General features: G+C 33.8%; 10 protein-coding genes, 2 non-coding genes and 1 pseudogene across 15 annotated transcripts; 3 read left to right on the top strand and 10 right to left on the bottom strand.

Moving 5' to 3' along the window:
- Positions 1-1,103: 1,103 nt before the first annotated feature.
- Positions 1,104-32,411, bottom strand: LOC144850543 (NFX1-type zinc finger-containing protein 1-like). Of its 2 annotated transcripts, XM_078707830.1 has the most exons (3): positions 27,561-32,411; positions 13,848-14,834; positions 1,104-1,352 (listed from the first exon to the last, which is right to left on the bottom strand). In XM_078707830.1, the coding sequence occupies exons 1-3, from the start codon at positions 32,400-32,402 to the stop codon at positions 1,245-1,247; spliced, it is 5,937 nt and encodes a 1,978-aa protein (XP_078563956.1). In that variant the 5' UTR covers positions 32,403-32,411; the 3' UTR covers positions 1,104-1,244. The 2 variants fall into 2 exon arrangements, with proteins under 2 accessions (XP_078563956.1, XP_078563955.1); XM_078707829.1 differs by lacking the exon at positions 1,104-1,352 and having other exon boundaries at positions 13,451-14,834.
- On the bottom strand, positions 2,317-8,881 carry LOC144850441 (NFX1-type zinc finger-containing protein 1-like). The gene is made up of 5 exons (XM_078707722.1): positions 8,058-8,881; positions 6,997-7,064; positions 4,884-6,677; positions 2,725-4,797; positions 2,317-2,507 (listed from the first exon to the last, which is right to left on the bottom strand). The coding sequence occupies exons 1-5, from the start codon at positions 8,879-8,881 to the stop codon at positions 2,317-2,319; spliced, it is 4,950 nt and encodes a 1,649-aa protein (XP_078563848.1).
- On the bottom strand, positions 14,896-27,551 carry LOC144850440 (NFX1-type zinc finger-containing protein 1-like). Its single transcript, XM_078707721.1, has 4 exons — positions 26,294-27,551; positions 16,587-20,062; positions 15,151-16,430; positions 14,896-14,899 (listed from the first exon to the last, which is right to left on the bottom strand). Exons 1-4 carry the CDS (start codon positions 27,549-27,551, stop codon positions 14,896-14,898), a joined length of 6,018 nt encoding a protein of 2,005 aa, XP_078563847.1.
- Positions 32,412-32,611: 200 nt separating the features above from the next.
- LOC144851025 (uncharacterized) lies at positions 32,612-36,006 on the bottom strand. Its single transcript, XM_078708548.1, has 5 exons — positions 35,919-36,006; positions 33,525-33,866; positions 33,196-33,254; positions 32,739-32,878; positions 32,612-32,629 (listed from the first exon to the last, which is right to left on the bottom strand). Exons 2-5 carry the CDS (start codon positions 33,854-33,856, stop codon positions 32,612-32,614), a joined length of 549 nt encoding a protein of 182 aa, XP_078564674.1. The 5' UTR covers positions 33,857-33,866; positions 35,919-36,006.
- A 1,275-nt stretch (positions 36,007-37,281) lies between these two features.
- LOC144850544 (NFX1-type zinc finger-containing protein 1-like) lies at positions 37,282-56,967 on the bottom strand. The gene is made up of 4 exons (XM_078707831.1): positions 56,878-56,967; positions 45,331-45,463; positions 43,657-43,722; positions 37,282-43,176 (listed from the first exon to the last, which is right to left on the bottom strand). Exons 2-4 carry the CDS (start codon positions 45,443-45,445, stop codon positions 37,991-37,993), a joined length of 5,367 nt encoding a protein of 1,788 aa, XP_078563957.1. The 5' UTR covers positions 45,446-45,463; positions 56,878-56,967; the 3' UTR covers positions 37,282-37,990.
- LOC144851024 (NFX1-type zinc finger-containing protein 1 pseudogene) lies at positions 48,047-56,155 on the bottom strand (annotated as a pseudogene). Its single transcript, XR_013614141.1, has 3 exons — positions 56,028-56,155; positions 55,376-55,587; positions 48,047-54,434 (listed from the first exon to the last, which is right to left on the bottom strand). The product of XR_013614141.1 is annotated as an NFX1-type zinc finger-containing protein 1 pseudogene (transcript).
- Positions 56,968-64,020: 7,053 nt separating the features above from the next.
- Trnac-gca (transfer RNA cysteine (anticodon GCA)) lies at positions 64,021-64,092 on the bottom strand. The gene has a single exon. It is a non-coding gene; the product is annotated as a tRNA-Cys (tRNA).
- A 1,331-nt stretch (positions 64,093-65,423) lies between these two features.
- Positions 65,424-65,496, bottom strand: Trnac-gca (transfer RNA cysteine (anticodon GCA)). Its single transcript has one exon. It is a non-coding gene; the product is annotated as a tRNA-Cys (tRNA).
- Positions 65,497-66,927: 1,431 nt separating this feature from the next.
- LOC144849994 (radial spoke head 1 homolog) lies at positions 66,928-72,401 on the top strand. Of its 2 annotated transcripts, XM_078707142.1 has the most exons (8): positions 66,928-67,067; positions 67,548-67,661; positions 67,886-67,991; positions 68,340-68,566; positions 68,683-68,754; positions 69,207-69,369; positions 69,875-69,952; positions 72,096-72,401. In XM_078707142.1, the coding sequence occupies exons 1-8, from the start codon at positions 67,014-67,016 to the stop codon at positions 72,218-72,220; spliced, it is 939 nt and encodes a 312-aa protein (XP_078563268.1). In that variant the 5' UTR covers positions 66,928-67,013; the 3' UTR covers positions 72,221-72,401. The 2 variants fall into 2 exon arrangements, with proteins under 2 accessions (XP_078563268.1, XP_078563269.1); XM_078707143.1 differs by lacking the exon at positions 69,875-69,952.
- Positions 72,402-77,968: 5,567 nt separating this feature from the next.
- On the top strand, positions 77,969-95,939 carry LOC144850247 (gamma-aminobutyric acid type B receptor subunit 2-like). The gene is made up of 17 exons (XM_078707486.1): positions 77,969-78,106; positions 79,752-79,889; positions 83,486-83,656; positions 84,331-84,438; positions 84,934-84,999; positions 85,491-85,682; positions 86,010-86,255; positions 86,979-87,042; positions 87,377-87,457; positions 87,737-87,884; positions 88,205-88,337; positions 89,111-89,218; positions 90,144-90,266; positions 91,595-91,731; positions 92,463-92,655; positions 92,995-93,153; positions 94,639-95,939. Exons 1-17 carry the CDS (start codon positions 78,029-78,031, stop codon positions 94,750-94,752), a joined length of 2,259 nt encoding a protein of 752 aa, XP_078563612.1. The 5' UTR covers positions 77,969-78,028; the 3' UTR covers positions 94,753-95,939.
- Positions 95,940-95,964: 25 nt separating this feature from the next.
- Positions 95,965-97,843, bottom strand: LOC144850246 (transmembrane protein 218-like). The gene is made up of 4 exons (XM_078707485.1): positions 97,758-97,843; positions 97,023-97,195; positions 96,637-96,736; positions 95,965-96,402 (listed from the first exon to the last, which is right to left on the bottom strand). Exons 2-4 carry the CDS (start codon positions 97,121-97,123, stop codon positions 96,262-96,264), a joined length of 342 nt encoding a protein of 113 aa, XP_078563611.1. The 5' UTR covers positions 97,124-97,195; positions 97,758-97,843; the 3' UTR covers positions 95,965-96,261.
- Positions 97,844-98,925: 1,082 nt separating this feature from the next.
- On the top strand, positions 98,926-116,530 carry LOC144849616 (homeobox protein PKNOX2-like). Its single transcript, XM_078706583.1, has 9 exons — positions 98,926-99,051; positions 106,895-107,088; positions 110,100-110,271; positions 111,010-111,219; positions 111,503-111,649; positions 112,067-112,459; positions 113,017-113,093; positions 113,309-113,493; positions 113,728-116,530. The coding sequence occupies exons 2-9, from the start codon at positions 106,895-106,897 to the stop codon at positions 113,919-113,921; spliced, it is 1,572 nt and encodes a 523-aa protein (XP_078562709.1). The 5' UTR covers positions 98,926-99,051; the 3' UTR covers positions 113,922-116,530.
- Positions 116,531-117,826: 1,296 nt separating this feature from the next.
- On the bottom strand, positions 117,827-128,810 carry LOC144850173 (nicastrin-like). The gene is made up of 14 exons (XM_078707400.1): positions 128,721-128,810; positions 127,941-128,033; positions 127,433-127,556; positions 126,905-127,038; positions 125,638-125,753; positions 124,563-124,979; positions 123,794-124,000; positions 123,196-123,362; positions 122,530-122,617; positions 121,856-121,960; positions 121,277-121,364; positions 120,396-120,550; positions 119,796-120,005; positions 117,827-119,295 (listed from the first exon to the last, which is right to left on the bottom strand). The coding sequence occupies exons 1-14, from the start codon at positions 128,782-128,784 to the stop codon at positions 119,197-119,199; spliced, it is 2,067 nt and encodes a 688-aa protein (XP_078563526.1). The 5' UTR covers positions 128,785-128,810; the 3' UTR covers positions 117,827-119,196.
- Between the last annotated feature and the right edge of the window lie 667 nt (positions 128,811-129,477).

The raw sequence follows: 129,477 nt of genomic DNA, 5'->3' as shown, positions 1-129,477 counted from the left end.
AAGAAGATTTTGCGGCTGACTTTTCACAAAAAGGTAAAGCCCTAATGGAATGTTTGTAGTCAAATATGTTTTATAATGCGTGGGAGGATGAACACTGTAACATCTGATATTTATACGCAACTACATTATCTTCTTTATATCAATAAGTTTTTGAAATTATTCGGTTTTTATTCTGCATTTTGTAGTTGAAACATTTATGGAAAAAAATATATAATTAATTATTCTGAAAATGAATCTTCAATAATAATAATAATAATAATAGCAAAATCTAAAATCTGTGAAAAATTTACCTCTTTGCAAACTTATATCATGCTTGCAATCCTCTATATTTAAATCATCGTCATAAACATAATAACAAATGTTTCTGGTAAATTATTATTAACTACAACAAGTTGATTTTGATAAACTTCCATCAAATCTAATGAGTTTTAATTGAATGAATTTAATTAAACATCACAGATTGTGAAGTATACAAAACCACACATTATAATCTTCTAAAGCTTTGCCTACACTATCCTAGTTTGATAAACGAAATTGTGATATGCCCAAATTACGCTAGTAATATGATAGATTTGATAGACAGAGCTTATAACGCAACGCCTTATTTTGCAATGTGATTCTGCTATGTTTTACATTAATTTTTAACATTCTAATACAAACGCACGTTTAAACTTTACAGTATAGAGACAAACTACAAGTAGCTAGTCGTAAATCCAATCATTAAAGACATACTATAGTAACGTATAAATAATAATAATAATAATTCACTATTGTTTTTGTATAAGTTTAAATTCATCCCTAAATAGTCAATTAGGCTAAATTTATATTACATATTATTTGAAACCAACAATTTAATTTGCTGAGTAGGTTACTATAATCTAAAGCTCTGTCTACACTATCAAACTTTATGTGACAAACAAAGTGATGTGCCCAAATATGGTAGTGGTGACGTCATCATGGCCATACAGTATATGGGCACATCACATTTTCTATAGCTCACTATGCTCCTCTTCCTCCTCCACCTCCACCTCCTGCTCCTCCTTCCCTTGCTCCGCCTCCTCTACGTCTCGTGCTACGCCTTCTGTTACGCTGATTTGTTTTTCAACTGGTTGCATAGGATTACGTTTCATACCTTTTCCAACAGAGTTGGCATCATCGTGAATGACGGGGTTATTTTTCTCGTCTTTTTTATTGACGATTCTTGGGTCAGCTGGGCGTGACGTAGCATTATTTTCTTTAACATTCTACTGTTTCATTTGATAACTACCTTTTTTGTTAGACGTAGACCTACCGACATCCTTGATTTGAACATGGACAGGAGAGTTCGTCGACGTTGAACTGCTCTTTACTTTCTCTATTTTTTTAAATTCCCGTATGTTCGTTACTACCGCTTTTTCCAGGTTGTTTTATTGTCAGCTTTTCATTCTTATTTGAAAGTACGTTCTAATTTTCTACTTGTACAACTTTCATGTCCGAAGCCGAGCATTTGTAACATTTCTCAGCATCATCGGCATTGTTACCATTGAACAGGTGACCGAAAGAGCATGTTGACCAGCTTTCTTGACAGAAACTTAAGCATCGTGAAACAGTTTCTTTATCAAGTACTACTACTTCAGGTAATTGGTCGTCCTTTCCAAGTATATCCAATGCTTCTTGCATAATGTCGGACGTCACGCGTGATTTGCTGTGAAGAAGTACCGATAATAAAGATTCAGTCTTGTTTAAGTCTGAAACTGTTTTACATCGAAACTTCATTAATCGAACACACGTGTTTATCTGTTGAATTTCTGAAGACACGTGAAATACAAATTGTTCAGACGCAATATTTTCTGAATTCCAAATGCGTTGCTGAATGGTTTCTAGTTGTTGAAAGATGTCCGTTATGTAACTCGTATCGCTCTGTTGGTTTAAATCATCACGAATCGTGATTACTTGTTTTAGCAGTGTGATCATGAAATAAAATAGGAGAAGTCTTTCATACAGAGAGTTCATTTTTTGCCAATTTGGTTAAAATATGGTAAACGAGAGTTTATCTTCCGTCTTATATTTTGTATTCGATCTTCCACACATTTCTTAACGCAGATTTGTCCACATGATAATTGTCTTGAACATGGCTTTATACAATTTAAAGACAAACCATGTTTGTAACAAAGTTGTGTATTTTCATGTCCACAAGTCAATGTGACTGTTAAAAATAGATATACTGCTTCGCCGCTAGTTGCAATCTCTGAAACATTTCTTCTTCTTCATGTCCACACTTCAGTTTATTGTCTATTTTCTCTGTACAGTGGTCTATGCCAGGTTTACAACAGTTCCTTACGCTTTTGAACACTTTTTAGTGCAACCCTTGATTACTGAACAAATACGTTTAATTGTGTGTCCACATTCTAGTGTTTCAACTACATTTTCAAGATAGTCAGTGTGCTCGAGGTCTTTAGATTCGTAACATTGTACCGTTGTTTCATGTCCACATTTGCGAATTTCAGTAACTTCCACATTGCATACATCTTACAATGTTCATATAAGTAATATTTTGGTATAAGGTAGGTGTTTTTTCTATTGAATCCACATAACATGGTACCTTTTTCTCATGATTACATCCTAATATTATTTTAATTAGTTCAGTGCAATCATAAATGGAACAGGTCTCACGGCATTTTCGTCGACACTGATGCCCACATCTTAAAGTTTTTTGACATGGCATTTTACAACTAACGTGTTTACCGTCATCATGATGGTGGTTGAAGGTTTTACAATAGTATTCTTTGCATAAATCACCACAGATTCGTTGACATGAATGACCACACTCCTTTGTTCGTGAGCATGGTAATTTACAGGTTGATGTAAAACAAGGAACGCTAACAGTATGTCCACATTCAAATTCCTTAGTTATAACCTCAATACATTTGGTTGTGCATGCATCTCCACATTTCATCTTACACGCATGACCACACGCTAACGCCTTTTCACACGGTAGCTGACAGGATGTTATGTAGCATTGAACTTCACAACTGTGAGAACATAGAATAAATGACTTCGTGACAATTTCTAAACATTTTGATGTGCATCTTTCAAAACATAGTTTTTTGCATCTGTGTCCACACGTCAACGACTTTTCACATGGATTAGTGCATTTTGCAGGCTTTTCAAATCGACCACACTGTATCATCACTTCATGTAGACATTTTAAGGCTTTACTAATCATGACATTACATGGCACACATTTTTCAAAACACTTCCGATAACAGGAACGATGACCTCGTCTGCATAATCTAACACAGTTCTCTTCGCATTGATATAATATATCCCGATGATCTCGAGGATGGCACAGCAAAGAGCACGCATGGCCACAGTCTAGCCGAGTCTCGCACTTCAGCTTACATCCTCCTTCTGGACATTGTTTAAATTCTTCAGCTGTAGATATTTTAACTTTCGTTGTCGGATGGTTTTGACAGTACAACTCAATGTATCTTCCTACGTAATTTGACGATTGCATGTCATTGACTATCTTCATCCAAAGGTCATTGTTTTCAGCTAAAAGTTTGAAGTTTCCAATACAGAACATACCCTTTTTGCCTCTTGATAATGCTACGCACATTCTGTTCGAAACTTTTAGAAACCCTATATTTCCAGCCTCGTTACTTCTTACTAAAGACAGCAAAATGATTTCATTCTCCTCACCTTGATAGTTATCTACGGCGCTTACATACACACCACGCAGGCAACCATACTCCTGGTTTTTAAGTAGTAGTTTTATATTAAGCACCTGACCAGTATATGTCGTCAAAATGGTAATACTAGAAGCATCGTATCCTTGTTGGTAAAGATACTTAGCAAATGCTAAACAATAATTAGCTTCGTGAGCATTCGACTTGCTTAATAGATCCTCAACGGATTCTTCTTGAATATCATGGTTAATAAAGAACAGGTTATGAGCTACACCTTTAACGTTATCAAACTCTTTTACTGACTCGTCGTCGAGGAGATGACTGTAAAAGTGTTTCCTCATGATTTGTGACATTTCTGGTCGCATTCGGTGTTGTGACGACAATTTCTGACAAGGAACACCATTGGTAATCATTCGTTCAAACAGGGATGTGTCAAGATTGAATTTGGTGGCAAGTTTGTATACTGTAGGATTTGGCTTTAATTGCTGATGGTCTCCAATTAGAATTAGATGTTCGCATTGTTTCGTTAGGCTTGTTACAATGTGTGCTTCCAATATTTCTGCTGCCTCTTCAACAACAACTATTCTTGGTCGTATTCCATTTAGTAACTCTTTATTCATAGCAGCACCAGTAGTTGTCATACCTATTACACTAGCTTCTCTTAGTACTTCACAATGAGCTTCATAATCTTTTTGTTTAATGCTATTCTTTACGACTTCATCATACGCTTTCTGCTGGTCAAACAATACTTGTCGTAACTGGCATTTGTATTTTGTTATCCAGTATCGGTACAAACGCCATTTATCTTTTGTTGATAACGTTCGAATGTTGACCCTGTCTGCTTCTTGTTCGGTCATTTCATCATCAATAACTGACAATTGTTTTAGAACTGCAGCCCGGTGCCCTTTCAATGGTGAATCTTTACATATCATTTTCGGATCGTAGGCGAGCTTAGAATAAAGTGCAGTAATTGTCATTTCTTTCTTTGATTCATAATCTTGTTTTGCTTTGACGTCATTACAGTCACGTTGATCTAAAATCATGTCAAGTTCAGTCTTAATAGTAGCATTATCTTCTTCCTCAGTGTCTTCTTCATTATTCATGACGTTGTTGACATCTTCATTTTCATCTGAAGTAGAAAGAAGACCTAGCCACGTTTTTCTTCTAATCCATATTCCTCTCTCGAGTCTCTCAGACATTTAAAATGATGAGCACTGATTATAGTTTCTAAAGCAAATTCATTGATAATGTACTTGTCGCAAAATTTAATCAATTCTTCAGCTTGTATCATCCGAGTGATTATAGAATCTGTAAGTTCTTTCATTCTGTACAATTGTTTTCTCTTCCCATTTTTTTTCTTTGCTAATTCTTTCAAATTGTATGATGCAAGTCTTTCGCTTTTCGACCTTCCGCCAATTCTGACCAAATTATGACAAAAGCTGAGTATTCCTTCAAGAAATTGGTCCAATGCATGATTTGTATAGCATATCACCATTACCATATTATTAGCAGTGTCTTTGTTAGCCTTTGTGGCCCAGCGAATTCTGTTAATCAGAAGAGTTTCAACGATTTTTAATCCGATGTAAGTTTTTCCAGTTCCCGGTGGCCCCTGAATGACTGCAAGTTCCTTGGTTAAGGCTGATTTTACAGCGGTAATCTGTGATTCATCAAGTGCTAATTTGTCTTTTTCTGGCCAGGCGTTTTCATCTAGAATGTCTATCTTGGGGCTACGAATAACATGCTTTATCTGAACTTTGAAAAGTGGGTGTATGTCGTACATCATTCTGTGTGTGTTACGAAGATACTTTGGTCTTTCTATGTAATGCGAGGCCCGAATAATATAATTATCCATAGGTAGGTTGTTTTCGTCATTAAACTGCTGAAGAACGTGCAAAACAGGCCTGTAACTCTCAAAAAATGCTGTGGACTCTACCATGGCATAGAGAGGTGCTATCTCCATATTATCAGTGTTGTGGAATTTAATGTCAACACGGCCTTGGCGTAATAACAATTCATCTCTATTGCTAACGGTACCAAACAGAAGAGTTTGAAAATTATCATGAGATAGGCAGACAAGGGACCCATAGATCAACCGTTTAGTGTTTTGCCACCGTACGTTGTTTAGATTGCAGAGACTAAAGTGTACGCGATGCAGAACCCCATCCTTTGTGTGGGAAAATACTGGATGTTCAATTTTCACATCGTAATACAAACGAACATCTGTATTTCTCTTTCTTTGATTTCGTGGATTTGCTAGATTATCGAGATGTGTTTGAATTCCCTCACGCAATGGACAAATAAAATCCTCACGTAGTAATCTGAATTGCACATCGAGGTAATGATATTGGCTTGCGTAGATTCCTTTGATTTTATTTGGACGAAGGAATGGTAGCTCCATGGAATGGAGATCTTCTGAGGTTGGTAATATTGGAATATCTCTATAGTCATCAGGTGGTGGTCCGTCAGATATTCCATCTCTTTTTGCAGATTCAAGTTGTCTCTTCTTCTTCTCTGCTGCTTCAAATTCTAGAATATATTTGTCTGTTTTCTTTTTAAAACGTGCTACATTTATAAGATCATCTTGTGACAACTTCCGTTTTCCAAATAATCCCTTACTTTTAACATCAAGCAAAGTCGTAATCAAGGCAACATCATTCACTTCTCTAATTTCAGAAACTAACCCATTCATAAACTTCCATACCAGATTTAGACGTGTTTCGTAATTTGTTTTTATCTCATTTTCATTATCATTACCATCTCCTAAATGAGTTACATATGGAATTAGAACTGTCTTTAAAAATTGACTTGATGTTATGATATCTACCAGTTTTTTTCTGCTGTTAGATAATTCACACTTAAATATTATTACGTACACTTGCATGATGACTTCGACATCATTATCACTCATTTTCTCTTTTTTTAGCAGTTCGTTGATGCTGTCGGCCCAACCAGATAAAGACTTCATCGGATCAGATTTGTGTAATATACTCTTTAGATCTCCAATATTAACTGCAAAAGCATATTTTTTAGTATGTTATTGAATGTAATTTAACCTTTAATAATACTGTAACTATTATTATCAATTTCCAACTCGCCTTTTATTATTGTACTATTCTATATTAGTTGACAACAATTATTACAGGGCCAAAATAATTTCTTTTTAATTCTCATATATTCTATCATAGGAGCCCAATACAAAATATCTGTCGTTATATAGTAACAATTGGTGGGATGAACGGCTTCTGAATTTTGTTTATACAATATCTCTCTTATTCGATATCTGGTATTTGTTTCAGATTCTGAAAAACAAAATAAAAAATGTACTTACATGCTATACCTTGACGTCTCTTGTTTACTGTGTAACTAGGAAGATGTGTAGAATGAAAGGTACCATTTCTAATTACAGGAGAGAAGTTAAGATAACTCTTTAGATTTCTACCAGACTATGTTAGTGTCATTTACCTCCGCCAAGGAGGTATATGTAATCGGTAGCGTGTGTTTGTTGGTTACTTGGCCAAATTGAAAATTGGCCAAATATGTTGATCTGTTTGGTTTGTGTGTGTGTTTGTTACTTGGCAAAATTGAAAATTGGCCAAGTATGTTGATCTGTTTGGTTTGTGTGTTTGTCATCACTCTAGCGCTCACAGTTTTGATTCGAATGACTACCATACATGTCACCTGGTGCAAGGACGACACTGCCCAATCTGGACCACGGTCCCAATTCTGGACCACTTTTAAAAATTATTTTCAGACTTGCTAGTGTTAAAAGATAGGACAGAATTATCAAAATCCGGTGAGCAGTCTTAAATTAACAAGTAAACTAAAATTGCATTTTCTCGAGAACTACTTGTCCAAAAAACTTCATTTTTGTACAAGAGGCAAGAGTTATAATTTGTGATTTGTAATTTTAAAACATAAGTTGATTTAATATACAGGTTTTTTGATGCGAGTAGTAAAACACCTATTTCTTTTTAAATTCACTCGTTTGATTTTCGCGTTGCTGTTCTATTGTTAGTCAACTGAAGCTATTGTTAATTGAAAGGCTTGTTACAAAACCATTACACCAAACTCGCATACACATGCTTGTAGTGAAATTAGCCTAAATCACAAACAGCATTAAGACACACACAAATATATATATATTTCTTTTTTACCGGAGAAATCTTATGTAGGAGAATTTTACAGTAGGCGGAGGTATGCACTCTCGGAGTGGCTTTCTAGTTTTACGTACTGTCTACATAACATTATGTTGTAATTAACAACATTAATAATAATAAAATTGGTGATGATGGTGATATAGTGGTGGTGATAAGGAGGGGAACAGAAGAAGAAATTGATGCTGGTACGGTTATACTCTTAAATTTGCTGTTATTTAGTACATATACCTACCCTTGTGTTTCCTTTTCACCCCCTCTGCCTCTGGAAGTTTTATTTTGTCTTCCATGAGTTGCAGAGGCTTTCCTGACGTTAACGTGCTCTGTTCGTCTTCCAACGGGATGTTGTAAAAGAGGCGGCTTGTACGTTTGTTGAGGGGTATTTCGTATTCTAATACGAGCATCTAAGCAACTATCATCGTCCGTTGTTTTATATCTTAAGTGGGGATATTGTTGAAGTGTAGGCCCATCTTTCAAATGTCGTGCTTGTCTTCCAACGGGATCTTGTAAAAGAGGCGGCTTGTATGTTTGTTGATGGGTATTTCCTATCTTACCACGAGGATCTAAGCAGCTATCATCGTCCGGTGTATTATATCTTAAGTGGGGATATTGGTGAAGTGTAGGCCTATCTATAAAGTCTCGTGCTTGTCTTCCAACGGGATCTTGTAAAAGAGGCGGCTTGTACGTTTGTTGATGGGTATTTCGTATCCTACCACGAGGATCTAAGCAGCTATCATCGTCCGGTGCATTATATCTTAAGTGGGGATATTGTTGAAGTGTAGGCCCATCTTTCAAATGTCGTGCTTGTCTTCCAACGGGATCTTGTAAAAGAGGCGGCTTGTATGTTTGTTGATGGGTATTTCCTATCTTACCACGAGGATCTAAGCAGCTATCATCGTCCGGTGTATTATATCTTAAGTGGGGATATTGGTGAAGTGTAGGCCCATCTTTAAAATGTCGTGCTTGTCTTGCAACGGGATCTTGTAAAAGAGGAGCCCTTCTTACAGGCAGCTGATGATGGTGATGTCGCCGGGGATCTTTAGGCCTGGCACCTCTCATTGCTAATTATCTATTTAGTAAAAAATTGTTTTTCTTTAAAATGCTTTAATTTGATTAAAATCTCCATAAGTTCGTGATTTTTTTTAGTCTACTATTAAAATAGATAATGGTATGAAAAAATAGTGACGTTGCATAATGTCGTAACATCACTGTCTGAAATTCTATTCTGCTGCAAAATTATGCGTAACCTACTTTCAATACTGCAACACAGAGCATAGAAAAAATGATTGTCTGAGTTACAAGATATTCTCCTACATGAGTATGTATATCAGTTTACACACCAATAGGCTGCGCGTACATACAATGAGATAATTAGGCTATACATAACAACTAACAGATTAATAGTTAGAGATACCATAATTTGTTTGATATGTATGATGTTCGTTTTCTGAAAAGAGTGACGTCGTTTACGGTGTGTGCTGAATTATAACAAGGGCGAGGCATAATGAAAATGTGTGTGAAGCATGATTTTACCATTCAAGGTACAGGGCATCACTTTATTATTTTTCAAATGTATGTAACTAGACGTTCCAAGCCTGCCTCGCTCTTTTCAACACTTTTTTCTTTTTATGTATAGTGGCTCTTTTTGGGGAAATTCCGTTATTTTTCACCCGGTAAAATGTACGCACCATATCCGTCCCATGTAACATATTTTACTGTTATTCAATAGGGTAAATGCATACGAATTCTATACTTATTTAAGCTGAACAACTTCTGCAGATAAAGGTATGTGATGCTGACCCAAGTTACAATAATTTCTGTTTACCTTTAAGTTTTAGAGAAAGTCCCCGGAACAAATGTGGCTCAAGGAAATAAGAGGACCGTTTGATGCCGATAATCTAATAATAACTTCCTGAATATGAAATGACATATGCAAAACATGATAGTTTAGTACAGCCTATCAATTACCGTTCGTTCAGAACAATGTTTACACTTACGTCCGACATGTCTAGAATAAGTCGTACCTCAAATACGTACACATATTATGTCTGCATTGTTTTTTAACTTTCATATTGACCTTTCATAGATACTTCCGTTTTTCGGTCTGTGCCTTTCTGTCAAATGTGCCTATACTTATTGGTCCTTGTGAATAGGCCTACAATAGACGCCAAGTTAATGAATAATATGAAATATCTGTAATATAAACTTCTGTATAATACTTACCATTTATATTATGTATATGCTATTTTGTTTGCTTGAATAGTACGAGGATACTGTATTAACTACACCTTTAATAACATAATCCCAGACACTATTAAGATAGTATCCTCGGGAAATTCCAACATACTGTACATGTACAATCATGTGATTTAGTGAGTCATATGCATTTTTTTCTTAGAGAATATTGATGAGTAACAAACTAAAAAAACTATAATAAATAGAATGATTTAAAACATAAATATTTCAAGACAGTTATTATTGATTATATTTGAAATAAAATCATTTTAATTATATTTTATATAATTATATTTAATTAGACTAGGCCTACGCAGAATTAGTATTTTTGTATACTCAGTCTTCTTAATTTAACTTAACTGTTTCAATTAGTTCATTTCGATGTGAAGCGTCGAGTGGTGTTTCTGACAAGTACGAAATAACAACAATCTAAATTCATTGTAGCTTTAATTAGCACCCATCTGGTTTGTTACCATAGCATAATGTATGCCGGTCTCCCGTACCCGCAACCGAGTACCTAATATGTTTCCATTATTAAAGATGTATTGTCCCTTTGACCAATTCCAAAAAAATAAAAAATAACAGATTTCGAAAAAAGGTGGGTCATTTAGAAGTATCATAATAGTTATTAACTATCGCCAAATCGTCAAAAAAACAATCATTTAACTGAAATACAGACGTTTTTTTGTTAAAAAAATAACTCTGACTTCCAGTCAAAGTTTTCGATCAAAACATACCCCATAATGAAACGCGCATGTTTGGCTACTCTGTATGCATAATCATAAAACTTCCTCACGATGTGTGTGAAAATACCTTCTCAACCGTGACGAGTTGTAAACAATCCTAATTAGCATATGCATAATGCGTACTCGTGGTTTGAAATCTTTGTTTACTTTCGCTCGCGACGATTTTCCAGACGAAATTTAATCAAACTAATTTATCTGTTAATTACGTAAACTTGTTGCTTTTAGCTCGAATTTTCGACTTAAAGTGAATAACTTTAATATTACTTTGATATGGCCAATTTCAATTTAGAATATTTTGACCTTCATTTTTTTGTGTTTCAAGGGACAATACATCTTTAACATTAACACTGCCATTTATATAGCGCTTTTACAATGATCAAAGCGCTTTACATTAACCAATCAAAAGGTGTTTTTTAAGCGCCATTTATACTAGATACGATAATGACACGATAAATCAAAGGTCAAAATAATAGCGCAAAAATCAAAACCACGTTTAACAAGGCCATATACATGGCTGCAGTCGCGTGCTCAAGTTAGTGTTTACCGACCAACAGTGAGTTGTAGAGTAAAAATGGTACGTAAATTTAGCTACAAATTGAATAGAATGCACAGTTTATTAACCATAATTGAACCAATATCTTACGTGCTATCATCTTATGAAATTAAGTCATAGGTCTAGATAGGCTATTTATTATAAAGGCCTAGCTAGGCTAGAAAGGAGTAAGCTATCCTAGCCTAGTATTAGTAATGCTTGTATGCATTCCATTGACTGACGGCGGATAGGGCTAGCAGCGACAGGCCTGTGATATGCTACATTTGGTAGTATGCCTAGGCTAGTAGAGTGTACACGTAGTGGTCGTTAACCACGACAATCGTTACCAAAATCGTTCAAATGTAAACGCGGACCTGATATTCGTGTCGTTATCGTCCCGGTTATCGTATCTAGTGTAAATGGCGCTTTAGTGACGTTTTTCCACATAGTCGGGCCACGCTTTGAAAACGAATGTTCACCAGGCGATCGGTGAACACGGGAACATTTTTATGCCGTTTAAGTGTAATTCTATTAACATTTATATATAGATGAATCATGAATAACGGAGTACAGTACAGTAGCGCTATCACATACCTATTTATATTTGTCACTACCATCAATATTGATATTAAATCAGTAATATCTGAAGTAATCTTAAAGTTAGATTGTTGAACATATTGTAGTGAATTTATAGTGTTGATTCCGAGCGTAATGCGTTCTCTGGCGTATTTAATCCACGCGACGTACACTGACTGCCAAATGATTCCACATACAAAAAGTATATTCAACTAAAACTTTTATTTCTTGTAACTCATTGTTAATACAATACAACTTTCTACCAGTCTAGACCTTTCTTGTCTATATTCTGTCTTTCTTATACTATCATATTATTAGTTTCTCTTCCGTTAATATCTATAACATTTACTACTTTTACTCAACATGCAAATTAGGGGCTTCAGAGGAGGATAAAATGTTCCCTCCAAAATTTTCCCTCCAAAAGTTTCCCACCAAAATTATACCATTATGATTGGCTTATAAATTTAGCAGCCCTAGTCTAAAACATCCTTTATCTAACCACAGCAAATCAGCAACATAATATTATGACATTTATTATAAACAACGTGAACAAAAGAAAATCTATCACCAAGAAAATAAGATCACCGTAGTGGTTCATTTTGTTGTTGTTTACTTGTTTTCTAAACACCACTAGATTTCTTAAAATGGCGCCTTTTTTTCAAATACATTATCAATTATATTAATATCCTGTTTAACCAATTACAATCATAATTCTCTTCATGGTAATATACATTATTTTTTATTATAATTATTTATTTTATTCATTTATTTATTTCAATAAACCTCCCAAGGAAGAGCCATAATGTCTAGTATATATTACAATTTTAACAAATTGTAGCCTTCCTACAATTTCTAATTCTACTACTGAAATAAAATTTAATTATATTAATATAAAGACGATGTATGTTGATTAATTTAAATACATTCGAAAATTCTTCATACAATTTTTTTGCAATGAATTAGGAAATATCAATTTTTTCTTTGTCAGTAAAAACACACTTAAATACAGAGTAATAATAGTATAAATTTACTTTCTTTGGTCTTTTTATATGCTATATTAGTTTCTAGACCGAAATTAGTAAAAAGATAAATATTTTGGTACATATGACGTTTCATAAGTATAATACATGAGCTCGTATTGTAATATTCAGACAAAAATCGAAACCCCGACTGGTGGACTAACATAAAAAAGACATGAACTACAGAGTTGGGGCAAGTCTAGCTTTATATATATTAAAAGTATTGTAAACAATACAATTATCTATTTTAAAATATGGTGACATCAAGTCAGTGTCTTTAAGGTGATCATACGTAGTAATTATGTTTTCCTTTAGCTCCTCTCCCTCTTCCTCCTCTTGCTCCTCCTCCTCTACCTCCTCCTCGTACTCCTCCACTTCCTCCTCCACTCGCTCCTCTTCCTCCACCACCTCCTCTTCCGCTCGCTCCTCCTCCACCACATCCACCTCCTACTTTTCTTGCTCAACCTCCTGCTCCTCATTCCCTTGCTCCACCTCCTCCTCTTCTATGTCTCGTTTCACGTCTTCTGTTACGCTGGTCCCGTTGTTTCTGTTGTTCATTACGTGTCATACCCTTTCCAGCAGAGCTGGAACCATCGTTTTGTGCTGCGTCTTCTGTTACGCTGCTGCGGCTGTTGTTTCTGTTCATTTTTACTAGTTGGTTTTTCAACTTGTTGTATAGGATTACGTTTCATACCTTTTCCAACAGAGTTGGCATCATCGTGAATGACTGGGTTATTTTTGTCGTCTTTTTTATTCACGATTAATGGGTCAGCTGGGCGTGACGTAGCATTATTTTCTTTAACATTCTGCTGTTTCACTTGATAACTACCTTTTTTGTCTTCAACAGACGTAGGCCTACCGAAATCGTTTCTTTGAACATTAACAGGAGAATTTATCGACGTTGTACTGCGTTTTACTTCTATTTCTGTTGATTTGGATTTCCTCTGCCTCTGTCTTTGATGTTTACTTCTTGTAGGTTCACTTTGCAGTTGGTGATCAGTTTGGTGTTTTTCTTCAAGTCCTGTATGTTCGTTACTCCCAATTTTTCCAGATTGTTTTATTTTCAGCTTTTCATTTTTATTTGAAAGTGCATTCTGATCTTCAGCTTGGACGAATTTCAATTCCAAAGTCGAGCATTCGTGACATTTCTCAACATCATCGGCATTGTTACCCTTGAGCACGTTACCGAAAGAGCATGTTGACCAGCTTTCTTTACAGAAACTTAAGCATCGGGAAACGGTTTCTTTGACAAGTACTACTACTTCAGGTAATTGGTCGTCGTTTTTAAGTATATCCAAAGCTTCTTCAATAATTTCAGACGTCACGTGTGATTTGTTTTGAAGAATTATCGATAATAAAGTGTCGGTCTTTTTGTCTGAAACTGTTTTACACTGAAACTTCGTTAATCGAACACACGTGTTTATTCGTTGAATATCTGAAGACACGTAAAACACAAATTGTTCAGAAACAATGTTTTCTGAATTCCAAATGCGTTGCTGAATCGTTTTTAGTTGTTTTAAGATGTTCGTTCTGTGAATGGTATCGCTCTGTTGGTTTAAATAATCACGAATCGTGATTATTCGTTTTAACATTGTAGTCATGATATCAAATAGAAGTAGTCGTTGATATTTGATTCCATAGCGGGAGTTCATTTCTTGTAAAAACCACTCCTGGTCAAATGTGCAAAGACATTGTAATTGGTAGTTAATCTTCTGTCTCATATCTTGTATTCGATCTATTGATCTTTCAATCCGCATCTTTCGCTTGATGTCAGCTATTCTCATGTTTATTGTTTTGAGAACATTTCCGTATCTTAGATTGAATCGTATGATTGTATGACACACTGGACATTGTTTCAATCTTATACCTTCATCCTTATCCATATATTCATCCATTGTAGAAACCTCAATTGCGTGAGAACAATCATACAGAAATACATATTTTTGTCTTGATTTACCTGCAGATTTATCTGGATGAAATAATTGTGGATTGCAAAAGAAGCATTTGTTTTGACAGGGCTCGCCACACAGACCAAAGCATTTATGTTCACATGTTAGTGTCTTCTGACACGGTTGATTGCACCTTTCACGATTACAGAAGTCATCACAATTTTTTGAACATATAAAATGAATGCATTTCCATTTACATCGGGCTCCACATGGTTCGCAAATATCGGAACAGGAACGTTGGCAGTGTTTATGCCAGCAACTTGACTCGCACCTTTTTTTACAAGGCTGGCAAGGAATAATTGAGCAGGGCTGTTGACAATTGTGACCACAGATAAGTTTCTTGTTACAACATTCAGTGCATGCTTTGTGTATCTTGTCATGCCAACAATCCTTACATTTTCCACGACATCGATGTCCACAAACTAAAGTGGTTTTGCATTGTTCCTGACAACTGTCAATGGAGCATTCTTCGGAACATTTCTTCGTGCAGGTATGGCCACAGGGTAATTCTTTTGTACATCCCTTTTTACAGCTAAAGGGTAGATCACGTTGGCAACAAAGTTGTGTTCTTTCATGTCCACACGGCAAGTTGACAGTCAGTTTAATTAGACATGCTGATTCGCCACTAGTTGCAATTTCTGACACATCAACAAAACACTGTACTTTTTTCATATGTCCACACTTAAGTTTACATTTGTGTCCACATGGTAGTAATCTTGAGCACTTATTGCTGCAAACTTTGATTTCTGAGCAAATATGTTTGATTGTGTGTCCACATTCTAGTGTTTCAACAACATTTTCAATACAGTCGGTGTACTCGAAGTCTTTAGATTCGTAACATTGCATAGTTGTTTCATGTCCACATTTGCGAATTTTAGTAACTTCCGCATTGCACCTTAGATCTAGGTCTTTGTACCTATTAACTGACCTATAGGAATGACGTGATATCGGCATAATTTGTGCTTTTTTAATAGGTTCTACATTACATGGTACCTCTTTCTCATGGTTACATACTAGTATTTTAGTTACAACTTCAGTACAATTATTAGTGGAGCACACTTCATAACATTGTCGTCGGCACTGATGTCCACATGTTAATGTTTTTTGACATGACATTTTACAATGAACGTGTATACCGTCATCATGATGGTGGTTGTAGCTTTTACATATATAGTATGCGTTACATAAATTACCGCAGGTGTTTGGACATGGATGGCCACATTCTGTTGGTCGTGAGCACGGTAGTGGGCAGGTTTGTGTAAAGCAAGGAACGCTAACGGTATGTCCACATTCGAATTCCTTCTCTATAATCTCAGTACATTTTGTTTCGCAAGCATCGCCACATTTCATCTTACACGCATGACCACACGCTAACGTCTTTTCACAAGGGAGCTGACAGGATGTTATGTAACACTGTACTTCAGTATTGTGACCACATGGAGAAAATAATTTCTTGACAGTTTGTAAACATTTTGACGTGCATGTTTCAAAGCATAATTCTTTACATTTGTGCTCACACTTCAGTAACTTTTCGCATGGTTTAGTGCATCGTACCGAATTTTCAAATTTATAACACTGCAACTTAACCTCATGTAGACATTCTAATGTTACACTAACCACGACTTTACAGGGTAAGCACGGTAGAAAACACATTAAATAACATGCATGATTGCGTCTACATAATCTAACACAGTTTTCTTTGCATTCGAATTTCTCATGATTTGGATCTCGAGGATGGCAAAGAAATGGACAGACATGTCCACAGTTTAGGCGAGTTTCACACAAGAGCCTACATCCTCCCATCGGGCATTGTATAAAATCATCAGCAGTAGATAGTTTGACTTTCGTCGCCGGGTGGTTTTGGCAGTACACTTCAATATAGCTTCCAAAACAATTTGACTTTTGCATGTCATTGACGATCTTCATCCAAAGGTCATTCTTTTCAGATAGAAGTTTAAAATTTCCAATACAGAACATTCCTTTTTTTGCTCTTGATAATGCTACACACATTCTGTTCGAAACTTTTAGAAATCCTATATTTCCAGCCTCGTTACTTCTTACTAAAGACAGCAATATTATTTCATTTTCTTCGCCTTGATAATTATCGACGGCGTTTACATACACATCACGTAAACAATCATACTCCTGGTCTTTAAGTAGTCGTTTCAAATTAAGTACTTGACCAGTATACGTCGTCAAAATCGTGATACTAGAGGCATCGTATCCCTGTTGGTACAGATACTTTGCAAATGCTACACAATACTCAGCTTCGTGTGCATTCGATTTGCTTAATATATCGTCTACAGACTCCTCTTGAATATCATGGTTGATAAAGAACAAATTATGAGCTACACCTTTAACGTTATCAAACTCTTTTACTGACTTGTCATCGAGGAGATGACTGTAAAAGTGTTTCCTCATGATTTGTGATATCTGTGGTCGCATTCGGTGTTGTGATGATAATTTCTGACAAGGAACATCATTTGTAAGCATTCTTTCAAATAGCGATGTGTCAAGGTTGAATTTGGTGGCAAGTTTGTATACTGTAGGATTTGGCTTCAATTGCTGGTGGTCTCCAATTAGAATTATCTGTTCGCATTGTTTCGTTAGGCTTGTTACAATATGTGCTTCCAATATTTCCGCAGCCTCTTCAACAACAACTATTCTTGGTCGTATTCTATTTAGTAACTCTTTATTCTTAGCAGCACCAGTTGTTGTCATGCCTATTACATCTATTCCCCTCAGTGCTTCACATTTATCTTTATTATCTTCTTCTTTAATACTATTGCCTACAACCTGGTCATATGCTTGCTGTTCTTCAAACAATATTTCTCGTAACTGGCCTTTGTATTTTGTTATCCAGAATCGGTACAGGCGCCATTTATTGTGTGTGGAAATCAGTCGGATATTCACTCTGTTTGCTTCGTGTTCTGTCATTTCGTCCCCTATAACAGATAATTGTCTTTCTACTGTGGCTTGGTGCTGTTTCAACGGTGCATCTTTACATTTCATTTCCGGATCGTATGCTAGTGCATTGATTGTCACATTCTTTTCGGATTCATAATCAAGTTTTGCACTGATATCATAATCCCGTTGATCTAACATCATGTCAAACTCAGTTGTAATATTAGCGTTACCGTTTGGTTCTGTTTCATTGTCTTTGTCGTATTCATTATCATCCTTGATTGCAATGTTCTCGGTACGTTGTTCATTATTCTCTGAATCAGAAAGGAGACCTAGCCATGTAGGTAATGCCGAACGTTTTTCGTCTACTCCGTATTCCTCTCGTGAGTCTCTGAGGCATTTTAAATGGTTTTCATTAATGACCTTTTCCAAAGTAAATTCACTGATAATGTACTTGTCACAAAGTTTAATCATTTCTTCAGCCTCTACCATCCGGTTGGTTATAGAACCTGCAAGTTCTTTTACACTACGAGACTCTCCTTTTTTCCTTCTTGTTTTCTTTACTAACTCTTTCAAATTGAATGGTTTAAGTGTTTCGCTTTTTGACCTCCCACCAATTCTTGCCAAATTATCACAAAATCTGAGTATACCTTCAAGAAATTGGTCCAGTGCATGGTTTGTGTAACATATTACCATGATAATATTAGCAGTGTCTTCGTCAGCCTGCTTGTCGGAACTTGTGGCCCAGCGATGTTTGTTAATGAGGAGAGTTTCAACGACCTTTAATCCAATGTAAGTTTTTCCAGTTCCTGGTGGCCCTTGAATGACTGCAATTTCCTTAGTTAGGGCTGATTTTACAGCGGTAATCTGTGATTGATCAAGTGCTAGGTTGTCAATTTTTAGCCAATCTTTTTCGTCGTCTAGAATATCTACCATGTGGTTACGTCGAACCATGCTGTGTAAATACGTACTTTTTACATCCTTTGCCTGAACTTTCAAAAGTGGTCGTATGTCGTACATCATTTTGGGTGTATTACGAAGGTATTTTGGTCTTTCTATATCATGCGATGCCCGTATAATATACTTGTCCATAGGTAGAATGTTGTCATCATCAAACTGTTGGAGAACTTGCAAAACAGGCCTGTAACTCTCAAAAAATGCTGTTGACTCTACCATGGTACAAGTATTTAGACGTGTAATCTCCATATTTACAGCGTTGTGGAATTTAATGTCAACACGGCCTTGTTGTAATAATGATTCGTCTCTATTGCAAACGGTACCAAACAGAAGAGTTTGAAAATTATCATGAGATAAGCAGACAAGTGAACCGAAAATCAAGCGTTTTGTATTCTTCCATCTTATGTTTTTCAGATTACAGAGACTAAACTGTACGCGATGGAGAATCCCATGCTCTGTCTGAGAAATCACTGGGTGTTCAATGTTTACATCGTAATACAAGCGGACGTCTGTATTCCTCTTTCTTTGATTTCGTTGAAATGCATTTGCAACATTATCGAGGTGTATTTGAATTCCTTCACGCAATGGACATATAAAGTCCTCGCGTAACAATCTGAATTGTACATCAAGGTAATGATATTGGCTTGCGTAGCTTCCTTTGATTTTATTTGGACGAAGGAATGGTAGCTCTTTGGAATGAAGATCTTCTGTGGTTGGCAATATTGGAATGTCCCGGTAGTCATCAGGTGGTGGTCCGTCAGATATTCCTTCTCTTTTTGCAGATTCAAGTTCTCTCTTCTTCTTCTCTGCTTCTTTAAATTCTAAAATCCATTTGTCTGTTTCCTTTTTAAAACGTGCTACATTTATAAGAGCATCTTGTGACAACTTTCGTTTTCCAAACAATTCCTTACTTTTAACATCAAGTAAATTTGTAATGAGGGCCACATCATTAACCTCTCTAATTTCAGAAGTTACCCCATTCAAAAACTTCCATACCAGATTTAGAAGTGTTGCAGTGTTTTTTTGTATTTCATTTTCATTTTTATTACCATCTATCTTAAACTTATCTCCTAAATGAGTTACATATGGAATTACGATTTTCTTTAAAAATGAACTTGACTTTAGAATATCTACAAGTTTATCCCGGCTTTCAGATATTTCGCACTTGAATATTCTTACGTATACTTGGAGAAGGACTTCAACGACATTATCACCCATTTTCTCATCTTTTAGCAGTTTGTTGAGGTGGTCAGTTCGATAATATAAACATTCCACTGGATCACAGTTCTTCTGTAATATACTATTCAGATCTGTAAAATTTACTGCAAAAAAGTATATTTATCATTTGAACGCTATATTGAAACAATATGGTTTAAGGTGGTTAGTTGACACATTATTGCTGGATCAGGATTTGTGTAGTAAAGTAGTGGGAGAGGGTATAGGATGTGATTGCTGATTGGATATCAATATTAAGAAATTAGTTAATTGTTATAATATTATTATTATCAACGTTATTCACAAATTTTGTTCTTCCAAAAATAATAGAAAAGGTACTTACATGCTACAACATGACGTGTCCTTTTTACTATTTCATTGGGAAGATATGCAGACGAAAAACCTTCATATCTAATAGAGTAATAATAGATAAGTACAATGTTTACCCAAACATTTAAAGATGTGTCGTAAATATTTCTTAACATTTTGTACACTTTGACAAAAATTTGGATCGGAAAAAAATTATTTATCTGAAAAAAATGTCATTTAAAGCAAAAAATAGTGTTTTTGGTTGAATTTAACCATTTATTTTGTCATCTAATAAGTGAAAACATTATTTTTGTTCCACCCGATTACCAGTGCTGTATCTCCACATACTATCTATTTCAGAAGTATCAAAGAAATATTTGGTAATACTGCATCTCATTTAAATCACATGTTGTGCCTGTATCATGTAAGGTTAGGTTACTACTAGATACATATCAAACACATGTGATGTTGTATTTCCAAATTGTCCTAGGATATTTCGGAAATAGATACAGTAACGAGAATCGGCTGCATTTTAAAAGTCAGATTTAATTAATGTTTATGTTTTTGGTGGATAATACATCTTTAAAGTATTTAAAAATGTGTAATCCGTTTTAACGAAATAATATAATATATAAGGTAAAACATTTAATGTCAATGTAAAAGTACAGCCCGGGATTTCCCCTTCAATACAATGTATAATGTAGTGTGTATTATTTTGCAAGTTAAGTTTTTTTAATAAAATCGCAACCGATCATAAACATACTAATCATGCAAAATTACACCCAGCATTTGTAAAACGGTTTGTAAAACTTGGCATTTTAGGTTGATGATAAGCTTTATTTGGCTATTGAACAATTTAAATTTAAATGACTCCAATTAAAAAAAGTGATTTTTGAGTGAAACCTGTAAATGCGTTTTATTACGGATAGGCTTACCTCTGTTTTAAATTTCCCCTGCCTCTTCCTCTATTTTGTAAGTGATCTTGTCTCCAGTTTGTAGTAGATGCTTCCCTGCTGTTAAAATCTGGTGGTTGTCCTCTAAAGTGATCTTGATTGTTTGTACGCCGCCGCCTAGCCCTATACATGATATCTTCCCAGGTGTCACTGTCTGGCGTGTCATGCCTTCTAAAATGATGATATTGGTGTGTAGGTCCATCTATTTGTTGGAATATAGCCCTTCTTTGATGCTGATGGTGTTGCCTGGGATCTTTAGGCCTAGCACCTTGCATTACTTATCTAATATTAGGTAAAATATACATTATGTCGACCTTTCTTTTCTACATATTTTCTGTTTTACTGTTTCTTCCTACATTAACATTTATTTTTTTATATAATTGGAATAGTAAATAGAGCAGAATTTATTCTGCTCAAAATTATGTGAAAGACTATAGTCAATACCGTAATGCAAACAATTATATCATATTTGGGCCCTTTTAGGCTTCAGGATTACTTATGTTATTGAATCCGATTCTAAAATATTTATATATATCTTTTTTAAAAATTGTATTAACAGAAAACATTTGAAGAAAAACAGCTTTAATTGCATCTGGCGTATTCCATCACAAGTTAACGATTAATACAGAATAAACGATTTTAGTGTGAACATGATATGACGTTCTTTATTTGTCGCTTTTTACGGTTGGGAAATCGAATTTCGTGTAAAATTGCGTTCAAAGCTAAACTGAGAGAACCTAAACTCACACTCAATATCTATCCAGTTACTTACATTGAGCAGCTGATTCACTTATTTTGCAGCTACATCATTGTAAAAGAAAGCAGAGTATTCATTTGATTGTATATGCATCTGGATTCAAATTAATTAATGTTATTAAAAAGCAACAATTTGCTAAATTTTTCTGTACACTTTACTGTACTAATGTTGCGGTATGAAATTGACAATGAAATATAAAGGCAACTGTTAACAGACACGTAAAGGTTAAAGTTTAAATTTGAGTCACTTCCTGAACAATACCAGGGGCGGCCGCAGGACTATTTTAATATTGTATTTAAATTGTATTATTTTGAATTAGGCCTAAATGCTAAATAAAGCCAAAATTAAACCACACTCCAAAATAAAACAAGGAAAATAATGATAGGACATTTGCAGAAAGAAGCAAATTTTGCTCTGCTACCGGTATAACACGGTTCAAATTTCGGAACTTCCATAAATTACTATACGGAAATTCGGCCTAATATTTACGGACGTACGGAAGTGAAGATAAATAGGGTACTACTGTCACGCATCGGAAATACAAAACTATACGCACAATTATGATTTGGCCTAAAAATTGGCCTTAGATTATGGAAAACCCCCGGCAAAACGCAATAATTATAAACAAATCGATTATTAGCCTTGGCAATATGCCAAATATTTAAAGAAAATTAATATAGGCTATATTTCGTCGATGAATTTTTTTTTTGACGCAAAGTTCATGTGTTAAAAATACACGAGCATGGTTCCCGAGAGTGAAAATTGGTTAAAACATAATATTGATCATACTTCTCTACTTCGATAAAAAGGGGTTATAACCAAATATTTTTTTTAGATTTGTTTATTATTTTCCTTTTAAGGATATAATCTATAACCTGAATTGACAAATTATCTCTCCTTATTTTATTGATACTGCGACCTTATCCAATCATGTCGAATTTGTAATAGTCTAATTGTATAATATTTTACTTACCATTAATGTACAGTAGATCTAAGCTAATTTACTTCCTTGTGTAACGAACAACACTGTATAGCTCATTATCTGAACACCCTTGGATAACTGATGTCTAATTAGCCTTGTATTATTTTATAATCAGTTTTTGGGAAATTCCAAAATTGCTTTGTCAATATCTCGATCCGGTACGTCATACATGATATTCACTTATCGGTAAACATGATAAGGCATAACAAACGGAAAGAAAGGTATAGGATAAGCTATGCGTGGGCTTTATTTTGGACAAAAATATGTTTACCACTCTTGCATAACGCCTTATTGAAATGTCGTGGCGGTCTATTCTAATTGTATGTGTAGGATATGAGAATGAAACTAAAATCTTTTAAGACACTACAAAACTGCATTGTCTTTTTTATAACATTGTGAATGTTATTTATTCATAACTTGAATCCAAGTTGCTTCTCCTTATGGTGGTGTTTTATAGAAAAAGAAAAGCAACTGCTGTCAAAGTACATACTTTCATACACATTGTTTATAATACAAATCAGCTTACAATATGCCTCATATTATATTAAACTATTCATTATTAACTATTTTAAATTAAAATGTATTCATGGGTAATTTAAAACCAACCAAATTGGTTCTCAACACATTTTCAAACCACAATAAGCCAAATCAAAACTATAATATTATTCGCAGAACTATCAAATCCTAAAATTTTTGCCAAGGAATAGGAATATTTGGTAATACAGCATCTTATTTGTATCACATGTGGTGCCTGTATCAGTAAAGGGTAAGGTTAAGGTTATAAGACATACATGTGGTGATGTATTACTAAATATTCCTATTGATACCAGGGAAATCTAGCAATGCTGAATACAGCCGTCGCCGTAAATTGATGTGAAGTCACACGTGCATTGCAAAATTAACGTCATGAGTTTTCAGGCAAAGTCTGGCAAATCGCGAATTTCTAGTAAACAAACTTTGTAAACAAATCTTAAAAAATATAAATGTTGATTTTTTTATTGTTTCTTTTGCTTATCTTGACTCATTAAGTAGATTTTGCGATGCACCTGTGACGTCACAGTAATTGACGGTGACGGCTGTACGGCGAGCGCTTTCGATTGTTCTGAAATCATATGTACATATCCCTAATACGTTGTAAAAATATGGTCCTCGGTCAAGTTGTCCTTTAAGTTCATATGATCATATGATTTAGCCGAGTCCATGCTAGGGCTGAGTTGTTATATGTTGTAAGTTACTATTGGACAGTTTAGACACCGTTTCGAATACAGTATTGTATCATCAATACATTTAACTCAAGGCTTAATTACCATTTAAAATGTCATTAATAAAAATAATAAACATAGGGCCAATCCCCGGGGATGCCTCTGTTTGGAGATAGTCATTCAGAAAAGCTGTCACCAATTTTAACACGGCATTAACCCAGCGGGTAAGGTGACTATCAACCCCCAGCGTAATGAGTTTGCTTATGAGAATGTTGTGATCAATCAGATCGTAGGCCTTTTTCTAAAAATACATTAATAGTATGTCGCATACAAATATGTTTTATAGACAATGGAAATATGAAACTGTAAACTAAGTCATATTGAGTCATCGTTAGGATATAGGCCTAATATCCGGATTTTTTTTTCAAAACAATAGATCCTCTTTTTGAAACAGGTAACAGTGGGAAATTCCAAAATAACCACGTAAATTGAGTAAAACATACACAATTGACGTGGCATATTGTAAATACATATTTAAAGTTATGTCCTTGAGTGATCAAGGGTTGTTATTATTGTGTAAAAGGTATATCAATGTTTTTCTTTGTTTTATAATAGTGAAAAGAACAATATGTACCAATGTACGTGTGTTTGTACATTAGCTGGAATGTGTTGAAGTTTAAATAGACCGCTAGCGTTTATTTTCCCGATTTGGGGGACGATCCCAGGAATTGAATTTGGTCATTGTTGATGAAAATAAATTAAAAAAAATATAAAGTAAACTACCAACCATTAGCAATATTCAGTATGTCGAATTTTTAATACATAAAAATATAATATAATTTGTTTACTTACCATGTATTTAAGTCTTCAGGTTTATTTATACTTTTTAGAAATAATACAAGAAAACACTGCATAGCCATCCTGGTGTTAGGTAGGCGGCATTTATCTTTAATATGTTTTTGGGAAATTCCAACTTACAAAATTAACGTGGCATATTGTATGTAAATATTGATATATGTTAGTATTTTAGTAACGACACTAAAACTAAAATGAGCATCTAACATCACACAAATGTTTAAAATTAAACCATATCGATCAGTTTATCCCCCATCTCAAACTGCCCCCACATCTGACTATAGATTTCTATTGCAGCTGCAGTAGTATATTGTAAACAGAAAAATTCATTTTATTGTGCGTGTAAATATAGATTCAAATTAATTCAAGTCATTAAAAAGCAACATAGTTTTTTCACTCGACATGATTTAATAGCAATTTGTCAATCAATTATTGGCCACATTATAAGAAAAACACATTAAACATTTATTTTATGGGGATAAATTGACGGAAAGAGAACCAGAAGAAGAATCCAATGCAAATTATAACATACATAATGTACCATAACAGTGTATCTACTGAGTTTGACCTCAGAGATAGTCCCAACTAAAATGTCTTACAAATTCTTTACCTTTCTATTCATTGTTTTCCTATATATGTCTAGGGTCTCAATATATCTGGGTGTTTTTTTTAACAGTTATTGTGTTTTTAGAAAACACCACTAGATTTCTTAAAATTGAATATTAACATCCCGTTTAACCAATTAATTACTTCAAATATATATTTTTTGTTAAAATTATTTATTTTATTCATCTATTTATTTCAAGAAACCTCCCGAGAGAGAACCATAATGTACACAGTATATATTATAATGTTAACAACTTGTTTAACCATTGCATGATACCTACAATTCTAATTCTACTACTAAATAGCATTTAATATTATTAAATTAATACAGGTATAAAGACGATGTCTGTTGAATAATTTAAATACCATCTATAATATTCTTTATACCATTTTTTTGAATAAATTAGGAAATAATAATACATTCTTGTCTTGGTCTGTAAAAAATTAAATACAGGGTAATGATAGTATAAATTGACTTTCTTTGGTGTTCTTAGATGCTATATATATTAAAGGTATTGTAAACAAAACAATAATCTAATAACAATAACAATGGTGACGTCAGTCAGTGTCTATGAAGTGAGCATACGTATTCATTTATTTTCCTTTAGCTCCTCTTCCTCCTCCTCCTTTTCCTCCTCCTCCTCTTCTTCCTCTTCTTCCTCTTCCTTCTCCACTTCCTCCTCCACCTCCTCCTCCTCCTTCACCTCCTCCTCCTCTACTTCCTCCTCCTCCACTTCCTCCTCCACCTCCTCCACCCCCTCCTCGTCCTCCTCCTCGTCCTCCTTTTCCTCTTCCTCCTCCTCCTCTTCCTCCTCCACTTCCTCCTCCGCCTCTTCCTCCACGTTTCGTGCCACGTCTTCTGTTACACTGCTGCGGCTGTTGTTTCTGTTCATTTTTACTAGTAGGCTTTTCATCTGGTTGTATAGGATTACGTTTCATATCTTTTCCAGCAGAGTTGGCATCATCGTGAATGTCTGGATTATTTTTCTCGTCTTTTTTATTCACGATTCTTGGGTCAGCTGGGCATGACGTAGCGTTATTTTCTTTAACATTCTGCTGTTTCATTTGATAACTACCTTTTTTGTTAGACGTAGGCCTACCGACATCCTTGCTGTGAACTTTCTTATTTGAAAGTACGTTTAGATTTTCTGCTTGTACAGCTTTCATTTCCGAAGCCGAGCATTTTTCAGCATCATCGGCATTGGTTCCATTGAGCAGGTGACCGAAAGAGCATGTCGACCAGCTTTCTTGACAGAAACTTAAGCATCGTGAAACAGTTTCTTTGACAAGTACTACTACTTCAGGTAATTGGTCGTCCTTTCCAAGTATATCCAATGCTTCTTGCATAATTTCAGACGTCACCAGTGATTTGCTGTGAAGGAGTATCGATAATAAAGATGCAGTCTTTTTGTCTGAAACTGTTTTACATCGAAACTTCATTAATCGAACACATGTGTTTATCCGTTGAATTTCTGAAGACACGTGAAGCACAAATTCTTCAGAAGCAATGTTTTCTGAATTCCAAATACGTTGCTGAATGGTTTCTAGTTGTTGCAAGATGTCCGTTATGTAACTCGTATCGCTCTGTTGGTTTAAATCATCGCGAATCGTGATTACTTGTTTCAGCATCGTGGTCATGATGTCAAATAGAAGTAGTCTTTCATATTTAATTCCATACCGGGTGTTCATTTCTTTTAAAACATTGCCTTTTTCAATTTGGCTAAAATACGGTAAGCGAGAGTTTATCTTCCGTCTTATATTTTTTATTCGATCTTCCGTTCGTTCAATCGTTAACCTTTGCTTTATTTCAACTATTCTCTTGTTTATTGTTTTAAGGACATTTCCGTATCTCGGATTGAATTGTATAATCGTATGACACACTGGACATTGCTTCAATCTTATACCTTCATCCTTATCCATATATTCATCCATTGTAGAAACCTCAATTGCATGAGAACACTCATGCAAAAATACATATCTTGGTCTCTTCTCTTTACCTGGAAGATATTTTGATGGGTGAAAAGAAGCTGGATCACAGGTTAAGCATTTTTTTTGACAGGGCTCGCCACAAAGACCAAAGCATTTATGTTTGCATTTAAGGGTCTTTTGGCAGGGCTGGTTGCACCTTTCACGATTACAAATTTCATCACACAATTGTGTACACTTAAAATGAATGCATTCCCATTTACATCGTGCTCTACATGGTTCGCAAATATCAAAACAGGAACGTTGGCAGCGTTTGTGCCAGCAACCTGACGCGCACATTTTTTTACAAGGCTGACAAGGAATCATTGAGCAGGGCTGTAGACAAATATGACCACAGATAAGTTTCTTGTTACAACATTCCATGCATGCTTTGTGTATCTTGTCATGCACACAATCCTTACATTTTCCATGACATCGATGTCCACAAACTAAAGTGGTTTTACATTGTTGCTGACAACTGTCAATGGAACATTTTTCAGAACATTTCTTCGCGCAGGTATGGCCACATGGTAATTCTTTTGTACATCGTTTTTTACAACTAAAGGGTAGATCACGTTGGTAACAAAATTGTGTTTGTTCATGTCCACATGGCAATTTGACTGTCTGTTTAAATTGACATACTGCTTCACCTCTAGTTGCAATTTCTGACACATCAACAAAACACTGTACTTTCTTCATATGTCCACACTTAAGTTCCTTGTCTACCTTTTCTCTACACAGTTCCGTACATTTTTCGCAACAAAGTTCTTTACACTTGTGTCCACATGGTAGTAATCTTGAGCACTTATTACTGCAAACTTTGATTACTGAGCAAATACGTTTAATTGTGTGTCCACATTCTAGTGTTTCCACAACATTTTCAAGACATTTAGTGTTCTTGAGGTCTTTAGATTCGTAACATTGCATCGTTGTTTCATGTCCACATTTGCGAATTTTAGTAACTTCCACATTGCATCTTAGCACCTGATGTATGTCTTTGTACCTATAAACTGACCTATAAAAAAGACGTGATATAGGGTTTTTGTCAATAGGATCGACGTTACATGGTACCTCTTTCTCATGGTTACATACTAGTATTTTAGTTACAGGTTCAGTGCAATTAGTAGTGGAGCACATTTCATAACATTTTCGTCGACACTGGTGTCCACATGTTAATGTTTGTTGACATGACCTTTTACAACTAATATGTTTACCGTCATCATGATGGTGGTTGTAGCTTTTACATACTCTATAGAAAGTGACGTTACATAAATCACCGCAGGTGTTTGGACACGGATGACCGCATTCTGTTGGTCGTGAGCACGGTCGTGGACAGGTTTGTGTAAAGCAAGGAACGCTAACTGTATGTCCACATTCGAATTCCTTTTCTATAACCACAGTGCAATTTTTTATGCAAACATCTCCACATAACTTTGTACACGCATGGCCACACGCCAGCGTTTTTTCACACGGTAGCTGACATGATGTTATGTAGCATTTAACTTCAATATTGTGAGCACATGGAATAAAAGATTTCGTAACAATTATTAAACATCTTGATGTGCATCTTTCAAAGCATAAATTTTGGCATTCATGCCCACACGTCAACAACCTTTCACATGAGTTAGTACAATTTACGGGCTTTTCAAATTGACTACACTGTATCTTAACCTCATGTCGACATTCTAATGATTTAGTAACCATAACTTCACATGGCAAGCACGGTAGATAACACTTCCGCCGATAACACGTCCGATGACCCCGTGTGCATATTCTGACGCATATCTCATTGCATTGATATTTCTTATGATTTGGATCACGAGGATGACACAACATTGGACACACATGTCCACAGTCTAGGCGAGTTTCACATAAGAGCTTACATCCTCCCATCGGACATTGATTAAATTCTTCGGCCGTAGATACTTTGACTTTTGTTGTTGGATGGTTTTGGCAGTACAACTCAATGTGTCTTCCAAAACAATTTGATGATTGCATGTCATTGACTATTTTCATCCATAGATCATTCTTTTCAGCTAGAAGTTTGAAGTTTCCAATACAGAACATACCCTTTTTGGCTCGTGATAATGCTACACACATTCTGTTTGAAACTTTTAGAAATCCTATGTTTCCAGCCTCGTTACTTCGTACTAAAGACAGCAATATTATTTCATTCTCCTCACCTTGATAGTTATCTACGGCACTTACGTACACATCATGCACAGATTTATACTCCTTGTTTTTAAGCAGTCGTTTTAAATTAAGAACCTGACCAGTATACGTCGTCAAAATGGTGATACTAGAGGCATCATACCCCTGTTGGTAAAGATACTTAGCAAATGCTAAACAATACTCAGCTTCGTGAGCATTCGACTTACTTAAAATATCTTCCACAGTCTCCTCTTGAATATCGTGGTTAATAAAGAATAGATTACTAGATACACCTTTAACGTTATCGAACTCTTTTACTGATTCGTCATCAAGGAGATGACTGTAGAAGTGTTTTCTCATGATTTCTGATATCTGTGGTCGCATTCGGTGTTGTGATGACAACTTCTGACAAGGAACACCATTAGTAAGCATTCTTTCAAATAGAGATGTATCAAGGTTGAACTTGGTTGCAAGTTTGTATACTGTAGGATTAGGCTTCAATTGCTGGTGGTCTCCAATTAGAATTAAATGTTCGCATTGTTTCGTTAGGCTTGTTACAATGTGTGCTTCTAATATTTCCGCAGCCTCTTCAACAACAACTATTCTTGGTCTTATTCCATTTAGTAACTCTTTATTCATAGCAGCACCAGTAGTTGTCATGCCAACCACCGCTGTTCCTCTAAGTACTTTACATTTAGATTCATAATCATCTTGTTTAATCATATTTACAACTTGATCATATGCTTGTTGTTGATCAAACAACACTTGTCGTAACTTGTTTTTGTATTTTGTTATCCAGTATCGGTACAAGCGCCATTTATCTTGTGCGGATAACGTTCTAATGTTCACCCTGTTGGCTTCTTGTTCCGTCATTACATCGTCAGTAACAGATAATTGTTTTCGAATTGTCGCTTGGTGCCTTTTCAAAGGTGCATCTTTGCATGTTAATTGTGGGTCATATGCGAGCTTAGAAGAAAGTGCATTAATAATCGCTTTCTTTTTTGATTCGTAGTCTTTTCTTGATCTAACGTCATCATATTCCCGTTGATCTAAAATCATGTCAAATTCAGTTTTGATATTGGCATTACTGTCTTGTTCTACTTCGTCGTCTTCTGTATCATCCTCATCATCATGCTTGCTAACGACGTCCTTGACTCCTTCATCATTGTCGTAAACAGAAAGAAGACCTAGCCATGTAGGCAAAGCTGAACGTCTTCCATCTACTCCATATTCTGCTCTGGAGTCTCTCAAACATTTCTGATGGCGAGAATTGATGATATTTTCCAAAGAAAATTCACTGATAATGTATTTGTCGCAGAGTTGAATTAGTTCTTCAGCCTCTACCATCCGAGTTGTTATTGAATCTGCAAGTTTATTAATGCTGTGATCCTCTTTTTTCCTCGTTTTTTTTTCCTTCTTCGCTAACTTTTTCAAATTGAACGGTTCAAGTTTTTCGCTTTTTGACCTTCCGCCAATTCTAACCAAGTTATCACAAAAACTGAGTATGCCTTCCAGAAATTGGTCTAAGGCATGGTTTGTGTAACATATTACCATGATGATGTTATTAGCACTGTCTTCGTCAGCCTGCTCATGAACCTTTGTGGTCCAACGATCACTATTAATGAGGAGAGTTTCAACGACCTTTAATCCAATGTAAGTTTTTCCAGTTCCTGGTGGCCCCTGAATGACTGCAAGTTCCTTGGTTAAGGCTGATTTTACAGCGCTAACCTGTGATTCATCAAGAGCTAGATGGTCCATTTCTGGCCAAGCATTGTCATCAAGAATGTCTATCATGTAGCTAGGATGATTATTCTGGGAGTACTCAAGTAAATTACCTACAGACATGCGTATACATTTACCCTTTACCTTAATAGCTTTGAAAAGTGGCCCTATGTTGTACATCATTCTGGATGTATTACGAAGATATTTTGGTATTTTTATATCATGTGAAGCCTGTATAATATACTTTTCCATAGGTAGATTATTGTCGTCATTGAACTGCTGGAGAACTTGCAATACAGGCCTATAACTCTCAAAAAATGCTGTGGATTCTACCATGGTATAGAGACGTGAAATCTCCATATTTTCACTATTATGGAATTTAATGTCAACACGACCATGTCGCAATAACGACTCTTCTCTATCACTAATGGTGCCAAAGAGAAGAGTTTGAAAATTGTCATGAGATAAGCAGACAAGGGACCCATAGATCAACCGTTTCGTGTTTTGCCATCTTACGTTTTTTAGATTACAGAGACTGAAGTTTACGCGATAGAGAACTCCTTCCTTCTTCTGGGAAAACACTGGATGTTCAACTTTTACATCGTAATACAAGCGAACATCTGTATTCCTTTTTCTTTGATTTCGTGGATTTGCAACATTGTCCAAATGTGTTTGAATTCCTTCACGCAATGGACATATAAAGTCCTCACGTAACAATCTGAATTGTACATCAAGGTAATGATATTGGTTTGCGTAGCTTCCTTTGATTTTATTTGGACGAAGGAATGGTAGCTCTTTGGCATGAAGATCTTCAGGCGTTGGCAATATTGGAATATCCCGATAGTCATCAGGTGGTGGCCCATCAAAAATCCCTTCTCTTATTGCAGATTCGAGTTGTCTCTTCTTCTTCTCTGCTTCTTTAAATTGTGAGATGTATCTTTCCATTTCTTTTTTTAAACGTGCTGCATTGATTAGAGCATCTTGGGACATCTTCCGGTTTTCAAACAATTCTTTACTTTTGGCGTAAAGTAAGGTTGTAATCAGGACCAAATCATGTATTTCATTTAATTCAGGACCTAACCCTTGCAAAAAGGTCCATACGAGATTAAAATGCCTTTCGGTGTTGTTCTGTATATCCTTTTCTGTATTAGCATCTATCGTAAATCTATCTCCTAAATGAGTTACATATGGGATAAGGACTTTCTTTACAAATAGACTTGATTTTACCATATCTACGATTTGTTTACGACTGTCAGATAATTTACATTTGAATATTCTTACGTACACTTGGAGAAGGACTTCAACAACATTATCACTCATTTTCTCATTTTTCAGCAGTTCGTTGAGGTTGTCGGCCCAAGTAGATAAAGATTTAACTGGATCGGATTCCTGCAATATACTCTGTAGGTCTCTAACATTTACTGTAAAAAGTATATATTATTAATTTTACACAAGTGTACGGTAGCAAAATGCTATGTATATTTATAATGGAAATAATTTATTCATTATGGACATATCTAGAGCAACGAGGACGGGTAAATAATTGATTTGAAACAAATATACTTTTCAAGGAGCCAAATGAAAACTATACGTCTACTCTACAGCTCACTATGTCGGTCGGTTGGTCGGTAAACGCTAACTTGAGCACGCGACTGCATCCATGTATATGGCCTTGTTAAAGTTTTTGTTCCACCCTAAACTGAAATAATAAATACAATTGTAGGCCTACAGTACTTACATGGTCTCTTGTTCACTCTGTCAGTAGGAAGATATGTAGAATGAAATGCACCACCACTTCTAAATAAGAGAGAATATTACATTTCTAAAACATACTGTTGGCCTATAGAGTATGTTGTAATTATTTATCAGTAGTCAATTGCTTAGTCTCATAATAGCAATTCGTTGCAACACATTTGTCATTTGTAATTAATTCGAACAAATTGTTCGGAAAGTCGTAAGTTACCGTACTGTAAAATATAACTTTATTCAGGTACTGAACGACAGATTTAATCAAAGAAGGTACCGTTATACTACTCTGCGCAATTTTATCTTTCGGAACAGACCTACCTCTGTAGATTTCCCCTTCCTCTGCCTCTGCCTCTACCTCTTCCTCTATTCTGAGTTTGATATGGTCTTCCATGAGCTGTATGTGCTTCTCTTGTGTTAACGTTTCGTCCTTGTCTTCCAAAAGGATCTAGATGAAACGGAAGTCTGTACGTTTGCTGAGGAGCACGTCGTCTAACAAAATGAGAATCTGACCACCTATCAACATCTGCTGTCTCATCATATCTTTTGTAAAGTCGAGGTTCACTTGTTTCTTGGTATTCAACCCTTCTTACATGCTGATGATGGTGATGCCCAAGATGTCGCCAGGGATCTTTAGGCCTTGCACCTCTCATTACAATTTATCTAAATGAAATGAATGAAAACTACCACAGTAGTTGCATCTGTTTGGTTGTTTTTATTGACATTGGGGTCCTCACATAAATTATATAATTATAAAAAGTAAAATAATTCAAGTTATACAATTAATTTTCGGAGATTTGAGAAAAGTTATTGCCCTGAAAAAATCCTAATAATTTTACAATTTGAGTTACACACTACTACATATCAAATTGTAAATTATTGTGTAATAAATATTAAACTGATTAATCTTTAGACTAATATTTAAAATTCCAGAAAAATAATAATTTATTATACAGATGTTGCGTCATTAAAATCTTCTTTAGGCATTAATAATAATGAAAATAATGAATTAAAATAAACAATGATATAAATTGGTAGTGATGTTGCGTTATGAAGTAAAATCATGGTAAACACATTTTCTTAAAGTCTCGAAATTTTATTGCCTGGTGAAATTAATGGGTAATCAACTTTCAAATATTTCAACTGCAACACAAAGCAATCAAATGGTAGCATGAGGTCGTTCGAACTGCAAGTTATAGAATATTCATCTCCACTTATTTTGAGGTATGTACAACAGTTACACATCAATAGACATATACACTGCATTGACAATTGGTCTATACATTATGTAGTTAAAAAACCATAATAGGTTTGATATGCCTATGTTGGTTTTCTGAAAAGCTTGACGTCGTTTATATGTGCTAGGCACGTGAGGCGTGCAGGAAATGAAGACAATGTACAGGGATATTTTCGAAAAATGGGGCAGCGCGGCATGATTTTACAATTCAAAATGGAAAAAATCACTTGACTATTTCCCAAATGTACGGAAGCACGTCAAGAATATGTATTAAAATAAAAATAATGAAAATAAATGTAGAAAATAATATATTGTACGGTTTAGGCCAACCTAAATCAAATCAAACTGTGTGTTGATAGTCACCTACTTTTGTAGACATAGTACGTTTTTTTTTTAATGAGGCTTGTTTATTTCTTACCAATATAAGGTCGGGAAAGTATTGCATGTACCTAATCCAAACAAATAACAAGGCCATATACATGGCTGCAGTCGCGTGCTCAAGTTAGTGTTAACCGACCGACCAACCGACAGACATAGTGAGCTGTAGAATCACGTTGTATTATGTATTACGAAGTTGTAACTAGTCAAATCAATCAAGGCAATCAATTAACGCCACATTGATATTCACGCATTTTGATTATTTTGGTATAAATAATGTTTTCAAAATTCCATCTTATTAGGAATCATAATAATTTGTGTGACCTGATGTTATATCTGTTACTCTTATTTGCAGCTAACTGAAGATGACAAGCTTGTGCTTTTTACAATGTTGAATAGACTGAGTGAATTTGCTGCACTCGTGTAATTATTTTAAAAAGTTAATTAATTACTATACACACCCTTTTACACATTTCCATGCCCGACACAACTAAGCATTACCCGATTCTCCACAATATTTTCCGAGTATCATAGCAATATTACATCATTTTCATATATATTTCATTACATATCATAATACAGCGTCTCATGTGAATCATATGCGGTGCCTGTATCATGTAAGGTTATGTTTAGAGTTAAGTTATGGCATATGATACTAATGATACGTCATGTGAAACACATTTGATGTAATTCCAAATACTCTATAATAATGGAGAAATCTAAATACAGTGCCTACCGAGAATTCATCATTGGTGGACATTATCTGGGGAATTTCCGCGTTTAACCTGTAGAAAGCAAACGCACCACAGCAGTAATGCCGTGGAATTAGGTTAGGTTAGGTTGCACAACTTCAGATATGCTGTTTGTTTTGTCTTGGCTATGTTCTGTTTTAGAAACTCACCTCAAACAACTCACCTACTACACACGACATTTATGTCATAATAATATTTCATAGATATGTACTTCCTTGTTTCGGCCTTTCTGCTGAATATGTGTAACTATAGACCGTGTTTGGTTCATAATATTCATGTTTAGGTGGTCTATGTATATTATTGTAGGTCTATATACAGGCCATATTAATAAGCAATGAATATACTTACCATGTATGACGCTTCTAAAGCTCTTTTTGCGCTGTTTTGTGGTCTAATAGTAGAATAATATACTGTACTGGCACACCTTAAACGACAGCATCTGAGACACACGAAGATGGCATCGTCGGGAAATTCCAACATACAAAAATCATGTGACTTAGTACGTCATAATACGATTTTGCAAGACGATGCGTAACGACCAGGAACATAATATTTAAATGTACTGTATATATGAATGCCAACCGGCAGGCAAATCTCGACTGATCTCTTATAATATTCGCTATCCAGTAAAACTGTTCTATTTATAACCATTCGGACAGCTTGTTATCAACATATGATAATAATGATCTCCCTGTTATTATTGATTATATTTGATATAAAATCATTTAAAAGTAAAATTAGGCTACAATATGCGGAATAAGATTATTATTGAACAGTTGTTGAATTCTCAACTGTCATGGCGTTGATCAATCGAAAGTCATCATTTAACAATTATTGTTTATTTTACAACAACTGGTACGTAACCGTTACAATAGGCCTACGGTAACATAATCAATGATAATATTGCACACAGCATAAATGTTATCGTTGATGTCAGTACAAACATGTCGTCGAGTTTCTGCTGATCACTAATGTAATGCACACATGGATAGACCTTCACATCGTCAACTATTAACAGATTTAAAACAACTCAAAGATCACCTCTATTATATTCTTTAATATCTTCAAACATAATAAATCAACATACAGAGTAAAATCAGTAGACCTAATTTATATCCGTTGTAAACTACCATTAATTTTGTTATTTTAATTAGTATAATAATCTGAAGTAAAGTTAGATTGTTACAAATTATCAAATATAAAACGTGAAAAAACCCACCAAAAATCGTATCACAAAAAAGATAATGTATTAAATGATGCCTCAATCGAAATATTTCTGTTTTTCTTTTAACAGTTTTGTTTTTAATGTCTTTTAAACATTACAGAGTTTTAAAGTTGCGTCTTGTTATGTAACGCATTATGGTACTCCGTAAAATAAAATAATCAATTATTATTAACCCGTTTTACCAACATTTACACATGATATTTCTCTCCAGGTAATAATTACTATTTTCGATTATAATTATAGGCCTATTATAATTCTCGCCATTTTAAAACATTGCAGACTAGCTACATTTTATAATTCTACTACTAAATATCATTTTCTAGATTAGAATCATTCGGATGGTTTAACATAAAAACTGCGTTGAAAAGTTTTGTTTGAGATATTTGATATGATAGACTCAATACATCAGAAGTGTGGAATCTTAGTATCCTGGTAATCTTTAAGCTAGGTTAAAAGTGTTTTATTTTATCCATGACATTTGTATGATTTTCTTTTCATTTTCGTAAAATCAGGTTACTAAGAATTTATAGAATTTATTAGTAATAAAAGAAAAAAAAGGGTATAATAGAAAATACCCCTCCTCCAATGGACAAGCTATGATGGAAGATTTGATTTATACGGTTTATGTACAACTAACATCATGATTACTACCACTAAGCAAATAGAAGGGAAACAGGATTTAAATAATCGTAAAATACTATAGGATAACAATTGAAATACCCAACACAAAACGTAATTCTACAATTATTAAAACCATTACGCTCTTTACTCAATACTAACAAGAACACATTCATTATGCCAGAAATTAATATTATGTATGATTAATTTAAATATCACCATTTTTTTTTATTCCGAATCCGTTCTATACACTGCTAAAAACAACACATTCAGGATGACACTAATAATCCTTACAGAGAAGAATTAGTTTTTACTGAGGTCCTAAGGAACTGAATTATCATACATATTTTAGACTAATTATCGATTGAATTATTGTATAACATTGATATACTAACGTGCAGAAAACAATGTTCTTATTAATCATGACGTCGTTTGATTGGACTTGTGTATATTATTATTTCCATCGAAGTCAGTATAGATGGATCTCATAGTTTTAATATGAACACGTTTTTTTTCTGTAGTTATCGTCCATTATATAAACGGACCTTTAGTCATCTTAATCGTCTTCCATCAAGTATTAAAACATATTGTCAAATCTATAATTTTCTAAATTGGTTTGTTCTGACCAAGCAGCATAAGAAGCGCCATCCATTTCACGGGCTAGTGTGTTATCATCTCGAAGGCGATGTTGTGATCCTCCAATCTTGGATCCACATTCTGGACACTGGCTTTCCATCGTGGCACCACCGCAATCACCTATTGCATATATGTGTCCTTTTGGGCATTTAAACCAATGACCCTTTGATAGACCCATCGCCTTTACAATTTGTACCCGTTCGTCATCTGATATTCCAGGAATACTGCCGCATTTCTCTTGTATTTTCTTCAGGCAAAAATTTATGGTCTTTATATCATCTTCTTTTAGAGGCTTCACGCCAGCGACTTGTTTTTTAACCATAGATAAATAATCCAATAATCCATCTTTGCTAATTTTAGAAGTATGTAATATGCTTTTAAGCACATACAATTCCATAAAGTATTTGATACGTTGAAGCTCTAACGATATATCTTCCAGAAGTTGTTCACTAAACCGATTTCTTGGTTTAAGGATCCATTGTTTGCAGGTTTCAAGTTCTTTCTTTATCTTTGTCTCAATGTTTACATATCCTGAACAAATTTTGCCAAAACCTGCATTCTTAATCTTCTGCAACTCCAGAAGAAACTGCACTTTGTTCTTCATATCAGTAACCTGATCCGGTGTCTTCACTGTTTTGAGTTCAATATCAAGATGCCTATGTGATTCTGCATCAGATATTTTTGAAATTTCAATTGTCAGCCTTTGTTTATCCAAATATATAAGATGTTTATCTCCATTAATTTTTGCCTTTACACGTTCCACATCCATTTGTAATTGTTTAATGATATTGCCATACCGCAGATTCCTTCTAATTGGTGTTTTACACAATGGACAAAGTTTTGGCTGAACATCATTTTGTTGTTCGTCTTTATCATCCATCCATGTATCTAGTGCTTCGGATTCTATAACGTGACCACACGTTTCCAGCTCAATAAATCTTGCATCAGGATCATCCTCGTTACCAAACATTATAGTGGTTAACTCTTTTTTATTGCATATCCGACACTTCTTGGGACACGGCTCACCGCAAAGACCAACACATGCATGACCACATGTTGTAAGGAGCTTCTTACATGGTTTATTGCATCTATCGCGATTGCAGGGTTGCCCACATTGTCTGGTACAGGTTTGATGTTCACATTGCCATTCACACGGCATTGTACAAGGTGTACATTCATCTCCACATTTCCTGGGACATTTGCTATGAACACATCGGTTTTCACATGGTTTACTACACGGTGGACAATTGCGAGTACACGGTTCAAGACATCCGTGTCCACATACCAAAGTTCTGCCACATTTCGATCGACATTGTTGATGAAGACGACCATTTTTACAATCTCCACATTTTCCTTCACAAGTATGGTCACATTTCAAAGAGAATCCACATGGGTGAGAGCATTTTAACGGATCATCTACATAGCATTTGTATTCGCCATTATGCCCACAAGGCCATAGTTTACTGACAATCTGTTGACACCTACTTGTACATGGCTGGCTGCATCTTTCATTACAGGCATGTCCACACTCTAATGTCTTTGGACAAGCTGACAAACAAGCGACTGTAGACACATCTTTGAAGCAGGGTACCTTCTGATTGTGCCCACAAGGTAAACATTTTGTCACTGAAACTTTGCATTCCTTCTCACACTTCTGGAAACATTTAAGTCTACAAGGATGTCCCATAGGGCATGTGTCTCTGGCACAGGCCTCACGGCAAATAACTTCTTTGTGTTCGGGGTCATATGGGTGGCATGGCAGCTTACAGACGTGTCCGCATTTAAGTCTGCTAATACAAGGTACGTTGCAACCTCCTTCAGGGCATTTAGTAAAGTCACTTAGTTCACGTATTTCTACGCTTGTGTTTGTGTGGTTTTGACAACACAGTCGAATAGTTGGTCCAAGCAATTTTTGTCGTCGAAGTTCTTTGACAATCTTGTTCCATTTTTCGTCATGGGCAGCAAGAAGTTTCATATTTCCTATGCAAAACAATCCTTTCTTTGCTCTCGATAATGCCACACACATCCTAGTCTTTTCTTTAAGAAAGCCAATTTTACCTGCCGCATTGCTTCTGACAAGTGAAAGAAGAATGATCTCATTTTCTTCGCCTTGATAGTTATCAACGGCGCGGACGCAAACGCCTTTGAAAAACTGTGACTTCATTATTTTCTTGAACTGAAAGAGTTGACCCGTGTAGGTTGTAAGGATTGTAATCTCTGATGGTTTGTAGCCTTGTTGAATAAGGTACTTACAAAGATTTACCAAGAACTCAGCTTCAAAAATATTTGATTTACTAAGAGTATCGTTGACTGCAGTTTCAAACTGATTATGTTCAATAAAGAACATATTACTTGATACACCTTTAATATTACCATACTGAAGGACATTTGGGGCATCTAGAAGGCCAGTGTAAAAATAATTCTTCATAATTGATGATATTTCTGGTCTCATTCTATGTTGAATATTTAACCTCTGACAATCCATACCGTTCTTTACCATCCTTTCGAAAAGAGAGATCTCTAACTTGAACTCTTTGGCAAGATTATACACCGTTGGATTAGGTCTCAGTTGCTGGTGATCCCCAATCAATATAAGGTGTTCACAACCTTCAGTCAGACTTGACACTATATGAGCTTCTAGCACTTCTGCGGCCTCTTCTACAATGACGATCTTTGCCTGAATTCGTTGAAGCATATTTCTACATCGTGCCGCTCCAGTAGTGGTCATACCAATTACCTTAGCATCTCGCATCAAATGAAGATCCTCCTCTAAACTGATTTCTTGAAGTTCTTTTCCTAACGCATCATAATTGGCTTGATTTTGAAATAGGGTCTGACGTTCGTAGTTACAGTATTTCGATATCCAAAATCGGTATAGACGCCAACGATCATTCAGTTTGAGATTCCATATGTTACCAACTCTAGCAGCTTCAATCTCTCTCATTTTGTCAGAACTAAGCAGTTGTTTTTTTAGGTATCGTGATCTCCTCTTTTTATTTCCTGCTAATTGAAAGCCATCTTCATCTGCAACCTGTTTCAGTGGGTCGTACGCAAGTTGACGTCTAACAGCTTTCTTTATTCTATCGATTTCCTTCACATTTACTTTTTCACCTGTTATGTCATCGTCGATATCAACGAGTCTCTGTTCGGTTAACAAATCAGCCTCTTCCGCAATATCCATTTCTTCGTTTTCTTCTTCTGTGGGTTCTTCGTCCGGATCGTGTACAATGTTTTCAATGTCATCAACAACTATGTCGGAAGCTATATTATTCCCTGCCAATCCTAACCAAACCACCACTACATTGTCACTGTTTACTTCAAACTGCGTCAATGATTCGTAATGATCATCTGACATCCATGTTTCTAGGTAGATTTCACCGATAACACCAGTTGTTGTCACTTTTATTCTTTCCTCTGCTAGATTCATAACATCTCGTAATTCATACATTTCTCGAAGAATATCTTTTTTTCTATTGAGTATGGATATGGGTAATTCTTTTCGCTCTCTTGCTTTTTGTCGAAGCTGAGTTAGATTAAAGCTTTTTAAAGTTTCACTTTTACTTCTTCCACCAACGCGTACAATACCTGTTGGTTGAAATGAATGTATGCCTTCAAGAAATTGATCAAGTGCATGGTTTGTGAAGCAGACTACGAATATAGGGGTGTGTTTTACTCTAGCACGAGCAGCATCAATCGTCCAACATTCACTGTTATGAAGCAATGCATGTACAATCTTCAACCCTATGTAGGTTTTACCAGTTCCAGGTGGACCTTGGATGACTGCAAACTCTTTCGTCAACGCTGTCCTAACAGCTTCAAATTGCGAGTCATCGAGTTGAAGGGCCGTGGCTGTTGGCCAATAATTACCAGCTATTCTTACAAGAAGTTTTGTAGTACCATCAACCAACGGTGATAGGTCATATGTCATAGTCCTGTTGTGACGTAGATACGATGGGGCATCGACTTCGTGGCGGGCTTTAATTATGTAACTTCTCATCGGCATGCTTGTTTCTGTAATTTCCTGCAAACTGTGTAGTACGTGTCGGTAAGCTTCGAAGAAGGAAGATGTTTCAACCATGGTATAATGACGTTCGTTTAATCCAAAGTCAACGTCGTTTTCAAATTTGATATCTAAGAAACCATTTTCAAGATCCTTTGCTTCTCTGTTTGCCACAGTAGCGAAACAAACTGTCTGGAAATCGTCTGGAGACAGGCATACAAGTGACCCATAAATCAAGCGCTTTGTGGATTGCCAGCGAACTCCCTTTAAGCGTGACACATCAAAGTGCACTCGGTATAAAATACAGTTATGTGAACACACTGGATACTCGATAGTTACGTCATTATACACCCGTATGTCAGTTATTCTTCTATGTTTGTCGTCTTTGTGTTGTAGGTATTCTCTGATGCCTTCTCGAAGTGGTCTAACCAAGTCCTCTCGAAGTAAACGGAACTGGACATCTAGATAATGATCCACGTTTTCGTAACTACCGTCAAGTTTATTGCGTCGCAAATAAGGTCTGTGGTCTGCTGTTAGATCATTTAGTGTAGGAAATATTGATATTGCCCGGAAGTCGTCTGGTGGAGGGGTTTCTTCATCCATATTGATCTTTTTTCTGCGTACAATCCTTACATTTTCTCCTTGATTTTTTTCAACAGCCTGAAAAAAATCCTCCAACTCTTTGTAACGCTCTAAAAAACACTCACCGATTAATCCTTCTCCAACTAATTCATCAATAGTTATTTTTATCAGCATTAATGAAGCTTTAAGCTCATGTGTAGAGCTCGGAAGTTTTTCAACCAGTGTCCAAATTACAGTAATGATATCCTGTATTTCTACTTCATATTTCACCCTATAACTCCTTTCATCCTTTAGTGACATAATATGATGACTCATAACATATTTAATAAATGAAGATTTTTGAAGTTTACCTAAAAATGAATTCAACGAGGCTCTAGAAGTTGTACACTCGCACGCACTAACAATGGCGCGTAAAATTAAGGCGCACATATCTCTACGAATGTTATCCTCATTTAGAAGCTTCTGGAAGCCAAAACCGGTCGCTAGAACCTGCATAAGAATTTCTTCTTTATCTTTACTCAGCAGTTCTTCTAGTCGTCTATAACCTATAAAAAAAAATGTTCAAGCATACATTTAATAATAGAGTCTTTTGAATTAATGCTTCTGCATTGGAGACGAACAAAATTTGCCTTTTTTGTTGATTCAATAGATCGAAAGTACTAAAAATGGTACTTACAACGATCTATTGGATCAACAAAAAAGAAAAAAATCTCTTCTATAATATTAGGATCCAGATGAAATTATTTCAAGAACGAAACAAAGTTTATATGACGTAAGAAAAAGATATAAGGAGGTAATTTCAATCACGCTTCGATAAAACTATGCTTAACAGTAATCTGTATGTCCTGGATCGTGTTGTATAAAACATTATGGGCAATATAATCTATCATGTAAGATGTATACAGTTTCTACTACTTTCGTTTATTTACATTTCTTTTGAGATCACAATTTAGTAGTAGGCATATAGATAACTTTAAAAAAAATCCAAAATGAATGTACGGATATAATTAATAAAAACAAAATACCTGTTGGCCTTATTTCTCTCTTTGGTCGTGCGCCCCCTGGATTGCTACCACCACCGTAACTGTCATGTTGACTCTGTCTGCAATAATCAATACTTTTTTTTCAATTGAAGCAAAATCTATTTTACTCATTCATTCATTCTTGATTTCAGACAAATACTCATAGAGAGATTCTTGGTCGTGAATTATTTAACATTGGAAGGTTTGGAATTGTAGAATGGCTATACGGTAGTAAATTAAATTAAACTAGATTTTGATTAGGTTAGTAAGGTACTAAATAAATTTCTTCACAGTGTATTAATATAACTAAATGTATATCTTGTTCGGAAATGATGAGCTTTTTTTTAGTAGAATAGAATATTGTTGAAGTAACACATGGGTAAAGTGCAATCATGCAAATAATAGTGCTTGTATCAACATCATAACACACGCCAACGTAATGTTAATCTGGTTCTACCTCTACTTAAAGGAAATAAACAGTCTCATTCTACTTTCAAATCACATATTAAAAAACATTTTGAACGCAATATTTAATATTAATAATAATTATGATAACTATAATAGTCTTGACAACGTGCAATCTTACTCATTACTTTTTTGCTATCTCTTTATATTTTTAGTCGCGTGGACGCGACTCTATAGTTCACTATGTCGGTCGGTTGGTCGGTCTGTCTGTCTGTCTGTCGGTTTGTCTGTCGGTCCGGTATCACTATGCGTTTTATCGCTTTCTGACCTTATCTTGATATCAGTTTAATCTAGCTAAGTCAATTTTTTTACAGAATATTCCTTATGGCCAGGAATCGATGTGGTTATGTTTTCACGGTGCGCAATAAAAAATTACGCGGTCTACGCACGATTTAACGAAATCATGTTTGTAATCATATCTTCACAACCATGAATCACAATTAAATAAAATTTTGTACTCATAAATTTCAGGGCATAAATCATCATATGGCAATACAATTACGTGCGTAGCGCATGTAACGCATGCGTACGCGCGCTTAAAATTTTCAAAATTTATTTTCGATGAAATAAGAGTACGTTTCAGGCAATTTTAAGCGTTTACAAAATTGCCATGAGTGCGCATATTGTTGCGCGCGCACTGCGCGTTAAATGTTATTGCGCACTCTTTTTGCCCGATTTCTGTTTTCTTGACTTCCTTAACTCGAAATTACGTTATACGAGCACGTCAAAAGTGACAGGCTACGCACGTGTAAATTAAAAAAATATAAATGTTTTTAAACATTTCAACATTTTTAAACATGTTCAGTAATTTCGGTCAGTAGGCCTATAGTTCACTATGTCGGTCGGTCGGTCTGTCGGTCTGTCTGTCGGTCCGGTATCACTATGCATTGTAGCACGCGACTTAATGGCTGTTGGCCTTGTTCTGTTTTGCTGGACTTTATTTTTAATGTATATATATATATATATAATTTTCAAATTAATTAATTAAATTTCAGTTTAGAATTAATGTTCTTTGCCTGCTGTGTTTATATATATAATTTTATATGTATTTTTTTTATTGTTTATTATGTGCAATTTGGAACCCATTGGAAATGGGCTGGTTTTTTTCCGGCCTAATGGGTGTTCCTGTTGCTCGTTATTTTGTCTTTTGTCTGTATGTAATTATAATGTTGATCATCAAATAAATTTAATCAATCAATCAACTATCTTTAGAATTGTATAAGTACCTTTCTGTTGATCTATGGGACGCACTTCTACGTTCACCCCCTCGACCACCACCACGCTGACTTCGACCACGGTATCGATGTTGTCGGGACTGATCAGCCATTGTATGCCCATTTACGGACTACAAAATCAAAACATGTTTTTATATTTTATTTCAATTTAACTGAGCAGTGATATGGTACTACTATATGCGGAAAGTTATCCACTATGGTTCAATGGACTTTTATAATTTAAAGAGAATTAGGTAACACATTAATTCACAAAGCACCTATTATTATTCCAAAAACAAATTATATAAAGTATACTAAATTAATATGTGGGCATACATCCCTAGAAGAAGAAAAAACACTTTGAATTAGATAGTTAGATATAGAGTGGGAGAATGCAAGGTCGGCCTAGGACCTCCATTTGAAGTAGACAATATCCGATTTACAAATCTGAGATTTTTTACATTTTTTATCTTACTGATGACGTCATAAAGAAACACATTCATGTTAGTCACAATACTCCGATAGTTTTCGATATCATTTTTTGATGTAGTATACTGTAGGCTAGTATGTATAAGCCTTTGTATTAGGGCCTATGTCTAAATATGCCCGTCAGCCTATTTAGCTATCTAAGTAGGCTTACAAGACTCTCTCCAATCCAATTAAAGACAGCAGGTACCAACCACGGATAATATCCTATCTTTTACCATAAGGTGCTACCAATTAAGGACTCCCTCTAATTAGAGACCGACTAAAGATTTTGGTTCAACTAAACATTTTACTATAAATTTCCCGGAAAATTCAAGACTACTTTAATATACACTTTTGAAATTAATGTGTTTTTGGAGTAGAACAGCCATTGAAAATTTGAAGAAAATCAGACAAATGCTAGAGTTTTTATAGGACAAATAAACCCCGATTAGTATCAAATTACCCTCACCTTTAGGCCGCAGCGGAGCAAAATAACCATTCTGATACATTATAATTTCCCTCTAAAATTATAGTCTACACGTTCTGGCATTTACAGACATAGTAGCAGGCAACATTCAAAAAATGCAGGATGTTGATGGTGTATAATAAATGCTTTTATGAATCCAGGAGTTGGGTAGTCGAGTGGGTAGGAAACTTGACTGTCATAGTAAAATCAGCTCATTACCTTATGTTCAGAATTTAAAACAGGACCTTTATGTTATCCAGGCACGACGACACTCTAACTCATTCTAGATTGATAGGCCTAGTATACTAGTTGGCCTCTAGGCCTAAGCCCGTAAGCATGACATAATTTCGACCTTACCTTTCTTGTCGCCTTGCCTTTAGAATGCAGGAGAAAATTGAAATAACTGTTAAACTGTTAAATCAAGCTTACGAAATAAAATTATTTAGAAAATTCCAAAATGTACTGTAATGCCGGAAACTGGAATTTCCCATCTAACCACGCATGCGTAGTCGTTACGGTTCAGTGAATTTGAAAACAAATACAGTGCAACGGAGCAAGTATGTCCTAAAATTAAAATGCTGTCCTCTATAAATTGGGTAATGCTACAACCATGAAATAAGCCACACTCAGTACTGATAAAGTTAATATTTTACATTAAGTATGATTTTAATAACTGGCTCTCACGTAGGTTTAGTCTACCAAACAAAATTGATTGATACTAGGCCTATATTTGGCTTTCGTAGGCCTATAATAAAATTCGATAGATGAATAACTGATTGTCGCCTATATATTGACTGACCTTCACAGATATATGGGCGTACTGTGGATCGAGTGTTTATAGTAAAGTTAGATTGTTAAAATTATCAAATATCAAACGTGAAAAAACACCAAAAATCGTATCGCAAAAAAATTGAGTCTGAGAGAATGATGCCTCAATCTAAATATTTTTTCTTTTAACAGTTTTGTTTTTATTGTCTTTTAAACATTACAACGTTTTAAAGTGGCGTCTTGATATGGTACTACATAATGGTACTAGCTAAACGGTAATCAATTATTATAATTAACCTGTTTTACTAACATTTACACATGATATTTCTCTCCAGGTAATAATTACTATTTTCGATTATAATTTTAGGCCTATTATAATTCTAGCCATTTTAAACATTGCAAGCTAGCTACATTTTATAATCCTACTACTAAATATCATTTTCTAGATTAGAATCGTTCAGATGGTTTAACATAAAAATTGCGTTTAAAAGTCTAATAAATAATTCCGTTTGAGATATTTGATATGATGCACTCAAGTGTGGAATCTTAGTATCCTGGTAATCTTTAAGCTAGGTTAAAATTGTTTTATTTTATCCATGACATTTGTATGATTTTTTTTTAATTTTCGTAAAATCAAGTTACTAAGCATTTATAGAATTTAGTAGTAAAGAAAATAAAGAGTATAATAGAAAATACCCCTCCTCCAATGGACAAGCTATGACGGAAGATTTGATTTATACGGTTTATGTACAACTAACGTCGTCGTTTCTGCTGATCACTAATGTAATGCACACATGGATAGACCTACACACCGTCAACCAAACATTTGTGTTTACACCCACACAACTTGAAGCTTCATTAGTTAATTTGAATAGCAACCAACTAATATAAGTTAATAACTATTAACAGACTTAAAACAACTCAAAGATAACCTCTATTATATTCTTTAATATCTCCAAACATAATAAATCAACATACAGAGTAAAATCAGTAGACCTAATTTATATCCGTTGTCAACTACCATTAATTTTGCTATTTTAATCAGTAAAATAATCTGAAGTAAAGTTAGATTGTTAAAATTATCAAATATAAAACGTGAAAAAACCACAAAAAATCGTATCACAAAAAAGATAATGTATTAAATGATGCCTCAATCTAAATATTTCTTATTTTTTTCAACAGTTTTGTTTTATTGTCTTTTAAATATTACAGAGTTGTTTTAAAGTGGCGTCTTGTTATGTAACACATTATGGTACTCGGTAAAATAAAATAATCAATTATTATTAACCCTTTTTACCAACATTTACAAATGATATTTCTCTCCAGGTAATAATTACTATTTTCGATTATAATTATAGGCCTATTATAATTCTAGCGATTTTAAAACATTGCAGGCTAACTACATTTTTTATTCTACTACTAAATATCATTTCCTAGATTAGAATCATTCGGATGGTTTAACATAAAAACTGCGTTGAAAAGTTTTGTTTGAGATATATGATAGACTCAATACATCACAAGTGTGGAATCTTAGTATCCTGGTAATCTTTAAGCTAGGTTAAAAGTGTTTTATTTTATCCATGACATTTGTATGGGTTTTTTCATGATTACTACCACTAGGCAAATAGAAGAGAAACAAGAAATTATTATGTATGATTAATTTAAATATCACTATTTATTTATTTTATTCCGAATCTGTATATACACTGCAAAAAACAAAACATTCAGGATGACCCTAATAATCCTTACAGAGAAGAATTAGTTTTCACTGAGGTCCTAATGAACTGAATTATTATACATATTGTAGACTAATTATCGATTGAATTATTGTATAGCATTGATATACTAACGTGCAGAAAACAATGTTCTTATTGATCATGACGTCGTTTGATTGGACTTGGTATATTATTATTTCCATCGAAATCAGTATAGATGGATCTTACAGTTTTAGTATGAAAACTTCTTTTTCTATAGTTATCGTCCATAATATAAACGAACCTTTAGTCATCTTGATCGTCTTCCATCAGTTATTAAAACATATTGTCAAATCTATAATTTTCTAAATTGGTTTGTTCTGACCAAGCAGCATAAGGAGCGCCATCCATTTCACGGGCTAGTGTGTTAACATCTCGAAGGCGATGTTGTGATCCTCCAATCTTGGATCCACAAGTACAGTAATAGAACTAATTTAATATTCTTGGGTCAGTCTCAATTATTAAATATGTCGTTAAATCCATAATTTGCTAAATGTGTTTGTTCTGACCAAGCAGCGTAAGAAGCGCCATCTATTTCACGGGCTAGTATGTTGCCTTCTCGGAGTTGATAATTTGTTCCTCCAATATTCGATCAGCATTCTGGACACTTGCCTTCCGTCGTGGCACCGCCGCAGTCACCAATCGCATATACGTGTCCTTTTGGGCACTTAAACCAATTTGATAAACCCATAGCCTTTACAATTTGTACCCGTTCGTCATCTGATATTCCAGGAATACTGCCGCATTTCTCTCGTATTTTTTTCAAGCAAAAATTTATGGTCTTTATATCATCTTCTATTAGAGGCTTCACGCCAGCGACTCGTTTTTCAACCATTGATAAATAATCCAATAATCCATCTTTGCTAATTTTAGAAGTATGTAGTATGCTTTTAAGCACATATAATTCCATAAAGTATTTGATACGTTGAAGCTCTAACGATATATCTTCCAAAAGTTGTTCACTAAGCCGATTTCTTGGTTTAAGGATCCAGTGTTTGCAGGTTTCAAGTTCTTTCTTTATCTTTGTCTCAATGTTCACATATCCTGAATAAATTTTGCCATTACCTGCTTTTGTAATCTTTTCTAACTCCAAGAGAAACTGTACTTTGTTCTTCATATCAGTAACTTGATCCGGTGTCTTCAATGTTTTAAGTTCAATACTAAGATATCTACGCGACTCTGCATTAGATACTCTTGAAATTTTGATTTCCAGCATTTCTTTATCCAAATCTATTAGATGTTTATCTCCATTAATTTTTGCCTTTACACGTTCCACATCAATTTGTAATTGTTTTATAACATTGCCATACCGCAGATTCCTTCTAATTGGTGTTCTACACTTCAACACTGGACAAAGTTTTGGCTGAACATTATTTTGTTGTTCGTCTTTATCATCCATCCATGTATCTAGTGCTTCTGATTCTATAACGTGACCACAGTCTTCCAACTCAATAAATCTTGCATCAGGATCACCCTCGTTACCAAACATTATAGTGGTTAACTCTGTTCTATTGCATATCCGACACTTCTTGGGACACGGCTCACCGCAAAGACCAACACATGCATGACCACACTTTATAAGCTTCTTACATGGTTCATTGCATCTATCTCGATTGCAGAGTTGCCCACATTGTCTTTTACAAGTGTGATGGTCGCATTGCCATTTACACGGCATTGTACAAGGTGTACACTCTTCTCCACATTTCCTAGGACATTTGCTATGGACACATCGGTTTTCACATGGTTTACTACACGGTGGACAATTGCGGGTACACGGTTCAAGACAGTCGTGTCCACATACCAAAGTTCTGCCACATTTCGAACGACATTGTTGATGAAGACGACCATTTTTACAATCTCCACATTTCCCTTCACAAGTATGGCCACATTTCAAAGAGAATCCACATGGGTGAGAGCATTTTAACGGATCATCTACATAGCATTCGTATTCGCCATTATGCCCACAAGGCCATTGTTTACTGACAATCTGTTTACACCTACTTGTACATGGCTGGCTGCATCTTTCTTTACAGGCATGTCCACACTCTAATGTCTTTGGACAAGCTGACGAACAAGCGACTGTAGAAACATCCTTGAAGCAGGGTACCTTCTGATTGTGCCCACAAGGTAAACATTTTGTCACTGACACTTTGCATTCCTTCTCACACTTCTGGAAACATTTAAGTCTACAAGAATGTCCCATAGGGCATGTGACTCTGACACAGGCCTCACGGCAAATAACTTCTTTGTGTTCGGGGTCATATGGGTGACATGGCAGCTTACAGACGTGTCCGCATTTAAGTCTGCTAATACAAGGTACGTCGCAACCTCCTTCTGGGCATTTAGTGAAGTCACTTAGTTCACGTATTTCTACGCTTGTGTTTGTGTGGTTTTGACAACACAGTCGAATAGTTGGTCCAAGCATTTTTTTTTGTCGAAGTTCTTTGACAATCTTGTTCCAGTTTTCGTCTTGGGCAGCAAGAAGTTTCATATTTCCGATGCAAAACAATCCTTTCTTTGCTCTCGATAATGCTACACACATCCTAGTCTTTTCTTTAAGAAAGCCAATTTTACCTGCCGCATTGCTTCTTACAAGTGAAAGAAGAATGATCTCATTTTCTTCGCCTTGATAGTTATCAACGGCGCAGACGCGAACGCCTTTGAAAAACTTTGACTTCATTATTTTCTTGAACTGAAAGAGTTGACCCGTGTAGGTTGTAAGGATTGTAATCTCTGATGGTTCATAGCCTTGTTGAATAAGGTATTTACAAAAATTTACCAAGAACTCAGCTTCAAAAATATTTGATTTACTAAGAGTATCGTTGACTGCAGTTTCGAACTGATTATGTTCAATAAAGAACATATTACTTGACACGCCTTTAATATTGCCATACTGAAGGACATTTGGGGCATCTAGAAGGCCTTTGTAAAAGTAATTCTTCATAATTGATGATATTTCTGGTCTCATTCTATGTTGAATATCCAACCTCTGACAATCCATGCCGTTCTTTACCATCCTTTCGAAAAGAGAGATCTCTAAATTGAACTGTTTGGCAAGATTATACACCGCCGGATTAGGTCTCAGTTGCTGGTGATCTCCAATCAATATGAGGTGTTCACACCCTTCAGTAAGACTTGACACTATATGAGCTTCTAGCACTTCTGCGGCCTCTTCTACAATTACGATCTTTGCCTGAATTCGTTGAAGCATATTTCTACATCGTGCCGCTCCGGTAGTGGTCATACCAATTACCTTAGCATCTCGCATCAAACGAAGATCCTCCTCTAATCTGACTTCTTGAAGTTCTTTTCCTAACGCATCATAATTGGCTTGATTTTGAAATAGGGTCTGACGTTCGTAGTTACAGTATTTCGATATCCAAAATCGGTATAGACGCCAACGATCTTTCAGTTCCAGCTGCCATATGTTTCCAACTCTAGCAGCATCAATCTCTGTCATTTTGTCAGAACTATGCAGTTGTTTTTTGAGGTATCGTGATCTCGTCTTTTTATTTCCAGCTAATTGAAAACCATCTTCATCTGCAACCTGTTTCAGTGGGTCGTACGCAAGTTGACCTCTAACAGTATTCTTTATTCTATCAATTTCCTTCACATTTACTTTTTCACCTGTAACATCATCGATATCAACGAGTCTCTGTTCGGTTAGCAAATCAGCCTCTTCTGCAAAATCCATTTCTTCGTTTTCTTCTTCTGTGGGTTCTTCGTCCGGGTCGTGTACAATGTTTTGAATGTCATCAAAAACTATGTCGGAAGCTATATTATTCCCTGCCAATCCTAACCAAGCCACCACTGCATTGTCACTGTTTACTTCAAACTGCGTCAATAATTCGTAATGATCATCTGACATCCATGTTTCTAGGTAGATTTCACCGATAACACCAGTTGTTGTCACTTTTATTCTTTCCTCTGCTAGATTCATAACATCTCGTAATGCATGCATATCTCGAAGAATATCTCTTTTTCTATTAAGTATGGATATGGGTAATTCTTTTCGCTCTCTTGCTTTTTGTCGAAGCTGAGTTAGATTGAAGCTTTTCAATGTTTCACTATTACTTCTTCCACCAACCCGTACAATACCTTTTGGTTGAAAAGAGTGTATGCCTTCAAGAAATTGATCAAGTGCATGGTTTGTGAAGCAGACTACGAATATAGGGCTGTGTTTTACCCTGGCACGAGCAGCATCAATCGTCCAACATTCACTGTTATGAAGCAATGCATGTACAATCTTCAACCCTATGTAGGTTTTACCAGTTCCAGGTGGACCTTGGATGACTGCAAACTCTTTTGTCAACGCTGTCCTAACAGCGTCAAATTGCGATTCATCGAGTTGAAGAGCCGTGGCTGTTGGCCAAGAATTATCAGCTATTCTTACAAGAAGTTTTGTAGTAGGCCTACCGTCAACCAACGGTGATAGGTCATATGTCATATTCCTGTTGTGACGTAGATACGATGGGGCATCGACTTCGTGACGGGCTTCAATTATGTAGCTTCTCATCGGCATGCTTGTTTCTGTAATTTCCTGCAAACTGTGTAGTACGTGTCGGTAAGCTTCGAAGAAGGAAGATGTTTCAACCATGGTATAATGACGTTCGTTTAAGCCAAAATCAACGTCGTTTTCAAATTTGATTTCTAAGAAACCATTTTCAAGATCCTTTACTTCTCTATTTGCCACAGTAGCGAAACAAACTGTCTGGAAATCGTCTGGAGACAGGCATACAAGTGACCCATAAATCAAGCGCTTTGTGGATTGCCAGCGAACTCCCTTTAATCGTGACACATCAAAGCGTACTCGGTATAAAATACAGTCATGTGAACACACTGGATACTCGATAGTTACGTCATTATACACTCGTATGTCAGTTATTCTTCTATGTTTGTCGTCTTTGTGTTGTAGGTATTCTCTGATGCCTTCTCGAAGTGGTCTCACCAAGTCCTCTCGAAGTAATCGGAACTGGACATCTAGGTAATGATCCACGTCATCGTAACTACCGTCAAGTTTATTGCGTCGCAAATAAGGTCTGTGGTCTGCTGTAAGATCATTTAGGGTAGGAAATATTGATATTGCCCGGAAGTCGTCTGGTGGAGGGGTTTCTTCATCCACATTGACCTTTTTTCTGCGTACACTCTTGTCATTTTCTCCTTGAGTATTTTCAACAGCATGAAAATATTCATTCAATTCTTTGTAACGTTCTAAACAGCACTCACTAATTAATCCTTCTCCAACTAACTCATCAATGGTTGGCTGCAGCAACAGCAATGAAGCTTTAACCTCATGTGTAGAACTTGGCAGTTTTTCAACCAGTGTCCAAATTACGGTAATAATATCTTGTATTTCTACTTCATATTTTATCCTATGATTCCTTTCATTCTTTAGTGACATAACATGGTGCATCATAATATTTTTAATAAAAATAGATTTCTGAAGTTTACCTAGAAATTTATTCAACGAGGCTCTAGAATTTGTACACTCGCACGCACTAACAATGGCGCGTAAAATTAAGGCGCACATATTTCTATTAATGTTATCCTCATTTAGAAGCTCCTGGAAGCCAAAACCGGTCGCTAGAACCTGCATAAGAATTTCTTCTTTTTCTTTACTCAGCAGTTCTTCTAGTCGTTTATAACCTATTAAAAAAATGTTTTTCAATTATACATTTAATAATAGAGTCTTTTGAATTAATGCTTTTGCATTGGAGACGAACGAAACAAACACAAGAGAATGTGTCTTTTTTGTTCATCCAATAAATCGAAAGTAATAAAAACGGTACTTACAACGATCTATTGGATCAACAAAAAAGAAAAAAATCTCTTCTATAATATTAGAACGAAACAAAGTTTATATGACGTAAGAAAAAGATATAAGGAGGTAATTTCAATCACGCTTCGATAAAACTATGCTTAACAGTAATCTGTATGTCCTGGATCGTGTTGTATAAAACATTATGGGCAATATAATCTATCATGTAAGATGTATACAGTTTCTACTACTTTCGTTTATTTACATTTCTTTTGAGATTACAATTTAGTAGTAGGCATATAAACAACTTTAAAAAAAATCCAAATGAATGTAGTCTTCTAGTCGTCTATACCCTATTTTAAAAAGAATTGTTGTTCAAGTATATATTTAATAATATAAGTACACTCATTTGAATTTATGTTTCGGCATTGGACACGAACGAAACAAATAGAAGAGAAATCTGTCTTCTTTGTTGATCCAATAGATCGAAGTGCTATTGGATCAACAAAAAAAGAAAAATGTCTTTTCTATAATATTAGGATCCAGATGAAATTATTTCAAGAATTTTAATATAAATATGACGTAAGAAAAAGATGTAAGGAGGTAATTTCAATCACGCTTCGATAAAACTATGCTTAACAGTAATATGTATGTCCTGGATCGTGTTGTATAAAACATATGGGCAGTGTAATCTATCATGTAATGTATCCAGTTTCTATTTTCGTTTATTTACATTTCTTTTGAGATTACAATTTAGTAGTAGGCATATAGACAACTTTAAAAAAAAATCCAAAATGAATGTACGGATATAATTAATAGAAAAAAATACCTGTTGGCCTTTCTCTCTTAGGTCGTGCGCCTTGATAATTTTGATTTGGATCTTGACGATTTAGTGATCTATTTCGACTATGTGCACGCCCTCCAAAACTATCATGGCCTGGATTGTCACTATTTCTACGACCTATTTGTTCGCCAGTATGGTCGTCTACGTCTCTTCTATGACCACCACCACCACCGTAACTGTCATGTTGGCTTACAGGTCTGAAATAATCAAAACTTTTTTTTCAATTGAAGAAAATTCTATTTTATTCATTCATAATTCTTTATTTCAGATAAATATTCGTAGACATTTCCTGGTCGTGAATTATTTAACATTGGACGGTTTGGGATTGTAGAATATCTATACGGCAGTAAACTAAATTAAACTTGATTTTGATTCGTCACTTTGACGAATTAGAGGTTAGTACGGTACTAAATAAATTTCTTCCCAGTGTATTATTATTACTAAATTTATATCTTGTTGGGAAATGATGAGCTTTTTTTAGTGGTATTATGGTTTAATCAGTTGCAATTTGACAATGTAGCAACTGTAGTGTAACACGTAACACAAAACTTGTTGGGTAAAGTGCAATCATCATGCAAATAATAGTGCTTGTATCAACATCATAATCAGAGGATTATCTTTAGAATTGTATAAGTACCTTTCTGTCGACCTATACGCAGGGTTTCTATTGCCATGTGACGCACTTCTACGTTCACCTCCTCGACCACCACCACGCTGACGTCGACCACGGTATCGATGTTGTCGGGACTGATTGGTATCAGCCATTGTAGCCTATGCCCATTTACGAACTACAAATCAAAACCATGTTTTTAGTCGCGTGGACGCGACTCTATAGTTCACTATGTCGGTCGGTCTGTCTGTCTGTCGGTCTGTCTGTCTGTCGGTCCGGTATCACTATGCATTGTAGCACGCGACTTAATGGCTGTTGGCCTTGTTATATTTTATTTCAATTTACCTGAGAAGTTATCCACTATGGTTCAATTGACTTTTATAATTTAAAGCACAATTAGGTAACACATTAATTCACAAAACACCTAGACGATTACTATATTCCAATAACAAATGATATAAAGTATACTAAATTGATAATGTGTGGGCAAACATCCCAAGAAGACACTTTGAATTAGATAGTTAGATATAGAGTTGAAGTCTAGGACCTCTATTTGAAGTATATATCGGATTATTTACAAATCTGAGATTTTTTACGTTTTTCATCTTACTGATGACGTCATAAAGAAACACATTCATGTTAGTCACAATACTCCGATAGTTTTCGATATCAACATTTGATGTAGTATACTGTAGGCTAGTATGTATAAGCCTTTGTATTAGGGCCTATGTCTAAATATGCCCGTGTCAGCCTATGTAGCTATCTAAGTAGGCTTACTTTGCCTAGCTTAGTAAGACTCTCTCCAATCCAATTAAAGACAGCAGGTACCAGCCTCAGTAGGCCTAAGCCCATAAGCATGACATAATTTAGATCTTACCTTTCTTGTCGCCTTGCGTTTAAAATGCAGATAATTGAAATACCTGTTAAACTGTTAAATCAAGCTTACGAAATAAAATTATTTAGAAAATTCCAAATTTTACTGAAGTGCCGGAAACTGGAATTTCCCATCTAACCACGCATGTGTAGTCGTTATGGTTCAGTGAATTTGACAACTTATTAATAATGATAAGGTTAATATTTTACATTAAGTATGATTTTAATAACTGGCTCACGTAGGTTTAGGCTACAGATACAAATTGATACATACTAGGCCTATATTTGGCTTTTGCTTAATAACATTCGATAGATAAATACGCTGCATTAGAGCAACTGATTGTCGCTTTTACTGACCTTCCCAGACAAGACCATGATATAAACAAGATAGCATTATTCATTATGGTATCATAAATATCTCGTACTATGATATCATACCCATGATACAATTTATTTTATCAGTCTGGTATTAGAAACTTCTCATTTTATGATATCAATCGGATGATCTCACAACGATCTCAAATTTATGTCAGGTTCTGATTTCATATGACGTAGGCCTAGTAACAGCTGATATTTTTTTTAAATCAATGTTTGAATCTCTTTGTGCAATAAAAAAATGTATAGACCATTCCCCCACGCCCCCCACCCCTCCCAATACCTCCTGATACCCCCTGGGAGTGTTGCGTGTGTGCGGGGGTGGCATGTGCATTCACATGATTTGGGGAAATAGAACAATAAATATGTTGTGTGTTAACAACGTTTTTTTTTTCTATTACCAAAGATATTGTTGTTTGATGGCAATGACACCATGCCTTTTTCTCCCATCTCCTCACCTGTGGATTCCTTCCGAGCGGTATTACAAAATGCTAACTACAAGATTACTGGTCATGTGCCATGGAATTGATCGTAAATGTAGCCTCAATATTATGTCTACACGATGACTGGTCATGTGCAATGGATTATTATTATCATTATATAAGCTAACATTTTTTAGTTCATTTGGTTTTATTAAAAAGAAATTTCGAAATTCACCTAAACCTACTTCAAATAGATATATTGCATATTATACATAATTGCAAATCTACAATTCAACAACAGGCTTATAAGTGTAGCTTTTATGTTCGTCCAGTTGAGAGTGATTGCGTCATCAATTAGTATGAGGAATATCAAATGTTTAATTAATCAGCGGACCGTCGTATATCCGCCGAGGTAGTTTGATTACCGAACGGCATAAATTGTAACTAAATGATGTTCTTTGAAATGGCAGACTTGATTAAAAGAAAGGTTTACGAGTTGAAACGTGAAGGTGCTACACATATGTGAATGTCCTGTTGACGATAATGATGTTAATATTAATGGTGATATTGATGATATGATGATAATTATGATATGTATGGTGATTTTGATGATGATATTGATGATAAGATTAATGAGGATAATTATGTTTTAATGGTGATATTGATGACGATATTGAGGATGATATTGATGATAAATATTGATGATAATTATTAATGATGATATTGATGATAAGATTAATGAAGATAATTATATTTTGATGGTGATGATTGATGATAATAATGATGATATTGATTATAAGATCAGATTATAGTTATATTTCTAATGATGATATTGATGGTAATATTAATGATGATATTGATGATAAGATTGATTAATGATATAATTATATTTTGATGGTGATATTGATGATAATAATGATGATATTGGTGATAGGATTAGTGATGATAATTATGTTACGTTTTTGATGTTGATATTGATGATAAGAATATTTTATATATAGATTATATTTTGGGATGGTGATATTGATGATATTGATAGGATTAGTGATGATAATTATGTTTTTTATGGTGATATTGATGATAATGATGATGATGATATTGATGATAAGATTAATGAGGATAATTATGTTTTTGATGGTGTATTGATGATAATGATGATACTGATAGTGATATATAATCGGCAAAAAAAACCCCAATTGCTTGTAATCGCAATTAGTGGGGTTATTCTTAATTACAATCATCAGTCATGATATGTGAATATGACGATACTGATGATAATGTTGACGATGCTGATAATATCTCATGAAAAAAACATAAGAATTCATCTATAAAATTTCATTTGAACGATTGATATGGAGGCTCGTAGCGTCATGACTAGAATGAAATAAACAGCACTGTACTCTCCACTCAACCATTCATTCGGAATGTATTGATATTAATTAGTGGCCTATCAGAGAACAGTAAAACAACCACGGGAATAGAGCATCAATCGACCGGGTATTTACATTAAATTGACGTCGAACTCACTTTAATTTCCAAGTATACATTTCTAAATCATCTCAGCTGTAAATCAAGATGATACTTAATACTAGGATGCGTTTACTCCGTTTGTTGACATGCAAACTTTCAAATAAACTCATGAATATTATCTAAAAACAGAAATGAGAGCAACGCGGTTGAACGTGAGCAGCATAATTTAAGAGTTTTCTTCGGTTCCTGTTTCATTATTATTTATTATTCATTTTTATATCATACAAAGCATTAGACGGATACAAGAAACAGAGGATAGGGTAATAACGAGTAATTGAGTGAAGGCGGGAATCGTCATCATACTTCGTTACAACCAGCTATTCAAACGGTTGTTGTAAGCCACTGTTGTATCAGGGAAGAGTGTTCCCTATTTCATGGTTGTATCCAGAGGAGAAACGGAGACTTATGCTGTATACTGTTATCTTTTCTGTTATTTAAAGTTGTCAGTGTAGAACTATCGTAAGTGATTATATAAATATTCTTTTACGATGGACACATTTAGATAATTTTGATAATAACATTTTACTGTTGTCGAAATTGGTTTTCGCTGCAATGGCTCATACGGACAATTCCTGCATTGTTACTAATCTGTCTGGATTTCTTTTAGCAAAGGATTTAGAAGATTTTATTGATAACAACATGACTATTACCAGATTTAGTGACGTTTATATTTCGTACTTAAAGAACGTTTACATATTCTTGTTAGTATTCGGTTTACTTAACAATGCGGTATTTCTTTACGTAATGTTTCACGTACAACGTATGCACAGTGGCACAAACGCTCTTCTCAGCAGCTTGGCTATGTCAGATATGATATTTCTGTCGTTTGCAGTCGGCGAGAAAATAATTCATCAGGGCTGTTATTTTTACAATGTGTTTAATGTTGCTTTCTTTGTTGTAACACAAATTGTGATTGAGACAGCGTATCATTCGTCTTTGTTATCTATAACGCTTGTTGCTTATGTTCGCTATTACTCAATTTTCAAACACAAAATCGAGAGAAACCCATCATTTCTAAGACGGTGTCTGAAACGGTATCGAACGTTATCAATCTTAAACCTCGAAACGACAAAAAAGCAAATATTGTTCGTGTGGATTTTTGGATTTTTCTTTTCGTTGATATTACTACCGTTAAAACTTAATTTCAAAACTAACTGCATAATCTGGCCTGGTGATACATTGTACTCTGAGTGCCCGGGGGTACTCATTGAACGCCAAAACCCAGAGGGCGTTTGGCGGGCTTATGGGAGCATAATGGAAGGATTGCCGTTTGCCTTAGCATTTGCTTTTAGCTGTAACTGTTATTTTAAATTGATTCGATCCTATTCTGAACATATCAATAACTCGGGTATTGAGGGGAGACATAAGAAGCGCCGTCGTCGATTAACCACGATGCTTGCTTTTAACTCAGCTATTTATTTTACTTGTTTGGCACCATATTGCGTTCCATACCTCATTGGAGGTGTTGTATATATGTTTGATCAATCAATAGGAGAGTCAATTATTGAATATTTCAATTTTGGAGGATCGATTGGTGATTGGTTTTTCGGTGCTTTGTATTTGAACGCTGCCATCTCAGCATCTTTGTATACTACCATTAGCCCTAGTTACAGACGAGCATATCGCGAGGCACTGTGTAGGCCTAGTCATTGCCAACATTCATAAAAAAAATGGCATTGAAGCTCCAAACATATTGTATTGCATTTTCTAATTCTTGATTTGGACATTGCAAGGCATTGGGGCCTAACTGACCAAAGCTCTACAGCGATTGTTATTGGTTAAAAGTTTGTCATACATTATACTTGGGTTGAAATCACCAGTAACAGAAAGGAGTAACTAGAGACGTATGGGCCTAACGTATGCCCTGAAAAGAAAATACCGCACAAAAGCCAAATTTATCTGACTTTATAGGCCTACCTTAAATTAGTAATAAGTAGAAATATCTAATTTTTACATTATTTAATTATTACATTATTGCAAGTTATGTAAGTTTACGAAGATGTAAAGAACAGCGAGAGTGATAGACTGGATATATTTTCCATCACTCTACAAGTACAGCACTACCATAATGTTCCATATAATGATGCCTAATAATTATTCTATTTTGAATTTAACGCCTCATAACTGAATTATCTATTCGTAAAACGCTCGAGCTTGGAGATCTACTTTGTTTAGCCTCCGAATTTGAATTTTTCTTTGTAAGATTTTCCTGTGTTTATCTTTCATACTGTATTGTCATTGCGTGCATTGTATTAATATTTTATTACATTTGTGTTTCCTTCTACGTTGTTTGATGCTTTTTTTCAAATAAATTAAATCATTAATTATCGGCTCATCTGTTTATCTCATTGCATTTAATAATTTAGTGATATTAACGGACGAGTAACCTGCTGAAAATAATATAACTAATAACATCAAGCCTTGATAAAATTTCCTTCAACAATTATTTTTCCAATTTCCTTCTTGCTTTGCCTTATTTTATTTCTGATATCAACTGATATTATTATTTTATACTATACAGCCCAACTCACCCTAATTCAACATATTATTCGTTTTAGTGATTTTATTTTATAATGAACGTTATCTTAAAAATGTTTAACCCTTGCCCATAGTTCAAAATTGCATCGCACTTAATATTGGTAAAAAGATAAATACTTTGGCAAATATACGTTTCATACGTATAATGCTTGAGCTCGAAATACATATATACAATTAGAAACGTTGACTGGTGGACTAACATAAAAAAAGACAATAAAGACTAATCGGGGCAAGTCTAACAAGTCAGTCAGGTAACTAGTCTGCTACAAGTTTCAGTTATATTTTCTAGCTTTTTTATGCTTATTTTTTAAGGCTTTTCAATTGTTTTTGTTATTCATTAATTAATCTTGTTTGGTTTTTTTTTTCTTATAAATTGAGAGAATAAATGTTTAATTGAATTAGAATTTAGGCTAATATGCGTTGCTGACACGTACATTGAATTAATTAATTGAAACATTCACACAAAACAAGTTCAAATTCTATCCGATTTATGGTTGACCGATTTGTAAATTTTAAATATCAAGTAGGCCTATCGTGAACTTTTCCCTACTTTTTATGTTTACATGTATTCGTTCACGCCAGATAATTGTTCATATTGAAATCATAACTCAGAAAAATATTGTAAACAAAGAAATCCACGAACTTCAACTTTGCGTGTTGTGAGATAGTCGAGAGCACTAATTTGTATAACCATGTCCATAAAAAAAAACCATAATTACTCAACTCATTTTAGACTACTACAAAAAAAAAACGTCATACATATCGCGCGGAATAAAAATTATTAAAATGTTCAGTTCTTTTTGACACATGCACATTAATTCACTATAAAATTATTTAAGGAAAATGTTCAATACTGTATCCGCTTTTATTTCGTTAGTTTTTTTGTGTTTTATTGATTTCCACGTAGTAAAAGAAATTCAATGTCAATACGAGTTGTAATAATGATAAAAAGTACGAATATTATCAAACTAAAACGTGTACTTTACGCTGGTATTAAAAAAACGTCTGTCATTTAAAACTAAAGTGAAAGTACTAGTATTTCTTCAATGCCACTATTGTAAACTCACTATAGGCCTACTAATACAAAAAAACGTCATACATATCGGAATAAACTATTAAAATGTTCAGTTCTTTTTGACACGTGCAAATTAATTGATATAAAATTATTTAAGGAAAATAGTCAATATTGTATCCGCTTTTATTTCGTTAGTTTGTTTGTGTTTTATTGATTTCCACGTAGTAAAAGAAATTCAATGTCAATACGAGTTGTAATAATGATAAAAAGTACGAATATTATCGAACTAAAATGTGTACGTGACGCTGGTATTAAAAAAACGTCTGACATTTAAAACTACAATGAAAGTATTTCTTTAATGCCACTATAATTGCCACACACATATAATTAGCATTCTACAGGTGGTTATGTGCTGCTATTCGTAACGTTGAGTTACAGCGGTGGTATCGTTACGGTGGATATCAAACCAAAAATTGACAAATACAAAGAACATGGATAATTTGAAGAGAATACAGAGACAAGAAGGCGAAGAACCTGACCTGTACAGTATTATCAGGTCTTCGAAAATGTGCTACAACTCGTAAACAAATTCAGGTGTGCGTTAGGTGTGACGTGTATAGAAGATTACTAAATGTAAAATGTGCTGTAAATGGCATTGGAGTGTGCGAGGGTGAAACGCACTCTCACGCCTCAAAACAAGGCCTGAATCTTATGTGAAGAGATTACCAATCCGCCGACTGATTCTGCATGCAAATCGCCATAATATAAAAACTGTTAGTATTAACAAACATATAAATAAAGAAAAACCAATGTTCGTAACTGTTTTAGACTGATTCTTGATCTAAATCGTTCTTTGTCCCCAACAATACGAAAAATCGATATGAATAAAATCAAACTTTCAGTAAGATTCAAATCTTAATAACGTTAGTCCAGAAAAAAATTAATTAAAATAATATATAATAATTTCACAGACAAAATAAACTTGTAGGCCTAAATTGAAAAAAAAAAACTGTTGTCGATAGGCTTTGTTTTCATTTCTCCTCCCTTACCCCTTTCAATTATGGTTTTGGTAAGTGATTTTTTTCCGATGGAATTTTTGGTCAAAACTACATTGAAATGGCATGCCTATTCCACAAAACGTTTTTTATGAAAAATATTTTTTTTTCCATAATGTTTATATAAAATTAATTGCTAATGATATATTTATACAACAGAACTATATAACATTGCCTTAATTTAATATATCAAAAAGGTACAAAAAATAATGAGGGGACACCCGGATTTGAACCAGGGACCTCTCGATCTGCAGTCGAATGCTCTACCACTGAGCTATATCCCCTTCTTAATTTATTTAAGCAGATATGTCGTTACACTGCCACGTTTGCATGATTATCAATAATACAAGGTGCTTTACGGTATTATTGTTGTGGGTTTTAAAGTTCCGTATGGTTTCATTCACCATGATCACTGATGCGTGTCGAATATATAGTAAGTGTCAGTGAATGTTTCAAATTATATCAATGGCTTTTTGAATTGACTGTTTTTTAAATATATTTATAGACGTTTTTCTCTAAAAAAAACTAAATTAATTATATGTTGTTTTCTTGTCAATTAAATTTGGTGTATGACAATAACAAATTAGTAATCAAGAAATGACCTTACTCGTGTTCTGGATGAATTATATTAGACATTAACAACTTCTAGAAAATTATTTTGGTTAAATTAATAACTGGTTTAAATACGAATTTTCACATTGCAGACGTTGAGTAAAGCATAGAGATACTATCTATTATGAGTAAAGTAATATTCAAGCTGTTAGCCACATGTATAGGTCCGTTGGGTTCATGATACTCAAATTAATATAATTTTCAAATGAAATGAGCAGAAGCATTATGTGTATTTGTTTTAAAGATATGCAGGCATATACCTATTGAATTCTTTTATTTACCCGAATATTCAACTGTTATTGCCACCAACAATATATATATATATATTTTAAAAACAATTACAGCATGGCAATAAGAGGTTAAAAATAGATTTCTCTAATCTAGTTTAACCCCCTTTACAAATATAAACAAAAAATACAGATGGAATTGAACAAAAAAAGCAATAATAAAAACAACAAGTTCAGCCGATAAACATTTGAAAATGCATAATTATATAAACAAATAAATAAGGGCAACTTTTATAATATTAATAAACAATATAAAACTGTTTCCCCCTTCTAACTTTCTCTCAAATAAACACGTCATTACCCCATAATTGTTTCTTTTTCTTTTAGAAACACAACAATAATAGGCCTACCTTAATAATATTCTATCATTCATTTTTACAATTAAATGAGGTCAAAGTTTGATTCAATTAAATAACGAGTGAAGTTCTACTCTTCCATTGACTAAGTGTGGTGTTATTTTAATCAAAACTTCAAACGTATTTTCTGTCGATCCAAATTGGTGGGGAGACTAATCCAACCCGGTATTCGCCGTATCACAGTATGCCATTGATTTTATAATTACAAGCAAAATACATAAAATGGAGTAAATGCAATTATATTTCAAGATAAATCCATGATTTAAAAAAGTCATCGTCTATATAGGCCTACAAAATTGTTATTTAATCTAATATAGGGCTACGATTGAATTTCATTAGGAGTAAACTGTAAAAATAATGAAGGGATACCCGGATTCGAACCAGGGACCTCTCGATTTGCAATCGATTGCTCTCACCACTAAGCTATATCCCCTTCCATGAGTTTCTTTCTTTTTCCCTTATTTTAAATTAATCGTGCAACTTTCTGTCAAGTTGTGCAATACCATAATACTAAGCCTCCTAATCCTATGGCATATCATCACGAAGTGTAGGCCAATGCCCATGCTTTAAATAAATTGTAAAATAATGTCATTTTATATTTTTAATTTATCTAATGATTATTACTGTAGTTTTAATTTTGTATTTGAAATTAATTATATGTACAGATTTATGAAGTTATGAAGTTTGTATTTTAATGTTATTTTAATATTTTGTGTTTGCTGCCATCAACGGTATATTTCAGAGATCAGTGAAATTCAGACTCAGACCGTCGCACGTTGGCGATACTCATTTTAATAGTACTTCACTTCCAACTCTCTACCATAATTTATTTATTTCACCATAATTCACCCAGCCAGCATGAACTGATGTTATGGGGCCCACAGCAAGTCAATAAACAATAGGCCTAACGCAGAATTTAAAAATATAAAAAATATGGTCGTATTACAATTAAAACTAAGAAATCAATTAAGCAAAAAGGAAAAAAAGCAATGATTTAACTTAGATTAAAACGGCCTCAAAATTAGAAGTTTATTGGTTTCAAAATTCATACAAAATAGGCTACACATTAAGATGAGTAACATTACGGCAGCTGCTATCGATTGCTTTTTGTTGTTGCTTTTGTAGTAACCTGAAACGATTAATCCGTATAGAAAGTTCCGAAAAACAGTTATTTAAAATACGGATAGACTACGATAGAGAACGACACATTGCAATGATGACACTGGTGTCTCTAGAATGTAATTTGTAACAATACGATTTTTAATTTTTTAAGATTTTTAATGTTACGGTTTTATACTTTTACCACTTTTTATAATGTTTTAGTCCGTTTATGTATCTTTCAATCGGATTGCTGACAACCGACATTTCTTTGTTTTTACGAAGACAAAAACAGTTTCGTGTATCTTTGAATTTATTTTAAACAATTTACAAGTTTTTTTTTTCTAATCAACCAGTTTCGATTTTATATTTTTCTTGTATTTTAAAACTTATAGTTTACATTACATAACTTTAAGCCTAACAGTAATCTTTTAATTATATGGTAGTACTTTACCATTACACAGAGCACATTATTACATAATATTTACAAATAAGTACTGGATTGTACCATTGCTGTAAAAGCGGTGGCTATGTTGTGCATAAAGTAATTCGCATTTTTTGTAAAACGCGAGTGACATCCGATGTCTTATTCGAAATGACACAATTCAACATAACGGATGCTAATTCTCATATTTAATTCATAACACAATAAAATATTGATGCGTTTCGTACGTATTATTTTTAAATCAATGATTTACCCATTATGTTAATAGACAAGTCCACTACTTTGTTGCTATGGTGATGATTGTAAACCAGCAGCGCCACCGTGTGATGATAAACAACAACTTGATTTCGTTGAGAAGGATTTCTTTCCAATATTTTCTTAAGTATTAACACATTTTTATCCGCAAAATGTCAGACCTTGGATCAGATTTTGATGATGAAGATCAGGGGCCATATTTAGGGGTACGTGTTTTACATATTACTTACATAGTATAGGCCTTCTTCGAAGGTAGGCCTAGCTAGCATAGTAGCCAGGCCCAGCCTAGCTAGCTAGGCTCTAGGCCTAGCGATCGCGTGAATGACGTCGTCGCGGCATCGTGCATTTTAGATCGAGTGTGTAGTTTAGGCTAGTAGAATTGGTTCCTACCCTAGCTAGTAGCCCGAGCTAGCTAGGCCTTGTAGATTTGAGATATCTAATAGTAAACCTAGCTATGTGTAGCTAGCCTAACTAAAGAAGCTAGGCCTACTAGCTAGAGGCCTACTAGGGCCTAGGCCTAGGCCTACATATATTGTGATAATATGAAATTTAAGAATAGTGATTGTACTTTTTGTAGGCTTAACTAAACTACTGGCTAGTCTATAATAGCCTAGGATTCAAGCAATTTTATTTGTCCACTTAAAATGGAAATTAATTTCGAAATATGATTCTTTGTTTGTGTTTAGGAATATGAAGGTGAACGTAATGAAAAAGATGAACGACATGGCCACGGCAAAGCTACTCTCCCAAATGAAGATATATATGAAGGTCTTTATGAACATGGCAAACGACATGGTCAGGTAATTATTCTCACATTATAAACTTAACTGGTTGATTTAAATGCCACAAGTTTCACTGTATATTGTCTAACGGGTATGTGTCTTTATTATTTAATCTTTATCTGACACCCAATTACAGTACTTACTGTTGGACAGAGACGTTCCAACATTCAGGTCAAAGTTGAGGTTTAAAGTTAAGCATGTTAAATTCAGATAATTAAATACCGACTGAACACTTTTTTCAGGGTGTGTACAAATTCAAAAATGGAGCACGATATACCGGCGAATATAAACACAATAAGAAGCATGGGTCAGGCACGTTTATTTATCCAGATGGCTCAAGATATGAAGGTACAGTAACAATTCATTGTCATTACACCATAATAGTGGTGAAGCTGTAGCTTGGTGATTAACAGGCTTGCCTACCAATCCCAGGGTTCAATCCTGACCTAGTGCCAGGGTTGTAACTCACAACTCTTTCAACTCCACTCCGTAAGCCTCAAATTATAAAAATAGTTTATCCATCCTGTAATTGGCGAGTTACTCGCTGTTGGATGCGTATGAAATATAAAAAAAGCTATCTCATCTGAGCAGTAACATTACAATGTCAGTGCCTTACGACAAATCAAAAAGCAATGTAATGTTGATATAATGCATGATACCATTACATTATTTAAAATATATTTCTTTAAATTTTAGGAAATTGGGTTGATGACCAAAGACACGGCTACGGATTGTACACGTATCCCAACGGTGACATTTACGAAGGGGAATGGCAGAGCCATAAACGACATGGACAGGGGGAGTACACCTACAAAGAAACTGGTTCTAAATACGTAGGCACGTGGGTTGAAGGCAAGCGGGACGGAGCAGGAGAATTAAAACATAATAACCACAGATATCAAGGCCTTTGGGTGGATGATCAGGTAAGGTCTGCTGCACAATCTACTAATCTTCCACCCCTCCAATAATCTTTGGTCTATGGTACTTTATATGTCTTCTGAACCAACACTATATCATATACCCTTTTTTTTTGTTACAGACACAAGGCAAAGGTAAATATGTTTTTGACATTGGATGTGAACAACACGGGCAGTATGTACCCATTGAACAGGTGAGTGCCATCCCATTCTGGTATCATTTGTTTACTAGTGCCATCACGTCACATCATTTTTGTATTTGTGTATCAGACAATATGCTGAAATCAGTGTTTTCATATCTAGCGCCCTCATAAATTGTACCTTGGTTGAATTTTGCCTAGTCCATGATTTAAACATTTAAAACCAATGTGAATTACAGTTATCATGCAAAATGAAATTCTAATTCATGTGTTTTACCTTTGGGTTAGTTTAATTAGGTGACTAAATTGTTCGAGCTCTGCTATTTTTAGTCTTTTTTTCATCTTTTTTTTCACACATTGATTATCAGTGATATTAGTGCACATTTTTTCTGTGGAAAATGGATTTAGTAAAAAAAAGTGAAAAAACTATAAAAAGAGTCTCCCTATTCCTTTCATAAATATTCATTGTTTATTGTATAATAATATTAAACCAAAATTATAATTAGAATCAAGTTGGTGATAATGAAGAGGAGGATGCACAACCTGTGATGATACCGAAATGGAAGGCAGGTGAAATAACAGCAATAAGTCAACGTAACCCAGCTGCCGAACAGCTGGCAGAACAAAGAAAAGCCCAAGAAAAAGACGAAGATGAGAATGAAGATAATGGTAAGAGGCGTGGTAACAACATTTCCTAAAATTTAGAACTGGCACTATTATTATTAGACAGAAAGCTTTCTTTAGCATCATTATCATTGAAATCATTATCTTTTATTGTGTACACGAAAATCATCTGTTTCTTTCAATCCTAAACAAAGCTCATTTATTTCGACAAAATTTATAAGGGTGGTCCATCCAGCCAAAGATCATTAGAGACCATCACGAAAATACAATTTAACATTAACATACAACAAATAAAAATTTTAATAAATTGATTACCGAATCGTGGAGAGACTACACCGGGATGTACACCATGCAAATTGAAAATGTTGACACCATGAGGTGTGTGTAAACGGCAAGAGTTTTTCTAGGCAAAGGGGAAAACTAAATAAAAGATTCCAAGCCATTTGACCATTTATGGCTTGATTTAACATTTTTTTCTCGCTAAATCCAGTATTATTGACAGAAATTTAGATATTCTGCCATTTGTAACCTTCTTTCTACACAAATACAGCAGAAAAAGAGGTAGAAAATAATGAAAATACAGAAGTAGAGCAGGAGGCACCAACTATTGAAGAAAAATCAGCAGAAGGTAGACATGTGCTGTGTATCCGACTAACTTTGTCTTGGTGTCAAATTTTCATTTCATTTTAGCAACAATTACCATATTTATTTGAATAACTCCCTCCCATCCCACTCCCTCTGTTTAATAAATAAATACCTTGCATTGAACATCATTTAAAATAAATGCCCTCCTCAAATTGTTTCCCTCAAATAAACGCCCTGCCACATTCATATACTGTATACACAATACTGTACTGTATTACTGTATATTTTTAATAATAGTAGAATTAATTGGTGCGTAATAATTTTTTTTTAAACTTAAGCATATTTTAAAAAAAAATTGTATTTTATCACTTCTTGATATTAAATGTGTTGTCATTTTGTATCTAGAGGCCCTTTTTGAGTATATCCTATGTAAACGTTTTACACTAAATTAAACAAACAGCCCTCAACAATCTCCTCCCCCCCCCCCCCCAATAATAATAAGTTGATGTTAACTATTTTTACTGTATTAATTGTTCCTTGCAATAATAGCGAATGAAATTAGGAGACCACAGGGTGTCTATTCAAATAAATACAGTAAAAGTGTGTGACGTTGGTTATATATATCATCAAATCTTTTTCGCTAAATTTCTTCCATGTTGTTTCCATAACTGACTTGTCATTTAGCACTTATAACAGTTCATGGTATTATGTGACATCTAACTTCATTTCATAAAATACCACATGACTAATTCTTCCATTTTGTATCCAAAGCTAATGTTTTATTGTGAATCATGGCTACTGGTTATTATAAAATTCAGTTAAATTTAGTGACGAAACAGTAAATATTATGTGTGTTGAAAATAAGGAATATGAATAAGCTGTTTTTTTTTAATTTGGCCCTACTTAAATTAATTATAATAATGTTAATAAAATAAGATTAATAATTTCACCAAAGTGCTCGGCACATCCTCTCATTCATCTGTCTATCTCATCTCTGTATATTATAGTACATTAACCCATAGATTTGTGTAGAATATCTTCTGATTTCTGAGGTTGTTGATTGTTTTTGACTTAATCTTTCTTAATTATGCTAATGTGTGTGACTCAATGTAGGTCATATTTTGTGTACTACCTATTCATTATTTGCCACCCTTAGCATGAGAAGAGTAGCTGAGGCTGGAGGTATGAACTATATGGCCTCTTAAATTTCACCAAAGCAATACCATCTATATTTACAGTAATTACATTAATTTCAGCTTTTCAATTACTATTTTAAAGTCGAGATCTAATAAGATCGAAACTGTACTTTCTGCAGATTGGATATATATATATATATTTATATATAATATTTAAAGGCAAATATATCATAAATGCAACTATATCACAATCTATTAAATTGTATAATTAACAAAATCTTCAGAAAAAAACAATAATGTTTTAGTTTATCGTTAATGTGTTGTGTAGTTTTGAAATACAAAATACAGTAACTGTAGATAGGTATGATGTGAAAAGGGAACTATTAGTTAATATTGGATGAAAAATTGGTTTCATTATCGACAGTACAATGCTCTATATACACTGACAAAATCATTAAAGCTTTTGTATAATATAATATTCAAAAGGTGCAGAATTTCGAATAAGTAATTGGAAATTGTAATGAAGTTTAAAAGCACTAATACCAAATTAGTTCATTGTATTTCTAAAAATAGAACACATTATTTGCGTATTCCTTTAATTATGGGCAACTTGCACATTGTGCAGAGGCAATGTATCACATGGTCTAGTACCAAAAGATGTTATGCCTATAGTAAGATAAGTCTACTAGATAGCCAACTCCATTCTGTTATGGTAGGTAGGTAAGGCCTACGGAATTGTATTAAAACCTAATTAGACGTGTTGGCCAATACCAGTACAAAGTTTTGATTATTAGTATAATTAGACGTCTTTGAACCTTAAACAAGACCCCTAACCCTAACAATGTAATGCTTCAGATTTTTCAAGGATTCAGTGAAAAAAAAATTACAATTAAAAACTAGACCGACGCAGTGACAGAATTGATTAGGACATTTTCAACTATATGACAAAAGTGGTTGCTCATCAGAGAGTTAATTAAAATATTAAATACAACAACAAAGAAATTGAAATTGCGCTAAATTAAAACAAATCCGTCTGTTTCTTGTGTTTAGGTATTGAAGCTCAAGGTGAAGCCGCTGAAAATAATGGGCAAATGGAAACCGAGGACGCGCAAGAAGGCGGTGACCAGGAAGAACCATCGCCGCCGTCTCCAGTCGCAGAAGAAGACGCAGAATGAACGCTCACATATCTACTCGTCTCATCCAAACTTGTTGGAACTCTACCAAACTTTTTTTATGAAGAAAATAACAATTTCTGTACATTTCCACTTTATGAGTCATTATTTTATCATCATTGGATGGACACTCTATTTCTTTTTATTGTAATCGATTTTATATAATTAAAAATATGTGAGAAAATTCATTTTCATTAGTTTTAATTCGGAATCTTGTCACCGTGACAAAGAAAATAACAGATTGTAAAACAACAATAAATGTGTCCATGTACTACTACTAAGATATTTAAACGCATAGGCCGGCCTACTCATATTTCAGAAGGTATCAATATTATACAGACGCGGCGTCAAAATGAGTTTTGTCGTGTTCCTCTTCGTTGTTTTGTGGCATTGAATCACACGTTTCTCAATGCTGTACCTCCACACTATGATTAATTGGCCAGTATAATATGCAAATTCCGTATTACAACACCTTACGTGTTTCTTGATGTTTTTTTATGTGATGACGTCAATGATCTGGTCAAATTTAGAAAACAGTACCGAGAATCGACTAATTAAAAAGCATCCTGATTTTCCCTGACATTTTATCTTTTCACACAACTTATTTTCAGCCAGAAACCAGTACAACATTTCCACCGTTAAAATAAACTAAAATTATAAATGTAAAAAATAAAGTTTACAAAGTCGTGAGAATGTAAATGAAAAAGAACAATCAGTTAGTAATAATATATTCTATTGGCATCACATTCATTTCAGTTCTCCCAAGTTTAGAAAAAACTGAGTGTAATTTAAATGTAAACTCAATCTATCTTTTCTGACAGAAATTACAATAGAACACATACGTACTTCAAATTAAAATTTACTGAATTTAGTGAAAATAACAGTCGATAATTACAATTATTTATTATTATGGTTATCCCATTATATTTCCCTTTTATAAAATCGTTAAATTATCCCTCTCGATATCCAATTAAACGAATGATGTCTAATGCATCTTTTATTGGATTCTAAATAATACGTCTCAAACGATTACAACATTGACTGTCTTGTTGTGTTTTTCATAAATTTACAACTGTCTCTACATAATCAATCCAAATGTACTAATCACCTTGTGTTGTTTTTGTTTAGATGCACGTCTAAAGGCCAATTTACACAGACGAGAGGTAACGGTAATACAAATATCGAACCTACGTTATTCCTTATGACCATTTACACACAACGCGGAGCGGACGGGCGGTTTCCGCTCAGGATAGATACAGACTCTACATGGAACAAGCTACGCGGTTTTCCGCTTACCGTTACCGCTGGTCGTCTGTGTAAATTGGTCTTAAAGCTATAGTCACACTTGTTCCGTTGTGACCGAACGGTCGACGCCGCCGTTATTAAAACTCGTTTCCCACTTGGACGCGACTCAAGAACGTAAGCGCAACGCAAATTTGACCAATCATGAGTGTACGCCTACGCACTTGCTTGCGTAACAGTGGGGAAACCATGCTTTGTAAATCAATTGATGTAACGGAACAAGTATACAGCTTAGTTAAGAAGACCAGCAAAATGTCACCTTTGACACCCTCTTAAAATAAGCCTATAATGAAAGCAACAAGAAACTAAAACCAGATCGAACTTGGATTGATTTTCACACATTATTTACAGACAATATCGAAATTCTATAGCCAGAGAGCCAGTGTGAGAATGTGGTTTAATTAACAAAAATGATAATATTGTTCAATTTGTTAATAACTTGATTGCAATGACACTGTCGTCAGAAATATACGATTATGAGCATGCGCAGATTGACTGTCAGCTGCGAAGCGCCTCGTAAAAGGGAAGGTCGCACTTTTTACATCCAAGGAAAAATCTATTAAATAATCTCATCTGCCATTTAGTTTTTGCAAATTATAAAGTAGGCCTAGCCTCTTGATTGAATATCAGAATGGACATGCTTTCTAATGAAAACGAGGATAAAAACAAAAACAAGGATGTAAACGCAACGCAAGCAAGTTGACCAATCCAAGCGACAGTTCGAATAATTCATCGCTTGTGATTGGTCAAATCCCTTACGTCGCTGTGTTGCGTTATACAGGTATTTACAATAATAACAAAATTCCTAATGCGCCTGTTTGTTATTTTAACAGTTTTGAATATTAATTTTTATTATTTTATAAGTTGTATCCTTTCGAATGTATATAATATTTCAGTGTCATATTATATTCCGTAATAAATTGGTTTGTGTATAATCAAAAATAGTGTGTACCCTTTTATTTTTGTTTGGTTATAACATACTGTTTACATTGAAGATTTGAATCAATTATTTATACCTTGATTCAATTTTGATGTCATACTAGTAATAATTTTCTTATTCTCATCGTATGCAAACATCAATCAATTAAACTGCACGTATCGTTTCTCTATTTTGAACGTACATTGTTCTTTTCTCAGTGCTGCATCTCCACATAATAGGCCTCCATATTTCCCCAATATCAGGCAAATTCCGTAATACAACGTCACATGTATGACATGTGCTGCCTGTCATTGAAGTTATACAGTGAAACAAATAAGATGCTGTGTTAAATGCAAAATGCTGTTTGTAAATTAATATTATTAGGTTATATGCATGATATGCATATAACCTCTTGATTCTGTCAGGATCTTTATTTATTTATTCTTTCCTTAGCACTATTTTGTCCGTGAATTATCTTGGCATCAGTTTCATCTAGCTAAGTCAATTTTTCAGAGTATATTCCTTATGGCCAGGAATCGATGTGGTCATGTTTTCACGGTGCGCAATCATAAATTACGCGGTCTACGCGCGATTTAATGAAATCACGTTTGTAATCATATCTTCACAAGCATGAATCACTTTTAAACAAAATTTGGTACTCATAAATTTCAGGTCATATTTCATCATATGGCAATATAATTACGTGCGTAGCGCATATAACGCATGCGTACGCGCGCTTAAAAGTTTTAAAATTGTCAAAATTTATTTTCGATGAAATTAGAGTACGTTTCAGGCAATTTTAAGCGTTTAAAAAATTGCCACGAGTGCGCAGAATTTTGCACGCGCACTGCGCGTTAAACATTGATGCGCATTATTTTTTCCCGATTTCTGTTTTACAACCTTTCTTTAATAATATCATCATATTTGATTCACTTTTCAACTCGAAATTGCGTTATACGAGCACGTCAAAAGTGACAGGCTACGCACGTATAAGTTAACAAAATAGTGAAAATATGCTAAATTTTAAAATTAATATATATCGTCAGAATGCTGGGGAACACCTATTTTTTATTTCATTTTCTTGAAGTGTATGTATCATATGTATGATTTATTATCAAATTAAGAGAACAAAAGTTGATTAAGTCATCATTAATTGCATATTGAATTAAAACAAATTAATTTCGACAATCAAACAAATTTTGACATTTTCTTAGGCCGAAATAACAAACTTAACATTAACTTTTTTCTTAAGAAGTTCATATATTAAAGTTAAAAGTATATAGTTTGACAGTGCATCATTTTTTAAAATTTTTAAAGATGTCATCATAGTAATAAATTATAATTCATTGCGGTATGTAATAATCTATCTGCACCAAAGTGGCTACTGAATAGTAAATACACGGAGGAATCTTTCTACATGTTTTAGTAAGTTGTGTATGGCTCGGTGGTCTGTGCTCGTGTTTATGGCATTCAAGGTACCGAGATCGAGCCTCACCTTGGGTAACGAAACGAAATAAGATTTTTTTTTATTATTTGTATTGTTTGTTCAATTTTATTTCTTAGTGTATAGACACATGATTTATAATGAAATCTAGATAAAAAGAAACTTATGTCTTTATTATTATGTAACAAATATGGTTTATGACATTATACGCAGAGGGATCTTTGATCGGATTGCGATACCGGCTATTGTATTTGCCTTAGCAAGATCTTAGCATATATTATAAATAATTAAAGATTCTGAGAAAATCAATCAATCAATATATATTTTACAAATCAATTATCTTTATTTTAATCAAATGCATATAACCTATAATTCGTCATAGTGACGAATTAAATCTAGTTTTGTGTTTATGTCCATTAAAGAAATTCGACAATTTTGTGAATGGCAAAAAAAATTAGAGAATTATTTTGATTATTTATAGATTTACCATTACGACCTGAACATTTATTAATATAAAAATCACAATGAAGAAAGACAAGACACGGTAGCTTATTTACATAAGTAGATCTATAACATCGACCATGTATAACAAAAATAAATACAGTTGCGTGTGTTGTTATCAAACGATTTTGTTCTGTTTCAATCAATATTTATTTTATTCGGAATCAAGTCTATTATAGGCCTTAGAATAACCATGACGGTATTTATGCTTCCATGGAATAACATACTTGTCAAGTAAAATAAACAATTTTTGTGTACCTTAATTTTATTTAATAAACGCTCGATCGAAAGTGCATAGCAGTGTAAAGTACACATAAGTACCGGTATTATTAAACGAAACCACCAAAGGTTCCCATAGGGACGTAGGCCAAGTGCAACGCACTTTGACCAATCACGACGCGATGAACGGATCAGATTAAGTTTGGTTCCCATTGGACGCACGAATCACAACACTTTATACTATTCCAACTTGTGCTTGTCGTTGGTAAACAACTCGCTTCTCGCTTACGTCCCTTACGCTGCGTCCGCGAGTGTGAACCAAAGCTTTACTTTCCGCTGCGCTTACGCTGCGTCCGACTCGTGCTTACGTCCCTACGCTGCGTCCGAGTGTGAACCAAGCTTTACTTGCCGTTGCGCTTACGTCCTTACGCTGCGTCCGACTCGTAGGCCTACTTATGTCCTTACGCTGCGTCCGAATGGGAACCAAGCTTTACTTTCCGTTGCGCTTACGTCCGTAGGCCTACTCTGCGTCCGAGTGTGATCCCAATCTTTACTTGCCGTTGCGCTTACGTCCATAGCGTGCGAGTGTGAACCAAGCTTTACTTGCCGTTGCGCTTACGTCCATGTTGCATCCCAATGGGAACCAATCTTATGATTTGTTGACACCGTTGCTATTTGCTATCGTCATTTATAGAAAATAACATTCGAACCCTCAAGCATAGATGCTTAAAGAAATATAACTCTGTGCAAATATTACAGATTTAATTAAATTCAAAAGAACGTTCAATGTACCGTTAACCCTATGTTCTCTTGTTGGTATTATTCATTTGATTAACGATAAAAACTAATTATGTTGAACGGTCTAATATGAACTGTTTCTTTAGTAAGTGGGTCGATATTTCATATACAGTTCCAGACAATATCCGAAAATTGACAATCAGATATTTACAGTAGGATTAGTTTCTAATTTCAAACGTCAGAACGTACCTTTGTAAATAATAATAATAATATTAATAATAATAATATTTATATAAGCGCAAAGGCTTTGTTTTTTCGATAGGTGGCGTACTTTACATTCGTCACAATCTAAGCTGATTTATAATTCTAATTTAGGTCATCAAAACATACAAATAGTGTCGTAGGCTGATGAATGCGGGTATTTTAAAGGATACGAGTAAAGGCCTGTAGTTATCGATGCTGTTGAACTACTGTTTAACTGAGTAAAATAAACGCACTATTATCAGTGTATATATATTTATGTATACGCTTCGCAATGTTGTTTTACCGCTTGAGTTTTATTATATTTGCAACAGTCTCACCTTTATTGGTAAAATCGGATACCGATAATAGGACCGATTTAACGGTTGGAGCATTGTATTCTTTGGGAGGAGGATGGGATGGTACGGCTGTTAAGTATTCTGTTGAGATGGCGCTGGAACACATAAATGAAGATCCGAATATCCTTCCAAATTATCGTCTTAGAATAGATTGGAGAGACACTCAGGTTTGTTTTCTTGCTTTATTTTCTATAGAAACAATTGTTAGTAGGCCTAGGCCTTACAAAACACATTAGAGTTTCTTTAACGTTAACAATTATGAGGTCGTTTATGCTTCTTAATTTGCCCGGGTAAGTAAGTTGTTTTCAGTGCACAGTTGGCGCTAACTTTGGTGGGTTAGGAACCAACTTAACCTTGGGTACATAAAAAAGCCTGAACGGTGGTCTATCATCTGTGATGAAATAGTAACGGAGTTGACCGATTTGATCGTTCATTATGATAATAGAAAGGTGACAGTAAGCAAGAAACTCGTGTGCTGTTTATTATCTCTAGGCATAATACCGTGGCCTGTGAGACTCGGGTGATCGAAGAATGGACAAATTATATAATATTAATGCCATGGCCAATACCAAGAATGAAAACTTGTATTGAAGACGGCGGTTTCGTCACCGTCGTCTTCTAAGTGAGGTTTTCCATTTGAAAGAAATATGCTTGTAGAAACAACAATTCACAATAAGTTTGAGACTTTACATTGCGTGCTATCGTTACAATACGACGATTTTATTGTTTTTATTGATCATGACGTCACTTGATTAGATTTAAAAAAATATTATTTTTATAAAATACAGCATACATGATTATCCCATAGTTCTAGAACGAAAACTGTTGTAATTTCTTTCGTTGTATCCAAGAAAAATGTATGTTTATCTATGTATCGTCGATCGTTATCGCCCTAGTGTAATTGTTGGACTTTTTTCGTTCGATATTTATTGTATTGAATTTCATAACATTATTAATGCGTGATGATCAATTTAAATGTTTATGTTATTGTGTCAATGCATAATTTAATTTCAAAATAATGAATGGTGTATTTACATTACCATATCAATGAATGTATTAAAACATTATTAAAGTAATATTGATCAGCACGTTTGTTTTTATATATAGGCCTAGGCCTATAAGACCATGTGCGTGAATAACTACGCACTTGCGTTAAAATTACATCTATCGATTTAGTTTTAGTTTTAAGGTTTTTATTACGGTGATTAATGAAAAGAGTACCCAGAACAAGCTGATGCCGTGTTTATTCGATTGCCTGTTCAAACCGTATGCCTACACTTAGATCGAACGGATAGTTAGCTTATGATATTGGTCATCAAAAACATTATATATATTTTGAGTAGAGCAGTAATAAAGCCATTGTAGAGCAAGTATCCATCGATCATACCACTTGTACTTTAAAATAATATTATAAAAGAAATTGGTTGTCTTTAGTTCCATTATTAGGCCTAAAGCAAATTAAAAAAGCGAACAAACAGATATAAAAATATTGTAAAAGTAATTATATTCAGTCATCTTGTTTTTAAATTCTCAAAAATAGACATTATTTGTGCTTAAAACATTCAAAATACGAAAAATGCGGTTTACTGTCGTTAGACATGATTGTTTTATATTATTATATTACGTGATTGTGTCAAGTCATGTTTGATTGAATTTGTTTGTGCAAAAGTGTTTCATGTAGGCGTCTGTTTATTAAAACATTTTTTCCAATCTATAGGAATTGTGGGCTTTTCAGCTATAGATATTTGATGCTATACTGTAGAGTCTAATTTGTTGTTTGTGATGATAATGATTAATTTATTTGCTTTTTAGTGTAGCCTTGGACATGGACTGAAAGGCGTAATAGAACTTATTACAACAGAACCGGTCAAGACAATGTTGCTCGGACCAGCCTGTTCATTGGTCGCCATGCCAGCCGCAGCTACGCTTGAATACTGGAATTTACTACAGGTACAAATTATTTTATCTCTATTTACACGCGAGTGTTAAAAACCTGAAACGTATTAAGCTGATCCGAATCATAGCAGCGTAACGTCTGACGTATAAGTGGTCAAAAAGCTTATAGTTTCATCTTGGACACAACACAATTGAGATTTGACCAATCACAAGCGACAGTTTGGATGAACCATTGCTTGAGATTGGTCAAATTACTTATAGTAGTAGGAATATCAAGCTTATTCTCAACTCATCCAATAGGGTAACTACCAACTCCTCTGATAGGTCTAACTACCAACTACTCCGATAGGCTTCAGAAGTAGTAGAATTACGATGTAACGTTTGTATTGACTATGTATTTAACTACAATAGAAAACATTAACTTGATTTAAAGGTCTTTCACACCTGTTCCGGCACGGTTCCGGGGTCCGGCGAATCTAACATCAATGTTTCGTTTTCACGAAGTTTCACGCAGCTATGCGCCAATCGATATGCGCGTAGCCGCGTGAAAACGAAACATTGACGTTCGATTGGATTTTCCGGTGCCGGACCGGAACCGTGCCGGAACAGGTGTGAAAGACCCTTTAGCTAAGAGAAAATAACGATCATATTATGACTTGAATGAGATATTGACTATAACTGAAAAAAAGTATTAAATTAGATTAAAGATTAAATATACTAACGGTTATATTGTTACAATATTGTTCTGTAGGCCTACCATACCTATGGTAATAATAATAATACTCTTTACGGGTATCTATTGAATTTTTGTTACTCTAGTAATTATTCTGTCCTAATTGTAATAATAACCATAATTGACCTATTTGGGCCATTTCGTCTACCTTTTAAGATCTCCAATACAGTAAAAAAATACAAAGACCGTCAAATGTACATTCATTAATAGTCCTTGTAAAAATGTTAAGCGATTGCTAAAACCAAACGTAGTCCTAATTATACGCATGCAAGTTAAGTTGCGAATGGCACGGCGTTGGCGTCATAAAAAGGTGGAGCAATTACCAATACAGCCCGACGCATTATTACTTGATGAATGAACGCAAGATAATTACTTAGGCCTAGACTTTTAAAAAAATATTTAGTTAATTATATTCATCAGATTAAACAGTAAATTAGTAATCTAATGTCATTCTAATGTCAAATAAATAGGTAATCATCAAATATGCGTCCGTCTTATAGTTAGGCCTAAAAACATTAATTGTAAAAAGATAAACATTTTAACACATTATAGCGTAATGTCAATTCATCTTTTATTTGTCTAATTCATATACAAATAAAAAAATAAGAACATCTTTGTTAATACACTCCAGTTTAAAATGCATACAATGTTATCCTAATGTGTCATAAAATGTATAATACGTAATGCTTGCGCTAGACAAAATATCAATGTTACATTGAATACTATATGCACAATATGGAAAATACACTAACTGGGACTTTGCTTGCGACAAAATATCAATGTTACATTGAATACTATATGCACAATATGGAAAATACACTAACTGGGACTTTGCTTGCGACAAAATATCAATGTTACATTGAATACTATATGCACAATATGGAAAATACACTAACTGGGACTTTACTTTGCTTGCGACAAAATATCAATGTTACATTGAATACTATTATGCACAATATGGAAAATACACCAACTGAGACTTTGGCCAAGTCTAATTCTAAACAGCACCGATCCAAGCGGTTTTAGACTTGGTGTGTGTTGGAACTTATTTCTTTCTCTCTTTAAAATTCTTCTGGAAACATTTCACACTTTAATTGTTTTGAAGTTCACTAGTTTCTTGTTTGTTTTGGTGTCATAATTTGGTTAAGTAGCCTACGTCATTATTTTGCTTCTACAAAACACACATTCTACCATGAACACGTAAGATTCTCTAAATCCCTCTTCCATAAAAAGAAAGTATTCTTGAGATCTGATTGGTTGTGTATTTACTGCATCACGAAAAGTAGATGGAAATTTGCATACGCATGTGCAACCAACGCTAGATTAGTTAAGATTGTCCAGCGGAAATGAAGATAGGCCTAAAAGGATTGTTTTCTAATTAATTAGTAAGTGATTTTCTATATATACATTTTTCATTTTTGAATGTTTAAAGCACAAACAAATAAGGATACTCAATCATAGCTTAAATTTATCATCCAACGAATGATATATAGGCCCACATAGATTAACTTTAATGAATGAGTTCGGTAGGAAATGGCATCATTTTAATTCAATATATTTGTTTGTGTCCAGGTGTCTTCAATAACGTGTATTTGAACAAAAAGGGGACACCATTGTTAATGATCTATTTGTTACTACTTCCTTCAAAGTTTCCTTCTTGTGAATTACAATAAATTCACAATAATGTACAGTTGTTAATGTGCGAAAGTGATTGATTAATTAATTAAAGATACAATCAATTGCTTCTCAGTGGGCAGGTGTATGTAACAGACATTAATAAGAAATATTAATACTTTTGAAATATTGCTTTAAACCAGTAAACAGAAATCAATGCTGCTTTCATTATAACTTGTGACATTCTACTGCAATTTGTTGACATCTTCAACAAGTTCGCCGACGAAAACGCGTTTCACAAGTTCTAAACTGGTAAACACCGACTTCACAAGTTCTTTGAGCGGCATAATACTGTAAACTGATTAATGATGTATTAATTTCCTATTACGTAATATTGTTCGCGTCATACAGGTTTAGCTAATTGTTTGTTTGTCATGGTAACAAATAATATTGGAGGTCGAGAATTTTAGATTTTCATTCAAAGATTGAACCAGACAAGTGTCAATCATTGCTAATCATCAACTATCATCATCATTATTTTTATTTATGTGTTAACGCTATGTCAAAATTTATGTGACAAAAACAGTGTGATGTGCCCATATAGACATGATGATGACGTCATATCACTACCGTATTTGGGCATATTAATACCATATTTGGGCACATCACACTTTTTTGTCAAACTAGTTAGTGTAAACAGGGCTTTATGCTTAAACAAACAAAACAGAGTCCGACCTAACATCTAGGGTGCAAAAGTGTTACCTCTAATCGTCATTATCAATCCTACAAAAACGAAAATAACCTTAATGCAGCATCATATTCATACCCACTTGTACTTAATGGAATATGCCAGTCATATTTTGCATCTCCTCCTCCCCAGTTTGACGCCAGGTGGATATGGGTTTTCCTTGTTTTCATTTGGTGACTGTTCTTGAGATGCTGTCTGTTTTTTCTTACCAGACTACCAATCAAGACACAGTTAAAGTTAAAGGGTGTCGCCGGGTTATAAAATCTAAACCTTTGCTACTATATTGATTAAAATTTTGACAGCGTTGCAACAAAACGAGCGCCATGAAATCAGTCCATTGCAAATAAAAGATGATGCTATAGGAATTTATCGAAATTATTACAAACGTTGTCAGGTCTATGTAATTTTGAGACAATTTTCTTTAGGAAATAGTATACAAAATTGAAAGAACATTTTTTTTAATTACAAACTGTTACTCAATGAACGATTGTAAATATTAAAAATCTATCTTAAGAAGCTATCTTATTTCTATTATAATCTATTATTATGCTATAGGTGGGGAACTCAGCACTTTCTGACTCGTTGTCCGACAAAGAGTACTACAAATACTTCTACCGCACAAACCCTCCTTCATCGGCGATGAATCCACCTAGGCTGGCCATACTCGGGGAGTTTGACTGGAATCGAGTAGCAATTATACATGAAAACAACGAATACTTTGCAAACGTAAGAACACTGTGTGTTTTTTTTTATAGTTTTCGGACCAAACTGTTATTGTATTGACTTAAAAACAGGAAATTGTGTATTGTGAATACATGTAGTGGGAGCTGTAGTTTGGTGGAACGTGCTTTCCTTCAAATTCATGGTTCAACTCTAAAACAGGTTCTAACTCAAATTGGCAATTTTCAATGGAAAAAAAAGGATTTTTAAAATATTGGCACAGATACGAACTTTGGCGATAGTGATGAGAGCATTTGACTATCCACAGTTATCAATGTCTATGTCTATGTTTCACTGAAATAAATAAAAGAAAATAATAATTTATTTTAAAATTAGAAAACCTAAACCTGTATGTATTATTTAGCCATATAGCCGTTATGTAGATACATAGGCTAGATAACATACTTGTTCTCAATGTGAATAAAAACATTGACACAATGCTTTTTGCTGTATTCTATGAGATTGAAAAGTAACAAGAATAAGTTTCATCCTCATTAAGATTACAAAGGACACTTTCTCCAGTGAAACAAACAAATAGGGTATATATATTTGACCCTTACGGCCATCAGGGCAACCCTAGCCTATCCCCTTAATAGTGGTTCTACAATATTTTGTGTTGACCTACATTTTTAATAATTTAATATTAATAATAAAAATGTCTTCAATATTTTAACAAAAAGCACTTCGACATTACAAAAGAGTACTTACGAAGTCATGGTATTGACATTGTGACGTCAGAGAGTTTTGACGCAGGACAGGTGCCGAGAGAACAGCTTCGAAATATGAAGGTATATTCTATATTTGTTGATTATTCTGATGCTATTTAAATAAGGGATTTGAATTAAAGATGAAAGGGATTTGTTTTAAATATATTTTGAATTTAATTATAAAGCCTGTAACCCAATTTCAACTGGACAAAATAATTGCAGTTGATAATTAAGGGCCATCTTACCGTACTACTCACCCTCAACACGTATCTCAACTTCTGTCTTTGCAACCATTATTTCGTACTTAACCGTACCATAATAAATGTTTTAGAATGGTAATTGGCAAAATATTTGAAAAAAGACCTAGATTGTAAGTCTACATATATTGTCGGAATGTTCTGTAATATAAATTTTCAACCGATTCAATCTGCAGCTGTCAGTAGATAGAGTCTAACTGACTATCGCAAGTCATCTAGGTACGCGTCTTGCTGTATTAAATACTTTTGAATACACGATATCTCTCTCAGTAGATTCACATATAATCGGAAGCCATTTTGTATTTCGTTTTTATTCAAGGATAAAGACGCTCGTATAATTTTTGCCAGTGCATATATAGAACCAGCATCAATTCTCTTCTGTGAGGTGAGTAAACAGACATATGAAACTAAATAAAGGCCTAAGCCTATTAGTTCAAACATATTTACCGGTATAATAGATAATCGGTGTATGTTAATGATTAGTTTCATTATCAGTACGATAGTGTTACTGAAAATACACGGTTACAAATATGCATTTTTAATTGAAATCTCGTTAGAAGAAAACAATAGAACCTTTAATATACAACCTGCCATTCTCTGTCGGAGTAAACAGAGAAAAAATGAATCAATACTCAGGGTAAAATGTGTTAACATCTTTTGGGGGATAATTGGCACCTTGTTAAACACATTTCAAGAATTATCATTAGAATTCGTAATAATTTTTTTGAAATCATTATTTTTGTTTGTTTTTCTACCGAATTGAATAATTTTATTAAAACTGCAAAATAGTAAATCCAAAGTCTGATTTAAATAATCTTCGTTTTTCATATTTTTGTGGGACAATACATCTTCAATCCGAATAATCATGGCGTGTAGATTTACAAGCAAAGTATGTATGGAAAACGATATGTCTGGATTATCGAGAGTTGGTTAGATCCCGGTTGGTGGGAATTGAACCTACATGTTCACAACTGCACGGTGGAAGAGATGAGAGAAGTGGCAAGTCTACATGTTGGTGTTGACTTCCTCGGTATCTTTCCAATACAAGACGTCACAATTTCTGGACTGGTAAGTCTCACCAAGTTGTACATTAGCATTATTTATTTGTATCTTCTTTTTTAAAGAATATCCTCATTTACATTTGTCTGGTTTGGTTTGGTCCCTTTTATTTGTATCAACATTTTCGCCACCCCACGCGACTACGAAGCTGTCGGGTTGAAAATTCAGCCTGCGAACGATCAGCAAGATATGTTTATGTGTACGTAGACTCAATATCTATGTAGTTGCGTGGCCCATTTTGAAAACGAAATTCACTATTGCCACTCTCACCATCTTCTTCATTCAATTCAATATGACACGCAATAATAGAACTTGACTTATACATCTTTTATACAGACACCAAATGAATACGAAGATATTTATTACAACAGAACCAACCAGCAACAACTGCCAGGCGAAGAATACGCACCATACGCATACGATGGATTGTGGACGATAGCAATGGTGTTAAATGAAACCCAGACGCACCTCGAACAAACTAACTCAAGTTTCAGCATCCTAGATTTCGATTATAACAATACTCACCATATTCGGGAATTGTTCGAAAATTCGATAAAAAATCTTAATTTTAAAGGAATCTCCGTAAGTGTGCTGTAATCAATGATGATGATGATTATAACGATGAACGAGACGATGATGATGATTATGATGATGATGGCCATACTGATAATGGTGCGACATCAACTTTAATAACAACAACGAAGAATATAATGGTAGGCCTAATACGGCTTATTACGAGCAGGATGATTGATTATATTGAGAAACGACGTTAACAAACATGACAACAATTTAGCATGATGACGATGGAGACAATGATGATGATAATTAACATGAAAGTGATCGATGTGGTTATAATAATATGCCTAATAATGATAATAATAAAAATAACACAATAAAAGTCCTGCCGTGACAAAGTACGCGTCTATTTTACGAGCAATTATGCTGCGCACAGCACTTGCACTCTGACATTTCTGAGTACGTATGTTTATTTTTGGTTAAATGTATGTAAAATTGATGTTGCTGTCGATAATTTATTGGATTGCTTTTATAATCTGAAGTACTAATTAGAGATAATAATAGCTTAATTAGGTTTTTTTTTAAAATATCGTATTTCCGTGGTCGAACATCTCCTTCCGTCGTATATACAATTCGAAGTAGCTTAATTGTGTGATGCTGAGTCGATTAAATGGAGTTAATGACTCTACACACTACATCTATATCATCTATCACGTCCTAGTATTTATTTGAAATACATAAAACCGATATAAAATATATTAATGTTAATGGTGTATTATTTTTTTTTAGGGAACTATACAATTTAACCGTAACGGAGATCGCTTTGGCAATATTAAGGTTGAGCAGCTAATAGGTAAGAGGTAATTTAGTGGTTGATCACATTTCGAGGAGACTGGTTCGAATTCTACGCTGGTGCGCTTCTAAAAAATTATCCAATATAAACGAATAAAAAATACGATGATTATCCGATAAATGCACATAATTTCTTTGAATCATATTACGTCAAAATGTGAATTCGAGAAATCGACTATAATCATTTCTCTTTAAAGATCGGTTATCATTTGGACGCAACGTCCAATCACAAGGAATGTCAAATTGCTTGAATTTCGCGAATACGCCTTTACGTTGCGTGCACGTTGAAAATAAATTGAAGTAAAAATAATAATTTGCTTTCTTATTTCCTTAAGATAATGAACTGGTTACTATTGGAATATATTATCAAAACGGAGAACTTGTTTGGGAGTCTGAAAAGCGAATTACATTTAAAGGTATCTACGTCATGTTACGTGTAATTACTTGACTAATCGATTTAAGGTGCACTTTGTTTAAATTAGGCCTCCTATGCAATAGACTTTTTGATCAGAAATTGGGACAACATTTGGATTATTTTCAAACTAGGTCAAATAATGTTGTTATAATGAAACCTTATTCTTAGTTTTATTCTCAGATTCTGTACAGCGACAGCAACAATCAGCCAGAAAAGCCAGAGTGTTCTAATTTCTGTATCTGTAGGCCTCTTTAATTATAAAACTATATCTATTTTACAGGAGACATACCGATTGACGGTGCACTCTATGAAACTGTTTACATCGGAATACGACCAGTTATATATTTCATATTCTCATCACTCTCAGCCGTCGGTGTCATCGTTGCATGTGCCTTCCTTGTTTTTAATATCAAGAACAGAAAAAGAAAGTAAAGATCAGTATTTATTAGGCTTTTATTTAGCTTTAGATTTTATTCGACCTACGACCTAATGTCAGGTCAATCGATATGTCGTCGGTCGTCGCTTGACCTATAGACTGAACTGTGTTAGGGTGGGGAGCGAGGAAATAGATAAATAAATTGACTTTTCCAGCAAATGTCCTATTTGTATGGATTAATATCATTGTTGATGATTTTTTGATAGATTTACAAATTTGAATTAATAATTTAATGAATGAAAAATAATGTTACTACCACAAATATATTATATATGATTACTATGGTGCTACTGTTTGTTTTGTTTGCCTCAGGTTAATTCGCTTATCCAGTCCTAATGTGAACAACGTAATTGCAACAGGCTGTATTGTCTGTTACGGATCCGTAATGCTATTTGGCCTGGACCAAAATATCGTTGAATCGAATATGTACATAACTTTATGTATGGTGGGTATATCAATATTAATACCATCATTTTATAAGCTTGTTTTGCTCCTTTTTTCTCTCTCTCTTTTGTGGTGTAACCTACCACTTTTATTCGTTCATCATAATAATTACATATTTCTCACATAATACTCTTTTTTTCATTATTTTCTTGAATATGATAATAAAAAATAAAAAATGCACATAATATTGTTTACAGTATAGTATATTATACATTGGTATAATAAAATATATATAAGTATATTTCATCAGGAGGAACATCATTAATAAAATGACTGGCTCATTTCATATATATATTGTTGCTTATTTAGATGTTTCGTTTAATAATTTGTCATATTATTGTGACTTGACGCATTTTAAAAGAAGACTTAACTAAAGCTATTTTCGTGTGGTTTGAGTAGTAAGAAAATTCTCATTTGCCAGATGTTCTTTGTTTAAATCCTATTAATTCAAGATTCTTCTCTCCCGAAGAGGACAATTAACAATATTTACAAACAAAGATTACAAGCAATATACTAGCACATATTCTTGTAAAAATAATATTATGATATTAGTACTTCTTATTTTAAGTAGAAGATTTCTAAATATAATATGTTTTTAAAGACACTTTCTCTTTTTTGATTTTCATTGACATTGATTATGATACTATGGGCCTAATAGCCATATTTATTATTTTTAGTAGGACTATATTATATTCTTCAATATTGTGTAGTTTTTATAAGATTATAATATTATTTCAATATGTTGACATTAATAATAACGTATTTTAAATGTAGTTGCGAGCATGGACTTTGTCTATTGGTTATTCAATGGCGTTTGGTGGGCTGTTTCTAAAAACGTGGCGGGTGTATCTAATATTTCGTAATCTGAAGATAAAAAAGAAGGTAATTAGACCTAATTATATTTTAATTTGTTTGTATTATCAATATTTCTTTATTACTGTATGATTCCGCTGTATGTTTTTTTTTACCATCTATTATGCCTACATAATTTTACTATTGTTATTTTATTTGTTATGATGTTATTGGAATTGTTCGTATAATTTGAAGTCAAGTACAATAGTTTAGATAATGAAACACGACTTTATTGTGTTCATTAATGTGTTGACATCATTAATTACATTAAGGAATATCAGGTATCATTTTTGTATTGTTATCAATTTTGTTTATGTCTCTATGTAGTAGTCAAATTTAAATAATGAAACACGAATTCATTATGACCATTGAGTTCTGTAATTTGTATCGTTACAAAATAAAATTCAATTGTAATTCTAAACATCATTGATTGTAGGTATACAGTTAATAGATAATGTTGCATTCGTTTTCTGGATGAGATATCGGATTTTATCAAACGTGCTTTATAAAAAAAATAAGTTTTAATTCAATTATTTTACAGCTACAAAAAGTTTTCAAAATACAGGAGAACCCATATTAAATATAGATAACTTTGTGACCCAATTAAGAGTGTTCCCCATACATGCAATTGTTACAACATACAGTTTTTGCGTTTCATTTTAAAGTTTCCCATGCGGAGAGGTTATATATACAAATTACATTTTTTTAAAAATCGTATTAGATGACAACGTCTAGGGCCTATTTCATAAAATAACAAGAAATTGTTAAAAAATAAAGCCTCAACTTTGTTTCCATTTAACCACTTTTTTCACTTAAGCAATTTCCTATCTTTACTTAAGCAAAAAAGATTGGTACCTTTCCATGAGTTGACATTAGCTGCACAGAACAAACCAGTTTCTTTTTATATTGATTGCCACAAATGTAACACGATGTTTTACTTGTTATTGTCTTATAGGTTGTTCAAGACTGGCATTTATTCGGCTTGCTTACGATTCTTCTTCTAATAGACCTTATTTATCTGTTTGTTTGGTCAATGATCAATCCATTTTTTAAGGAAACCAAGACGTTTCCGCCTGAGGTAAGACAACCCGAAATAAACATCCACCCACTTAATTGATTATAAAATCATCTTCATTAGTGCCATAAACTTGAAAGATTAAACAAAAACATCAAAGAACAATGTGGTCGATCAGAGAACAATGTGGTCGATCAGAAAACAATTGCGAAAGACATTAGGTCGGATAGCCATCTTCATTTTGATACTCGTTAGTGCGTATACCTGTTGATGTTTTTACTTTAATTTTAGATAAATTAAACACGAATTCAACATTAAACTCCAATTAGGACTATTATGATCAAACATAAACATATGCTTGTATCGTATGGTATCGTGTAATTAATTAGGCCTATCTGCCACTAGAAAACGTACCATGACCTTCTAGGACTTTCGCTATGATTAAAAAATTCCACTTATTTGTGCTTTTAAAATTAATTCGAATATTAATTTTAATGTACTGTACATATAGAGTTTCAATCTCATATATGATTAAGTATAGTAATTATGAGAGTGTTAATGGGCTTATTTTGATTTTAATTAGGGCCTACACACTCACTAGTAACACAGTACTTAGATTAGTGTCTGTAACTGTATATTCTTATGCTCATTTTTTTTGCAATTATCTTAGATTGAAAATTACGACGCCAAGATTTTGCATATAATGGAAAATTTAACTCTAATTATACTATTTAGTATACAGTAGTTATTTTTAATGAGCGATAATCACGATTACAATATGCTACTTTAAAACAGTTACTGTAACGGTGCACTAGTAGGACATTTTTGCACTCCGTATTCTTTTTTTCTTCTTCTAAACGCCGTTCCGCCGCCGAGAGTCTTCTGACTGTTCCATATCGGCCGCTCTGCTTATTTCTGCGGTGAAGTTTCAAAGCGTTCTGTCAGATGCTATGTTCTTTATATAATAATTATATTCAAAATTACAATGCACAGTTTTAAAAAAAGTACTGCAACTTGGTTTCACAATCACAATAGTTTCAAAAGCAATAGGCCTACACTAAATAGTTTGTTTACCGATTTGTAAACTCCATATTAGCCTATACAGTACTATCTATTTCCTAAGTATTAGGCCTATAGGAATATTTAATAATACAGCATCCCATTTATCTCGCATGTGGTGCTTGTATCGTGTAAAGTTGGTTAAGGGTTAGGTTACTACTACATACATGTGAAACGTGTAATGTTGTATTACCAAATATTCCTAATGATACTTCGGAAATAGATATTCGGAAACAGAATTCTCACAAAGCAGTTAGGCCTACAGTTTAAAATCTACCAAATATTACGGCATTTGAATAAATACCTTTTGTTTCTATCAAATATATATTTAGATTGTTAATCAGGACCTGATTTTACTAAAAAAGAAGGATTCGTGCGACTGCAAACAACTTGTCCAATGGACCGTTGCATTATACGTTTATAAAGGACTGATCATGCTATATGGTGCAAAACTTGCTTGGGAAACAAGGTACGATAAACGTGTATTATTATTATTATTAACACAAATTCAATCGTTACAAAATGACTTTCAATAGAACCTTCGATCTTGTGTTTATATGCTGAGTAGACCATAGTTGTTTTTTAAATATGAAAATGAAGAACAAATAAATGAGTTTAATTAGTAACCACCCTCTCAGTTATAACACTGTTCTTCAAAAAGGAACATAATTATAAGGCTAACCATGGACCTATAATAGGTCCATGCTAAAACAATAAAACTCCTAAATATGGAGTAGACGCCTAAAATGAGATAGAAATAGGTCTTTGATTTTCTTGACATAGATACCATCTTCCTGGACAGGTGTATTTACATTGATGAATTAATGTCATAACGAACTAATCCGTTAAAGAATTTGAAAACTACGTCATTAATGATACACTATTAGGAATTATGGTTTTATTTCTTTCGATGTCATCATTTACAAAATGTTTATTCAATATTACTTTTTTAATATTATATTATAAGTTAATAGCATATCTCTGAGAAGGAGAGTAAATAACTCGCTTATGACTGTCATCCTTTGAGAAATTGAGCAAAATGCAAATTTATAATACAACGAATACAAATATACTGAGTTGATATTAACTTTCGTAGATGATCAAAATGGCAATCATTCACGTAACTTGACGGTTCTTTAATGTAGAAAAATAATTATAAAAAAAACTTCAAATCTAAATGTTTTGCTTTCTTTAAAACAGAAAAGTATCGATGCAGGAATTAAATGACTCAAAATATATTGGTCTATCGATTTATAACGTTGCTATCATCGTCTCCATCGCAGTGCCTCTTACATACGTATTAGAAGACGAACCTGAAGTTGTGTATAGTCTTGTAGCGGTCGCTATTCTGTATACTACGACTTGTACAATGTGTCTTGTGTTTGTTCCAAAAGTAAGTACCGCACTCGAGCGAGTTGCAAACAATAGTAAAAAAAAAGGACCGTACTCGGGCGAGTTCTATAAGTACCGTACTCGAGAGAGTTCCAAAAGTAAGTACCATACTAGAAAGAGTTCCAACTGTACAGCAAGTGTTGTTACGAGCGAGTTCCAAAGTAATTACCGTACTCGACAGAGTTCCAAAAGTAAGTAGGCCTGCCGTACTCGACTGAGTTCCAAAAGAAAGTACCATGTGAGCAAGTTTCAAAAGAAAGTATCATACTTGACAAAGTTCCAAAAGTAAGTACCGTACTCGAGCGAGTTCTAAACTATTATTACCGTCCTCTCATTGCAGATAATAGTTCTTCGAGGTACGGAATCAGACACTGAAGTAACTGTAACCACATTTAATCGTAGTAGAGCTGTTGCCCCAGAGACATTTACAGTTAGCATAGAAGAAAGGGTAAAACAAAAGGAACATGAGCTACAGAAACTACGTAGAGATATGATGATGGTAAGAAAACAGCCGCTATCCCTCTCTCCACCTACTTCTCTCCCTCCACCTACTTCTCTCCCTCCACCTACTTCTCTCCCCTTCCCTTCTCTCTCCACCTACTCCGCTCCCCTCTCTCTCCACCCCGTCTCTCTATACTCTCAAGCAATGTGGTTTTCTAATTCAATTCAATTGTTTTGACATAAAAAAGTACACCTTTCTTTTGGTATGGTCTATTGGCCATCAATGAATACAATGCCAGTCTGTATAGGCCTACTGCGCAATAGTACTCAGGCACCTTTGGGATCTAACCCTGTCCCCGAATGCATGTCTCCTCAAGGGTCGTTGGTTTCACTTGAAAGTGTTCCCTTATAGTTTGTTGGCTAGTAACATGTCTTGTTATTCTGGTCGTACTTTCAATCTGTGATGTTTTGTTATTCAAATCAAAATTTTTATTTACTACAGCAGAAATTGCAATTACTATTCCTAAAAACGTAAACACAATATTCTGAACAAACATTCAGCTACTTGGTTAAATTAAAAGTGTATTTAAAAAGGTGTTGATCTGATCTTGCAGCAAGACGGTTCCAATAATTGATTGTGTGTTGACGTCATCAGCGTACAGACAAATACGTCCAATTGCTACATCTTTTATATAATGTTTAGTTTTTAAAATAATTTCTAATAAAACGCACGCACCTCATTCAATTTCAAATGATTTCTATTGTACTTGGCATGATTAAAAAGTGTTGTTCTTTAACCGGTCGCCTATTTTCATATCAATCAACCAAATGCCAAATAAAACGTTAAAATTACGTAAGCTTATCACATGATAAAAGGATTTCTACTAAAGCTTCACATTAGAAAGCTAATCTGTAACGTAAGAAAAAACTCTTCTATTAATTCCACATACCCATCTTACGAAAATTTGAAGCACACATAGTGTTCGGTACCCACTTGTGACACACAGTGTAATGTTATTACGGCACATTGCGTCGATTCGTTACGTCTGCGTCCTTACTTACATTGAGTCCTAGTGGGAATCATAGAGTATGTTAACGGTGGTAACTGGCCATCGGAACAGGGTACAGTACTCAAGTGCCCATTGTTGCATGCTCATAGCGCACAATTCTTATGGCATAAATCATATATATGATAATGTATTGTTTTCTCTTAAACCGATTGTATAGTTTTCTAAATCATAAATACTACTAGATACTAGATCATTATGTAATATGGTATTCAGTGTCATTTGATTATTATGGATCGTCTGAATTTTTAAATAGTGAAAAGTAAAACAAACATAATAAGTATACGAAAAAAACCCCGCAAAAGCTGCTCTATATTGTCATGATTATCATACATTTATGAAAAAAATGGGAGTATTTTAAGCTCAACATTCAGTAGATACGGTATTTGGACTTAATGAGGTAAATAATTTGTTTAGAAAACGCCAATGCACATCATATTCAACGGTGTAGATGACAAATATGGTTTTTTTTTCAGCAAAAGGAATTCACAGACACTGTTCACCGTCCTGTCTCGATTAAATGTGATGCTGACGTGCCATCAGTGGGCAACATAAACACATCTTCAGCTGCTAGCAATGTCGTTATATAAAAGGACGAATCGACCCTACTTGGATGTTGTCGCAAAATTCAACCTCTTCCTACTAATCAGTGTGATACTGTATAAATCTGGTAAAAATGTTCAACGGTGCTATATGGTTTTATTTGTAATGTTTAGGCTAAACGACCACAAACTACTCACATTGCTAAAGCTTAGTTCACATTAGAGACGCCAACATTAAGGGCTTGTGATTTGACCAATCACACGCGATGGGTTACTAGTGGGAACCAAGCTTAATTGTTTGATGTGAGTACAGTTTGTTTCGTATGTTCGGGTCTTATGTTGGAACATTATGTATAACGTTGGGATCTTGAATTGATTTTGACAGTGCCGTATAATTCGACGGAAAAGATGCACTCATGAATACATAGAGCCCGGGTAGCTGTCCCTACCCACCAACATAACATTACCGATAACTCAACACCCTTGAAACCAACTTACCCGAGTAAATAAATAAGCCTGAACGGGGCCCATACGTATACCTACTAAAAAAAAAACATCTCTTTACGAGACAAAAACTGATGACCCTAATTGTACCGAAAAAGTACAGTTTCCAAATTAAAATAAAACGAACGTGTAATAGGCCTACCGTAGCCTATATACTGTATATATTATATATATATTTTATGCAACGAAAAATTACCTTAACGATATTAGTGCCTCGCCTATCAGCAGTGTTTATCTATTCTAGTGAAAAAATTGTATATAACTATCTATTGTAACTGTTGTTTTTGTTTCACGTGTAATTGTGAAGGTCATTATTTATGGAGTGGTATTTTTTTTTCGGGAGGGGGACGGGGCTGGGAGAGACAATAATTATATCTTGAAGCTCAAAGTTCCGACTAAAATCCATGGCAATGACGTACACGCAGACACAAGTACATTCCAACCAATTACAATGATTCGAATGATCCGTTACTGGTGATTGGTCAATTTATTACTAGCGTGGTAGTACGTCCTGGCGTTGCATTTTAGTGGAAACGAAGCTTTAGTTTATGCATGTGACAACCCTCATAAGGTACTGTTTTTGTATGTGTGAACCAGTGTGTCTTATCTTGTGACGATTTGTTTGACCATATATGGTAAAATAAGATGGTGTTACACCTAATAAGATGGTGTTATAATGTAAAAATAAATATAATGTAATAAATATAATAAATTTATAATGTTGAGTTAAATAAAACAGTTTAAAAACAATATATGTACAGTGTGAATTCATTTATTTACACATTAAAAATATTTACATTTAGTGGCTGAAATGTTGGAGATTCAACCAATTGGATTCTTGCATACTATTGCTATCAGAACTAAGCTCTGTCTCGACTACCAAACTAGTTTAACTAAAAACTGTGATGTGCCCAAATATGGTAGTGATATATCATGTCATCTTGTTCTTATTATATGGGCACACCACATTTTTTTTGTCACAAAAAGTTCAATAGTGTGGACAGAGCTTTAGTTGTCAATTGTTCATACATATCCATTTGATATAAATCTTGCTTAAAACCTTCTAGTCTTTAGAGGCTTCGCAAGAATTCTCTCAGTCCAGTGTAGTGAGAACATGATACCAAGACATGCCAATGCAAAAATACCCATGATGCACTGGAGAACCAAACGCCCCCAGAAATTCTGGTCAGTTACCTGAAGAAAATGAAAAGTAAAATTGTTACATTTTTAACTTGTCATGTAATTTACAGTGATCACTCCACATGCACAAACGCAACAAAAAGAAAATTGCTGTTGTTTCAAAGTGCCACTGTTTAACGAAACGGAAATGGCTATCGGCACGGTCAACCGTGTGTGTGATTTATTATCGGCACAGTTGGCTATGGATTACGGTTCCACTGGTCGGGTCAATTGATGGTCTTTATTTACCTTTATTTCTTCTGGTTCCGGTATAGCTGGCAGTTTTGGCCATAAAATAAGTGTGACTGTTAAAAAGGCTGCTAACAGGAATATCCCCGCTGCTGCATTTCTGAAACAATTAATATTGATTTATATAATAGGAATTAAAACATTTTTCGAACCATTACACAGATTCAAATTGATTTAAAAAAAAATAGATATTTGTATCTTGTTTTTAGTATATTAATATTTAGTCAGATATTATCGGATTTTGGTAAAAAATTGAATCAGTAGGGCTGCAGGTATCCGGATGTTTCTTGGGTGTTTTGAAGCTGGTAGGTGGGTGGGTGGGGGAAGAAGTTTCAACCCACCTCCGCCCAGCACAATTACATGGATGAAACGTGCTTTGTACTTACTGCAAGGATGTTCTTGCACATAGGATGCATGAAAATATGGCTAAGGCCCATACAAATGCAAGGATAAACAGGCCGACGCCAACACCAAATATTAAAGCCATATCATCTGCAAATTGAAGTAGGTCTACCCAATATAGCCTAGGCTATACTGGAGTCATCTTCACACAGGTAATCTGAAACCAAACAAATTTAAATATTAAACAGTTTTTTATTTATATTTGTTTTTATTTATACACCAAAGAAACAAAACAAAGCAATTAATGATGCATGCAATATCATAATAAATATATTTTTAAATTTTAGGTTGACCTAGCCTAGGCCTAGCTAGGTAGGGTTATTCTAAAAAAAATATGGCTATACTAGGCTATACTGTACTAGGCCTAGCCCTATTTTAAATCCCTGCTGTAGGTCAAGGTGATTCCCAAGGATGTGGGTCCTCTATAATTACCAAACTAAAGCTAGGCCTGCCTATTATTGTATGGCCTATTACCATGGAGGCGCGCTTCGGCTTGTAGTAGCTGTCATCCAGTGCCAAAAAAGGCACTCACTGCAGCATGCAGTAGTAGCCTAGCTAGTAGACCTAGCCTAGGCCTAGCTAGGCTAACTAAAAAGGCTAGGCATAGGATAGGCCTAGGTCTACACTAAATGTATGCTTAAGGTGCAACTAAAAATATAGATAAATAACCAATAGGCTAGTATAAATACAACATAAAGCTAGGCCTATCGTAGACGTACTATTTTTATGATTGTAAATAAGCGAAATTTTCCGATTCAACAATGTCCAATGTTTATTGTTGCCAACTTTTGTTTCTATATTGGAGAGCGCCCTCTATAATTTTGTTTTTATCATCATCATTAAAATCATAAAAACAGATATGTTAATTATACGTACACATGACGGGTTAGCGCATACTTATTTAATAAATATAGGCCTAATATATAAACAAATATGGAATTTTGTATTTATTGTTGTATATGTACTATTTTGTAATTTCCATAATAATAAATATTATATATTTAATTTTTTTATTTTATTTCATCAAAACCAACAGCAACGAAAGTTGCCACTTAAAGGTATGAAACAGAAAACAGATACAATAAATACTCTATATATGAAGCAAACTTAAATAAATAAGTAAAGAGTAAAAATTAGTATATTGACACGATTATTTAAAAAAAGAATACAATGAGTCTTGAATGAAGAATAACTATTGAAAAAAATATCAACATTTACATTAGACTCACTTAAATAGTTATACAAAGAAGGCAAGCGTGTCTGAAACCCCCGTTTCGAGATATTTACTCTATTAAACGGAACATAAAAAGTGTACTTGATTCTAGTTTTACGAGAAGGAGCATGTAAACTGAAAAGAGAGCAACAGTATTACATGGTATTATCTTAACTTCATTTTTGGTTCTAATAATAAAATACAAATTCTTAGAAACAAATTTATTATTTATATACATTGTTATTAGCGAACATAGAGGGAAATTAAGTTTTTAAACCGTAACCCCATTATGGATCAATCCAGTAGTAGTAGGACTACTACTAGATTTAATGATATTGATAACAACTTTTATTCTTTTTCAAACTACAATTTTATTTTTTCTCAAATTATTTTTTTATGTACAATAGTAGGTCTCAAATGACAAATATGTCCATCAACTTTAAGTTGGCCTGTGCTTACCACAACTATAAGTGTAATACTTAAGACTACAAAAAATAACTACAGTATTACTCTATTATAATAATGATTAGGTTTTATGTGGTAATTAATTTGACGGAAAGATCATCTTATCTTTTGTCTTTTTAAGTTTCCCACGATAAAAACAATAGTAATTATAGTGAGTTTTGTCTCTTCCCGCCAAGACTTAAAGAGAAAGCCACGCCTCGAACCTTTATTATTCAAATGTCGGTCATGCATTATTCATAATGCACGTGATGAATGCCAATCAGCCGTCGGCGTTGTTGTAAAGAGCTGTCGGATAGCGCTAACCGTTGCGTTGACGGGAGAGTGACACACGAAAGGTACGTCAGTCATTTTTCTTTTTCCGCCATCAATTTTATATTTAGCACAATTAGAAATGCCTTTACATAGGCTTAGGTTTGTGTGTTAACCTATTAGAGTGTTTAATAATTCATTTATTTTCATATGCACATGAAATATCGTCTGTTTTGTCGAGTATCGCGCAGAATATTCTGTTTCAGATAGCTTGTCCGACATGTTTGTAATCGATTCCCTTTGTGTGTGTTGCTTGATGGACGCTGTTAGTGAAGCGTTCACAAGGCATTTAGGGAGGGGTTCACTAATCATATAGACAGCTGTATTCCCCTTGATTTATCATCTTAAGTGTGGCTCAAGTTAAGCGACAAGCTAAGCCTAAGTTGGTAGTCGCAGTACAATCATATAATCTAATATCATTCATTTTCATGTGTTATTTTAACATGATTCAGTATAAACAATAACATTCAAATCAAGAATGTTGATTTGCTCAACTTGCCCTCCGCTCCGTGCGTTCATGACCTTTTCGTCTATCTAGGCTAGGCCTAGCGGTATCATTATCCACCATAGGCCTAGCTTAAGAAATAAAAACAGGGGTGATCGACCAAGGCCTAAACAATGTTTTTATGTTATATAAAACATGAGGTATTAACAAAAAAAATACCGTAAAACCTTGTTTTTTTTAGTTTAAAGATTTTTTACTGCAGGTACGGTTTTATTTTACACTTACAGTATATTTATTATTTCTAGGCCGTAGTTCTTTTTTTTATAATGCATTACTGTTTAAAAAAAAATTACTAATAAATTTAATCGCATATAAAATCTCAAACATTTTGGTTGGTGTAAGAAATTTTAGTTTTTGTTGTCCTTACCAAAATAAACAGGAAACATACAATTAAAATTAATCAAAATTCTAGGAACATAAAAAAGGGCATCAAGGTTGTTGTAATGCTAATTGGTAATTAAGATAACCATTTTAAGGAATTTCTTCCATTTTTGATATCCACACAGTTCCAAAAAGGTAAATTTACTGTATTACTACAATATACAGTAGTTGTATAAATGGAAGTATGAATTATGTTTATGTGTTCACACTAATTAATTCAACTTTTTGATTTTAGTCGACAAATTATTATTAATGTTATTGTTCGTGCTTCCCACCCACCCTCAGTGATTTGTGACTATGATAATACTATACCACATTTATATAGCGCCCTTTTCATGAAAAAACATGCTCAAAGGCGCTGGGTATTACTTTTTTTTCATGGAAAACTCCCAAAACAGCATGTACTGTAGTTAAGCCATTAAGTAAGCATTGCCTTAAATGTGACAATATTGTTGGTAGTGAACACCATTTAAGAGAAAAATCTTCACCAAACAAAATTTCCTCTCAAAAGAAATTAACTTTTAAAAATTATATTCCGCTAGTTCATGTGAATGTGAAGAAGTGTCCTTTGAGTAGAGGCCCATGGTATGCCAAAGAAGGTGTTCTACCATATTTGTGTTAGAACACCTTTGGCTGCTGTACACAACCATAATTAATTTTAAATTTCTCCAGAAGGTTAAAGAATTTATACTGTACACCACATTGTTTACTTAAACTTTAGATCAAATAAACAATGTTTGCTGTCTAATTGTTCTCACATCCTGTGAGTGTACCTATTTCACTCTTGGTTGTTTGTCTTGTGTTTCCTACCAGCACTTCTTTGTTCATCTTTATAACCAGGCAGTTGTTAGTAAATTGCAATTTAACTCTTCCCTGCTACCTGTTTTGACCAATGAGAAATAAAACTTAAAGTATGCTAAGTACTTATTTCTCCATGTTTTAAAGAATTGTCGCCCATGTATTTTTTTGTTGAATAATAATTGTGAAGTTTGACCAAAAATTGGATCTAAAAAACATATCTGATAAAACTGTAATTTCAAAAACAGTTGCGAAATTATTCCCTGCCCTGGTAGGAAGCCCCTGGTAGGAATCCCCTTGTAGTAATATACCCCTGGTATGGGAGTGATTAAAACAAATTGCAAAATGGCCTATTCAAAGTTTTTAATTTTATTAAAAAGCATTTCTTTGGGGTGGAGGTGCAATACACTTCTATGCAGTAGTTGGATACAATATTCACACTTAGTTTTAAATTCAACTTTTTTTATGATGTACATTATACAGTGTACAGGATAAACTTGAACAAGTCATTGTTATTTCCTATGGTTTAAACATACTGTACCCTTTAGTACAGTAGTAGTAATGTGTCAAATGCAGTAGGCCTACTACTATTAACTATACTATTACTAATGCTAATTTTAATAGCCTTGCAGCCAATGCAAAACAATTCTATGGATCTGAACATACCCTTACTTGTTTTCTAGGGTAATAAACATGTCAAATGTAACACTTAATGAACTAGGCCTACAATTCATTTAACCTTGCACAGTTTAGTACAGTATAGTTACTAGTGAAGTTTGGGCTTTAGAATGCAAACAAAATCAATTGAGAACACAATTAAAACCTCTGTTAACATTTCTCAAATTACCAAAATGTTTTTATAATTGATTTTGATGAAATATGACACTTGTATCGAATAACATTTGTATTATTTGTGAAGTACACTACATTACAATTCGAGTCATTAAATTCCAATAGCTCTTGCACTCTGTGTCAATTTACACACCTGATTAAATTGTAAAATGTACTGTAGGAACTACTGTGTAGGAGAACTATGGCAAAGGACCCTAAAATCTAGATTGACCCTAAATATATCCCTCAATATAGATCCTATGGCTAAAGCAAAAAGAAGAGAATTGACAAAACTGACGCTTGTGATTGGTCAGTTGGGTTGCTGTCTAGTGGGGACAAAAATGTTTGTAGGGCGTGCCCATGTGAGGGTGTGGTTGACAGGTCAGTTGATTTTAGTGAAGGGCTGCTAATCCAGAAAGATACATTCATAAACTAAAAACACCAATCTGTTGGTTTGTGTGTATTAAAATCTGTAATTTGAGGAAAAAATAATCAAATTGTTGACCGTTTTCCTATGGAAGGGATGAATAACATTATGAAAGTGGCCTATTAAAATCCGATTTAATTAATATTCATTTTTCATGTTTTTTCGGGAACAATAGCATTACTCAACATAAAATAGAAACACAAGCAGAGCTACCATTAACTTTGAGTTGGTCATGGAAAACAAACATGTATATAGGGCCTAGCTGTGTTCTGGATTGGAAACAAAATATGAACTGAACAATGTAAAATAAAAGAGTTTGACAGCCTGCCAATCATTGTTATAATGCTTGACAGGTTGTAATTATGTGAGTGTTTAACCCTGGAAGAATTAATACATAAATATAGGCCCTGCAAATAATTGTACAGTATTGTAACTACTTATTAACAACTTGTTTCCTAGAGTAATTGTGGTATGAATGGTTGGGATAAATTATTTTAAAGGAAGTTTTTAGAAATTAAAATGTGTGCAACAGGCTGAACATTTTTCAAAAAATAATAATAATAATAATAACTGGTACTTGATATAGCGCATTATGCTGAAAGCCTCAATGCGCTTTACAAAGACAGAAAATTTTGAAAAATTACAAATTAAAAAGGTGGGTTTTGAGGAGAGATTTGAAGACACTGGTGGAAGTAGCCTGACGGATTTCAATAGGCAACGCATTCCATAGAGAAACGGATGCCGAAGAAAATGAACGATTTCCATAAAACTTAGTGGAGGGATGAAATATATGGGCAAGAAGAGACTCAGATCGAGATCTCAGAGACCGCTTAGGAACATAAGGTTGAATAAGTTCAGAAATGAACTTAGATGAAGAATTATGAAGAGCTTTGAAAACAAAGAGCAGGATCTTGAATGTAATTCTTTGTGTTACCGGAAGCCAGTGAAGCTGTCTCAGCACAGGTGTGATATGTTGCCTTATGGGGCTTTGAACGACCAATCGGGCAGCTGTGTTCTGGACTCGCTGAATTTTAGAGATATCCTTTGCTGGTAAGCCATAAAGTAATGAGTTACAACAGTCTAGCCTTGATGTAACAAAGGCGTGAACAAGAATCTCAGTTGATCTTGAATCCAGGTACTTCCGAATGCTTCCAATTTTACGAATAGCGTGAAGCCCAGCTTTGCAGATGTTATGTACCTGATTGGACATACAAAGCGTTGAATCCATGACAACTCCAAGGTTTCTACAGGATGACGATGGTTGAATGAAAGAATTACCAATCTTAACAGAGGCAGTCCAACACGCAGGCTTAAAACGAGAAGAAAAATGAATAAGTTCTGTTTTAGCATCATTCATAACCAGGTTGTTAGATTGACACCATGCTCTGACTTCGGCAATACAGGATTCAAGTTTACTGACAGCAGAATTACGCTGATTAGGGTTGAAAGTGACATAAAGCTGAGTGTCATCAGCGTACGCCATACACTTCACATTGTGAGATTCAATAAGGTCAAGTAGTGGGGCGGTAAATAAAATAAACAGAAGAGGACCAACCACAGACCCTTGTGGAACACCAACTGTAAGCAGAGTCGGGTTCGACAAAACATCCTTGATGACAATGGACTGGGACCTATCATTTAGATATGATGCAAACCAATTATGACCAATTCCAGAGATACCGTAACGTGATGATAGACGATGTAATAACTGCTTATGGTTGATGGTGTCAAAAGCAGCACTGAAGTCTAAAAGGACCATAAGAACCTCATTATGGTTGTCAAGTGCAATGCTAATATCATTATGCACAAGAAGAAGTGCAGATTCTACACTATGGTTTGGACGATAGGCGGATTGTCTAGTGGCAAATAACCCATTTCTATTCAGATATGATTGCAGCTGACTGGACACAACCCTCTCAATAATTTTTCCAAGGAATGGAAGATTGGAAATGGGTCTGTAACTTGCAAATTCCTCAACATCCAAAGATGGCTTCTTTAACAATGGTGTTATGCAGGCATGTTTGAGTGAAGAAGGAAAGATACCTGAGCTCAGTGAGGTGTTGACAACTTTTGTAAAGAAGGGAAGAAGGGTAGGAAGACAAGTCTTAAATAATTTAAGAGGAAGCGGATCCAGGGAGCAAGAGGTAATGGAGGCTGACTTAATGACATTAAGTAAATCATCAGCAGAGACAGGGTCAAAGGTATTGAAATTACTTTTACATGATTGAGATTCAACATAATGAGGGGAGGTTGATGAAAAAGTTCTGCAATATCTCTCAATCTTATTCTTAAAAAAGTCAGAGAATAGATTTGCAAGAGTTTTAGCATCATCATGAGCTGGAAGAGGACTAGAGATGGCAGTAGATGTTAACTTGTCAACAACACGGAATAACTTGCGTTGATCACATCCTAATACCTCATCTTTGTGATACTCCGTCTTGGCCTTATAAAGATGTTCATTGTAGTTAGTGCACTGATTATGGTACAGTTGTTTGTCTACCATGAGACCAGATTTCAGCCACTTGCGCTCCAGACGTCGACGCTCCTGCTTCATTGAACGATGTTCACCTGTATACCAGGGTGCATGAGGGCGAAGCACAAGAGTGCGAAGCACAGGTGGAGAATGAGAATCTAATATTTTCTGTAACGACACATTATACCCCTTCACCATAGAATCAATGTCAGAGGCCAGGGAACATTGTGAGAGAGAATCAAGAACATCAGACTGGAATTTGACGATGTCTATGTTTTTGACATTTCGTGAAACTACTTGTGTTATGCTGGGCCCAGGACGATTAATGTTAACCTGACACTTAATGGCATGATGGTCCGAAGGCATACCATGTTGGATGGATATTTTGCTAAGCAGGTCAGATTCTTTGCGGGAGATAAGTAAATCTAAAGTATGGTTGGCGATGTGAGTTGGGTCATGGATGTGCTGATATAAATCGAATGTCTCAAGAGTGTTGAGGAACAATACAGCATCCCTGTTGTTAGAATTATCAACATGAAAGTTAAAATCGCCTAAAATGACTAACTTGGAGGAGTTCACACTTAATGATTCTAGTAAAGAAAAAAATGGTTTATTGGGCTCTATTTACCATGTTTCAACTGAGCATCAGATATCAGCTTATTCAAAAAAGAATACCACCATGATGGAACTGTTTTGCATAGAAAAAAACCTTGTTGTCAATCATCGTTGATTATCTCAGTAACAGCTTGAGTGACAGGGATAGTGTTCAAAGTTTAGATGTACAGTAGTGTGGTACTTGTACAGTGTTTGTATTGTGTTATCACAGTATCAGGGGGTATGCTCTCTAGAGAGGCCTGATACCTCTGATGTACTGTTGGTGTTGGTTTGAATGCCAACAAAATATACCTTTATTTGTTTATTAATGCAGAGTTAAGCAAGATATACCTATAGTATCAATCATCAATTACAACTTATTTTTATTTCACACTGTACAGTAGCTTTACATTATGTCCTACAGTACGTATTTACTTCATTAACCTTGCTTAGCCTACCAGTTTAAATTTGGCTAGTATTATTGGGTACAGATTATTGAGAATGTATACTGAATTATTCAGCATAATTAAATGAATAATTGCCTAAAGAATGTACTTATAATTACTAGACTATGCACTAACCTATTTTCTTAATACTTTGAAGACTGCGTCATACATACATGTATGTATACGAGTCAAATGGCCGAGCGGTTGAGGCAGGGGTGCCGTTTACCGTACCTAAAGAGCCAACAACATTGGCGAGGGTTCTAAGGCCGACTCGCTCCTAGTTCTGGTGGCGGAACAAGTCTTCTCGGATAAGGACTATAAACCGTAGGTCCAGTGTACACAGTTATAACCTGTGTGCACTTTAAAGAACCCAGTTCATTATTCGAAAAGAGTAGGGGGTTACCCCAGTGAACTGGTTCACAAAATAGCCCCTGTATCAGAGGGATTATCACCTATCTGATAGGACAGTGATTAATTCACTATTGGTAATCTGGATTGGCCACATTGCCTAAAGACATAAAATAAAAATAAAATATACATACCTGTACATATTTTATTTCTTTCAATTTCACTACAGTACAAACTAACTATGTTATTGTTACTTGATATTCATGCCTTAATATTACTATTTTAAATAATACTATAGTACTGATACATAGACTGTAAACTAAACTACAGTTATACTTTTAATAATTTTACAATGTTATCATTAAAACCATATTACTATAGTATGCCTATGTTTGTATTGTTAGCCTTTTGTAATTACACCTCACCTTCTACACAACAATACAAGTCTATTGTTTTAAGCTTTTTTTACTATGAGGTGTTTTTGTCACTTGGCATTTTTTCTTAGTTCAATACACACCTAGGAGTGAACTGAACACTCTTTTGTTTATTATTTAATAACAATACAATTAGCTTTTTGGAAATCATATAAAATATTGCAAATCTCTACTGTTTATCATATCTTCAGAAGAAGTAAACAGATAAACTTGCTGATTTCATATCTACAGTATACATTCAGTACAGCTTACTTAGCACCTCTACAATTAATTGGTTGTAATTTTAAGAGCTTTAAGTAAAAATTCATTATAATTGCTAAAATGCTTTTCCAGGTAAACTTATATTTTATATTTCTTTATAGCTAAACTTGTTTAATTACGTTTCTCACTCGAATTTTTTTTTATTAACTCCTTGTTTTTGCCCATGAATCAAATGAGGAGCCAATATATGACAAGGTCCAACCAGTATCATGGAAACACTCTCTTGTATTTTGTATAGCTTTTTATAAACATTTTTTTTTTACTTTTTATAGTAACCGTCAGTATACAGAAATTGATTTCAGAGCAAAATTGATTTGGTAAATAGAAAATTCAGCTTCTGTAAATAGTTATTATTTGTTTTCTTTTTACAGATGACACACACAACTCAGTCGCCAGATATGTTTGCGACAGCCCTGGTCCAGCAGCCTGTCGATACCGCTGAGGCAGTAGCGACACAGCAGGCTACCACTGCAGCACCTCAACAAACCTCAAGCCAGGCCTCATCTGCTCCTGCTGGCATTATTGTCGATAGTCAAATGGAAAGCGATAAACGATCAGTTAAAAGGTAAAACACTCAACAATAAAAAACAATATTTTAATGTTAATTAATTATCTTTTTTTGGGGGAGAGGGGTTAAATTTACAAATGCTTGAAAGATTTTTACTAGTTTTATATGTTAATTCAAAACTAAAAAGAAAAACAAAACAAAAAACACAAAAACAAACATAAGTAAAAGATCCATTGTATGCACTGAATGAATATAAATTTAAAATGTAAACACCATGTTCTTGGATGACCATAATTGAAGACATCATTCACCAGTTGATATCAAGAAATTAATGTGTAAAGCAGCTCTTGTGCAGCAGTCTGTAGAACCAGTTGCTTGATCATCCAGACAACTTTAAAAACAAAATATTTGATTGTTGAATCCAGTACTTATTGACATCAAGATAGGAATAGTGTGTAAATAATAATTTATGTTGCAAGAATATCTGTATGTGGCCTGCTGGTTTACTTTTGCAAGGATGCCTTTGTTTTCTTGAAGTTGAATAGTGAAGATTTTTTGACTCATCTTTCTGCAAAATGTTTACTTTTACCAAGATTGCTGTTGCTGCCTCACCCTGAAATCTGTTTGTTTTGTTTGCATTTAATGTGTTGATAACTTCAAGATTAAGTTGAATGTTACATTTTGTTAATTTGAAAAAAAAGATTAATTTCAAGAGCGAGCTGTCCTGATTTAGTGAAGATTATTGGAGAAAATGTACTTGTGTTCTTTCTTACATGTTTAACTATTGAAATTACATTGGGCCTACGTACTTCAATCAAGATACCTGTACTTACAAGATTTGAATTGTTGTTAAATCCTTTAAAATCGCAAGTTCAGAATTATGTTGACGCACAAATATTCTACCAAGAAGTTACTTTCACTTACGTTTGTGCAGTTTATACCCAAATTATTTGTACTCTCAAAAACCTGTCTTCAAATTCAAGAAACTATGCGAGTACAACACATACTTTGTTGCCACAATAAACATTTGAACTTTACTACAAAAAAATTGAATTTGTTAAAACTATTTCATTTGTTGTTATTTATAAGTAAGAATTATAAAATTACAAACAAATTATTGGTATAACTATTGATGAATCTGTTTAAGAATGTTAAATATGTTCAGTAAAAAAAATATTTAATTATATTGCAGTAAGACAATAGCTCTAAAAACATAGAGAGCAGAAAAATTTGTTTTACACACTTTGAAAACATTTATATTAACAATAACAGTTATCAAATAATTAATTATTTTATATAAATAACTTTTTACATATTTCAATAACAAATTTCATTTGATTTACAAATTATACTAATTTGTGATTGTTGATTTAAGTGATTACAAGGATATTTGCCAATTATTGTATTATATAGTCTTTTTAACCTATTTTTATTTAAGGGTTTTGATATAAATGTATTGAACATTACCTGTTCAAAATTTATTTTACATTTTATTAAAAGTGTATTGTTACAATCTTTTTGTCTGAATGAATTTACTTCAAAAATTCCATTTTCATTTAAAAAAAAGCATCAATATCCAATCGTAACCTAAAAAATATATGTACCTGTACATTAAAACTCATTTAATACATCTTCAGTAAATAAACATAAATTCAACGTTTAACTTATTCCACTACACTAAAATGCATTTGGAATATATTTTCTTACATATGTTAATTGGTAAAATATAGTAGTACTACTATATTAAATTTATAACTGTTTCCTTCTTATTTTTATCCTAATAAGTATCTAGTAGAACATGATTCTCAGAAAAAGCCATGGGTAAACAAGACAATGAACAAAGAATCCATTGTGTAAAACATGAACAACGGGAGGTGTTAAAAACGCCTTTTTTTCACACAAAAGCGTCTACTGGGAGTCTTATCTTATGAATCAATATTCTTATTCTTTTATTTGGCATAAATAAGTACAAATAACAAACCACAAGACATGAACAAAACAAAACCCATCTTCACCAGGATAACCTATAACAGTTTTATGATAATTTCATATTTTCAACAGGGTCAAAAGATATCTGAGAGATTTAAATTTGTGTTTTAAATAATCTTGAGCTGATTACAAATTAAAAGGCACAAATTAAAATCATATTACATTTTTAATACTTATGCTCGCTAAAATATAAATCATATTTAAGAGAATGTTAGTTCCTAACGCAACGGTTTGTATTGCATGAAGCAAGACGGGGAAGATACAATTTTACTAATTACCTAATTATTACAAATAACTCATTACTGATATTAATAATAATTAGTAATTTAAAATACATCACTACAACACACACATCACATCCCTTTCCTTTTGTGGGACTACTAACTAGTAGTACATAAAAAAATATATGAATTAACAAGTTATTGCCATCTGTATTCATATAATCTAACAATTATAGCCCTATTGGGTATTATTAAACCATATTGCCAGTTTTCTGTACAGTTTAGTATGCCTAATATACTTAAATACTGTATATAATAATATAGATCTGTTACTGCAAGGAGCCTGTTTATATTGTTATTCTATAAACGCATAAATTCCTTGTTCTTGCACTATTGAACAACATTCAATCTACATATTAAACATGAATATTCTATTTGTATTTTATAAATGGTCTCTGAAACAACAAAAGTGACTATCTAAATGAATTGAAATTTATATTGCCCTGCTGAAAAAATATATATTTTTTGGATTAAGCAATTTTAATATCACATAATAATAGTTACTCGCTTTGACCACCAAAAAAATGTTGAAAAAAAAACATAAAATGAGCTATATTGATTTTAGGTTAAATTTAACCATATATTTAGTTTTTTTATAAGTGAAATAATTGTTTTCCTGTTTTTTGTTACAAAAGTAAATAATTTAAATATTAAAACTGCAAAATGGGATATTCAAAGTCTAATTTTATTAATCTTTATTTGATGTTTTTTTAGGGACAATACATTTAGAAATGTGCAAATAAGTATTGTTATTTAGCAGCAAAATTATTAAATTTGTTTTTAATTTGTGTTTTGCAGGCATCCATTATTCCCCTTGATGTCTTTGTTATTTGAGAAGTGTGAGCAGGCTACCCAGAGTCCTGACCCACCCACGTCTGCCAGCTTTGATGTCGATATTGAAGAGTTTGTAAACAGACAAGAACAAGCGGGTCGAGCGTTCTTTAGCGAAGATTCTGAGGTTGATAACCTGGTAAGTTGCTTCTTCCAGCTTAGGCCTGGTCTTTCGAGGCACTCACACTCCATGCCCCTTGAGGAGCACATTTAATTTGAACTTTTACACACCAAGATACTTGTTAACACTGTAGATCAATTATTCAAAAATGTCTCGTTTTAAACTTGTTATGTATTCTAAAGTACTGTGTAATAATGGAAGGACTAGACATGAACACTTTTTGATGTTTTCCCTACAGTCTAATGTACACCAATTATTGTCGTTAGTATTATAATCCATAATAAACAGTGTAAAGTATGACACTTCAATAACCAATAGGCACGTAGCTAGTAGGGTAACATTTAACATATCCAAAGCATTTCAGTTTGTTGTTAAAAACATGAGTTTTTTCAAATAGTGCTATTCTGTAAAATATAACAAATGTGCACAGATATGTCGGGGTTCTCACCATGCTGGTCAGCCCTGTCTGACACTAAGAATTTATGACCCGCACTCAGAATTTATGACCGGCATGACCTCGTAATATTGTATTGTAATATTACCCTTAGAATTTGTTTATTCCATTATGTAATTAAACGTTATAACTTTTAAACTGCATAGAATAGAGCCAGAGTGCTGATAAGTCTATTTTAATATTAATATCACATCATCTTAAAAATTTTACATATTGTCATGAGCAGCATAGTATAGAGTGCTTTAGAGTTTCTGTATTTCTGTTAATATTATTTGTATTGAATTTGATTGTTTTTAATTTAGATGGTAAAAGCAATTCAGGTTTTACGGATTCACTTATTGGAATTAGAAAAGGTTAACGAACTGTGTAAAGATTTCTGTCATCGGTACATCACATGTTTAAAAGGCAAGATGGCCAGTGACAACCTACTAAGGTCGGAAAACTCACCTAATTTTCTAAATGATTCTGATAGAGATATGTTGTCATCACCACCAGCTGGAAGCCAAAATCAAGTATGTATTTTGTTATTCTCTTACTAATACATCTCTGCAACTTTTATATATATCCTGTAGGCCTATAATGTTAATTTTATGTTATATATTCCTATTAATTTGTATAATTGAGAAAAGCCTAATAGAAGTTTCCATAAGAACAATAACATCTAAATCAGAATTTATGTAACCATATTGGTGGGTTTATTAAGAGATGATGTAGCAATAGGTTTAAAGGGTAAATTGAAATTGCGGATAAAAACTTATGTTCTGTCTTAAAAATATTTAATTATTTTTTCTGAAGGGTCCATCATCACAGCATCATTTACCACACCACCACCAGCAGCAGCAACAACAACAGCAACAACAACAGCAGCCATTGTTTACCAATGGCCCAAGCAACAGTGGTGCTATAATACTACAACAACCAACACAGACATCTCATCAACAGGTAAGATCACTCCTTGAGTGGAGTAAATATGGTGCTAAGTATATTAGCTTTCACTTAAGTGTATTTAAGAATTTCTATTAAGTGGTATTTCACCTAAATATGAATAGAGAACATGGCCACTGTTGTCTCTATACTGTTCAGTCATTTATTTATTTATTTATTTTAAATTTATTTTTCATATTTCATATATATATTATTTGTCAGTTGGAATTCTTAGAAAATCTAAAGGGATTAAGTCGAAACGGCTGGTGATAGATTTTTTCAACCAAAAAGGAAATAGCATCAGATTAAGTTGAATGTCTTCAAATTCTTGCATCTTGGGAATCACATGACTAGAGAGTACACCAAGTTATTGCAAGCTGTTGTATTTTTACAAATTACATATGGTTACTATTCCTCGTTTTTTTTCTTCTATAGGTTCAACAGCCACAAGTTCAAGCACTTCTCAACCATGCAGGTCAGGTCGTTTACACTCCAGTGATTCCACAGGGAGTAATGACATCACAAGGAATAGTGACACAGGCTCTTCCAGGAACTGTACAAATACAAGCCACCCAACCACAAGCCTTGAACCAACACCAACCAATTGTACCAATCATCCATGGCTCAACGCCAATCTCGCAAATTGGAATTCCTCCAACCGGAATCCAACAAGGAATGAACCAAATACCAATATCACAAGCGAATCAAATGGCGTTAGGGCTAACGGATCCGTACGACGATATTATGAACCGTAAGAAAAATAAACGAGGAGTATTACCGAAACATGCAACTAATGTCATGAGGTCATGGCTTTTCCAACACATAGTAGTAAGTATTGACAAATCAGTTTTTTAAAGTATTTTTTAATTTGTATAGCACCCTCTAAATAAATTCTCCTATATTTCACTTTTCCAAAATGCGACCTCAATATCTCACAATTTATAAAACTCTAGTAAATAGAAAATCTATAGCTAGTTACAACTCATACAATGATCCTATGTATCAAAAGGACTGTGTACAAATCAATGTACAATGTACATTAAATAAAGTAAATGACCTCTGGCCAGCTATAGAATTTAAACCAAACATTGTGCCACATCACACTTAATGTGTTGAGTAGACATTAATACACAAGCCACACAGCAATTTGAAGGTTTGTTTATTAACAATCCATGTTCATTTACACAAGTCAAGGAACTGCACTTATATTCTGTGTTTTTTATGCCTGTATTATCTTTGAACCATGTTCATTAATATTTGGTGCATCAAAGTTTCTTGGTTTAATTTGGAATATTGAGGTCAAGTGTTGTACTTTGACAATATGAGTGTTGGAACATTGTTTTTATTGAAATTTAATTTTTTTAAATGTTTTTTTCGTGTTTCAGCATCCTTATCCAACAGAAGATGAAAAAAGGCAAATAGCACAACAAACAAATTTAACATTACTTCAAGTTAACAATTGGTAAGAGCAGATTTTTTTCCTTTTAATTTCCCCTAAAAATAAGGTTTTTGTTACTGCAGTAACGTATGAGTACTGTTTTATTTTATTATGTTTTTCACTGTTTGTAGAAGTTTATGTTTATTAATTTTCTGCTTTCCATATGTAGTTTGTGTTTAGTACAAGTTTAGGCCTTTAGGAATATCACTAATACTTGTCTTACATTTTGTTGTTTTCAGGTTTATTAATGCAAGGCGGAGAATATTACAACCAATGTTAGACGCTAGTAACCCAGAAGCAGCTAAAGTTAAGAAGAATAAAACACAAAGTCGTCCATCTAGTCAAAGATTCTGGCCCGAGTCATTAGCAAACTTTGGACAGGTGCGAGTAGGCTCAGAAGCACAGCAAACCAACACAACGAGTAGTGAGTAATTTTTGCCTCAATTACACCTCTAACCCAAATTAAATTAGCAAAGTCTGTTTTTCGCTCAAAGAACTTGTTTAAAACTTGGTAACCGATTTATTATATTTGTTTGACATAGAGATTCACCATTGAATCGTAGACCGGAAAAAAAATATTTAATATTACATTGGAGTTACCTCTCTAGTTAATTATAATAACCTCTTTGAAATTAACTTCTTACGTTCTTTTCCTCAGGTGATGTTGTAACGTCAGCGGCCATTAGTTCAGGAGCAGCAGAAGCTATGGAGTCAATGCAGGGAGAAGGACTGTCACCAAGAAGGTCGCCCTCAATAGATAACATGGTTGCTAATGGAAAAATGAACAGACAAAGCAGTTGTGTCTCTGATATGTCATCAGATGACCTGGGTCTTCATGATGACCTCGAGTAACACATGACCATTGACGATGTAAAAGTGACCAATCAAAGGATGAGTCTATATTATACTCATGATGTCATCAGTGGTGGGTGCTACATTTGCGCTCTAATGATGAAATAGTTTAGCCCCCTGGTGAAGAATAAATCCTTTGGAAGGATAATGTCATTGTCTGGCTGAAGCAGTCTGCAAATCAAATAACCACATAAGATGTGGATTATTTCCACCTGCCTGGAGATGATGAACCTGATAATATAAATTCAACACAAAGTTGATAACATCATTTAATTTACCATGCAGTATATTGAAGGGCGTATAAACAATATCAAATTTGATTGATTTTTTTTGTATTACAATTGTTTGTATAGAATGTGTAAAATTACTGCATATAAAATGCAGTCAAGAGAAATTCCGAAAGAATTAGTAATCGCTTAATCATTCCATTTTTAAAGGATATCTTTAAAATGATATTTTACATCTTGTTTTAAACAAACATTTTTAAACAATAGATCTTAAGTGAAAACTTTGGGTACCACATAAAAGTGGTATTTTGGTTTGAAACTAAGATCTCTTTTCTTTGCATAGTGTAACTATTTTTCTAACAATATTTTATTATTTTTACTACTGTACACAATTGTTACAATAATTTCAACTTGCCTAAATTTCGGCCTGCTGAATATTTTTTTTTAAATAGGATGTTGGTCTTTTAAAAGTTACTGAATTTTAGGTTTTTAGAGTCTAGTTTTTGAGACTATAAATGCTTGCAATAATTTGCAATACATGTTGAACCAAGGTGTATGTCATGAAAACTTGGGGCCAAACTTATCAAAAGCAAAAAAACTGTAACTTTGATTTAAATCATTATTTTGCTTAAGTCAGTTTTCAAGTCCATTCCATGCGATAAAAATAATTTTTTTTGATAATAAAGCTTTAGCTTTTCACTTAACACTATACTGACTTAAGCAAAAATGTATAAATAACAGCTCTGTGGCTATATTCACCATTTATACTTAGGCTAAGGGAAGCACCCTTAAAATTAGGATAAATCTCCTATCTTCTAAATGAATACAATTTAAGTGAAATACTTAATATTTCAGTGAAATATCTTACTTAAGTGTGAATGGTGAATATGTCAATAAATAATATATTTCAAATGGAATTTAATTTGTACAATTTCATAATGGCTTATTATGATCAATGGATTAGTTAGAAGTAAAATATCATGAGGCGATATTATGTCATTTTTATCATGTGCAAATATATTATACTAACTTGTAAATTTTTAGGATTTTTTAAATAAAAAAAAAACAAAAATAATTATCTTAATCATGTGAACTGACTTCTCGGATGTATTTTTGTTTGTATCTCTTAAAATTATTTATGTTAATTAAAAATATAATGTATTCATATTAGTCTACTTAATTTTGTAGAATTTCCAATAGTTAAAAATATATTGTCCCCCAAAAACATGAACGGTAAAGATTAATAAAAAAAGACTTTTAATAGACCATTTTGCAGTTTTAATAAAGTTAAAAATAATGTTTTCACTTATAAAAAGACAGAATAAATGGTTAAACTTAACCTCCTCCCTCCCCCTCCCCCTCCTTTCCAGTCAATTTGACTATTTGTTTGCTTTGAAGAATTACATATTTTCAGGTAAAACAATCATTGATCCAATTTTTTGTCAAAATGAACACCTATTATGTTATTAGAATGGTCTATTCAACAAAACATTTAAAAAACATTTTTTTTTCAGGGGGTCAATATAATAAAAACCCTTTTCCCATTAGTTGGTCAAAATGATGTTGAATTGGATAGATGGTAGAATGTCCATTTTTTTTAAACATAAAATGTATAAAAGGTTAAAAATCATGATACAGTATTAGCAATGTTTTAAACCATGTTGCATGTTAGCATATTATATTGGTAGCTGTGAATTGTATATTTTAATGAAATCAAAGCTCTATATAACATGTTTTCTTAATATTAATTCACACTACATTTGATTTGAAAGTCAAAGAAAGAATTGTGGCCACGGTTGGAGTTCTATTCTGAGCCAAATTTGATTTTTTGTGAATCTCGTAAATAATGATATGTAATGTTTTCTTAAAATGGTATACTATACTAGTTATTACAGTAGATGTATTAAATATGTTAACTCTCCTAATGCCAAATGCCATTGTGTTAAAATAATTTTATAGTATTAAGGGTAGTATTAGGGGTAGCGCTAGGGGCATGCCTCGCCTCCCCTTTTAACAGCTAAAATGAAATTATGAACTTTTTTATATATATTTTTGACACGACTATTAATATTAGTGCTCCCCTGTTTGATCTGCACATGATAACATAATTTTGACGTGTTTTCCTAAAGACTTTGGCATGTTTGGACCTCTGGAAAAAAGATTTTTTTTCTGAGAATCCATTATTAGAAGAATTGACTACAATATGAGTGCATAGCAAAACCTGTAGCCTTTGGACATGCGATGTGACCCATGTATAAATTAATCATATTTTATTTTTTAATTGTACTGGAATGCTTTTAATATTTTATGTGAAACAAGTTCATATTTTGTATGAAAATTCCAAAGAAAATAAATATCTGATATATAGATATTGAACTATAAGTAGGTCTAGTGAATTTGTTAAAGATGTATTGTCCTCCAAAAACATGAAAAATGAAGATTAATTAAATCAGACTTTGAATTTGTTATTTTGTAGTTTTAATAAAGTTAATCACTTCCATAGAAAACAAATGAAAAAAAGTAATGTTTTCACCTATAAATTCAACCAAAGTTTTTTCAGGTAAATACATTTTTTTTCGATCCAATTTTTGGTCAAAGTGGATAACTATTATGTTACATTAAAATGGCATTTTCAACAAAAATGTTGTTAAGAATTATTTTTTCAGGGGGACAATACATCTTTAAGCTATTGAAAAAGTTAAGCCTGTTTTCCACTAGGCAAATTCATTCATGCGAATCAACATTCACAAGCTCAGATTGTTTACACATTTTTCCCCATTGAAATAAGTACACGATATATGAATATGGTGCATAAGATTTTCAAACCATGTGGAACCAAGTGGAAAACAGGTTGTTGTAAATAAGATTGTTTTAAAAGAGAAGTTGGCTTAAAACAACTTTGGTTAGCTGGTAGGGAATAATAGTTTCACTGCAACTAAATAGATCCAGTCATAGACGTCCTAAAACTATATACCGTAGTTGACTGGCATTTATTTAAAGATGTATTGTCCCTTTGACTAATTCCAAAAAAATAAAAAATAACAGATTTCGAAAAAAGGTGGGTCATTTTGAAGTATCATAATAGTTATTAACTATCACCAAAAATTTGTCGAAAAAAAAATCATTTAACTGAAATACAGACGTTTTTTTGTTAAAAAAATAACTTTGACTTCCAGTCAAAGTTTTCGATCAAACATATCCCATAATGAAACACGCTTGTTTGGCTACTCTGTATGCATAATCATAAAACTTCCTCACGATCTGTGTGAAAATACCTTCTCAACCGTGACGAGTTGTAAACAATCCTAATTAGCATATGCATAATGCGTACTCGTGGTTTGAAATCTTTGTTTACTTTCGCTCGCGACGATTTTCCAGACGAAATGTAATCAAACTAATTTACCTGTTAATTACGTAAACTTGTTGCTTTTGGCTTGAATTTTCGACTTAAAGTGAATAACTTTAATATTATTAATATTTAATATTAAATTTAGAATATTTTGACATCATTTTTTTGTGTTTCAAGGGACAATACATCTTTAAATATATGTGGGTTATTGTTTTGGTGGTTATCCATCCCGCTAAGTAAACTGACATTACATTGCAAATTTTAAATACCTTATGACTCAGTTCACTTACAGTAGTCCTTGTGTATACACAATTAAACAATACAACCAATTAAAACAATAAGTTTTTCTTTATTAAACAATTCATTAAATAATAGTATTCACTGAAAACCATGGAGGATTTAAATTAGGCCGATTTAATTCCTCCATGGAAAAACAAAAACATTTTTTTTATTTCTTTAAATAGTGCATCTCCCTCAAAATGAAAAAAACATGCATTGTGCTAAGACAACATAATAGCTAGCCCGTAGGAAAAGTGCTACAGCTCAACCTTGCCCAGAAAGCTTCAAGTTCATTTACTAGGTGGGGACCAGTCTATACAAGCCCAAGTAATATAAATTTCCTATTCAAGTTTGCAGCATCAAATGACCTAAAATTGTCTTCAATTACTAATACGCATTTACAAATTCCTTTTCCATAATTTAAACTTAAAATCACAAATACATGAAATAAATAAAGCTATCACTCTGCCCACTCTCTAGATTATAAAGAAATGTACAACAAACAAATATTGAATGTTTCTACGCTTTAAATTTCCATTAAAGTTTCCAAAAGTATATTTACATCTATTTATTAAATACTTTCATAGAAGGAAATTCTTCAATAAATTCAATAGAAAAAAAAAAAGTACATATTTTTTTTATATTGGTCACATGATTTAAATTATGCAGGTACAATCAACTATTACTGCATGCATGTTAGACTATTGCCTAAAAACAGGATTTTTAGGATTTCAATTCAATGATTTTCCTAAAATAGTGAAGATTTTAAAACCAACAACTTATATCACAATCATCAAGGCAGTATAAAAGCTGTTGTAAAAGACCCAAATAATCCCAACATTTTATCACAGCTTTATACATAATGTGATTGATCTAAAATGGTACTAGACTCCGGAAAAATATAGTTATCTCGGATAATAAATGCGATCAAATCTAGAATTGCCTTTTTAAGGTATTTGAGCCTTAAATTTCTTAACTAAATTGCATGTAAAGTGCCCTCTAATTTGTTTTAGTTTTTGGCCTAGTATAGAATTTTTATTATACACCATTTTTTCAATTGATGCTATGGTTGGGCAATATACAACTTTTAAAAGGCTTTATTATGGATATATCTAAAGCTCTATCTACACTTTATGTGAGTGCCCATATATGGACATGATGGACATGATATCACTACCAAATTTGGGCACTTTACACTAGTTTGATAGTGTTGACAAAGCTTTAGTTTGAGATATGAGACACAAACTTCTGATGATTTAAACCAATTATAGAGTGTTTGAATACAAGCCTAACATACCGTAAGCTTTTGTAAAGCATGTCATATTATGTGCGTATTCCATCACAAAGTTTACTATTTGTCTCTTTTATACTGGTGATTAGGACTCGAGGTTAAACAAAAGTACTTCTTCATACTCATTCTTTACTCCCTGTTAAAGATGGTTGATCCCTTGGCATTCAGGAAGTAGATAAGTGGAAACGATATTAGTATGACGACCATTCCAATTGAAAATATTAGCGACTGAAAGAAAAACAAAAAATATTAAATTTAAAAACTATACATATTAAATTTAAGCTTTATCTACACTATCAAAGTAGTTTGAAAAAAAAAGCGTGATGTGCCCAAATATGGTAGTAATATCATGTCCATCATATCCATATATGGGTATATCACAATTTGATAGTGCAGAAAGAGCTTTACTCTATTTGTTCATTAAAATTCCTAGTACCAATACATCAGGTATTTTATATTTAGGAAAGTATGGTTTGTACATCACATGTTTTCAACGGAAATGAAGTAAAGTTGAGAATATTATCCATCTTCTACAGTAATATAGTACTGTATAACAACAGAAATGTTGCAACTGTGTCAACTGTATTTCATTTTTTGGAAACACATGGTGTACCCTACTAGTGTATATTTTCTTCATATTTTTTTGTATTACATACATTTCAAGTATTTTTTGCAATTCTTTGACCTACTTTTATACAAAAATTTATGATCTGAATCAAATTTCTTACCTCCTGCTCCCGGCTTGGTTTTAAGAATAATCTAGCAGTATACGCGTTCCATACACTCTCAGTCCATGTTGAGTATTTCTCAGAAGTCCACTGAGGAAACCCTTCGACATCCTCCACAAATGCAGGTGATACAGCAGTTGTAAAGCCAGTGGCGCTTTGTACACATATACCATTCAAGTTTGGACCTTGCATATATGAATATCTATACAGCTATAAAAAGAATAAAAATATAGGTCATTGTGGGTTGGCAGGTATTATTTTTTCATTGTGACACACTCACGATGTAGGGTTGAGGCAGGGTCACAAAATTTTAGAGTCTTTTACCAACCTAATGCTATGTTTTTTACCAACCTATACACTAAGCCCGGAATCTGATCTAGTCTGGTGGTTGGTTGAAAATTTGGGTGTAGTGTTTAAAAGAATACAAGATTCATACAACAGATTCTGCATAAAACATGTGTGATTGAAAAAAACTTCATTGCTTCCCACGCATTGATTGACATGTTTCTAAGTCGTTGCAAATCAAAAGCTCCCTAATAGCATTGTGATGTACATCTGACCATGCATTATTCATAAATAAAAAAGTATTTTTATGCATACCTCATTTTCGTCATCATTTTTACATGTATCTTTATCTTCTTTATCAGTGTTTTTGATGTCAAGTGCTATAAAGTATGCTAAAAGATTATGTACTAATTTTACATAATTGCTGGTGGGACGCTGCACTCCAATATAGAATTGATAAGGCACATCAGCTAAAAAATGAGAAAAAAACCTTTTGTTAGAAAAAATGAATCATTATCAGACTGGAAGGATTGTCTTCTAATTGTAGAATTATTAGGCCAATGGTGTATCATGGAAAAATAGGTTAGGAGGAACAATTATACAGTCTTCATGTGTCTACGCATGTGTATCACAGAATTTACCTCGAGAGGACATTCATCGCGAGCTAACTTACACACGTACAGTTAAAACAAGGAATGACCTGGTTTAATGTTTTTAAAGTAAATATGCATTATTATTAATAAAATATATTATTATATTATTTATTAAAAATAATCATAATCATAATAATTTAATCAGCCTGACACAAGGGGCTATTTTCTGAACTAGTTTACTGAAGTAACCCCCTACTCGAATGATGAAATGGGCACAAAATGTAACTGGCCCTACTGTTTATAGTCCGAAAAATTTGTTCCACCACCAGAACTAGGAGTGAGTTCGCCTCGAACCCATTTCATTTATTTATTCGACATCATGTCCTGGTACCCCAAAAGCAACAGAGTCACCATAACATGAAATGTCTGGGGCCCCAGAAGAACTTAACTACATAAAATTAAAAATCAATATACAGTTCAAAATACATTAAAAATTGCCGATATTATTGGCTTTTTAGGTACGGTAAACAGCGCCCCTGCCTTAACCGCTTGGCCATTTGACCCACTTATTATTACTTTCTTTGCATAATGTTGTGTACTTACATAATACAGAAGAATCTTCCTCATCTAGAACAGACTGCAATAATCTACATGTAGGTTTATATAGGAAACAATAAATGAGTTCACCAGTCTGTGGAGAAAACAGAACATATTATAAAGTATTTTAATTTCTTGTATTCATACAGCATTTCATATTTTAAACTTTGCTTGATTAATGCCTATGGCAGATCTAGAAATGTTACAAGTTTAATAAAAATTTACAGAAACTATAGAAAAATAGATCCAACGCAGGTACAGAAACAAACAAAAAATGTATATAAAATAATAACAAAACTAATATATACTATCTATATTTCATATTTAAGGCTGAAGGAGAGGGTGCAAAGAATACTGCTATTTTTTAATTCCTTACAAAAATGTCATAAATGTAATTCAAAAACTATGATTAAAGCATGTAAATTTACTCACAAAACAATATGTCAATAACAGTTGTAGACATACAGTAAGTTGTAACTATCAGTTAAAATGTATGCATATCTCACTTAAAAAATACCCTGTTAAATACATAAAACAATCATTTGTCATAAATTAAACATAACTTGGGTATAAAGTAGTACTTACAATAGAAGCATTTGCAGTAGTTAAATTATATGCTTCATCAGATGTGCTACCACCAGCTTCTAAATACAATGCTTTAGCAATACCAGTTGCTACATTATTTAAATTCTGAAAAAGCAAATAAAATATTCTTTATCTATATATAAATTATGCTTAATTCTGACATAGGAAAGCACAATGGAAAAATTTGGTAAAGATTTCCGCGTTGGATACCTACCTGATCTATCTCAGATGTACCGCGAAACATAGATTAATAACATTAGTGTTATTAAGCCACTCATAGTGGTCTAGACTAGATCCATAAACCCTATCCCCATTAAATAGCTGACACCAAAACCAAAAAAGCCATGTAAAAGTCTTGGTGTCTTGGCCTTTAATAATAACCCTGTATTCATTATTACCAAGTATCAACACACTGCAGAACAGTAGTAGTTCAACAAATAAATAAAATAACAAAATGTACTTCAATTTACATTATAAATCAAATTGCAAATATATAATTAAGCAACTAAATGTGTACTTTGGCATGAATTATCACACACAAAACAAAATCAAATACCCCTTTCGCCTAGAAAACGCTAGGAGTTTAAACACACCTCATGGTGTCAACAACTGGTGTGTGTAAACTCTTTGCTAGGCGATTAAAAAATTAACACATTTTAGAATGTTGTACATACATCTGTTAGAACACCTTTTGTTTCTTCTTGTCCATCTGTGAAATTTAATCCTAGAAGCGCCGCCACTTCAAAACGACTGTTATAAAATCTAAAATATAGAAAAGACTAATTATTCATAACACATCCTTTAAATACGACGTAAAGCTGTTGGTCCCGTGTAAATAAAGTGCATGTTAAAGAACATGGTACTGTATACTATTTGAAAACAGGTTTTGTATGATGCCGAGTGTGCTGATACGGGTAGGCAGTGGTGGTTGGCGCTAGCTGCACTGATGGCTGCCATTGGTCTGTGGAAAGCCTAATTCCAAACATTGTTATTTTTCGGTTTAACTTGAGGAGTTTAAGGGTCTTGTATTGTTTGAAGGTTTGCATGGCATATGTTGATATAAAGTTTGTGGTACACCACAAACATATAGTTTTGCAAAGAACTGTTGAGTTTCTCAACAATCCCACTTTTAAAGACAATTAAAGTATATTGATCGAAACGTCAAGAAACTCAACAGTTCTTTTCACCAATATATATATACGTGGTGTACCGCAAACTTTATATCGAGATATAAAGGTTTTGATTACATACAAATTTACCTTGTCGACATTAACCATATTTAAAAAGTTTTTTTTTACAGAAAAAGATTATCAGAATTTAAAAAAGAGAGAGATAAGCACCTGTTATTATATTCTCTTTGATGATCAGATATTACAACACCTGGGATGGTATTATCTTCACGTAAAAAGCTTTGAAATGACGCCGGTGGCAGGCCTTGTCCATCAGGAGCCTTTTCTAGTTTTACTTCTGTAGACTCAAACCCAGTTTTTAAATTGTTGATAAATTCCTACAAAAAAAAAATATTATATATACATTTGAAATGAATGAAATACTATGTAGCCTAGCAATACTGCTGAAATGAAAAAAAAAGAACAAAAAAAGAGAAAATTTCAGCCAAACTTGAATATTCCGATTAGTGTACGCACACGGCACAATAAACAAATTGGAACTGTATAGTAATAGTATGCAAATGAGATGGAATAGAAAATCTGGCGATGGGATGTAAAGTCGTTTATCCTATGCACATACATCGCGCATGTACACTATTAAAAAGAGTAGGGAATCATCTCTGTGTGATGACCATGGTAGGCACTGCGCTGTGGTTGGATCAGGGAAGGCGCTGCACTGTGGCTGCCGTGAGTTCATAGTTGGCAAATTCAAATTTCTTGTTATATGACGACAATTACATTTTGTAAAACATCACTCAATTATACTTACACTTGTTTTGCTTGAAGGTGTTTTGTCGTGATGCGCAAAGTATTTCTCATTTTCGGGTAGACCTAGCTGCCTGAGCTCCAGAAACATTGCAATATTTGTGAGATTTACTAAAGCTGGTTGCTCCTTTTCTTTGTTCATTTTCACAGGATATTGTCCTCTTAACATATCAAATACAGTTCGTGATGAGCCAATGTAGTCATAACTTTCCTGAATTTATACAATAATTATAATAATTTATTAAGGGAACAGAATGATTCCACTGCAGTGTTTAAACAATTAATCATGATTTTGGGAGTAAACACACTCTAGTGAAATCTATACAAACTGAAATTATACTTTATTTCAGTAAAAAATGTAGTAGCATAATTTTGACATGATCGCTAAAAACATACACATAACATTTCTGTACCAACATTTTTGTATATACGTAAAATACTCTAATATTAAAAATTGATTATATTTCAAGCAAATTTTAAATAATTTTTTGTACAGTATCTCCATTTATTGAGGATTTTAATAAATTGTTTTTACTATATTACTAAGTTAAATGGCATATTATAGCATAGAAATGCTCATGTTTGTGTTGTTTTAGTGCTTTCTGTATTAGTGCAAATTTTCTGTGTAAGTTTTATTTATATATATATGATGATATGCCAGTTTTTCAAAACAAATTTCTGTTAATTCTTTTTAATAAAGAAATAAAGATACTATGACTATAGTGATAGGTGACAGAGAGAAGCGTACTAAAAATGATTTTTTTTAAACTTACCCCATGGAAAAATTCGAACATTATAGTCTTACTAAGATTCTTCCTTTGCTCTGTATTAAGACGGCCAAGAGCGTACGCCGCCGATAGTAACGTGATGAAACTTGTAGCTGCAAGTTCCACACCGGGTTCTGGCGTTACATCATAAAACAAGCTTGTAGAATCTAATGGCGCTGCTGCTATGATCACAGATTCCTGTTCAAGTGGATTTTTCTTATTTGTACCTGTCAGTGTGCCATATACATTGCTGTCGGAGAGTGGATCGCAGTACCGAACTTCTTCAATGTTTGTCGGTTGGTTTGTTCGTCGCATACATGTTTCCGTATCCACTGCTCCGTGCATAAAGTCCATTAGTTCAACTGCGCATAAAGGATACTCGCGTGCCTTACCTTTGTCTGGTATATTCTTATCAAAGTAACACTAAACAAATAAAATATATAAAAAAATGAAACATGCGTTACTGCTTTTTAAGACCAACGCACTATTGTAACTGGTAAGAGATGATTTAAAATCATGAACTGATTGAGAATAAAGAGTGATGTGGCACAGACTAGCTGATCCAGGACATAGCATGGAGGTATTAAAGAAACACATTGAATCAGATTTTAGTTGAGTCTTTTGAACAGACTGCCTGTGCTGCAAGACAATACATAACGTGTGCGATGATATTTTTATCTCGTGCCCTTTTTAAAACTATTGTAAAATTAAAACAATAGTATTGAATGAATTAAGATATAAACCCGATTTACTATCACACATGTTATAATATATCTCCAAAGGCAAAAAATGACAATGCTGTGGGTATCAGTGGCTGGATCTCAATGGAGATACAAAAAAAAAAAAGCGAAAAGCTAAATCAAAACGATAAGTAAAACAGCCAGAAAAGTTAGCAGAGCTTTCGGGCAACACTAGCCCTTCATCAGTGCAATAATATATATATATACAAGCATAATTTTGGCCAAATTCAAATAAATTGATATGCAATTCATATACTATAAATTGATATGTAATCCGAGTTAATTAAGGTTTTCCAAATGTTACACCTGTAATATGTCTTTTTATTTAAGATACTACTTACTTTAAGAATGCTCTCGACTTCCTCCTTATCTAACAGGGAAAAAATTGGTATGTTGAAATCATGAGCAACTAAATTGGTTCCAGCTACATTCCACTTCATATCACAAGCGCCATAGCCTACAAAATGAATAACAACCAATGAATCAAATAATCAGTGTGATGACAATAAAGCTCTGTCTACACTATGAAAAAATGTGATTGTGCGCATATGTACACGATGATGTCATATCACTACCATATTTGGGCGCATCACACTTTTTTTTCACAAGTTTTTTGTCAGACAGAGTTTAAGGGAATGCCTAATATGTTATTACCTAAAATTATTTGCCAAGGAAAAAAATTGAAGGTAAGATGAGGTCAAGCGCTATTTCCTAGGAAATAGCGCTTGACCTCATCTATGAAGTACTGTTTGTTGATTTATTTTTGATTAATTTATTTTTCTTTTTTTGCAATGGTGACAATTTTCGTACTGTACACAAGACTGTACATTCAAAAGACCATGATCAGCACATTGGGAGATGACATCTTACTATTCTCAAATAGTGTACCAAGTTCTTTGGTGGTGTGTGTATGTATAGTATGTGCATGGGACCAGCTTCAAATCCAAAAGACGATTTTTTCATTAAGATTATAAAGTGCCTTGATTATTTAAATTGTTATCTATTAAGATACAAAATGTTTACATAACAATTCCTTATTAAATATCTAATACTGTAAACAGTTATTAATTTATCATCATAATTTATTATATAACATATTAAAAATGTGCACTTTCAGCAACAGAAGAACCTTGTTACTAAAAGTTTTGTTTGTGAGGAGTCTCTGTGACAAATATTTTGAATACAAATATTAGTTTGCGGTACACCACATATTTTCAAAAAGGGAATAAAGGATGGTTAAGAATGTCTTGACTTTTATGTTGTTATGCTACAAACAACTGTCTTCTGCAGAATGTGAACATCATAGTTGTCCAAATGCAAAATGTGGAGGCTAGGGATAGTCACGCAGTGTGGCCAGCGATGGAAATCAAATTATGCTAGGTGGCAGCACAAAATTATGCTAGATTATGCTAGGCACAATTATGGTCAAATGTATCTGGTGGCGGTGTATGTATATAAAAAAGTGAGAAGCAAAAAAAAAAATATATGATGCAGGTTATGCTAGATTTTATAAAATTATGCCTAGCATAAATGCTAGATGGGTCAAAATTATGCTAGATAACATAATGATGCCAGATTTGGCCACTATGGTGTGATGTGTTCACTTACCATATCCTTTGTTAGGACATGTCTGGTCTGGTGAGAATGAGAATGTCTCATTCATTACCTGATCCTCTACATGTGTGTGTATCACCATCATTCCATTTATTTTACTTGAATTCATTAGAGCATTAAGTACTTCTCTGCAAACAAATTAAAAAAGTAAACAATAAGTAATGTAATGAATACATGAAATTCATTAAAAATAATTTTAAATAACTTTTTTTATCATATTTGTAATTTAGTTTAATTTAATTTTTACCATTTTGATCTGTATTGAAGTAAACAGTGTAATTGGACCAGTGACATTTTTTTTTCAATTGCAGACAGTTACAGTCAGAACAATTTGACAGGGGCTATATTTTAATTTGTTCACAGTTGGTTCGAAGAAGTTGCTGATTTATTTGTACAACTGTTTAAGTATTACAATAGGGAGTTTTAAATTGCACAAGAGTATGAAAAAAAAACAACTGATCATCTGCACATGCTCACAAACCAATTAGCGTTGTGATAGCAGACCTACTAAAGTAAACTTACAATGTAAACATGTGTGGTGTTAATATTGGCATGTATGGTTGATGAGGCCCAGTATGTATTAGCCAGTCGAGGTCTTCATATTCTTTGATGTAATGCACGACACCCGTGTTACCATTCATATCACCTGACAAGTACAAAAATTAGGTTTTTACTCATCATTCAATCGCTGAAAACTGTATACCATTGGGTTGGTCTACATTGTTGAGAATTTAAAAATTCTCTTTTTTGCTGTTAACATGCATCAGTACCATATTAGACAATTTAATTGCATTCAAATCTATTTATTAACTCTCTTTATTTACTCTTGAGTTTTTATTTATATTATTTTAAATTATCAAGAAATTTAATTCTATAATTAGTACTTTGAAAAAATTGTAAAAAACATAAATTGCAGCTACAAAGGTAAATTATCTTTAAGAAAAATTCTTTTTTTTATGATAAAACATTTGCATACGCCTAGACAACAAGATTTGTTTGTTTTATAGGGCCAAATAAAAACAAAACATACTTGAACATCCTGTTTGGCCATTTCGGTTAAACCTTCTTACACATGGTGAAAAGCTATCAATATCTTTGTATATCAAATCTAGAGTCTTCCGATCTGTAAAGAGGAAAATAAACACATTTCTTTTGTTTATTATGTTTACCAAATTGAATTTTTTGTAACATAAAAAATAAATCTGTGAAAAAAGATTGGTTAATTGGAACCACCATACCACCAACCAAGATCATATAATATGCGACTCATTGGTATACTCTCGGCCTGCAATCCAGAGGTCGCAGGTTTGAATCCGTCATTATACCATATAAATGAAATGAATGAGTAGGCCTAGGCAAGAGACCTATTATTATAAGGCCTACTACTAGCTAGTAGGCTCTAGTAGTAGTAGTAGTAGGCTAGCCTAGGTAGTCCTAGCTAGGCCCTAGCCTAGGAGTAATAATAATTTCCATTTATTATGAATATGTCTAGGCCTAGGCTAGGCCTAGATCGAAATAATTGGAATTATTTTATACTGCCGTTATTGATAACAAACTTTTATTATTAAAAAAAGCAACCATGGTATTTTATTTTATAATTGCGCTAGGCTAAGCCGAGTAGTAACTAACAGGCCAGCTGGGAAACCATTTCAAACGGAAGGATTATCCGCGTCAGCCGTCGTCTGTTTCAGGAAGGCCAGCCTAACTTTATCGGGGTTGATTTTAAGGGTAGAATGCAGCATCGGAGTGCTTAAAATAAAACAGTATTGTTTATTAAGCATTACGACACTCATTATAAACCATAACTTACCAGAAAACACACAATTTAACAACAATAAACAACAAAGAGCACCGAGATACTTCCGCACTGCCATTTTAACGACGATGACTAACTTTGTATTTTTAATACTTACGAGTGAGCCCTCTATAGTTTTGACGGGCTCAAACTTTTTTGGACGGGCGGACCAAGCCTAGAATTACAGTAGACTTAATGAATATAATTGTATCTAGAAGGTACATTGAGAAATAGTATAAATTAAATTAGAACTTTTTAAATTGTTACCACTACTGACTCGTACGGTTAACCATGTTATGTACCGCTTCTATTGAAAAAAGGCAAATATTGGCGTACAAAAGGTGGGATAAATTATTGAGAGCTTAAACTATTTATTGTGTTTATTATATTTTTAAGCAAGTTCAAAGGTTATTAAAAAAAAATAGACAGCGGGAAAAACGCAGACAATCTAGCATACGGGTTCTGTCCTACCATCTCAGACCACTTAGACAGCACGAGAGGCGAATTGAGATGCAGGTAAGTTTAGATGTTTTGTTTCGAAAATATACGAAAATCGAACGTAAATATTGCATCAGCTGTACTGAAGAACAACCTGTACTATCCAAGAATAATAGCTAATAATTTATTTCACTGAAACACTAAAGTACGGTCCGAAATAAAGTTCTAGTTTGATGTGATTCCCGAAGCCATTTCGTTGGCACCATCCGGGCGCGCAGCTTACGGTTCGAGAACAACTCAACACACTGAACTTGTGTGTGTTCAGAACCACTTA

The sequence above is a fragment of the Antedon bifida genome, chromosome 8, assembly GCF_963402885.1.
Source record: "Antedon bifida chromosome 8, ecAntBifi1.1, whole genome shotgun sequence".
Taxonomy (NCBI): domain Eukaryota; kingdom Metazoa; phylum Echinodermata; class Crinoidea; order Comatulida; family Antedonidae; genus Antedon; species Antedon bifida.
The sequence above is the reverse complement of the archived record's forward strand: the minus strand, read 5'-3'. Positions and strand labels throughout refer to the sequence as shown.

Coding starts and splice junctions, on each gene's coding strand:
- LOC144850441 (XM_078707722.1), bottom strand. CDS start 8,881: ATGAGAGGTGCCAGGCCTAAAGATCCCCGGCGACATCACCATCATCAG. Junction 7,065..8,057: donor GGTGAAAAGGAAACACAAGG/GTAGGTATATGT, acceptor TCCTGTAATTAG/AAATGGTACCTTTCATTCTA. Junction 2,508..2,724: donor CAACCACCATCATGATGACG/GTAAACACGTTA, acceptor GAACATTGTAAG/ATGTATGCAATGTGGAAGTT.
- LOC144850440 (XM_078707721.1), bottom strand. CDS start 27,551: ATGGATGAATATATGGATAAGGATGAAGGTATAAGATTGAAGCAATGT. Junction 20,063..26,293: donor AGGAGGAGGTGGAGGAGGAA/GTGGAGAAGGAA, acceptor ACTTTTTTGCAG/TAAATTTTACAGATCTGAAT. Junction 16,431..16,586: donor ATCCAAATCATGAGAAATTC/GAATGCAAAGAA, acceptor GAAAATTCGGTA/CGATGCACTAAACCATGCGA.
- LOC144850543 (XM_078707829.1), bottom strand. CDS start 32,402: ATGGAAAGATACATCTCACAATTTAAAGAAGCAGAGAAGAAGAAGAGA. Junction 14,835..27,560: donor AGTGTTCTCATGCAATTGAG/GTTTCTACAATG, acceptor CACGCAATTGAG/GTTTCTACAATGGATGAATA.
- LOC144851025 (XM_078708548.1), bottom strand. CDS start 33,856: ATGAGAGGTGCAAGGCCTAAAGATCCCTGGCGACATCTTGGGCATCAC. Junction 33,255..33,524: donor GGAAGGGGAAATCTACAGAG/GTAGGTCTGTTC, acceptor TCTCTTATTTAG/AAGTGGTGGTGCATTTCATT. Junction 32,879..33,195: donor CAGAGTGAACAAGAGACCAT/GTAAGTACTGTA, acceptor TACTTTTTACAG/TAAATGTTAGAGACCTACAG.
- LOC144850544 (XM_078707831.1), bottom strand. CDS start 45,445: ATGGCTGATCAGTCCCGACAACATCGATACCGTGGTCGAAGTCAGCGT. Junction 43,723..45,330: donor AGAAAGGTACTTATACAATT/CTAAAGATAGTT, acceptor GACAGAGTCAAC/ATGACAGTTACGGTGGTGGT. Junction 43,177..43,656: donor GAGAGAAATAAGGCCAACAG/GTATTTTGTTTT, acceptor TTTTTTTTATAG/GTTATAGACGACTAGAAGAA.
- LOC144849994 (XM_078707142.1), top strand. CDS start 67,014: ATGTCAGACCTTGGATCAGATTTTGATGATGAAGATCAGGGGCCATAT. Junction 67,662..67,885: donor ATGGCAAACGACATGGTCAG/GTAATTATTCTC, acceptor CACTTTTTTCAG/GGTGTGTACAAATTCAAAAA. Junction 69,953..72,095: donor TGAAGAAAAATCAGCAGAAG/GTAGACATGTGC, acceptor TCTTGTGTTTAG/GTATTGAAGCTCAAGGTGAA.
- LOC144850247 (XM_078707486.1), top strand. CDS start 78,029: ATGGCGCTGGAACACATAAATGAAGATCCGAATATCCTTCCAAATTAT. Junction 78,107..79,751: donor TAGATTGGAGAGACACTCAG/GTTTGTTTTCTT, acceptor TTTGCTTTTTAG/TGTAGCCTTGGACATGGACT. Junction 91,732..92,462: donor AAACTTGCTTGGGAAACAAG/GTACGATAAACG, acceptor TCTTTAAAACAG/AAAAGTATCGATGCAGGAAT.
- LOC144850246 (XM_078707485.1), bottom strand. CDS start 97,123: ATGGCTTTAATATTTGGTGTTGGCGTCGGCCTGTTTATCCTTGCATTT. Junction 96,737..97,022: donor TGTGCAAGAACATCCTTGCA/GTAAGTACAAAG, acceptor TAATTGTTTCAG/AAATGCAGCAGCGGGGATAT. Junction 96,403..96,636: donor CGGAACCAGAAGAAATAAAG/GTAAATAAAGAC, acceptor CATTTTCTTCAG/GTAACTGACCAGAATTTCTG.
- LOC144849616 (XM_078706583.1), top strand. CDS start 106,895: ATGACACACACAACTCAGTCGCCAGATATGTTTGCGACAGCCCTGGTC. Junction 110,272..111,009: donor ATTCTGAGGTTGATAACCTG/GTAAGTTGCTTC, acceptor TTTTTAATTTAG/ATGGTAAAAGCAATTCAGGT. Junction 113,094..113,308: donor TTACTTCAAGTTAACAATTG/GTAAGAGCAGAT, acceptor TGTTGTTTTCAG/GTTTATTAATGCAAGGCGGA.
- LOC144850173 (XM_078707400.1), bottom strand. CDS start 128,784: ATGGCAGTGCGGAAGTATCTCGGTGCTCTTTGTTGTTTATTGTTGTTA. Junction 125,754..126,904: donor ATGTCCTAACAAAGGATATG/GTAAGTGAACAC, acceptor TTCATTTTGTAG/GCTATGGCGCTTGTGATATG. Junction 124,980..125,637: donor AAGTCGAGAGCATTCTTAAA/GTAAGTAGTATC, acceptor TTATTTGTTTAG/TGTTACTTTGATAAGAATAT.